A 144179-nucleotide genomic window follows, 5' to 3' on the forward strand; every position below is an offset into this window, starting at 1 on the left:
GTTGTAAATATTTTTGTGTCATAATAATTTTTATACATGATTTCACAGCTGTAAATGTTTGCGTTCGTATGGTACTTTAGCCGTTTTGATAAGTTAAATGTATGAATTGTCTCTGTGTTTACTTTCTTGTCATCAAATTGTTGTATTTCTGCTTTGAATTTTATTCGAATTAAGTGCTTTGGAATATACCCCGTACACTGTATCCAAAAACACTCTCTTCACAGTTCTTTGGGGGCGTTGGCGGTTGGCGTCGAAGTTCATCTGCCACAGACCCTAGAGTTTTCCATGCAGGTGATAACAACTGTACGTGTGGTCCCATCTGCTTCGTAGTCCAACAGAGTTTTCGAATTCAATACACTTTAATACTTTTCGATATCACAAACTAGTCAAAACATTTACTAAATTTTATCATCGGTACAAGGACATTATTCGTAAATATAAATCAACATGCAGACATCTTATACGTTCAGGTATTTCACATCCTATATTGTATGGTAATATTCTTTACAAAGCACAAAAATGTCGGCATTCACCTCAAAAGCTTTCCAAACCTCTAAAAAGACTTATTTGGAAAGGATATAGTTACGATACTGTTGTCAAGTCATTAAGGATTGCATATTTTGGTATTAATATTGATTCACTCATAGGGTCTTTGCATCGGAAATAAACACATTTATTCTAAAACCAGTTGTTGGCATGATACGGGTTATGTTCTTCTCATATACTTTATGATGGTATGATACTAAACCCCTAACGGGAGGGATTGTACTTGATTTTCATATGATGAAGACATAATCTTTCAATCAGTTTAATTGAGGTCTGGAGCTGGCATGTCAGTAACTGCTAGTAGTCCTTTGTTCATTTATGTATCATTGTCATTTTGCTTAGTTTCTTTTGTTACCTATTCTGACATCGGACTCGGACTTCTTTTAAACTGAATTTTTACTGTGCGTATTCAATTGCGATGTGTTTCTTTATTCTACATTGGCTAGAGGTAGAGGGGAGGGTTGAGATCTCACAAAATTGTTTTAACCCCGCCCCATTTTTGCGCCTGTCCCAAGTCAGGAGCCTCTGGCCTTTGTTAGTCTTGTATGTTTTTTTTAATTTTAGTTCATTTATATGTTTTGGAGTTTAGTGTGACGTCCATTTTCACTGAACTAGTACACAATTTTATTTAGGGGCCAGCTGAGGACCACCTCCGGGTGTGGGATTTTCTCGCTGCATTGAAGACCCATTGGTGGCCTTCGGCTGTTGTCTGGTCTTTGGTCGGGTTGTTGTCTCTTTGACCGGTGTCTCTTTGACATATTCTCCATTTCCATTCTCAAGTTTATTGTTATTGTCATATCAACATATTATTGTTTTTTTTTACAAAGAATGAAAACAAAATAAAACAAAGAAGTACCATTTCAATTGATAATAAACGAATACATGAAAGATACGAGATTCTATAACGACTGTTTTAGTCTTTGATGAGTTTTTGTGAGTTTTGCTTTTTAGCTCACCTGGCCCAAAGGGCCAAGTGAGCTTTTCTCATCACTTGGCGTCCGTCGTCCGTCGTCCTGCGTCCGTCGTCCGTAAACTTTTACAAAAAATTTCTCCTCTGAAACTACTGGGCCAAATTTGACCAAACTTGGCCACAATCATCAATAGGGTATCTAGTTTAAAAAATGTGTCCGGTGACCCGGCCAACTAACCAAGATGGCCGCCATGGCTAAAAATAGAACATAGGGGTAAAATGTAGATTTTGGCTTATATCTCTGAAACCAAAGCATTTAGAGCAAATCTGACATGGGGTAAAATTGTTTATCAGGTCAAGATCTATCTGCCCTGAAATTTTCAGATGAATCTGAAAACCCGTTGTTGGGTTGCTGCCCCTAAATTGGTAATTTTGAGGAAATTTTGCCGTTTTTGGTTATTGTCTTGAATATTATTATAGAAAGAGATAAACTGTAAACAGCAATAATGTTCAGCAAAGTAAGATCTACAAATAAGTCAACATGACCAAAATGGTCAGTTGACCCCTTAAGGAGTTATTGCCCTTTATAGTCAATTTTTAACCATTTTTCGTAAATTTTTGTAATCTTTTACAAAAATCTTCTCCTCTGAAACTACTGAGACAAATTTAACCAAACTTGTCCACAATCATCATTAGGGTATCTAGTTTAAAAAATGTGTCCGATGACCCGCCCGCGAACCAAGATGGCCGACATGGCTAAAAAGTAGTTCATAGGGTAAAATGCAGTTTTTGGCTCATATCTCTGAAACCAAAGCATTTAGAGCAAATCTGACAGAATAAAATTGTTCATTAGGTCAAGATCTATCTGCCCTGAAATTTTCAGACCAATCAGACAACACGTTGTTGGGTTGATACCCCTGAATTGGTAATTTTAGGAAAATTTTGCAGCTTTTGGTTATTATCTTGAATATTATTATAGATAGAGATAAACTGTAAACAGCAATAATGTACAGCAAAGTAAGATCTACAAATAAGTCAACATGACCAAAATTGTCAATTGACCCCTTGAGGAGTTATTGCCCTTTATAGTCAATTTTTTATAATTTTCATAAATTTTTGTAAATTTTTACAAAATATTTTCCACTGTAACTACTGGGCCAAGATCATTATAGATAGAGATAATTGTAAGCAGCAAGAATGTTCAGTAAAGTAAGATCTACAAACACATCACCATCACCAAAACACAATTTTGTCATGAATCCATCTGTGTTCTTTGTTTAATATGCACATACTGACCAAGGTGAGCGACACAGGCTCTTTAGAGCCTCTAGTTTAGTTTTGTTTCAAAGATTTCAAAGCATTTATTTCACTGAAATTTGTATATTCATTTAAATAAGTAATGTCACAGAACAAGCAGACGACAATAAAAAGGAGAAATGTGATGACTGCTGTCAGCGTATATTTGTTCTGCCGAACAGAAGTTCCACTGGAAACTTTGTTATAAACAATGTCATAATATCTGTTCCTGTTGGAAATAATATTCTATACCATTTATTCAGTTAGGAACATATACTGTAATATTTATTCCAGTGGAAACAATATTCCAGAATATTTTTTCCCTTTGGAACTTATATGATGAAGGAACGTCTATTTCGTGACACTGCCAGTGAGAGAAGTATCCACTCCATAGGACGAGGATGTAAACAACAATACAGACTGGATTGTAGATGGGTTGAGATGATGAACACGTCAGTTTTACTAAAAATGTGTTCAACTTGTCGTAAAATGGTCCCATCTTGATAATTTCTTAGTGTACTGCGAGATGTTTAAGCAACCATAAACTTTTATTGAAGTTCAACATATCGTTTTTCATATCTTGGTGGTCTTTTTTAATTCCAAAAGGTTGTATGCCATTTATTCATCTATTACAGAAAATATCCTCCATGGTTTTTTGAGGGAAATGAAGTTAATCTAGATGGCAATATTGGAAGGGAACAGCAATTAAGTTCGGACTACTTAAAAAAATGATAAGAGCATCCTGACACACAACTTAAATTCTATTTATTAGATGTATCACTGTGTGTTCGGTTTAATATAGATACACTATTTTGTTAATAGATGTCCTGTTCAAAATTTAACTTGGAAAAAACCGCTTACAATTTGCAAGATAGTATCAAAATCTTCTTCAACACCAATGTATGCCGTAGCTCTGCATGTTGAACAATTTATTTTTAGAATATTTCAAAATCTTGTAACTACAATATTTAGACTCTCTAATAAATAAATATTGGTAGATTTCCTCGACTTTCAGGTTTTAACCACGTGAATAAAAAAACATCAAGGAAAATTTGCTGCAACTCTTTAATTTAAAAATTAGTTCACTATATGTACAGAAGCAAATGACTGATTATTCTGCTGCAACCACCAAGTCGATAAAATGTACAGCCTCGGATTCGATCAATTTAGTTAAATTTATGAATAATTATGGCAAACCTTTGCGTCACATTGTATTATTTGGATATTTTCAGCGCATGTTGATTCAAAACAAAAATTAAAATGTCATCAGCAGGCTTCACGCTTATCTGCTCTTAGGAGACCGCGAAGGCTCATGCGTTGGATAATCTGTTTAAAACATTTGCTTGGCGAATGATTAAAGAAAATTGTCAGTTTAAACTGGGTAAATTGCTATGACTCTAGATACTGTTTTAGAATGAGATTGAGCATCCTACACATAAAAAGGGATTTTCGACTAAGCATGCAGGATTGGGGGAACATTAATAAATCGGGAAAGCGCTATATTTCGGCAGATCTTCGTAAGGGGTATAAATTATACGACTAGCTCGAGTCTGGTGCATTATGGGTGGAAGCTTTTCCATAGATTTTATCGGTAATTTTTTTACCGAGGTATCTGTCTCTGTTGCCTCATGTAATAGAAGCTAAACACTGAAGGAACTGACTTATTTTCCAACTCGTTCGTTATGCCTGTGTTTGTAGTGACGTTTTGGATTTCGATGAACGTATAACTAATCTCTGTATACGGACTGGTAAAAGTCTGGTTGCTGTTTGTCAAATTGGTTTGCGTTTATTGTTTTATATCAATCATAAATATCAGGCTATGAGGGTACGGATCAGGTCCTTCATTTCTGAATATTCTTTAATTTTTTCGCTCATCATTATTGATCTTTGAAAAAAAAGGATATTCTGTAATTACTTGATAACTGTATTCTGGACATTGTTCTGTTCTGTAAGCAGTATATTTTTACCGAATTTCTTTAATTTTTGCAATTATTCTGTAGAATTTAGCACCTCATTTTTCGCACATTTTCTCTATTCTTTCCCATTATTCTCTGTTCTATAAACCCCATCCACGCCCTCGGCTATGTGTTGTCTCGTTTTATATTTAGTCATGTCGGGCCCATTCGTAGCTTACGTTACGACTTTTGCTTATTGTTGAAGGACGTACGGTGATCTATAGTTTCGTACTTCCTCTTCATCTTGTTTCTTGTGAAATGTTGCCAAATATAGTCACACCTCCTTATTTTAATATCATTTATATTTCCCGCTTTATACTCACTTTGCGAAGCCAACATATTTGATTAACTCTTCCTAATTAGGTGGGAAATATTTCTTATTGGACGTTTGGCAAGTTCTTTTTCAGTATTACGTTTCATCGTATAAAAATAGTTTCGCAACTATAGGTCGATTACTGTGCTTGATGCACTGTTACTCCCGAAGGTATCATCAGCCCAGTAGCCAGTACTAGCTGGCATGAAAAATGAAATACCTATACGTGTTGTTGTTTTACCCCCTTTCTCTCCCTCCCCATCCCCCCCTCCTTATCCGCTTCATGCAAAGCTCTGGTTGTATGTCCGGGGTTTGTCAATACTTTTGGTTCTTCAAAAATATATTCTTTGTTTACACACTGCAAATCATGCTTTGAATAATTTTCTTTTTCTACAATTCTTATATTTTCAAATATATTTATTGTAAGCGGGTATTGTCGGCGAACTTTTGGAGACCAAAAACATCAATAAAACATAAATTCCATTTAGTATGATGTTGGGCATGAGATAAGATAAAATTGAGAATGGAAATGGGGAATGTGTCAAAGAGACAACAACCCGACCATAGAGCAGACAACAGCCGAAGGCCACCAATGGGTCTTCAATGCATCGAGAAACTCCCGCACCCGGAGGCGTCCTTCAGCTGGCCCCTAAACAAATATGTATACTAGTTCAGTGATAATGGACGTCATACTAAACTCCAAATTATACACAAGAAACTAAAATTAAAAATGATACAAGACTAACAAAGGCCAGAGGCTGAGAACAGTTGGAAAAATAGTTCCTCTTCCCCATATGTATCAAGCTGTCACATGATTCTTTTACTTCAAAAAAATGTAACTATCACTCATTAAATTGGAAATCAAAATATAGTTCACTGGCACATAAATGTATAAATAAATATTTTTTGTTATCTTAAGAATATGAGAGATCAATCATAGCTTATTGGTAAATATTTGCTAAACGTAGAGTTGAAATTGTATTTGTTTTGCATATTTAGAACGAGAAAAACGAAGGCAATGTATTAATTAGTAAAATTTGAAAGTAATGGAATGAATACTTTTAAATAAAAAAAAATAGTTTTTGTCTTCAGAAAAAAATGATTTTTTAAAAAGATTCCTGGAGTATTTTAGGCTAAGAATTCCTTGATTCTGTATAAATATAACATTTCATATTATTAAAAACATTATATTATTAGGAATACAAGTTTAATGCATATCTGTATTTACAATGTACCATAAAGTTTTTTTTGCCAGGAAGTGTATATAGCCTTCCCTCCAGCTATTGTCAAAATGGACATTCTAATGGACATTTCCAGGAAGTTTTAAACATGTAGTTGTATCAGATTTAAAAATCATTTTGAACATCAGTCAATACAAGGGAAACTTTAAGGTAAGTTACAAGAACTGTTTTTTGTTTAAAATTCCTCAATATATTAAAAAAATCAAATATTTATGAAAATCTATTTAGAAAGGACCCAAAAAATGAAGATTAAAATTAACTTTTCAATATAAACAAGTATGTTAATGTCTACATATTTAAAATTGGAAAATATATTCAATTATTAATAAACTTTAATATATTTGTAGAACTAAAATTGTTCGTTCTTCAAATTATGGGACCGGATATTGAATATAAGCTATTGAGATAATGATTATGTTAACAATTAGATATTTTCATTTGTCTTAAAGTAAATTTAGTCATTTAGCCACATAAAAAAATCATCACACCATTTTCTTTTCTATATAACAGTTCAGATGCAATTTCAAATGTATGATATTGGAAATATCTAGTCAAATACACCTGTGACATACTTCTCCAATAGAAAACATGATTATATTTAACCTTTTGAAACTTCTGGCTTATTGCAGACGTTATTTTACATTCCTGCAGTTTTAATTAATGGACCATAATTTTCTTAGTGGTCATCTGAACTTGTAGAGTACATAACTGTAGTATTAGAATTGGAATTGGTTTAAATGTACTATTTTATAAATAATGTTTGATGTGGATGGTTACCTATTTAAAAAAGTATGATTCAATAGTTAGATGGAAAAAAATTCATCAGTTGAGAGCTAAATTTTATGGGCTATAATTTCTTGATCTTTTATCTTGGATCATTGGGTTCCAATATGACTATTTTTAGTTTTTTTTTTTTTATTAAGATAGAGCATCTATCTAAGTCTTATAAAATTGAAAATGGAAATTGGGAATGTGCCAAAGAGACAAAAACCCGACCAAAGAGCTGAAAACAGCCCACGGCCACCAATGGGTCTTTAACACAGCGAAGAAATCCCTGGGCACCCGGAGGCGGGCTTCAGCTGGCCTCTAAACAAAATTGTGTACTAGTTCAGTGAATATGGACGTCACACTAATCACTGAGACATACAAATGAACCAAAATTAAAAAAAAACAACATACAAGACTAACAAAGGCCAGAGGCTCCTGACTTGGGACAATGCGCAAAAATACAGCGGGGTTAAACTCGGCTGTTGTCTGCTCTATGGTCGGGTTGTTGTCTTTTTGACACATTCCCCAATTCCATTCTCAATTTTATTTGTGAGATCTCAACCCTCCCCCCATACATCTAGCCAATGTAGAAAAAACAAACACACAGCAATACGCACAGCATTAAAAAAAATGTATTTGTTTCCCCCAATCTTTGACCAAGCTTTAAGACTGCTTAAAGACAAATTCTTCACAGCATTATTTTATTCTTGAATACAAAATGTAATGATTTTGAGATAATGTACAGAGATTTACTTTTTTATTTCAGTAACAGAGTCAACATGAGTCTGAGGACAATTTTGGAAAGATTGGCGCTATACAGTGTGGCTTCAATGCTTTTTATAGATTCATTGATAAAGTTGTTTCCAAAATTAATTCCAGAGACAACAACTGTTTTGGTAAATGCTTATTCTATTTGTCTAGACAACATGTAACCCCCTTTTAGAGAAAAAAAGTTTTTTTTTAGTTTTAAACACCATGACCAGTTGGTTATGTTTGGATTATGAGAATTTTTTAATGACACTGCAATCAAATATTGAACTCATTTGAATCATTACGCAGATTGCAATTCTTGCTCATTTTATTCTGAAATTTATATTCTGAAATAAGTTAGACGCTTTTGTAAATCCACATTAATTTTATCTTGTTTACAGAATTTTCAAGTAAAACATTTCTCTGAATGTAAAGAGCTTAGCTATAACACCAAAATTTCATTATTAGCATTCTTTCTTATCAAAACAAAATGACAAGATACAAAAGTAAATTTGATGAAACAAAACATGACATCATTAAAAATACTGCATAACACTTTCACTTTTTCAAATTTATATTTCTCTCAAAGACTGATATTTCAGACCCTATTTTTTTTTATTGTAACAATCACTTTTTAAACAGTCATTTTGTTAATTTTTTATGAAAACCTTTTAACACCAATTTCTGAAGGACCAAAAGACAAGTACAACACTTTGCCCTACATCACATGATACTGGTGTTCATTTTATTTGTTATTTATTTTCCAGGATAGAAGATTTAGTGAGTATAGTGCAGTGTGTATAACTTCCATGTTTGGATATATGCCTAATCCATTCATTTACAAAATCTGTGTTGGATCATGGGAAATTTGTTCTGCTATAGGGCTTCTGTTTAAAGATATCAGACAAATGGCTTGTATCATCCTTGGAATCATAATGGTTGGTGCTATACACACATACATAAATTTGAAAGAATACAGCGAGACATTTTTCCCAGTTATTCTATTTCTCACATTGTGTTACATATATGGAATGACAAATAGAAAAACTGCAACAGAAAACACAGAAAGTGAAAAAGAGAAAGAAGACTAACAGACAGATTTCAATAACTTATTGTGATTGTATATAATAATAAATCTATTTAATTTCTTAGTTAGTCTTGATAATAATATATCAAATAAAATAATATTTGCATGTATGTCAGGAACTCGCCATATATTGTCCTATAAATGAGGCAATCGAGTAGGAATGTGGTGATGTTTTCATAGGCAAAAAAATGGGGGTTCACTTCCTCTATGAAGGTATAAACAGAGGTGCTCCTTAAAAGCTTCACTTTTTTACATGTGAAATATATATATTAATGAGGTGCTATTTTACCAAGGTTATAAAGTTGTATATCAATGGGTCATAAATTTTCATCCTCCTAATAACATATTTGCTGAAATCTTTTTTCAAAATATAAATAATAGTATGTGATTAAGGATTTTTGCTACTCTGTTTCAAAATAACAAGATTTTGAAAAGACTGTTATAAGTTGATAGTATATAAATAAAAGGATTTAAAAAGAAGAAAAAAATGAAGGGTTCGTGTCCCTTGTTTTTAAGTCAATGAAAATTTGGTAGGACATGATTCTCTCTAGATTTTTCATACATTTAGCATTGACACCTTTTTTCTGTCAAAAACTATGAAAAAATAACAAGGATTTTATAAGATTTTCAAATATGGCTTTTTAAACTATATGTTATTAAGTTATAAAAAGAAAAGTAGGGGTAAGTGGGCAAAATTTTTAATGGCCCTACATGGATAAAACCAGAGAATTCCGAATATCTGGCAAAAAATTAAACTAGAGGCTCTCAAGAGCCTGTGTCGCTCACCTGTATTTACTGATGCTTTGGAAATCATGTAAAATAAGGTTAAAATCATAATTAATAGTATTTGATATTAGATATTATAATGATATCTAAGATAATAACAAAAAACTGCAAAACTTTTGTTAAAAATTACTAACCCAGGGGCAGCAACCCAACAACGAGTTGTCGGATTTGTCTGAAAATTTCAAGGCAGATAAATCTTAATCTGATGAACATTTTTGACACCTGTCAGATTTGCTCTAAATGCTTTAGTTTCACAGATATAAACCAAAAACTGCATTTTACCCCTATGTTCTATTTTTAACCAAGTCGGCCATGATGGTTGGAAGGCGGGGTCATCGGACAAATTTTTTTAACTAGATACCCTAATAATGATTATGGCCAAGTATGGTTAAATTTGTCTCAGTAGTTTCAGAGAAGAAGATTTTTGTAAAAGATTACAAAAATTTACAAAAAATTGTTAAAAATTGACTATTAAGGGCAATAACTCCTAAAGGGATCGACTGACAATTTTGGTCATGTTGACTTATTTGTAGATCTTACTTTGCTGAACATTATTGCTGTTTACAGTTTATCTCTATCTATAATAATATTCAAGATAATAACCAAAAACTGCAAAATTTCCTTAAAATTACCAATTCAGGGGCAGCAACCCAACAACAGGTTGTCAGATTTGTCTGAAAATTTCAGGGCAGATAGATCTTGACCTGATAATCAGTTTTACCATATGTCAGATTTACTCTAAATGCTTTGGTTTCAGAGATATAAGCCAAAATCTACATTTTACCCCTATGTTCTATTTTTAGCCATGGCGGCCATCTTGGTTGGTTGGCAGGGTCATCGGACACATTTTTTAAACTAGATACCCTAATGATGATTGTGGCCAAGTTTGGTTAAATTTGGCTCAGTGGTTTCAGAGAAGATTTTTGTAAAAAGCTAACGACGACGACGACGGACGACGGACGACGGACGCCAAGTGATGAGAAAAGCTCACTTGGCCCTTCGGGCCAGGTGAGCTAAAAAAAGAGGAGTGAAAATCCTTAATGATACTTTTATTAACAGAAGTGTAAGAAAAATTCCAGTTCACTTCAACTCCTGAGAAGGGTTATAATAATACAAAAATATTTGCAGTTTTTACATATCTAGTATAGTTTTCAAGATAAAACAAAAAAAAACTGTAAAATAAGTGAAAAAACATCATTTAAGCACAATAACTCCTATAAAAATCCTATGATAAATTTGATGCTTACAGAAATAATGTAGATATTGACATTCTGAGCATTTTTTGTCCCATACGGGTTTTCTGTATCTGTTATAGTCTTCCAGATATAAGACAATTGATGCATTTTACCCTTATGTTCAATTTTTAGCCATGGCATTCAGTAGTTTCAGGGAGGAAGATCTTTGAAAAAGTATATGATAGACAAGTAAATTAGTAAATAAATGCAAAGATGATGCCCCCACTTGCATACAACATTATAAAGGGACACAACTCAATAAAATGCTCCGCTGGGGCGCAGCTTGATACGACCGCAGAGGTCGAACCCTGAAAAGTTGGGGCAAGTATGGACACAACATTCAAGCTTGATACAGCACCGAATTTGGATTGTAATTAAATATTTGACACAGCCTAGGTTTCTGACACAGAATGAATGTGGTCTAAGAACTTAAAAAATTTTAATTTACCTATTCAAACCATATCATTATTATTTGCTTTATATATAAATCAGAAATAACCAATTTAAAATGGAAAATTTTAAAGAAAAAAACGAAAAAAGAATCCCCCCCCCAAATTTTTTGAACCCCCTTATGATTCATCACCCCCAAACTCAATCCCAGCCTTCCCTTTGTGGTATGGTACCTTGCAGTACAATTTCAGAGAGATTCATACACTTGAACACCAAGTTATTGTCTGGAAACTAGAAAAATGCTTGTTTTTTGGCCCCTTTTTGACCCCAAATTCCTAAATGTTTAAGGCAATTACCTCCAAACTCAAACCCAGCTTTCCCTTTGTGATATGGAACCTTGTAGTACAATTTCATAAAGATCCATACACTTACACACAAGTTATTGTCCTGAAACTAGAATAAAGCTTGTTTTTGCCCCTTTTTGGCCCCTAATTCCTAAAACTTTGAGGCAATTACCCCCAAACTCAATCCCAGCCTTCCCTTAGTGGTATGGTACCTTGCAGTACAATTTCAGAGAGATCCATACACTTGAACTAAAGTTATTGTCTGGAAACTAGAAAAATGCTTATTTTTGGCCCCTTTTTCCTAAACGTTTAAGGCAATTACCCTCAAACTCAAACCCAGCTTTCCCTTTGTGATATGGAACCTTGCAGTACAATTTCAAAAAGATCCATACACTTACACACAAGTTATTGTCCTGAAACTAGAAAAATGCTTGTTTTTTTGCCCCTTTATGGCCCCTTATTCCTAAAATTTTGAGGCAATTACCTCCAAAATCAATCCCAGCCTTCCCTTTGTGATATGGTACCTTGCAGTTCAATTTCAGAGAGATCCATACACTTGAACACAAGTTATTGTCTGGAAACTAGAAAAATGCATATTTTTAGCCCCTTTTTGGCCCCTAATTCCTAAATGTTTTGGGTAATTACCCCCAAACTCAATTCCAGCTTTCCCTTTGTGATATGGAACCTTGTAGTACAATTTTATAAAGATCCATACACTTACACACAAGTTATTGTCATGAAACTAGAAAAATGCTTGTTTTTTGCCCCTTTTTGGCCTCTAATTCCTTAAATTTGGAGGCAATTACCCCCAAAATCAATCCCAGCATTCCCTTTGTGATATGGAACCTTGTGGTACAATGTCAGAGAGATCCATACACTTACACACAAGTTATTGTCATGAAACTAGAAAAAATCTTGTTTTTTGCCCCTAATTCCTAAAATTTGGAGGCAATTACCCCCTAAACCCTCCCAGCATTCCCTTTGTGATATGGAACCTTGTGGTACAATGTCAGAGAGATCCATACCCTCACACACAAGTTATGTCTGGAAGTTACAAAAATGCTTATTTTTGGCCCCTAATTCCTTAACTGTTGGTACCATAACCCGCAAAATCAATCCCCACCTTCCTTTTGTGGTATTAAACCTTATGGTAAAATTTCATAGAGATCCATTCACTTAAACTAAAGTTAGAGTGCGAAAACCAATGTGTCTTCGGACGACAACGACAACGACGACGCCAACGTCATACCAATATACGACCGCAAAATTTTTTTGCGGTCGTATAAAAACAATAAAAGTGATGCTACCCAAATTTGTACTTGATCTGAGTTTTGTGGTAATAAGTATTGTGTATAGGTTTCATAATGTTTGGTTGGGGCAAACTTCAGTTACAGAATTTTTTTGATTTATAAAGGGGCATAACTTGATAATGGTTAAAGTGACGCCACCAAAATTCAACTTGATCTGTGTTTTGTGGTAATGAGCATTGTGTATGTTTCATAACATTTGGTTGAGGCAACTTAAGTTAGAGAACAGAAACTAAAAATTTTGCATTTTTTTTTTCATTTATAAAGGGGCATAACTTGAGAATGGTTAAAGTTACCCCACCAAAATTCAAACTTGATCTGTGTTTTGTCGTAATAAGCATTATGTATAAGTTTCATAACATTTGGTAGAGGCAAACTTAAGTTAGATAAAGGAAACTAAAAATTTCGTAATTTTTTCATTTATAAAGGGGCATAACTCTAGAACGGTTAGAGTGACGCTACCAAAATTCAAACTTGATCTGTATTATTTGGTAATTAGCATTGTGTATAAGTTTCATTACATTTGGTTGAGGCAAACTTTAGTTAGAGAACGGAAACTAAAATTTTTTGAATTTTTCCATTAATAAAGGGGCATTACTCTAGAATGGTTAAAGTGACGCCACCAAAATTCAAACCTTATCTGTATTTTGTGGTAATGAGCATTGTGTATAAGTTTCATAACATTTGGTAGAGGCAAATTCAAGTTAGAGAACGAAAACCAATTTTGGGACGTACATATGTACAGACGGACAAGGGTAAAACTTAATGCCCCCTCCGCTATGGCGGGGGCATAAAAACATTAAAGGCTATTAATAGGTCAACCAATTGTATCACTTGTATAGGTATTTTTGTGTGTCTGTACTTTTGATCATTTTTGCTGTTTACAGTTTCTACCTATAAATCATAGTTTTTGAAATAATACGCAAAAACATGAAAATTAGTCAAAAATCATCTTTAAGGGCAACAACTCCTTAAGGATAACTTTTGTGCAAACAGGAAATGGGTAGATTATGACATTATATGAGCATATATGCCCCTGTCTGATTTTCTTTATCTATTATAGTTTTAAATATATTAGACATGTAATGCCTATAACCCTTATGTTCTATTTTTAGAAGTTTGTGCTTTTTTCACTTTTCATTTAAGCTCAATGTCATTTACCCATAGTTTGGCTGAAGTTGGTTCAGTAGTTGCAGAGAAGATCTTTGAGAAAGTTTACAAAGATGAGGGAAGCTGTTTCAAAACCTTAAGCATATATGATGAATTTTAATATAGAATTATTGATTGATTGTTGGAGTTGAAAACACTTGGCTATGTCATTGCAGCCAGTTTTTATTGGTGAGGGGAGCCAGAGTATCTAGAGGGAACTACAAACCTTCCACATGAAACTAGCAATCCTAGTCAATATAGTCAGACTCGAAAACACCTTGCCACTATAAATATAGCTAGCAGGGTTTTAACTCGCAACCTCAATGTTGACAGGCTAGTGATTGCTGAAAATGAACTTAGATCACTCAGCCCAATTTAACACAGAAATTCATTCCATAAAACAAAACTAAAATCTAATATTTTTATAATTGCATTTTAAAATTTTTCAGTGCTTGTATAAGTACACAAAAATACCATTCATAAAATGTATAAAAGGTAGATACATGGGACAATATTTTGAAGATCTGTTTTCAAGTAAAGTTCTTGATATATCAGTATACATGTGCTTTTCAAAAATACACAATAAGTATTACAGTATTGTGTTTCATAGTTTGCAAGTCAGTTTTTAGGCCTTCTACACATACATGTACATTTGATTGAGTTATAATCCACCACATAAAACAGTGCTCACATTCATACTAGAAATTGCATCTGCAAGCCATAAAATACATTGCAGAGCTGTGCCCAATATACTTCTATAAATTAGGATTAGTTTTTTTCAAAATCTAAAATATTGTCTTTGTCATGAAGTATTATCTTCTGTTAATCCATAACTACTCAGTAACTGTACTGTACTTTTGAGGGAACTGTAACATAAAACAAATGGTTAATTACATTTTTGTACATTACTTTTAAGAGGGTTTGCTGTTGAAATTCAAAATAGTGACATTTTCATACTTGAAAACTTTTCATTACCTCTGCAGATGGACTGATAGTCGCTGAGGGTATCACCAGCCAAGAAATGAACATAATTATATTTTTTGGAAAAAATTTTGTTTTATATTTGGAAATCATTCTAAATTCAGGAATGAATCTTCCTCATGCATAGCTCAGATTCCTTGTCTGGATTTTGCTTTACTGTTGTATTAGGTTTTAGACTTTCAAATATTTTGGCCTCAAGCATCACTGAAGAGACATTCATTGTAGAAATATACATCAGGTGCAGTTAAACTGGCACCCTTAATGTTATTGCAATGGGAAAATATAGATAGTTCTGTTTCTTGCTTTTGAGGTACAAGCATGTAAAAATCTAGAATTTTCTAATTTTGAAAAAAATTGATATGATTATACTCACACTTCACTGGTGAATTAAAAATATAAACATTTACAGTCCCACTTTTACAATTTTACTAATTTTAACATTACACAATTATATCTGAATTATGGAAGGCAATTTTTTTTTATTTGTTAAAAAATCAACTGAACTAATTTCCATATTTGAACTAGATTTGTATTCTTCAATAGATGATTATAAGATGTTTTCCATGGATGCAATATATGTTTTTATTGAATAACACAACAAATGTCTTTTTGTCCAGCAAAGTAAAGATGATAATGTGCAAGATGCTAAGACACCAGGACTTTTAGAGCGACCATCTCTTGTCTGTGGGGTTAGGGGCAAACATCTGTTTTTTTTATACCAGCAATTGTATTCATCCAATGGCACAGCTCACCTTGCAAAAAATTTAAATACCTTGAGAAACCACAACTAATTCTGGGGAAAGGTTTTATTTCGTTTGCAATAATTATATACATATACACATGCAATTTTCTTTTACCTGCCATCCCTTATTATTTTGTATACTCCTTTCTTAGATAAATCTACCACTGTTGAACCCTGTCTGGAGTGGAATGTATCACCAAGCATACCATCATCAAATACTTTATCTAGTTTAGGCCACAAATTCTCAAATTCCTGAAAAAAATATGCAGATGGTAAATTTGAGCAATTGGCAGTAAAATTAAATATATGCAACTACATGTTAGTATGATCACAGCAGATCATGTAAAATTAACATTTACTGGTATATATATATATATGGTGTTCATAAATTATATACTGTTATTGGATTTCTCAGTCATTAGGGTGGAACCCCTGAAAAGGGAACAAAAATATAAATAACAAGAGGCTCTCAAGAGCCTGAATCACTCACCTGTAATTTTTTGCTTTTCAATATATATTAATGAATGGCTTAAAACTTCCATTGAAATGTTCTTTGTATCTGTCATATTTTCTTCAAAATCAAAGAAATGCATTTCACTCCCATGTTTCATTTTAGCCAAAGTGGCTATGTTTCTTGACGTACAAGAAAATAAAATATAAAATTTATACTATATACTCTGAAATTGATTCAGCAGGTTCAAAGTTAAAGATTTTTTAAAGTAAGCAAACTAAATGAACAAATTGTGAAAAATTGATTTTAAAGGGCAATAACTCCTTAAGGGGACAATTGACAATTTTGGTCATACAAAACTTATTTGTAGATCTTACTTTGCTGAACATGTTTGCTATTTACAGTTTATCTTTATCATTAATAATATTCAAGATAATATCCAAAATCTGCAAAATTTCCTTAAAATTACCAATTAAGTGGCAGCAATCCAACAATGGGTTGTTAGATTCATCTGAAAATTTCAGGGCTGACAGAGCTTGGCCTAATAAACATTTTTACCTCTCATCAGATTAGCTCTAAATGCTTTGGTTTTTGAGATATAAGCCAAAAACTGCATTTTACCCCTATGTTCTATTTTTAGCCATGGCGGCCATGTTATTTGACGAAACAATTAATAAAACACAACTTTATTCTAGATACCCTAAGCATCATTCAGCTTAAGTTTGGTTGGAATTGGTTCAGTAGTTTCAGAGAAGAAGATGTTTGAAACAGTTTACACCAGACGGACAACGACGGACGCCAAGTGATGGCAAAAGCTCACAGTTCCTTCGGAATGGTGAGCTAAAAACAGAGTATCTGCATTAATGGGCATGTTCCATTTTAAGAGCAAGTTAAATACAGGAGAGTTTGTATTCACAGACATGTACTTTTAAAAGGCATTTTATAAGGGCACATATGAAAGTAAAATTAAAACAAAAACAACTGAATGTCTGTCACCAATTTACCATTACACTTTACTAGTGAATATTGATATCTGAAAATGTTACATTTGCCAACTATCACGTCACTTTCAATCAACTTCTGAAACTTTTTTCTTATCAAGCAGTACTTGAATATATTATTTATCAACATATTACACTAACCTCCACCCTCAAAGTACTTTGTGCTGAACTGATATTAGCACTAGTAAGAGCCAGAGGTTCCTGACAGCTTCTGGCAACTTCCCTGATGAATTCATGGTCTGGTATCCTAATACCAACAAGAGATGTTTTGGGATTTAGTTCAGGGTTAAGGTCTGATGTCCTGTTGAGCACAACTGTAACTGGTCCTGGTAATAACTTGGACAGTAAAGCTTGAGGTACTGTGACTTGTCCCCATCTTTAATGAAGAAAACATTTCTGACACAACGCAATACTAAATTTTTTATTCTTTAAGACAAAATAAATGTTTGAAAGCACTTTTTCAACATCTCCTCCATATTTCCCCCTTTCAAAATCTAATTTCAAAAGACATGACTCTCAAACTATGATTTAAAAGAACAGATCTATTTTATGATAAACAAGTAAAATGCTGGTACTGCCAAATGCACAAGGCGGGGAGGAACATAAAAATGAATGAACATGTAATTTACAAACGAAAGTGAACCAACGCCTGGTGAATCTGTAGTACGGTAGAGTCCCTGAAGTGGATACCTCAGGTATGCAGGGTCATTATGATAAAGCACGTAAAATGTAGAAAGTCTTATAACAACAACACTTTAGGGACTGCTGCAGAAAATTTATTGATCAACAATTTATAAATATGTCGATCAATAAAATTTCTGCAGCAGTCCCAAAAGTGTTGTTGTTATAAGACTTTCAACATTTTATATAATTAATTTGTAGAGGTCAACTTTGCTGTTTATGGATGTAACTGTTTGATGTGTATGTTCTTTGATTAAAAAAACAAATGAAACAAACAAATTATCTGATGTACATGTATTTAAAGAGCAGCAAAAACTTTTAAATAAAAATGGCACTTCAAGGATAATTCTAATTGAATGATTTACCTATACACATCAGATATGTCAGCTACACTTATTGCTACAGGTTTGTTGTAGTCTCTGTTCTTTATACTATACAGTCTATCAACAGCTTCAGAATTCTGTACAAGGCCTGCTACACCATATATTGTATCTGTAGGAACAGCTATAATGTTCCCACCTTTAAGACTGTTAACTGCTACAGAAACAAGTTCTTGCAGTTCTGTAAATAAAGAATATAAAGACCTCAATTATCAAGTACTTATACATTGTAAGCTATACATTTTTCAATTATCAGGCATCTGATCAGATAAGACAAAATTTTTGCTTTTCTTGTTATTTAAAAGTTTTGTTGGAACAAGATAGGGAACAAGACTATTTCTCAGAAAAGAACCATTAAAGTCAGACTGTTTCCCCCTGTTTAATCCAGTCAAAAGCCTTTTAAAAACTAAAACTATTTGCTGACCTATATATAGCTACCTACATTGTACCATAATTTTTTCAGGTTGTTAGTGAAAAAAAAATAATGAATAATCTATACTCCCTTTGGAGGATCTGGTGACAAATTTAAATCAGTATAAATGGAATTTGTAAAATCTAAAGTATGATCGATTGATTGACGACATTATTTTGAATCGATACGAAAATGAGTGTAATTGTGTCTGTTTACATATAAAATATATTATTTTCCATACTGGACATTAGTGTTTGCATACGACAAAACATTTTCAAAGTTACGTAATTAACAAGGTCTTTATAGTTTTATCTTTAGTTTGATGTTATATTAATTAATTGTGATATTAAAAGAAAACACATTCTGTCTCCTCTTTTATAGAAAGGATTAGGCAAATCAAACAACATTTCTCAATTCTAGAAGTTTTTAAAACTTATAATGAAAACGTAATCAACATAGTTGTTTTATACTCATCCAATGAAAATAATCGCCAAAGGCCAACTTTTTTTTATTGGTACAGCTTTATCATTATTATAAAATTCATAAACATTTATGAATTACAATATATATCTTCTTTTTTATTCCTTAAAAATATATTCCTTTATTGGGGCCGGGTCGACGTTGGGCCGGATCGACGTGGGCCGGATCGACTTGGGACGGATCGCCGTGGGGCCGGATCGACATGATAGCAAATGAAATGTGCCAATGCTAATCATTGCTACTATAAATACAAAAACATACCAAATATTATTAAAATGATATGAGCAAATCGGCAGATGCAATACTGATGATGTTGCCCATTGATATAAATCATGAGTTAATATTGCTTTTCGGCCCATTCCAATATGGATAAAAAAGCTGTATTGGCCCATGCATAAAAGCAATACTATGATATAGCATTACTTGATTATTTCTGTATTGGCCTTGTTATTGGTTTGAGGCTTGCTGTGATGGTCTAAGGCAAAGCACCATTATATATACCCAAAAACAGGTAAGAATGGAATAGAACTTAGAAGACAAATTAGCCTTTCATAAACTGTTAAAATTTTGAAAGTATCTTAACTTTAAGGTAGTTGTACATGTGATAGGTCCATTGTGTCACAATATTTAATAAAAAAAAATACACCATTTTGTTAACATTTCAAGTAACTAGTTATCGTCACATGATCGGTACTGTAAAATACAGAACTTTTCTGTCAGTTTTTCAACAAATCGATTTTCTGTGCCATCTGAAAAATAGAATTTGTCCTAAAGATATGATTCGATCATCTACATGTATAGGACAAATTCTATTTTCCGCAGAGTGCTTGTCAACATGGTCAATGGCACTGAAAATTGATTTGTTGGAAAAATGACGTAAAGTTCTGTATTTTACAGTACCAATCGTGACAAAAAATGATAAATGGGAATAATACCCATTTATGAGGATCTTCCCCAACCTGTTGTCAGTGTTGAGGGGCAACCTGGAGAAGGCAAAACTTACTTTGATAACATCCAGCATGAACCCAAATTGAAGTTTTTAAATCTGTCAAAAACTAACTATTGCATAATTTATCATGGAAGAATGATTACAATGCATGGGTACATGTACTTTACCATTTTCAGAAACTTTAACAATCTTGTTCATGGTAGAAATGTGTAGCCTGCTGATTGATAACAATTTCACAAATGTCTGAAATGTTGTAATCATAAGTTGTTTTGCATAATAAAAATCATAGTATCGTAAAATGTCTAGTAGATTTCTCAATATTGCATCATTTCTGTTATTTCTGAAGGAACACACGTGTTTGTTTACATTTTTTCAAAGTTGATAAATTTCTTTCGAAAAGCGCTCAAATGTAAATTCAGTTCAAACGTTTACGTGACCACAACAAAACAGATGAAATTTCTCGGATTTTATCGATCAAAATTGAAGGTAGCTCTGAAAATATACAAAAATGGCAATAAGAAATGGACAGATTTGTCTTTCACAAGTTTTAAACCTTAAATCCAACTCAGCTCGCAGAAATTTGTTTTGCATTCTGAAAAGAAAAATAATTTCGCATAGTTCTGAGGCTAACACCACAAAAACTATTTCAAATGTCAAGGAAGAGCATCAAAATGATCACAAAAAAACAATTTTGAAATCTGGACCTTCCTTAGAACATTTTATTGCAAATCATACCAGTGTTTCTCAGAATGTACAGACAACTGGAGCAACTGCGGTTTCTTTGCCATCTTATATCAAAAAGTCTACTTTGGATGGACAGAATCGAAAAGGCATGCAGGCTATGAAATGATCTGAAGAATTTTATGAATCCTGGTAGTTTTGTCACGATTCCTCGCACCCTCAGACATTTCCCCATATTCCTGTTCACCCTGGGTTGTTTGGCACTGTCCTGATCATTTCTGATGATGCTTAATTTAGAAAACAGACTTTAGACCCTCAAATATATAAAATAAATAAATTACACTACTGCCAAGGGGTCTTTTTGCTACATTTGTAGCTGTGAACCCCACCTATTTTTACACGAAACCTCTGATTACAATTAGGAATATGGCATTTTTTAAATAGTTTTTGCTTTTAAGTCATATTTACACTATTCAATTTGAAATGATCTATCCTTTATTCTTGAATCCCCTTTAAGCTTGACTTGTATTTCTGCTCTAATGTCAATGCTTGTCTTAGTGGAATTGTAATATATAAATATATACCTTAAAAATTGTGTATATTAAAAAATTGGGAATAACTCTTATAACCAAGCGTAAATTAGCAATGCACACATGATGTAAGAACTAAAACATCAACCATAATGAAGTAATTAATTTGTTTAATTGTTACAACAATTTATCAATGATGTTCAACAACAATGGCTGCTACCCTGGGGTCTGGAGGTTTATTGGGACAGATTATCTTGACATAAAATTTTCATGTTAATTAACAAAAACACATGTTAAGGCATGAATTAAAAATGTCATTGAATGTCTGTTGGTGAGATTTTAAGACTTACTATTTATTTATGAACATACAGTATTATTTCATGTATTTCATATATTTCACTTCTATTATCTAGTAAATTTACAAAACAATTGGATTAATACACATTATTAACTTAACCATGTTAATAGAGAATTAGATTTTAATTAAGCCTTGTAGAAGATTTTTAACCTCTTTCTTTCTTTCCTTTGTAAATTCCTCCACATCAGAGCACCCATGTCACATGGAAGGAAAATGTAAAAACCTTAGTTTTGAAATATTTAAATATATTTTAAAAAGTAAAAGTGATAATTAGATATATTTACAGTGGGCCATTATTTATCTGTTTATTATATGTTGATATGAGACATTTTTGTGCTCATTATACCTTGGATATTGTTCGTTTTAATTTTTATCTCACCCTGACATTTGATTTAATAAATTAGGCATCTCTTTTCTTCTTAAATCAGAGCAATAAATTCATGATTATTTAGCTGTCATATCGTTTATTTCATGTACAAAATGTACTATTGTTGACACCTCTTTGATCAATTCTAATTAAAGTCATGAAAATGAATTAAATGGATTGCTCATCTATTACATAATTTTATATTATGGATGCAATATCTCCTTACTATTATATCCACTTTATAAATATGAGATTTTGTTTTTTGAGAATCTATCTATAACCATGTTTATGTGGAAACAATGAACCATATAAGTTTAGGAAGATTGACCTTTTACAATGTTAAAATGTTATTTTGAAACATATATTTCTGAAACATAATTGAACTGTTTTATATTTAAAAAAAACTCAAATTTGGTTAATTATACGTACCAGTGCACATTTTATAACAGAACAAATTACATAATTTTTCAACTGAAAAACTTATCAAAAGAAATATTGGTAATGAATTGTTCACTTGCTAAAGCATGGACTACAACTGGTGGGTGTCATGGATGTTACCTTTTAGAATAAGAAAAAAAACAACAGGATGATAATTTGTAATTCTTACACATTTTACATGATTTAGGAACATAATGTAAATTCACTATTATGTCGAGGAGAAATAGTGAAGATTTACATACATATTCATATGAAAATTGCCAAATGAAACTTTAAAATGACAAATATTACAACACACATTCAATTTATATGGAATGAATTTTGGCATAGTCAAATATATGCTTTGTGGTTTCTATAAAAACATTTTGTATAGGAAGATGCAGGATTTTTTCATTGTATATTTTGACTTTCAGTTTATTTTGATGTACATGGATGTCAGATGAATGTTAATGATGTGGAGATTTCATGGTCAGTGTTGAAAAACAGTGGGTACACAAGAACTACAGAGCTAGGGCAGGTAAATTTCCAACTGTCAGTACAATTTAAGTTTAGTTTTTGATAAACAATTATTTCTGATCAGAAGACTTGTTCTCTTGACGTTTACAAGTGATAAATTATTTCAAATTGATGCTTTAACAGTTTTAGTTGTTATTTCATGTACCTATTTGATATTGGGTAGGGCATACATGTCTTGTATTATATACTGATATACACACAAGATCAATGAGACAGTAACCAAACAGCAGAAATTCATCAAAACAGAAATATAGAAGCAACTATATATTCTTTACAAATGGACACAAACCCATATCATTTGAGTGACATTATAACAACAGACATGCCTGAAATCTCCCATAGTTGATTCAAACAAAACAGTTGGTACCGTACTTTCAAGAGAAAAAAAATATCTGAAATTTGCCATGCAAATTTCTCGGCTTTCTCTGATATTTGGTCTGGAACTTAATAATGAGTAAGTGATTTTCAGATGTGCTGGGCAGTCATTTCCTGTTTGACAAGCCTACCAAGTATGGAATTTTTCATCACACATTTCTCAGCTTTTGTATTTTAAAGTAATGTTTTAAAATTTGGATAAAATATGTACCCTGTAAGCAATTTTAAGATCTGTTAAGTGCAGTCACTTCCTGTATAACGATACTTTATATAATTATTACCCTTTAAATAAAAAACAAGTAATTTATTAAATACCCATGACATCACAAATTATAAATGGAGTAATGACGTCATGAAAAAGGCCCTTCTAAGTGTTTTCATGAATAAACACAAAATTTGTTTTTTTTTATACGACCGCAAAATTTGCGGTCATATATTGGTATGACGTTTACGTCGTTGTCGTCATTGGCGTCGTCGTCCTCGTCCGAAGACACATTGGTTTTCGCACTCTAACTTTAACTCTAACAATAACTTTAGTTTAAGTGAATGGATCTCTATGAAATTTTACCATAAGGTTCAATATCACAAAAGGAAGGTTGGGATTGATTTTTGGGGTTATGGTACCAACAGTTAAGGAATTAGGGGCCAAAAAGGGGCCAAAAATAAGCATTTTTGTAACTTCCAGACATAACTTGTATGTTAGTGTATGGATCTCTCTGACATTGTACCACAAGGTTCCATATCGCAAAGGGAATGCTGGAATTGATTTTGGGGGTAATTGCCTCAAAATTTTAGGAATTAGGGGCAAAAAAGGGGCAAAAAACAAGCATTTTTCTAGTTTCAGGACAATAACTTGTGTGTAAGTGTATGGATCTTTATGAAATTTTACTTCAAGGTTCCATATCACAAAGGGAAAGCTGGGTTTGAGTTTGGGGGTAATTGCCCTAAATGTTTAGGAATTTGGGGCCAAAAAGAGGCCTAAAAACAAGCATTTTTCTAGTTTCCAGACAATAACTTGTGTTCAAGTGTGTGGATCGCTCTGAAATTGTACTGCAAGGTACCATACCACAAAGGGAAGGCTGGGATTGAGTTTGGGGGTGATGAATCATAAGGGAGTTCAAAAAATTTGGGGGAGGGATTTTTTTTTTCCTTTTTTTATACAACCGCAAAAATTAAAAAAATTTTGGTCGTATATTGGTATCATGTTGTCGTCGTCGTCAGCGTCGTCCTAAGACAGATGGTTTCCGGATAATAACTTTAGTATAAGTGAATAGAAATCAATAAAAGTTTAACACAAGGTTTATATCCACTAAAAGAAGGTTGGGATTGATTTTGGGGGTAATGGTCCCTAATGTTTAGGAATTAGGGGCCAAAAAGGGGCCCAAATAAGCATTTTTGTAGTTTCCAGACAATAACTTGTTAAAGTGTATGAATCTCTCTGAAATTATACCACAAGTTTCCATACTTCAAAGGGATGGTTTGGATTGACTTTGGGGGGTTATGGCTCAAACCAATTAGTAATTAGGGGCAATTTAAAAGGAATGTTAGGGAGGTAATCCAAATCAATTAAAAGAACACTGTTTGATTACCTCCCTTACACTGCTTGTAAATTATGTACTAAGAAATGATGATTGTCTTGAGGTGATTAGGCGTCAATTTATTTTTAGCAGTTACTTTTAATTAATATTAATTTTAGCCATGACTATGTATGTCATTTTTTTTTAAAATCTTTTATGATGTATTTAAAAGGGTAATTATGGTTGCAAACTCCATTAGATATTTGAATTGAAATACTAACCATATCTTGAGGGAAAGATTTTTTTTTGGGAATAAGGGAAAGGGGGGAGGTGAAAAAAATTGGCAACAGCATAGTGTATTGCACAAAAGCAAAAAATTTAATATAAATTCAAATCATATAACCAATTTGAAGTTCTTTGACTACAGTTATTCTGTGTTAGAAACCTATTATGTGTCAAAAATTTAGTTACAATCCAAATTCAGACCTGTATCAAGCATGAATATTGTGTCAATTTTGGCCCCAACTTTTCAGGGTTGGACATCTGCGGTCGTATCCAGCTGCGCTCAGCGAAGCTACCTTTCGACTGTAAAATCTATGTAAATTATCTTAATATAACAAATATATTGCAGTTTTAACAATTACTTTGGAGTTAAAATCACCTGGATTTGTAATACACTGTGTACTTCATTTGTAGGTCAAAAAAGAGCCCTTAGCGCACCTCTTCCTTTATTTTGTGTTAGTTTTAGGTTCATTTAATCAGGGCTTTAAAAAAAAAATGAAATGCAATGTACATTAATATGGGACAGAAATGACTCTCTCTAAAATTACAGGCAGATGTTATACTCATGATGACATGTTCTATTAGAGATGGGGCTGAACAAAAAATATGGAGGAAATTACATATTCTCAAACAGTATAAGAAAAAAAGACAGAGAAAGTCAGAAAATTTACCACCATTAAAAATTGGTATTTTAGGTATGCAAACATTTATCATTTTAGACCTGAATGAACTAATTATATGTTTATATCAAAATGGTACTTCATAATTTGCTGGAAACACATTGTACCTAGGTTTGAATACATGTATCAGTACAATCAGTCCTACAAAATATTAAAGGATATCAAAACACATAAGTCTTAAACAGTTTTTTTTCTAGGCTAATAAATAATTGTGAATATCAAACTATGACCCAAAAGGCCAAAACTGGATGAGATTTAAAGATCTTTAGCCATTGATCAGTTATGATACTTATGATATTTTATATGTATCCAATAATAAGAAGATACACTTAAATGCTATGAAGTATGGTTTTGTTTTAAACTAGAATTTGTCAATCTTATCCTTTTATATGGTACATTGTATATTGTTACATTATATCAGATCCATACATGTTAAAATCAAGCAGTATCTGATAGTCTGCCATTTAGGTCAAGTTTCCTTGACTTTAGAATTTTTAAACTGCCAAAATGTTAAATTTTGTTGTTGGACATGTTTTTAAAGAAATCTAAAATGTATGATAATGAACCATTCATATTGAAAATGTTGCAATATCTTCCTTGTATGATGGTCACATGTTGAATAGAACCACCTCCCCTTCAGTCATGCTTCAATGACTTCTTAATTTCCACTTTAATTAAATGTGAACTTTTCTGATCAAGAAAACCTATGATGATAGTTTTGATTCACTACATAATGTTACATAAGCATCCTTGCATGTCAATTTCAAGAAGTTTGTGAAGTCCATTTACCTCATTCGTAGTTATATACATGTATATATTTGTGTTAATTATTTTATTTTCATCATTAATCCCCCAGGCTGTATGGCAGAAAGGTTAAAGTCAAAGATTTTGGAACAAGAGAAAATGGTAGATTTGGTGTGTGGTCCTGATGCTTATAAAGATTTACCAAGAATGTTAGCTGTTACTGAGTCAGGACAGACTGCAGGTATACTAGTTATGTCTTTTACAGTAACAGTAACAGTTGGGCATCAGCTCATCTTTGTTAAGTACAAAAAGTCTTTTTCCAGCTCAAATGTCTACAAAAAAAATGAAAATAAGGAGATGTGGTATGATTGCCAATAAGACCACCATCCACCAGAGTTCAAATGAAGTGGATATAAGCAATTATAGGCAACCATATAGCCTTCAACAATGAGAAAACCATACTGTATAGTCAGCTATTAAAGAATGTTTTGTAGTTGAAGGAATGAAAACATGTAGAAACAGTTTTGCAGTAAAATGATTTGACTAGATGGTTATAATTAATGCAATTTACTGGCGAAACAGTTTAAAGCGACTCTTACACTAGAGTAAAAGGAGATTTGGATTATAATGTCAAACAAACAGCATCCCAACAACACAAAAAATAAAATTAGAAAAGAATAAATTAAAGGTCAATTATACTGCCTTCACCAGCAGACAATTTTCTATACATACTTTAAATCTAGCTAAAATTTACCCTCATATTATTTATAATTTTGAGAATGATTATATTTTTTAGTCAATGTACTGTTGTCTCTAGATGAAACTTATGCTGATATTATGCCTGTCAGACTTAATGAAAATTCACCATCTGCTTTTGTGTAAGTACTAAACTAGCCTAAATTGAAAACCATTCTGTTACCATGATCTAGTATTTTTTGATACAGTGCATTTTGAAAAAATGGGAGTACCAATTTTTTTTATCCTTTAAATCTATTCATGCATATCCAGCTGGAATTGTAGAATTTTGCAAAATTTATAACATACTAAATAACAACTACATGTGGCTTTTGATAAAAATTTGTTTGCAATATGGGAAAAATGTTGCAAGTAGGACTGCAAAAAAAATTCTCTTCCTACAGATTTCAACCATAAATCCCTGAAACTTCACGGAAAGATTGCACATATGTTGAAGCTGTGCAACTGCTGTTATAGAATTTTTTGAGGAATTTGCCCCATTTTGCAGACTTGGAAACTTCATCGTTTTCAGCAAAATGTATAAAATATAATACCAATTTTGTGTAATCAATTCCTAGAGTTTTCAACCAAGGTCCTTGATGAATGGATAGATGGATGGCTGTATAACGTGCAGTGGCAAATTAAATGCATATTCAGGATGAGAATCTTTTCCTTTTTATAAATCTACTTGAACCAAAATTGTTTGGAAACTCATTCGATTTTTTGAGAGGAAAAACTGGACTTCCAGAAACAAGTATAAATATGAATAAAGAAGATGTGGTATGCTTACCAATGAGACAACTATCCAACAGAGGCCAAATGAAGCAGATGTAATCAACTTTAGGGAACTGTATGGCCTTCAACAATGAGCAAAACCCATGCCACATAGTAAACTATAATAGGTCAGTACAATTTTAGACAGAAATGTAAAACAAGAAAACCAATGGTCTGATTCATTTACAAAACAATAAACCAAAATAAAATATGATAGAGAGCAACCGACCACAAACAATGAATTACAGGATCTTGACTTCTGACAATATTTGAATTTGACAAAAATGAAACTTGATAGGTTAATCTGATAATCTTAAAATTTTGTTTTCAGTTCGATAATGAGAGGCTGTGATAATATGTGTTCATACTGTATTGTACCATTTACTCGTGGAAGAGAGAGAAGTAGACCCATTTCTTCCATTTTAGATGAAGTCAGAATGTTGTCTGATCAGGTATAGAATTACTTTGTTGTATGTTATTGAACAATATCTATAATAGGAGTATTAGAATTTGTGCAAACTTTTGCTTGTTATAATTTCAAAAACATATAGTCTGTCCTACCAAGTTGTGTTTTTATTTGCAAGTAGAAATATGTTGTTTATCAATATTTCATGGTTGAATTTTAAAAATACTGGTAGAAAATGGCATTGTTCTGAATGTGAAATAGTCAAATGTTACATTCCCTAGAATTTAGTAGATCAAAGTACTGAACTATCACTTTAGTAAGTGGTATGTTGATCAATGAGTTACAGAATTTTTACTAGTATAAAAATAAAGAGATAAGGTATGACTGCCAATATGACAACTATTCTTCAAATCCAAAGGACAAGAATGTGAACAGCTAATAGCTATGGGTCATTGTAAGGCCAAGCATTTGATGAATTGTTTTTTTTTTCTTTTTCGATTTTTTTCTGCAAGTCACAATTTAAAAAAATTTGAAATAATGAGTATAAATAACCATTTCTTGTAGTGACACCAAGCATGTGTGAAATTCCTCCCTGGTGATGGCTTCTTATGTTGATTTGATGTCTGGCAACACATATTGGCCTTTATATGTCTTGTTTTTTTGTTGGTTTAGTTCCAAAATAGTTTACACTTTTATTTATATAACATTTTGAAAGTTCTCCAATGAGAAGCAACATTATAAAAATTATATTTTATTTGCCTAGGGAATAAAAGAAGTAACATTACTTGGACAGAATGTCAATAGTTATAGAGATACTTCTGACACTACAATTCACAACAGTATTGACACCAAACTGACTCCTGGCTTTAAAACAATATATAAACCTAAGACTGGAGGAAGAAGGTTTTCTGATTTACTAGATAAAGTCTCACAGATTGATCCAGAGATGAGGATAAGGTTCACATCACCACATCCAAAGGATTTCCCTGATGAGGTAGGTAACTATTATATACAAAATTTTGTAAATATGAGTTCACTTCTGGATTGTGGTGGTATCGCTGCGATATAGCCTTATTGTGCTGAGGTGACGTAAAGCAAACAACAATCAGTTAATCTGCTTTGTGTGAGGGTATGTGTTGCTCAATCTTTGAATTTCTTGTAAGTTTTATGTAGAACGTTTGTCTTTTTACATGCATCGCCAAGGGCGGAAGCAGGTCTAGTAACTGCTCAACTCTCTCTGTCTGTCCATCTATCCATCCGTCCAACAGAAAGAAAACTTTTGTCTTGGCTTCTATGAAAAGTAATGATTTAATATTTGGTCTGCAGCTTGATAGTTTTCAGTTATAGCGAGTAAGCAATTTTTACATCTGCCTTCTAGCCATCTCCTGTTTGCAGATAGTTTGAAATTTTAAAACACTCATTGTATAAGGAAAATTTTTATGTTCCGGTATACATGTTACCTCAATCAATTGCATGCAGTGAGGCAGGTATAGACACAGTATTGGTCTTGTCTCTCCTCCCCATGGTGTTTTCTGATTTTCTTTTTAACTTAAAGGACAGTAGCAGTCAAATTTATGACCACCAAATTGACACAAACTTTTCAATTTGATTTTTAACATACTCAAATATTTACCAGAATTTTAAAAGATCCATAGGAAACAATAAACAATGCATGAAATCCTAATAAAGTATCGTCATTCCGTGCATATTTTAGATTAAACGCCATCTAATTAACCATAGAGAGGACCTCTGAAGACTGCAGATGCTCATATTACCAGATATTAACATATATATACAATTAACTCTCGTCTCAAACTCGGTTGAATCAAAATTTCCTGTGGTACCAAACTTTGAAATAGAAATATGAGTATTTCGACTCCTGATGAGTTGAAACTTTGGTTGACTCGAACCAAATTTACGGTCCAAAGGTTAACAAAAGCATTCAAATTGCATTATAATTCTCAAACTAATACACATATGTCAAATAAAATTGAGAATGGAAAATGGGAATATGTCAAAGAGACAACAACCCGACCAAAGAGCAGACAACAGCCGAAGGCCACCAATCAGTGATTTTGCTAGCGCTCGTCACTTTCGTAATTTACGAAACTGTTTTCAAAATGACAAAAGTATTTCAAATCAATTTCGTCACTTAAATTTGGAAAGTGTAAAAATATTTTCGCATGAAAATACTATAATTCTACCTGTCTACATGTTTCTGACAAGTTTATGACCCTCAGCTAATTAACATTTACAAGTGTTATAAAGTTGTGATTACAGCTAATCCGCTTATCGTCATCGGATGGGTCACTAATCCAGTTAATTATTTTCCCCAGTAAAATTAGTCAGTCTGCATTTTAATTTCAATATTTCTCAAGGCCAACGACCACAATTTGCAGTTGGTTTGTCATAGTTTTGTCATTTGAACAAAATTGTTTCCCCCTGGACAGTTCGCTTTTTAATTTCAATATTTCTTAAACGATCATAATTTGCAGTTAGTTTGTCGTAGTTTCTTCAAATGATCGTATTTTCGTCATCTTTGATATATAACGTTCAATTTCGATTAAAAAGATAGAACTTTATTCAAAACGTTCAAAAATGTTTTCACGTTAAAAACTTCCAGCATCAGCAACGAGTCAAACAGGTGCTTCCTTTACGATATACTGCGCATGCGTGAAAGTATTCCTATGAATTTAAAGACACTAAAACGTAAAATACGAAATAAATTTAGTGCCAAAATAAATGAGAGAGACAAATATAGTTCTTACTAAGCAAATTGAAATATAAAAATGATAATTTCCTGAACCAATCCGTAGATGAATCCGGATTCATTCTGAATTTATTATCTACTTGTCACTTCCCGTTTACATTTCAATTGAAATCAAAAGTAAACGTGATAAATTCTAGATTAATTTACAATTTACAGTTATTGGAATCGTTCCATGTGAATTTGTACAAATCCTTGGTTCCAATTTTATAGAAATTAATTCAAAATATCGATTTTAAACATTTTATATAAAGGATAATGATTATGCAGTGTAATAGTCTTACAAAGTTCAACAAGTTCATTTATACTTTGATTCTTGGTTTTAAAAAAAGGAACCCAACATTTGTTGATCAGGAATGTCCCCTGAAACTAATTGAAGTAAAATTTTGAACTAGATTTTCAGATCTTATATCCTAATCTTCATATTTAAGTGACACCTCAGTCAAATCATGCAATTACTGCCTAGTACATTAATGCCTAAGTCCTGCAAAGTCTAACAAAGATGTATAGCTAGTAATATACATACATCCTTGGTTCCTTGCTGTTACCCAAAATAATGTTGATTTTCATCTCGCGCAAAAGTGACTAAAGCCCTCAAAATCCTAGCTTAAACCCTGCCACCAATGGGTCTTCAATGCAGCGAGAAAATCCCGCACCCGAAGGTGGTCCTCAGCTGGCCCCTAAATCATGTAAATAAAATTGTGTGCTAGTTCAGTGAAAATGGACGTCACACTAAACTCCAAAACATATAAATGAACTAAAATTAAAAAACATACAAGACTAACAAAGGCCAGAGGCTCCTGACTTGGGACAGGCGCAAAAATGTGGTGGGGTTAAACATGTTTTGTGAGATTTTTTGTTTTGTCAAAACATGACCTCTGGGATTTAAATTGATTGAAGAGTTCATCTGACAATACACCTGTAATTAAATTTTTGGTCACTGACCACTCTATTGATTTATGACATTCTTTTTCAAGAAGTGTTTACATAAGATTATCTTATGATCACTATGATAAATAATTAATGATACATTGTTGTAGTTTATGAAAAATTATTTAAAATGTTTTAAAAACAATTTGTAATCATACATTAATGAGCTTGGTTGATGCCTAAAGTAGACTTAGTTGTCATCTCATTACTACTCAAGCAGCGTCCTTTTGTATTTTCTTTTGCAGAAAACGATTGAAATAAAAGAAAATGAAAAGAAATATAAAATTCCTTGTATACGAGAATGTACAATTTGTCAACTTTAAATCACGCTAAGATCAATTGGAAATTACTCTCTCAGCTAAAAACCACAGCAAAAAATTGTAAATGTACAGAGAAATAAATAAGAGACAAAAAATCATGTAATTTTATTATAATAATAAATGACCATTACATACGGATACATCGATCTCAGACCAGAATATAGACACCCCTTCCCATATGCATCTGGATTTATTTTATCATTACCATGCTCAGCAAGAGTTGTGTCCCTTGGTCTGTCAAACTTCCAGTATTCTTTTGAGTCGAACTACAGGTATCTTGAAATCAGGGCTCAAGCTAGCAGGCGACTGGGGCGAAAAAGTCGCTTTCCCGTCCGTCACTTCGCTTTGCCCGACAGTCAAAAGCAATATCAAGTCACCCTGGTGTTCACAATAGTCGCTTGCAGTTGCTTTCGTCCTTGGCAATTTCCCTTACTTACAAAGTCAATGAAACAGCATATTTTTCATTTAAAAGTGAAGAAATTCAAAGACATAAACGATTTATTTCTTTAGAAAGGATGTGAAAGTATTGACTTTACAGATTGATCGTATGTTACTTTTATGAAGTATTTTCTTTCATTTCCAGTACTTGTTACTCGAGATCGTATATCAAAACATTCTGATTTTCGGCAAAATAAGTTTGTTACAAAAATGTACTTCATTAGAAAGTGATCAAAATTGCTTTCAGTTAATGTTTGATCCATTGATTGCATTAAAAGCGTCATACTCCTTTCCCGAATCGCTTTTCAAACTTTGTTTATTTTCGTAAATTTTCTTCGTCCACCATTGAAAAATTTGTACGAACCAAGGATCAGAGGCGGCATTCATCCGAAGCGGACCAGCTACGACCGAAGTCTGTATTCTTACCTTAATAACTACAGACGCCTGAATTGAACAGCTGACCAAAGAATAATGGCCCAAAAAGTGAAAAATATGCATTCCACACGCATTAATAAACTTTTGGTTAGATCCCCTTGCTAAATGTATATATTTCCATGTAAATGCATTGTTTCAATTTATTGATGAAAGTTGCTTAACTTTGTTAAATTTACATATCTTTTTAATGAGAAACAGTGAATTTCATTATAAATATGATAAACATAAAATTTTTTAATTGCATTTTAATTGATATATGGTAATTTCTTTTCCTGTTTGATATAAAAAAGTTCTTTTAAGTGCAAGATATTTAGTTGGTAGATTCTGACAAGAAGATTAATATAATTATGCAACTATAAATGACTATTTAAGACATAAACTGAAACAACTGTTTCTTTAATTGACTCATATATGAATTGAACACCTATATATAAAAAAGGATACATATGGCCCTTTATATTATTGTAAAAACCAAACATTGTAGCGCCGCGAGCGAACAAGCACTTCTCTTTCAAATCTCACTACTTCTCCCTACCAGTTTCAAAAAGAGAAGTCACTTCTCCGTATGATTTTGAAGTAGTGTGAGCCCTGTTGAAATATTTCTCTGGTGCGGCTGACTTCGAGATTACGAGAGTCGACTAAATATAAACAGACAGACAAGCATGTGCAATAGTATACTGACTATTTTTGTAGGTCTGTTTTATTTCATGTCATAGATTACAAATGGATTAGAAAAATATTCAAGTCATCATTTTACCTGCATGTTTAAGAATAATGTTTGATGGACAGATTTAGTCAACAAAATGGTTCTTCTTGGTGGCCTCCTTGTTTCATTTTTTAATTGTGACATTCTTTTTTTTCTCCATAAATGAACATGCTGATCACATGTGCAACCCATCTCCAGCTTAGGGTCAAATTAAGGGTTGCATGCATAAGGCCTAAAAAAATTTGAATTATTGTATTTCAAGACAATCATATATCACCATTGTTTCTGAGCTTATTTTTACAAAGTTGAACCAAACTGGTTGCATATAGCGAATAATAACCTGCTTTTAGTAATGTTTGAAACCCAAAAAATTGTTCCTTAATTTTTTTGTCATTTCATTAGCAAAGAAAGTTAATGAAACTAGGTAAGTAGGGTTTGTTCAGTAATATATCAAATTATTGGTAATTCTTCATTTTAAAATGTTTATTCCATACATAAAATTTATTTTAATTGTTATGAATTCTGGTAACTAGTAGAATATTTTGTAGGTATTAGATTTGATAAAAGAAAGGTCAAATATATGTAATCAGATACACCTACCTGCTCAGAGTGGAAATAGTGAAGTTTTACAGAGAATGAGACGAGGCTACACAAGAGAGGCCTACCTAGACCTTGTCTATCATATCAGACATAGAATACCAGGTAATAAGGATACATTTTTTGGGAAAAGATGGCTTCAATGCATCTTATGACCTTTAGGGTTGGCCCGACGTTCATTTGTACTTTTCAAGGCTCTCACGTCAACCATTTTGTGCTTTATAGTTGGAAACAACTCAAAATCTCATACTGCTTTGATGAGAAGGTGATAAACAGATGAACAGATTGGCTTTAAGGACATTTCCCTTCTGTTGCTTGTGAAATTATCTCCCTTTTTTATGTACGCTTCTTTTACAATCCGGAAAATCAGTATTACGAAATATTCCAAAAATATCTAACTAAGTGACATCATATGGTGCGAATTTCACACTTCGCAGTAGTCAATTACTGAAGCATGGATATCCTTTACTCATTATAAGAACCATTGGAAGAAATCGTGTCCAATTATGAAATTCTTAATCGTTTATTAACATAATTGATCATAATTATGAATGATGATCCTTCATGAAACAGAGAACTATTTTCCGTGTGATATTCACGCAAAACAAAAAACCTAACATGCTGTTAATGTGATCTTCCCAGTTGTTATAAAATTGCTTGTTATGTTATAACATTTGATTTGTCGACAGATCACACACTCAATCTGTTGCTAGTCAAAATAGTCCCGAAAGAATGTCAACCTTTCTCGTCAGATGAACTCTAAGTTCATAAAAATTTTCGAAGTTTTAAGAATCAAGTAAAACAGTTATACCCATGCCTATACCAGAACTACCAACTGGGCTAACCTTGGTTAAGCTGATTTGGTAAATGAAGTACTACCACTGTTTAAGGCTATTTCTTTCATTTCTCACATGCACACAGTTTGGTGTACTTTCAGTCTCTTAAAATCAGACTGTATCTAGAAAATACATTATTGCCTCCGTTTGTAGAATATTTTGTGGTTTTGTTTTTTACACATGATTTAATAAACAATGTAACTAATTTATTAACTTTATAATTAGTTTATCTGAGATTAAGTTCCAGTTCAGTCTTCTTAGTGCATTGAATGAAGCTTTATTGGATCAGTTTGGTACTTGCTGCAGTACCTTGTTTTTCTTCTTAGATAATCACATTTATTGTCTCGAGAAACATAGGGATTACAATTCGGCGATGGCGTAAACTATTTATATAAAGCTTTCTATCTCAGAAGGTAGAAGACCTGGATGCTTCATATCTTGTATGCAGATGCCTTATGTTACCAATTTTCTGTCTGTCGTATGTCCATTGTCCTTGACCTCATTTTCATGTTTCAGTAACTGCTTGAAAAAAAATTATAGTTTATTTGTCATGTGAAATACTCACTTATTTAGAGTAATAGGATAACTATATTTAGTATATATGCCTTACTTGCAAGGTCTAAATGTCTGTCAGACAGGGTTCACCTGACCTCAACCTCATTTTATGCATCAGTGATCAAGGTTAAATTTACATGGTAAAGTCTATATCTCAGATACTATAAGTAGGTAAACTATATTTGGTGTATGGAATGATTGCAATGTGTACATGCTCGACTGGCAAGTTTCATCTGACCTTGACCTCATTTCAGGATTCACTGGACAATTTAAGATTAGTTTTTGTGGTTTCTCTTTTTTTCAGATACTATAAGCAATAGGGCCTTTATTTTAATATATGGGTCAGTCCATTCACACAGTGTTTTACATAGGAAAAATTGCAACATATGTTTTCATATGTTTAACATATGTTTTTCATATGTTTGAAAACATATGTAAACATATGTTTAGGCCCGACATGAAAACATATGTTTTCGAACATATGAAAAACATATGTTTTTAAAATCATATGAAAAACATATGTTTTTCATACATGTAAACATATGGAAAACATATGTTTTTCATATGTTTTTTACAAACATATGTTTTTCATATGTTTTCATACCCGGCCTAAACATATGTTTTCATATGTTTGTCCTAAACATATGTTTTCATATGTTTGGCCCAAACATATGTTTTCATATGATTTTATCTTGGTCCTGAATATATATTTTTTATATGTTTTTAATTGTTCAAATGCATTTATTTTCTCATAGATTCTCAACATGGTTTGTATATATATGTATTTTTTTTTGCGGTAGGTTTTTTAGAGTTATGTTTTGATGTTTTAATATGTTTTTCTTTGTTATCTTTTTTTCTGTCAGGAACTCATTTTGAGTGTAAATACTTCATTGTGATGAGTTGTTGCTTTAAAAAGTAAATAACCCAAAATACCAAACTCCACAGAAAAAACATGGCAAAATCAAAAGCTCAAACAAATAAAAAACAACTGTATACAGGCATTCTTTTATGCAGAAAAATAACAGTGCTCCATAATTTTTATATCAAGTAGAATTTTTTTTTTATTAACTTGTTGTCTCTTCTATTTTCATATTTTTGTCTCTTTGGCATACCACATTTCTATTGTCTAGTATATTCTATTTTGGTTTGTTTGTCTCTTCGACATTCACGAATTTTTCTATTGTCTATATTCTATTTTCATATGTTAGTCTCTTTGACATACCCCATTTCTATTGTCTATATTCTATTTTCATATGTTAGTCTCTTTGACATACCCCATTTCTATTGTCTATATTCTATTTTCATATGTTAGTCTCTTTGACATACCCTATTTCTATTGTCTATATTCTATTTTCATGTTTGTCTCTATGACATACCCCAATTTTATTGTCTATATTCTGTTTTCATATGTATGTCTCTTTGACATACCCTATTTCTATTGTCTATATTCTATTTTCATATGTTTGTCTCTTTGATATACCCTATTTCTATTGTCTATATTCTATTTTCATGTTTGTCTCTTTGACATACCCCAATTATATTGTCTATATTCTATTTTCATATGTGTGTCTCTTTGACATACTCCATTTCTATTGTCTATATTCTTTTTTCATATGTCATTATGTGTGTCTCTTTGACATACTCCATTTCTATTTTCCTATGATGTATGTGATATTTCTATTGCTATATCACCATACACAGATATTTAATTGTCTTCACTGCTGGCTATTACTGGTGCATTTGTATGCAGCTGCTTTTTTGGAAATATCCTGTATGATTAAGAAAGACAACTAAATTGACTTTGAGCTTTGTTTTAATCTAAAATTAATGTTCTTTGGTTCTGTTTCTTTACTTTTCAGTTCCTGCAAGTAAAAATAAAAGAACAGAGTTACAATGTCCACCTAGTCGTACATTTTTTATCTGTCAAGGGGTAATATTAAAAAAAAACATGATTTTTTGCTCTTTGGTCAGGTTGTAGTCTCTTTGACATATTCCCCATTTCCATTCTCAATTTTATTTTTTGTTCTCAAAAATATTTATAAATAAAAATGTGCTTGGGGGAAAAAAGTTCTTTTTCTTGTATACTAAATATTTCAAACCGATCTTCAAAGGCATTACTATAATAGTATACTACATGTATAAGTTTAATAAAAAAATGAGAGCATTTACGAGGCCATTTTCCATAAATTTATTATTTCCAAGGGGCATAACTCTTTTGAAAAAAGTTGATCGGCCAAATTTATAAAACTTGACTAGGATTATGCTGATATTAACCTATAGAATAAGTTTTAAAAAATCTGGCAAGAATTGTACCTGCAAGACAAATATAAACACCTTACAATAATTCCATAAACATAAAGTAGTTCACCTATACTTTTAGTATCTAAAAAAAAAGACCAAATCAAGAGAAATTTAATATTGACCAATGAACAATGAAAATAAGGTTAAGGTCAGATGAAGCCTGCAAGATAAATGTAAAGTTAAACCTGAACACCTTACAATTTCAATTTACAATCATTCCAGAAACCAATTATAGTTCACCTTTACTTTATAGTATCTGGAAAACAGACTAAGCAAGAAAAAAATATCCAATGAACCATGAAGATGAGGTCAAGTTCAGGTGATTACTGTCAGACCCATTGGTGGCCTTTGGCTGTTTTTTGCTCTTTGGTCGGGTTGTTGTCTCTTTGACACATTCCCCATTTCCATTCTCAATTTTAGAACAGTACACCTTACAAACATGCCATACACCAAATATAATTTACTGAATGCTTATAGTATCCAAAAATTAGACCAAAACATAAAAAATTATTACTGAACCATTAAAATGAGGTGAAGGCCAGATTACAACTACCAGTTGGACATCTACACCTTACAATAATTCCATACACCAAATATAGTAGACTTGTTGCTTATAATACCTGAGATATTGACTTGACCACGAAAACTTTCTGACAGAGAAGACAGACACTAGGACCTTGCAAGGTACCCACATACTAAGTAAATATAAATATCCTATTACCATGAATACTATAAATAATATTCATAAGAGAGAAATTATGAGAGAAATTAACATTACAAAAAATCTTTATTTTTTCAAGTAATCACTGAACCATGAAAATGAGTTCAAGGACAATGGACAGTTGACTGACAGAAACTTCATAACATTACATATGCATCTATATACATTGTACATAGTATGAAGCATCCGTGTCTTCCACCTTCTAAATTATAAAGATTTTAAGAAGATTGTTAACCCCACCATGGATGCAGCCGCCTGATCAATATCCCTATGTCGAGCTTTCTGCACTCATCAAAAAAACTAAGCCCATTTATTAGTTGAAATACAGAAAAATGAAAAAGAATATTTTCAAAATTTTGCCTTGGATACGTATACTGTAGTTTGGTCATTAAGAAGCTTCAAATATTCTGTCTCAATTTCACTAAATCCAATGTCTGTTTGACAAAGTTATCATATTCAAAAAAAATTTAACCACAGACTGAACCTAAATTTTAGGACAGCGACGCCGCCTCTGGCAGAATCTAGGATCACTGTCTCGCTTTCGTGAAATAAATTTGCAAGCTTGACAAAAAGCAGAACATGTATTTCAGATATTGAAATTCTAAGCAATTATAAATACTTATAAGCTGTTATGGTCCTACATATTCTTGTGTGTTCAATATTTTGGCATTACACAAAGTCATGCTTTCTTAGACTGTTTGAAATGACAAATGTTTTGTTGTTACATTAATTGATTAAATCTGTCGAAGGTGAACTGAAAGATATTTTAGTTTGGGAAAACATAATTTTTGCATCTTTTATTATTTTGTTATTTCTTTTTAAGTGCTTGTTGATGAGTCCAGCCCTTTCTGGCTGATTCTAACATTTGGTTCTTATGTTGGGTGCTGTCTGCCATACTGTGTGTAGTTTTATTTTTTTCATTGGTTCACATTTTTTCATCCTTAAACAAGTTACATGTATAGCCATAATAGGTTACTTTATGGTATGGATTTTGATCATTGTTTATGGCTGTACAGTGACCAGCAAATGTTTACATCTTCGTCCTTTGGTTTTTTAATTGATAGTTGTCACATTCAGAATCATACATGTACCTCATCTCCTTATACATGTTATATCTATATGCTGGTTCATAAAAAAAGCTTAAAAGGAAATTATTCAATTGTTATACATGTATGTTTGAAAAATCATTCCTATAATGCAAAAACAATAATCGATTGACTTAACTTGCTTATTTTAATGTTCAGTGGCAAATATTTTACAATGTATGTATATTCAAGACGAGAACAACTTTTAAATATACAATTCATAATATAAGCAAATGCTATAATTATTTGAAACTTCTGACATCTCATGCGTGTGTGTGTGGAGCAGAAGAAGGAGAGCAGGGTAAGGATTCCTTGATGCATACTTGACATCAGAAAGACATAAATAAACAACAGTATACATGCCGTAACATGTACAATTACACTTGAAAAAGGTTTAAATAGATAACATTAAATTATTTAAATTAACTGCAATTCTACAGATGAACTTACTTTGATACCAGTTCTTTTTGCCGGACATCCGCATTTACATGTACACCAGTGATTCTAATACTGCACTTTCCTTTTATTTGGTAACCATGAACATTGGTAATAAGCTAAAATTGTAAATCTTAATATGATCCAGAACGCCAGACAAAAACTAGATCATTTTTGTAGATGAAGTATGAACTGATGCTCAGAGTCACTAATTTATATTTTTACTTTTGAGTGAATGGAAAAAATGTGTAAGCAAACAACAAAAAGATCAACAGTGTAACTAATATTAATAATATATGTATAGCCTAAGCCCGTCTTAGTATAGCATGAACTTTTTCTAATATAAAATCATCTATTCTGCTGTCTACAGTTTAAAATAAAATGCTCCGCTGAGCGCAGCTTGATACGACCGCAGAGGTTGAACCCTGAACAGTTGGGGCAAGTATGGACACAACATTCAAGCTTGATACAGCACTGAATTTGGATTGTGATTAAATATTTGACACAGCATAGGTTTCTGACACAGAATGAATGTGGTCTAAGAACTTAAAAAATTTTAATTTACCTATTCAAACCATATCATTATTATTTGCTTTTATATATAAATCAGAAATAACCAATTTAAAATGGAAAGTTTTAAAGAAAAAAAAAGGAAAAAAGGAAAAAAAAATCCCTCCCCCAAATTTTTTGAACCCCCTTATGATTCATCACCCCAAACTCAATCCCAGCCTTCCCTTTGTGGTATGGTACCTTGCAGTACAATTTCAGAGAGACCCATACACTTGAACACAAGTTATTGTCTGGAAACTAGAAAAATGCTTGTTTTTAGGCCCCTTTTTGGTCCAAAATTCCTAAACATTTACGGAAATTACCCCCAAACTCAAACCCAGCTTTCCCTTTGTGATATGGAACCTTGTAGTACAATTCCATAAAGATCTATACACTTACACACCAAGTTATTGTCCTGAAACTAGAAAAATGCTTGTTTTTTGCCCCTTTTTGGCCCCTAATTCCTAAAATTTTGAGGCAATTACCCCCAAAATCAATCCCAGCCTTTCCTTTGTGGTATGGTACCTTGCAGCGCAATTTCAGAGATCCATACACTTGAACACAAGTTATTGTCTGGAAACTAGAAAAATGCTTATTTTTGGCCCCTTATTCCTAAAAGTTTTGAGCAATTACCCCAAAACTCAATTCCAGCTTTCCCTTTGTGATATGGAACCCTGTAGTACAATTTCAGAAAGATCCATACACTTACACTTACACACAAGTTATTGTCATGAAACTAGAAAAATGCTTGTTTTTTGCCCCTTTTTTGGCCCCTTATTCCTAAAATTTTGAGGCAATTACCCCCAAAATCAATCCCAGCATTCCCTTTGTGATAAAGAACCTTGTGGTACAATGTCAGAGAGATCCATACACTAACACACAAGTTATGTCTGGAAGTTACAAAAATGCTTATTTTTGGCCCCAATTGGTGCCTAATTCCTTAACTGTTGGTACCATAATCCCCAAAATCAATCCTAACCTTTCTTTTGTGGTATTGAACCTTATGGTAAAATTTCATAGAGATCCATTCACTTAACCTAAAGTTAGAGTGCGAAAACCAATGTGTCTTCGGACGACGACGCAGACGCCAACATCATCCCAATATACGACCGCAAAATGTTTTTGCGGTCGTATAAAAAACAACATTTAGGCATTAACTCTTGATGTTTATTAAATCTTGATTTCCTGTTACATAGGAAAAATTATTTAAATACACCATTTATAGGCATGTTGTGGAATCTCAATAAATACTTATATGATTGCAATGTACGTTTAATCGTTGTTGTAGCTATGAATTCTATACAATAACGTCATTCACTACAGCGTTAGGGTTACAACGTTACCATAGTTCAATGTTAGTACTTCGCATATACTATTTTCAGACAAGGCAATATTAACTCATGAACATAATATGTTGTCATTTGTGTTACCATCCATACTTCATGCAAGAAACAGCGCTTCAATGTACCTCGCCCATTAATGGATATAAAATTTGCTGTCAAAAAGCAAAAAATATGTATGTTCTTTTAACCTTTTTCATTAATTATAAATAATCTAAAAGAAATGAAGACATGTATGGGATTGCTTGCAATGCAATTTTTCTTACAATATATATTTCCAAGAGGTATAACTACTGTAAACATATTTGATCAGCACTTATTTTCTAACTCATAAAACTAAAAGACCATGCTGGTATAGACCTATGGTATGAATTACAAAATATCTAACAAAAAAATGTAACCATAACAGTGCTTTACTGGTTATCTTCCATAGAATTTACATTTCAAAGTGAAGTAATTCCTGTATAAATAATTTATCCAAGACATTACTGGTATATAATAAACCTTTGGTATACATTAATATTATATGAATAAACTTTAGATATAGAAGTATGTCTTCTCTGTATGAAATCCTGTTAATTGATTTCAAATGTTGATATTCAAATGACAATGCTTAAACATCCAAAGTCACACACCATCCATGACTTGACAAAGTTTCAAAATCAATAGACCATGACTGAGGGGCTGGGCAAAATAAAAACAAGGGATACGAAATGTGCTAGTACTCTGACATATACAACTGCATACCAAATATCAATGATTTATCATTATTGGTTCACTCAAACTGACCTAATCAGAAACTTTTCACATTTAAGTTAAGTAAAAATATCAAAGTCAATCAACCATGACTGAGGGATTTGGACCATATAATCTCAATGGAAATGGAAATGAGAAGTGGATATCTTTCTTCTACTACAAAAATTATTATTGACTTATTTAACCATAACTCGGCCATAAGTTATTGTTTGGTTCCTCTTAAACTGACCTAATCTCAATTTTTAACAAATTGTTTATGACTTCGCCTCTGTTAAAAACAGCATGCCCAAGACTCACCTTCATGACTTGTTGCAAGACAAAAAAAGAACAAGCAATGAAGTGTTAATAGAGCTTCCAACCCTATTTTCTATAAAATTGACCTGTAAAAAATATTTGTCACTGCTTATAGAAACAACAAGAATCAAAACTTTCAACTCTATCAAAACTTGCAACATGTATACAGAGTTTGACAACAACTAAATATTTAAACAAAGTTATCCTCTTCATTACATACCTCTCATCACAAAATTATTCATTGACTACTGCTCCTTTTATGCACATAAATCAATATGACAATCTATGAATCCATTATATAATCTAGAAAGCAAGGCCTCAAATGAATTCTGTTCTGTTGAAGTACATGTACAAAATGTACTTTCATTGAAAATGCTAAAAGAAATAATGTACATGTATAACATGTTCAAATGTATAATAAAATGAAGTTACAATATATCTGCCAAATTGCCTTAAATATTTTTATATGGCAAAATTGGCTTATTTTGATCTTTTAAAACAAGAACAACAGATCTAGACTTGCCCTGTTTCTTGTTGCTGTATATCATATTTGTTTATTTGTTCCTTGTTTTGTTTATAAATCATTATCAGTCTGTTAGTTTCCTCATTTGCATTGTTTTACATTTGTCATTTTCATTAAATGTCTTTTATAGCTGACTTTCTGGGATGGGCTTTGTTCATTGTTGAAGTCATCTTGTACCATAACTTATACTTGTTAACTTCTATGTCATTTGATCTGTTGTGGAGAATTGGACTCTTCTCATTGGCAATCTTACCACATCTTCTTATTTTTATATTCACATTTAAGTAGATGTAAAGTAGACCATTCATGCACTCTAGGGTCCACTTCTTATAATGTACAAGGTGATAAGACCTGCCACTGTAATAGCCTGGGTCATATTTTTCAGCTTAAAAATATGTGAATAGGTGTGGAAAACTATCAGAAGTATAATACATGTATGATAAGGCTGAGAATTACTAGATGTTTATTGTTATAGTACTCAGTAATAGTAGTCTCAGACTCAGGATAATTAAGGCTTATTGTACTTGTCATATGATGGGGGGTAGGAGGGGTCCTGATCCCGAAATCCCGGGCTTAAAAACATGGAATCCCGAGGTCCCGAATTTAAAAAAATTTAAATCCTGACATCCCGAAATTCGAAAAAAAGAATTCCCGGATCCCGAAAGGATCAATCCCAAAATCCTGAGCTTAAAAACACCTGATCCTGGGCATGGAGTCCCGATAAAGGTCCTACCCCCCCTCTCATATGCAAAGCCCAGTAATTTTCTTACATTTGTGTAGTTGCAAGTCTCGTTTTGCCTTAATTTAACATAAAATAAGGAATTTGAGCCTCAGATTTGAGCTTTAATCAAATGTGATGATTTTCTCGGTAATCGCCGGAATGTGATTCTTGTCCGCTCCTGCATGTCCTGGAATCACTCATAATTAAAATTGGGAAAAGGTTACATGTACATTATTACCGACGCGATGTATGAAAAGGTATATATATATTTTTTAAATCTAAATTATATGAAAAGAGGGGAGTAATTGATCCCTATCTATTAAGTGTAAAATAGCTAATAATTGCTAGAGAGATAATAAAGTCGTCTACACAGTTTCATGGTTTTAAAACAGCTGATAAACAAATACAAATACCACACATGTATCATAAGATATACAGGTCTGTATCAGTTAAAGTAATTAAGTTCTGTTGTGACATTAGATAAACAATTTCAATACACTACATCAAGTATATGATGTCCCTCCCCCTTGTATATGATGCCCCCCTTTTTCCAAGTTTGTCTAATTGTCTAAAGGGCTTACAAATTATTTGGTTATTTGGGATGTATTTGTGTCTAAATCTTGTAATATCCTCATTATGAAATATAAATAGATAATGAAACGGATTACCCAATGCAATTATATTTATATTACAATATGAGGGTGGGGTTCCGATATCGTTCTCAGGTTTACAAATATCTAGTCAAATAGTTTTTCGTGAAAAATAAAGCACACACATCTTCCTGCTTTAATCCAATAATTAAACAAAATGTGCATAATAATATTTACCTTTCGTTGCGCTTTTAGGGTACGTAAAATTATCCATCAAAACAAAAACACTTTGACTTTCGTTGCGTTGACTTTCGTTTCATAAATTTTCTATGTTTCGTTCCCTGGTTTCTTCAAGTTAATCGACAAGTCACCCATTTCAATTTATCTGTTTATAATAAATTTTTGATTCACCAGTTCCTTGTATCATCTATCTCTGTCCATTCTTAAAAACTTTTAAAAAGACAGCAACAGATGATCGCGTGAGCGTCCATGGATTTTGCGTCATAGTATAAAAACGGTAACGGTGAAAAGATTTCCGGGTTTTGTGTTCGACGTACCATGCAAGCTTTCGTACATTTACGTATATTTGAGGGTCTGGAATCAAGATGGGGGTTTAAGAATAGAAAATAATGACAAAAAGTGCAAAATAAAGAACAGATAGTAAAAAAAACAGAAATATAGAATAAAGAATCATAGAGAATAATGGGATTTTAATAAAAAAAAAAAAAGAATTGAGAATAAAGAACAAACTAAATAAAGAATATTTATTCATATTATTATTTAATATTTATAACTCATTCACTTAATTTACATTCTGTTCAATTCAAAATTAGATAGCTCTGCTGTGGGGGTGACACTGGCAGGGCTGACCTGCTTTCATGATCATGATCATGTGGGATTTAGTGGGAAGAGTAGAAAGTGAACTTTCCTGTTTGAGAAATACGCTATATAGATAATAAATGAAAAAATGTATGTGATAATTAAATGACAAATTTTGACATTTTCTCAAAACATTTTTTTTTAATATCCTTTAAAACATATGAAAACATATGAAAATCATATGTTTTTCATATGTTTACAAACATATGTAAACATATTTTATAAAACATATGAAAACATATGTTTGCTTCCATATGTTTTCATATGTTTCAAAACATATGTAAACATATGTTTGTAAACATATGTTTTTCATATGTTTGGGACAAACATATGAAAAACATATGAAAATCATATGTTTTTCATATGTTTTGAAAACATATGAAAAACATATGTTGCAATTTTTCCTGTGTAGTGGTATAGCAGGGAAAACATATAATATTTTTTTGTTAGGAGCAATTGAATGCTACAAAATGGGCAAACAAATTGCTGATATAATGAAGACATAGGATGAATACTTATATTTTGGTTGGTTGTCAACTTTTTTTTATAATAAAGATTATATTTCAAAAAGGCCTCATTGTTACCCTTTTTAAATGGGACAATTAATACATCACCAAGTATAAGATGAAAAACAAATATGTTGAAAAAATATAGGGTGAATGATTTTTATTCATTTCAGTTCTTAATAGTGTGTTTTTTGTCTTAAACTACTTGTTTTGTGAATTTGATTTGTGAAAATGGGTGATTTTTAACATTTTAATATACTGTTCAAATGTGATTACATTCTGTCAAATTTACATTTACAGAAGATTATTTGTAACGCACATAACAGCTGTCAGTTGAAAGTTAATGTGTATGAAAACAAAGACCTTTATAGTTGATCTATTTGTATTTAGATAATATTGCCGCTGTATATTCTTTCTTTCAAATATCCTTCAACATCAAGGACAACGAACGTGCACATTATTTTCATTTTTATGCCCCATTCATGGGCATTATGTTTTTCGGTCTGTGCGTCCGTTCATTCGTTCGTCCGTCCGTCTGTCCCGCTTCAGGTTAAAGTTTTTGGTCAAGGTAGTTTTTGATGAAGTTGAAGTACAATCAACTTGAAACTTAGTACACATGTTCCCTATGATATGATCTTTCTAATTTTAATGCCAAATTAGAGTTTTAACCCCAATTTCATGGTCCACTGAACATAGAAAATGATAGTGCGAGTGGGGCATCCGTGTACTATGGACACTTTCTTGTTATCCACTATTTACATGAGTCATTATTTAGGACAATTGCTTATATTGGAAGTTATCATCATTGCCTCATTCTAAACAGTTATGACAACGTAGGGTAGCGGAATCTGCCGAGGTTTACCGATTGTACTTTGTCCGTCAACAATTCACAGCATAATAAAGTATGAACAATTTATCACGAAGGTACACAAAATCGAGAAGGAATTGTCTTATACCAATTTCTATATCCAGTAAAAATATGTAGTTCTTAAAAACAAAGAATATATACGTCTGTTGCCAAATACCAAAGTACGCTTAGACCAAGAGGACCTCATTAGGGGATGTGCACGATTGTGATTTGACTGTTTGACTGTTTTTCGTTTGTGATTCTTGACCATCATATTGAAAGTCAAACATCACAATTGTTTTAGATTGTATATGTTACTGCCAATTTCAGGATACGTGCAGAAAATTCTTTTTAGAATAACTCTGTGTTGATTCCTCGTCTGTAACTTGGAATTTCGATCAGTACCAAAAAACATGTAAATAAATAGTTATCACTTAATAGTAACATATGTGATGATGGAACTATTTTTATGTGAACATACACTACGGTCTGGTGCTGTCAACAATCATGTATGAACATATGAAGATTATCATATCCCGATGGTACTTACAAAAAGAAATATTTTTTTCTTTGGTTCATAAATTAAAATAAAAAAACTTTATTGAATCTTGACTTTATTTTCAACTTTATTCATGTAACTAGAAGAAAATTCAAGCAATGCACATATGTGATGTTGTCAATAAGTGTTATTAATAAAACAAAATTGTTTAAACAGACTGTTTTTTGCCATATAAATATAAGATGTGGTATGATTGCCAATATGACAACCTTCCACCAGAGACCAAATGATGTTAAGGTTAATAGCAATTATAGTTCACCCTACGGCTTCAACATGACGGAGCAAAAGCCCACACTGCATAGCAAGCTGCAAAGGGCCCCAAAATGATAAGTTTAAATAGAAATTCAAATGTAAAAACCAACATCCAGATTTATGTACAAAACTATAAAAAAAAAAAAATTTTGATAAACAGCAACAAACAACAACTGGGACAGACACATTTAGAAATTGACATTGAAGGTCGGTTGAGAACTAATAGCTTCTATTATATACTGCTACAAGATTATGTTTCTCAATTAGGTTCTTGCACTGTTGACAATATTGAAAGTACATTAGTTCATAGCAGGAAAATGCTCCTCCGATTACTACATGTATATTGTGTTTCATTTGCATTGATTTGTCCTGTTTGTGAATAATTTATCAAATTTCAGAATGGAGCCTCTTATAATACTGCAGAATGGAAGTGGAACATCATAAATATTGTCACACTGTGATATTAAATACTAGATTATAATAAATATGCATTAAATATTGAATTGCAGAAACTATAAATCCTAGGATAAATATCCAAACTTAATTAATTAGCATTTACGATTAAATTGAATCTAGAAAATCAAAAGATAAATATAAATGTTGTAAAAAGTCACATGTTATACCAGATGTCTAAATGTCAAGTCACATATGTTGAAAAAAATAGCTTTTTTTTCCTTTTTCCTTCATAATATATAAAAAAGAAGATGTGGTATGATTGCCAATGAGACAACTCTCCACAAGAGACCAAATGACACAGAAATTAACAACTATAGGTCACCGTACGGCCTTCAACAATGAGCAAAGCCCATACCGCACAGTCAGCTATAAAAGGCCCCGAAATGACAATGTAAAACAATTGAAACGAGAAAACTAACGACCTAAATTATGTACAAAAAATGAACGAATAACAAATATGTAACACATAAACAAACGACAACCACTGAACTACAGGCTCCTGACTTGGGACAGGCACATACATACAGAATGTGGCGGGGTTGAACATGTTAGCTGGATCCCAACCCTCCCCCTAACCTGGGACAGTGGTGTAACAGTACAACATAAGAACAAACTATAAAAATCAGTTGAAAGAGGCTTAACTCATCAGATGGATAAAAATACAAATACTACAAATACAAGTGGACATGGCCGGGGTACTTGTACATCCAAACAACAAAAAGACACTAAGTACAGATCTGAGAGTACTCGCAGTTACTGACAGCTAGTTCAAAGCCACTAACAACTGATAAAAAAAATCATGCATCTAAGACTAAATTATCAATCCGTACACATCCAACATCCAATGGATTTAGCGTAAAGACGTCATAAACAGTCAGAGAAAAACATGACCTTGTGCAATGCCAAGATACAGGTATCGACAGATTGTAGATCCATGAATTTGTATATGTATATAACAATAATATTTAGTTTGCTTTTAATTTACTGATAACAAAATCAATATTAGTACCAATAAAAACAATATTTAATGATCTAATTACATTGTTGAATTGGTAACCTTTAAGAATAAGTTTATTTAAAGGATCGATAAGTTTACCAGGATCGTTTCTAAATTTCCGGGCACGGTAAACAATATTGAAGTAAAAATGAGGATGTGCAATCCCGTTTGAAATAAGTTTTCTACAGGTACAACCAAACTTCAAAACCAAATCTTTATATCTGTGGAAGAATTTAGTAAAGGTTTTAAGTAATTTGTGATAACGAAATCCCTGGCTTAATAATTTACCAGTAATACATAGATTACATTCGTTAAAATCAAAAACGTCACAACAGACACTGGCATAGGGAACGAGTTGTGAAATATAAACACCGTAAGATGGTGCCAAAGGAACATCACCATCCAAAAAGGGAAAATTAACAATAGGGAACGAAAAATCGTCCCTTTTGTCGTAAATTTTAGTGTGGAGTTTCCCGTGTAAAACCGAAATATCTAAATCTAGAAAAGGACAGTTGTTACAGTTTAAATTTGATTTATTTAAAGTAAGTTCCTTTGGGTAAATTTCGGCAGTATATTGAGAAAATTCTTGATTATTTAACGAAAAAATATCATCAAGATAAAGGTAAATGTTGTTGAATTTATCAATTAAATAATGTCATTAAACCTGTGTTACAAATATAATTTCCATTACATTTGTAAATATAAATTGTTATTTTATGGCAATACTTTTGGGAGGATTTTTTTACAAATAATATATCAATTGCCAAAATATCGATCACATACATGACATATGCTATAACAAAGAAATAAAAAAAAAATCATTTCCCCATCTTCATTTGGTTAATTGTTTCTATTTAAATGACATCTACTTTTGTTTCTTAGCATTGTTGACACTGCTTTCAAAGTGAAGAAGATTTCATAACTAATATTTTTTTAAGAGAATATTTGACATATGTTACAAATGTTGATTGGTAAAAGAAGGCATCCAGAATCAATTTTATAATGGTCAAACTATCTTCTGTTATATTTTTCTGGATGCTTTGGTATATCCTCTTTCTGAATCATTTTTTTTTTCAACCTGTGCCACATTCTAAAATATAACTATGATATGCCCCATTTTATGTCATGGCTAAATGGACAGACCCATATGGATTGGAATGATTGTAAGGTGTACATGTCTGTCTGACAGATTTCATATGACCTTGAACCCATTTTCATGTTTCATTGGTCAATGTTAAGTTTTCATGGTTTTGTTAGATATTATTAGAAAAATGTCAACTACGTTTGTTGTATGGAATGATTGTAAGGTGAACCTATCTGTCAGGGTTCATCTGATCTTGACCTGATTGATTTAGCCATGCTGGATCTATTTGATCACTCCAGATTTGGAGATGGTGCAGAATTCTAAGCTGAAGACATATCATGAAACTATTTATGTGTTTTTATGACTTAAAGAAACTTTATACACCATTTTAATCATCTATTGCCAACTTTGATATGTTATTTGCCCTTAAATTCAGAAATTATTGGTCGAACAGCTACTTTTGTTTAAATATACACTTGCATATAGTTAAATTGTAAATCAAAATTTATAATAAATTACAGTTTATGAATTAATGTGAAAAAGCAATATATCAAATTTAATCAGTTGATAAGAATTATGAATGTATTTTATCATTCTTATGCTTGTGTAAGTTATTGAATAAAATTTGATACAAGATGTATATTGATATCAAAGTAGATTCCCACACTTTTTTTAAATGCATTTATTCCAATTCTTTCCTTAGATAAGTAAGAGTACTGATACAATACAGTATGATAAACAACTGTTATTATTTACAAACAATTTCAATCAAAGGTGGTAGTATTAATTGGAATCACTTCCACTTTAATTCCAATCTTAATTGACCACAGATAATATCTTTTGTTTTACATAGTTGAATACTTTACAGCTCAATTTATATCTTACTTCACAATTTATTGTCAATAATTGACCTCAATAGTATATCTATAATCCTTTTTGATCTACACTATTGCTATTTAATAGTGTAAGGTATTTGAACAAGTATTTGAATACAGGAATTTCTCAATGAAGAATGAACACCAATTTTAATAAAATTAGTTGATATTTAATTTTTGTCTCGCCTTGATGGAGTCAAAAAGCAAGTCTAAGATACGTTGTGTCCCACAGTGATGGTGTCTACGTATGCGGCGCCATCAACAATATATTAGTTTGTGATTAGGTCAGTTTATGGAGAACAACTAGTGGTAGGTCAATGATATTTGGATGCAGTTGTATTAGCATTGGCACATCTTCTTTCCATGGAGATTATTTGGCCCTGCCCCCTCAGTCATGGTCTACTGACTTTGAAACTTTTGCTTACTTTACATGTATTAGTTTGTGATTAGGTCAGTTTATGGGGAACCACTTGTGGTAGGTCAATGATATTTGGTATGCAGTTGTGTTAGCATTTGTACATCTCATTTCCATGGAGATTATTTGGCCCCTGCTCCTCATTCATGGTCTATTGACTTGGAAACTTTTGCTTAGGTTGTATGTATTAGTTTGTGATTAGGTCAGTTTAAGGGGGACCACTAGTGTTAGGCGTCAACAATGTATTAGTTTGTGTTTTGGTTAGTGTAAAGGGCACCACTAATGATAAGTCAATGGTATTTGATATGCAGTTTTATAAGCATGCATTTCTCATTTCCATAGAGGTTACTTGGTCCTGCACATTAGTCATGGTTCATTGACTTTTAATGTTTTATAAAAATAAGAAGATGTGCTATGATTACCAATGAGACAACTCTCCACAAGGGACCAAATGACACAGAAATTAACAACTATAGGTCACCGTATAATGAACGAAAAAAAATATGATATACAGCAACAAATGACAACCACTGAATTACAGGCTCCTGACTTGGGACAGGCACATACAGAATGTGGCGGAGTTAAACTAGTTAGATGGCGATAAACCCTCCCCCTTACCTGGGACAGTGGTGTAACAGCACAAAACAAGAGCACACACTACAAAAAAATAAACGAAAAACAAATGTGATTAACAGCAACAAACAACAACCACTCAGTTACAGGCTTCTGACTTAGAACAGGCACATATAGAATGTGGCGGGATTAAACTAGTTTGCATAGTTTACATGTTTAAATGATTGCCATTTGGATTCAATCAAAATTACAAAAAGGCGAGACATATCCCTGTGTCAATCCTTTATTGTTTGTTGAAAAGGTGCATTTTCAATGCCTCTTCCTGTAAATTATTATTAAAAACTTCAATAAAAAATTAATAATACTACACCTTCCTTTGAAGATTTTTATTTCCAATCATGTCAAAATTATTTAATTGAAATAAGGAAGATATTAAAAATCAGTGCCCTTTAAATAATTGATATATCAAAGAATTTGTATCAATATTGAGAAATTTTCCAGCTTTGGGCAATTGAATAGATTTTTTTAGTAATATTATGGAGATGATATAAAACTCCCAAAAGCAACAAGTTATAAGTAAATTTAGGGAAACAAGCTTGGTTTATTAGCTGAAAAAAATTCCAATAATCTTTCAAAATATAATGCAAGAGTGATATAACAAGTTTTTTTTTGTTCACCATGATACCTGAGAATATGATTTGAAATTATGCACACAAGTCTTCCAGTCTTTCCATCAGTGATTTTGATTCCTCTGATTGTAAGATTAGTACCGTAGAAGAAGTACACTTTGTTCTGAGAGTTTCATGTGTTAAAAGGGGTGATTTTAATGAGGAAAATAACTCTGCCAACATTTTAGTGAAATAATAATGAAAATTATGATGTTCTACATTTCAATCCTTTTTTTTAACTTATGATTTTAGATCGTCCCTTGGACAACAAGTTAACATTTTGGGCTAAAATCACTTATCTAAAGATGTGTTGTTGTCTCTTAATGTCTTACAGAAGCTTGTATAAAAAAACACAAATATTGAAACTGAGATAAAAAAAAATGTCCTACTACCTGTTGCTATAAAGTGGCTGAATCACAGCACCCGAGATGCTTTGATTTTATGGTTCATTGGTCAATGTTAAGTTTATGTGGTTTGGTCTGTTTTCCAGGTACTATAAGCAATAGGACCAATATATTTCATGTATGGAATGATTGTAACTAAGGTGTACATATATGTCTGGCATGGTTTTTCTAACCTTGACATCATTTTCATGGATCATTGATAATGTTAAGTTTATGTGATACTTGTAGTAAAATCTTTATATTAAATTCAATTATAAGTAAAGCAGGCGCGACATTTCAGCTTCTGCATTCATGTTCCAACTTCTTGTGTGTTCTGTGTCCTTCAAAGCAGACTGTATTAAGAAAATACATTATAACTTCTCATTGAAGGATTATATTTTTTTAAATTAATGATAATTTTGTTTTGTTTCTTTTGTATGAGTTGTGACACAGGAAATAACTATGTAAATGCTAGGCTAAATTGTTAGCTATATACAAATGTAATAAGGTTAAATGATATGTATGTCCTACTTGCAATGAAACTAAGCCTTTTTGAATTAATTTTGATTTGTCTGCACTTTCTTGTTTATTTCTTAGATAATATAGATTGGACAACATTGAGATTGAAATATATCATTTCCAGAATAATTTATAATCAAGGTTTATATTTATACTTTATACTATATCACAAAGCTGTCACAAATAGACAATTACTAAATCAAACCTTGTTATCTAGACAGTATTTTCACTGCTTATAATTTATATCGCCAACCTGTAGTTAAATATTTTGATTTAGAAGGTGCTGATCTCTTCCATTTGTTCAAATTGACTTCATGATGAATTCTTGACTAAGGAAATGACATTGCATGAAACAACAGCATGAACAATTTACTGCAATATTGTGAATCATTCTAGCTGGTCTTGGGCTCATTCTTTGTAAGAAAGACTTTGATAGTTAAACCAATAGTCATTTTCACTTCACAAATATTTTTTGATAAACAAATAAAGGCCATAGATTTTGAAAACAGATTATTTCTATTCTATTGTCAGTCAGCAACCTACTATGAATTTTGGTAATAGAATAAGATTCATAAGGTTGATGATGAAAAATATGGACTATCATAAAATACCCCCCAAAAAATTTGAAACAATGGTCGTCTTTTCCCTCAGAGCTTCAAGCTCTTTGATTAGATCAATACATCCAGTCTTAACCAAAGCACTTTGTTCAAGAAAGATCTTCATTGAATCTATGATTGATTTCATATATGCAAAATTATTACCAAATCTGTTATTTGGCTCTTAATTTGATTTTTCCATCTTTCTGAAATACAACAATTGTTTAGACTTTTTTCTGCACATATTGAGATGATTTATGGTGTGTATTTCTAAAGTGATGAGTCATGAATATTGTTTGTGTTTTGTTTATGTTTACCTATTTTTATACGACCGCAAAAAATTTGCGTTCGTATATTGCTATCATCCAAAGACATTTGGTTTCCAGACAATAACTTTAGTATAAGTGAATGGATCTCTATGAAATTTGACCACAAGGTTCAATAGCACAAAAGGAAGGTTGGGATTGATTTTGTTGGGTCCCAACTGTTTAGGAACTAGACGTCAAAAAGGGGCCAAAAAAAGGTATTTTTCTAGTTTTCAGACAATAACTTGTGTATAAGTGTATGGATCTCTATGAAATTGTACCACAAAGTTCCTTACCACAAAGGGAAGGTTGGGATTGACTTTGGGGTTTAAGTTCCAAACCGTTCAGGAATTAGGGGTAAAAAAATGGGGGAAAAAGGTTTTTCTGGTTAATGGACAATTACTTAAGTATTAGTCTATGGATCTCTATGAAATTGAAACACAAGGTTCCATTCCACAAAGGGAAGATTTGGTTAGACTTTGGGGGTTATGGCTCAAACCGTTCAGGAATAAGGGGCAAAAAAGGGGGGAGGAACAAGGCTATTATGGTTTCCGGACAAATACTTAAGTATTAGTCTATGGATCTCTATGAAATTGTACCACAAGGTTCCATACCACACACAGAAGGTTGGGGTCGATTTTGTGGGTTGTGGCTTTAATCGTTAATAAACTAAGAGGCCAAATAGGGGCCAATAACAAGACTTTTCTAATACTGGCTAAGCTGGTTCTAACATAAATTATTTCTGATCTATATAAAGATATGGCAGGAGGCACACACCAAACAGGGTGTGTAAATTATTATATTTAGTTTGTAAACAAATTTACTAAGTATTGCACAACAGCAAGAAATCTTCAATTGATAATAAATACAAATCTTTTAACCAATTTCAATGAGGATTAGTTTAAAGTCTTGGAATTGTTTGAGGTTTTTACCATGTATTACTAAATTGGATATTTGGACATTTTTAAATAGGTCTACATTGAGGTCCAAAGGGTCCAAAATTAGACTTTGTTTGATTTCATCAAAAACTGAATTCTTGTGGTTCTATGATATGCTGAATCTAACTGTCCATTCAGATTTTTATACGACCGCAAAAAAATTTTGAGGTCGTATATTGGTATGACGTTGGCGTCGTCGTCGTCGGCGTCGTCGTCCGAATACACAATGGTTTTCGCACTCTAACTTTAGTTTAAGTGAATGGATCTCTATGAAATTTTACGATAAGGTTCAATACCACAATAGGAAGGTGGGGATTGATTTTGGGGGTTATGGTACCAACAGTTAAGGAATTAGGGGCCAAAAAGGGGCCGAAAAATAAGCATTTTTGTAACTTCCAGACATAACTTGTGTGTTATTGTATTGATCTCTTTGACATTGTACTACAAGATTCCATATCACAAAGGGTCGATGCTGGGATTGATTTTGGGGTTAACTTCCTCAAAATTTTAGGAATAAGGGGCCAAAAGGGGGCAAAAAACAAGCATTTTTCTAGTTTCATGACAATAACTTGTGTGTAAGTGTATGGATCTTTCTGAAATTTTACTACAAGGTTCCATTTCACAAAGGGAAAGCTGGAATTGAGTTTTGTGGTAATTGCCCAAAACGTTTAGTAATAAGGGGCCTAAAAAGGGGTGAAAAATAAACATTTTTTAGTTTCTAGACAATAACTTGTGTTCAAGTGTATGGATCACTCTAAAATTGTATTACAAGGTACCATACCACAAAGGCAAGGCTGTTATTGAGCTTGGTTTGGGGGGGAAGGGGGGGTGATGAATCATAGGGGGGGGGGGTCAAAAAAGGGGTAATTATTTTTTTTCCTTTTTTTTTGTTTAAAATTTACATTTTAAGTTAGTTTTTTTTATCACGAAGAGAATTTGGGGGGAGGGGGGGGGGTGATGAATCATAAGGGGGGAGGGGGGGTCCAAAAAGGGGTAATTATTTTTTTTCGTTTAAGGAATAAGGGGAAAAAAGGTTAAAAAACTAGGGTTTCCATTTTAATAGACAAATAATTGATTAAAGAACATTATTTAAAAGCAGTGTAAGGTTGGTAATTCAAACTCATTTAAATATCTCACCTACACTATGTTTGAATTATGTAAATTGGAAATTTGCCAATTATTTTAGTATAATAAACTTCATTGGAAATTTGCCAATATAAAATTTTGCTGATGAAGGTTTTTTGTTTACCTTTAGTCTGACTATGATGTCATTTTCTATTTTAATAGCCTTATGATGTAGTTAAATTTTTTTAATACTTTTATGATGTATTTTAATGCGCTTTTATGGTTGCAAATTTATTGTTTTAGTATAATAAACTCCATTGGAAATTTACCAATAGTTTGTTTATTTTTAGCTATGACTGTGATGTCATTTTCTATTTAATTTTAAGGTTACAAATTAATTTCAGTTTTAAATATTATTGTAAAATGTTTGCCCAAAACATTTATTAATAAGTGGCCAAAAAAGGGGGCAAAAATAAGCATTTTTTTAGTTTCCAGACATTAACTTGTGTTCAAGTGTATGGATTTCTCTGAAATTGTACTTAAAGGTACCATACTACAAAGGGAAGTGGGTCAAAAAATTTGGGGGGGGGGGATTTTTTTTCCTTTTTTTTTTCTTTAAAATTTTCCATTTTAAGTTGGTTAATTCTGATCACAAAGAGAAAGTTGGAATTGAGTTTGGGGGATAATTGCTCAAATGTTTAGGAATAAGGGGCTAAAAAAGGGGTTAAAAATAAGCATTTTTTTTTAGTTTCCAACAATTAATTGTGTTTAAGTAATTGGATCTCTGTGAAATTGTACTGCAAGGTACCATACCACAAACTGAAGGCTGGGATTGAGTTTGGGGGGGGGGGGGGGGGGCGTGATGTGTGAAAATTTTCCACTTAAAGTTGGTTAATTATTTCTGATTTAGATATAAAAGCAAATAATAATGATGTGGTTTGATTTTATCAAAAACTTAAATTGAAGTTATGTATATTGTAAATTTAGGTTACATTGGAATTTAAGAATTGGCTTTGGGGTAGGGTTATGGCTCAAACCTTTAAATAATAAGGGAAAAAAAGGTGAAAAAACAAGGGTTTCCAGGTTAATAGACAATTAAGTACAAAACATTATTTAAAAGCAGTGTAAGGTTGGTAATTGAAACTCATTTAAATATCTCACTTACACTGCTTTTAAATTATGTAAATTGGAAATTTGCCAATAACTTTATTGTTAATAAATGCATTGGAAATTTGCCAACAATTTTAGTATAATAAACTTCATTGGAAATTTGCCAATATAAAATTTTGCTGATGAAGGTTTTTTGTTTACCTTTAGCCTTGACTATGAAGTCATTTTCTATTTTTATAGCCTTATGATGTAGTTGAATTATTTAATACTTTTATGATGTGTTTAAATGGGGTTTTATGGTTGCAAATTTATTGTTTTAGTTTAATAAACTCCATTTAAAATTTGGTAATAAAAAAAATTTTTGTTTATTTTTAGCTATGATTATGATGTCATTTTCTATTTTACTTTTATGGTTGCAAAGAAATTTTTATTTTTAGATATTACTGTTAAATGATGCTGATTAAGGTTTTTGCTATGTTTAGCCATGACTATGATGTCATTTTCTATTTTAATATCTGTCATGATGTATTTAAATGGGCTTTTATGGTTACAAAGGAATTTTATTTTTAGATATTACTGTAAAATGTTGCTGATTAAGGATTTTGTTTATTTTTAGCCATGACTATGATGTCATTTTCTATTTTAATACCTTTATTATGTAATTTCCATTTTTAGATATTACTGTTAAATGATGCTGATTAAGGGTTTTTTGCTATGTTTAGGCATGACTATGATGTCATTTTCTATTTTAATATCTTTATGATGTATTTAAATGGGCTTTTATGGTTACAAAGGAATTTTATTTTTAGATATTACTTTAAATGTTGCTGATTAAGGATTTTTGTTTATTTTTAGCTGTGACTATGATGTCACTTTCTATTTTAATACCTTATGATGTATTTAAATGGGCTTTTATGGTTAGAAACCAATTTTATTTTATACGACCGCAAAAAAATTTTTGTGGTCGTATATTGGTATGACGTTGGCGTCGTCGTCGTCGTCGTCCGAAGACACATAAGTTTTCGCACTCTAACTTTAGTTTAAGTGAATGGATCTCAATGAAATTTTACCATAAGGTTCAATACCACAAAAGGAAAGTGGGGATTGATTTTGGGGGTTATGGTACCAACAGTTAAGGAATTAGGGGCCAAAAAGGGGCCAAAAATAAGCATTTTTATACGACCGCAAACAAATTTTGTGGTCGTATATTGGTATGACGTTGGCGTCGTCGTCGTCGTCGTCCGGCGTCGTCGTCGTCGTCGTCCGGCGTCGTCGTCCGAATACACATTGGTTTTCGCACTCTAACTTTAGTTTAAGTGAATGGATCTTTTTGAAATTTGACCATAAGGTTTAATACCACAAAAGGAAGGTTGGGATTGATTTTGGGGGTTATGGTACCAACAGTTAAGGAATTAGGGGCCAAAAAGGGGCCAAAAAGGGGCCAAAAATAAGCATTTTTTTAGTTTCCAGACAATAACTGTGGAACGGTGTATGGATCTCTCTGAAATTATACTACAAGTTTCCATACCACAAAGGGATGGTTAGGATTTGCTTTGGGGGGTTATGGCTCAAACCGTTTAGGAATTAGGGGCAAAAAAGGGGGAAAAACAAGGTTGTCCTGGTTAATGGACAAATACTTTAGTACAAAACATAATTTAAAGCAGTGTAAGGGAGATAAATCAAATACATCATTGAAATTATCTCCCTTACACTGCTTTTAAATTATGTATAAAGTAATGGTTAATGAACAATAAAGATAATTTAAAACAGTGTAAGGGAGGTAATCCAAATACAACGTTTTGGTTACTTCCCTTACACTGCTTTTAAATTATGTTTAAAGAAATGCATATTTATAAAGGAAGACCAGTGAAAATATCTGCAAATGTTGCATCTTTTTTTTTACAAAAAAATCCATATGAAAGATTTGAAACTATATTTTTAATTCTATTATAAAATAGATTAAGTTAGCACTATGGTAAATTTAAATGAGTAATTATGGTTGCCAACTCCATTGGAAATTTGAATTGAGATTTTGACCATATCTTGAGGGAAAGAATTTTTTGGGGGAAAAAAGGGGGGGGGATAAAAAGAAATTGTGGGGGGTCAATTTTTTCTCATTTCAGATTTCAGAAATTAAAAAGAATTATTCTTCAAATATTATTTTTTTTTCAAATTTCAAATATTGAAAAATTTCAAGAAGTAATCTTTAATTGCACAGTATGGCGCATTAGATTTGTAAAATCTTTGATCACATTTATTTATTTGTTATGCCGAATCTAACAGTGTATTTAGATTTTTTATTTTGGGTCCAGTTTTCAAATTGGTCTACATTAAGGTCCAAAGGGTCCAAAATTAAACTTTGTTTGATTTTAGCAAAAATTGAATATATGAGGTTCTTTGATATGCTGAATCTAAACATGTATTTAGATTTTTGATTTTTGGCCCAGTTTTCAAGTTGGTCCAAATTGGGGTCCAAAATTAAACTTTGTTTGATTTCAACAAAAATTGAATATATGAGGTTCTTTGATATGCTGAATCTAACCATGTATTTAGATTTTTTATTTGTGGACCCCGTTATCAAATTGGTTCATATTGAGGTCAAAAGGGTCCAAAATTAAACTTTGTTTGATTTCATCTAAAATTGAATTATTAGGGTTCTTTGATATTCCAAATCTAACCGTGTATTTAAATTTTTAATTTTGGGTCCTGTTTTTTAAATTGGTCTACATTAAGGTCCAAAGGGTCCAAAATGAAACTTAGTTTGATTTTAACAAAAATTGAATTCTTGGGGTTCTTTGATATGCTGAATCTAAACATGTGTTTAGATTTTTGATTATGGGCCCAGTTTTCAAGTTGGTCCAAGATAGGGTCCAGTATTTAAACTTTGTTTGATTTCAACAAAAATTGAATATATGGGGTTCTTTGATATGCTGAATCTAAACATGTATTTAGATTTTTGATTATGGGCCCAGTTTTCAAGTTGGTCCAAATTGGGGTCCAAAATTAAACTTTGTTTGATTTCATCAAAAATTGAATTATTGGGGTTCTTTGATATGCCAAATCTAACCGTGTTTTTAGATTTTTAATTTGGGTCCTGTTTTTTTTAAATTGGTCTTCATTGAGGTCCAAAGGGTCCAAAATGAAACCTAGTTTGATTTTAACAAAAATTGAATTCTTGGGGTTCTTTGATATGCTGAATCTAAACATGTGTTTAGATTTTTGATTATGGGCCCAGTTTTCAAGTTGGTCCAAGTTGGGGTCCAAAATTAAACTTTTTTTGATTTTAACAAAAATTGAATATATGGGGTTCTTTGATATGCTGAATCTAACCATGAATTTAGATTTTTTATTTGTGGGCCCCGCTATCAAATTGGTTCATATTGAGGTCAAAAGGGTCCAAAATTAAACTTTGTTTGATTTCATCAAAAATTGAATTATTGGGGTTCTTTGATATTCCAAATCTAACCGTGTATTTAGATTTTTAATTTTAAGTCCCGTTTTTTTTAAATTGGTCTACATTAAGGTCCAAAGGGTCCAAAATTAAACATAGTTTGATTTTAGCAAAAATTGAATTCTTGGGGTTCTTTGATATGCTGAATCTAAACATGTGTTTAGATTTTTGATTATGGGACCAGTTTTCAAGTTGGTCCAAGTTGGGGTCCAAAATTAAACTTTGTTTGATTTTAACAAAAATTGAATATATGGGGTTCTTTGATATGCTGAATCTAACCATGTATTTTGATTTTGGACATTGGACCATAATAGGTAAATTAAAAAAATTCAAGTTCTTAGACCACATTCTTTCTGTGTCAGAAACCTATGCTGTGTCAAATATTTAATAACAATCCAAATTCAGAGCTGTATCAAGCTTGAATGTTATGTCCATACTTGCCCCAACTGTTCAGGGTTCGACCTCTGCGGTCGTATCAAGCTGCGCCCCAGCGAAGCATTTTATTGTAACTTCCAGACATAACTTGTGTGTAAGTGTATGGATCTCTCTGACATTGTAACACAAGGTTCCATATCACAAAGGGAATGCTGGGATTAATTTTGGGGGTAATTGCCTCCAAATTTTAGGAACTAGGGGCCAAAAAGGGGCAAAGTACAAGCATTTTTCTAGTTTCATGACAATAACTTGTGTGTTAGTGTATGGATCTCTCTGACATTGTATCACAAGGTTCCATATAACAAAGGGAATGCTGGGATTGATTTTGGGGGTAATTGCCTCCAAATTTTAGGAATTAGGGGCCAAAAAGGGGCAAAAAACAAGCATTTTTCTAGTTTCACGACAATAACTTGTGTGTAAGTGTATGGATCTTTATGAAATTGTACTACAAGGTTCCATATCACAAAGGGAAAGCTAAAATTGAGTTTGGGGGTAATTGCCCAAAAAGTTTAGGAATAAGGGGCCAAAAAGGGGCCAAAAATAAGCATTTTTCTAGTTTCCAGACAATAACTTGTGTTCAAGTGCATTGATCTCTCTGAAATTGTACTGCAAGGTACCATACCACAAAGGGAAAGCTGGGATTGATTTTGAGGGTAATTCCCTCAAAATTTTAGTAATTAGGGGCCATAAAAGGGCAAAAAAACAAGCATTTTTCTACTTTCAGGACAATAACTTGTGTGTAAGTGTATGGATCTTTATGAAATTGTACTGCAAGGTACCATATCACAAAGGGAAAGCTGGGTTTGAGTTTGGGGATAATTGCCCAAAAAGTTTAGGAATTTGGGGCCAAAAAGGGGCCAAAAAACAAGCATTTTTCTTGTTTCAGGACAATAACTTGTGTGTAAGTGTATGGATCTTTATGAAATTGTACTGCAAGGTACCATATCACAAAGGGAAAGCTGGGTTTGAGTTTGGGGGTAATTGCCCAAAAAGTTTAGGAATTTGGGGCCAAAAAGGGGCCAAAAAACAAGCATTTTACTAGTTTCCAGACAATAACTTGTGTTCAAGTGTATGGATCTCTCTGAAATTGTACTGCAAGGTAACATACCACAAAGGGAAAGCTGGGATTGAGTTTGGGGGTGATGAATCATAAGGGGGTTCAAAAAATTTGGGGGGGGGGATTTTTTCCTTTTTTTTCTTTAAAATTTTCCATTTTAAATTGGTCATTTCTGATTTATATATAAAAGCAAATAATAATGATATGGTTTGAATAGGTAAATTAAAAAATTTTAAGTTCTTAGACCACTTTCATTCTGTGTCAGAAACCTATGCTGTGTCAAATATTTAATTACAATCCAAATTCAGTGCTGTATCAAGCTTGAATGTTGTGTCCATACTTGCCCCAAATGTTCAGGGTTCGACCTCTGCGGTCGTATCAAGCTGCGCCCCAGCGGAGCATTTTATTAATTTTGGGCCCTGTTTTCAAATTAGTCCATTTTAAGGCCAAAAGGGTCCACATCTTAACTTTGTTTGAAATCATGTTTTTTTATGCCCTTGTCTGTCTGTACGTACGTACGAACGTACGTACGTAGTCTGTATGTACATATGTCCCAAAATTGGTTTCCGTTCTCTAACTTTAGTTTGCCTCAACCAAATGTTATGAAACTTATACACAATGCTTATTACCACAAAACACAGATCAAGTTTGAATTTTGGTGGCGTCACTTTAATCATTCTAGAGTTATGCCCCTTTAGAAATGGAAAAATTGCAAAATTTTTATTTTCTTCTAAATATCAAGTAATTTTATTAAAATTGGAGTTATCTTCCTTTGTCCATGATTATAGTTGAATCAACTACAATCAATGCTTTAAACAATGCAATGTTTAATTTTGACTTCCACTGATAAAACACGGATCAAGTTGAATTTGGGTAGTGTCACTTTAATCATTATTGAGTTATGCCCCTTTATAAATCGAAAGATTGCACAATTTTTAGTTTCCATTCTGTAACTTAAGTTTGCCCCAACCAAACATTAAGAAACCTATACACAATATTCATTACCACAAAACTAAGATCAAGTAAAAATTTTTTGTTTCCGTTTTCTAACTTTAGTTTGCCTCAACCAAATGTTATGAAACTTATACACAATGCTTATTACTACATAATACAGATTAAGTACGAAATTTGATGGCAACACTTTTACCATTCTTGAGTTATGTCCCTTTATAAACATAAAAATTGCTGAATTTTATGTTCCATTCTCTAACTTTAGTTTGTCTCAACCAAATGTTATAAAACTTATACACAACCGTTCTAGAGTTATGCGTGTTAACAAATAGAAAAAATGCTGAATTTTTAGTTTCTGTTCTCTACTTTAGTTAGCCTCAACCAAATATTATGAGACTTACACACAATGCTTATTACCACAAAACTCAGATCAAGTTCAAATTTGGGTAGCGTCACTTTTACCGTTCTTCAGTTATGTCCCTTTATAACTATATGATATGCAAGCGGGAGCATCATCTGTGTCCACATGTGGACACTATCCACATTTATTTTTTTATATGCTGAATCTAACCATGGAACTAGATTTTGGATATTGGACCATTAAGTAGATTAAATGTCCCATTTCAAATTTTTAAGTTATCTGACCACATTTATTCTGTGTCAGAAATCTATAATGTGTCAAATATTTAATCTCTATCTAAATTCAGAGCTGTATCAAGCTTGAATATTTTGTCCATACTTGCCCCAACTGTTCAGAGTTTGACCTCTAACCACAGTTATGTCCCTTTATAACTATATGATATGCAAGCGGGAGCATCATCTGTGTCCACATGTGGACACTATCCACATTTATTTTTTTATATGCTGAATCTAACCATGGAACTAGATTTTGGATATTGGACTATTAAGTAGATTAAATGTCCCATTTCAAATTTTTAAGTTATCTGACCACATTTATTCTGTGTCAGAAATCTATAATGTGTCAAATATTTAATCTCTATCTAAATTCAGAGCTGTATCAAGCTTGAATATTTTGTCCATACTTGCCCCAACTGTTCAGAGTTTGACCTCTGCGGTCTTATCTAGCTACTTCAGGCGGAGCACATTTTTATTTGGAATTTAGGGCCTTCCTATTTTTTGGAATTCAAGCCTTCACCAGTTATTTATGGAAATTGTACTTGAGTGGAATTTTATGGTAACACTTACAGACATTGATCTTATTGTAGAATGAAGATGTACAAACAAGTTTTTTTCAGCTTTGTTAATATACTTACAAGTATACTATACATACTGTACATATTAAGTAAAGTTTCAAAGAAGTTGCTGAGGTGAGACTTAGGTACATGTAGGTTGTTTCAGGGGATGGCAGCATCAACCGTTAATAAAGTTTGTGATTAAGTCACTCACTATAAGGGGAACCATTTGTTATAGATCAATGGTATTTCATACCTGTCAACCTATGAAAATGAAAATGCAGGTCATGACCTGCATTGAAGAATAAAATCTCAGGTCATAACGCAAACAAACTTTTTTCAAGCTGAATTTAAGTATTTAGGGGACATTTTTTTTTATATTTTAAAACAAACAGTATCCAAAACATGTTCCAATGATCTCCAATGGTTAAGTATTAACTGAAAATAATTAAAAACTATTATTGTTGCAATGCATTTATGATTTTGATATATTGTTGTTTCATAAATACTTTTAACAATACAAGCAAAGTTATAACCCCACTTTCTTGTATTATAATCAGTTCACCAGTCACAAGACAGTTAGTGTGCATCTATCTGTACAGTTTTATAAAATCTTTAAAGATTGGTTGATGGTAGAGTATAATGATGATGGGGAGTTTTTAACAACCTTGACTGGCTATGCAGCCCTCGTATGGTCAACATTAGAGTATAAAAAAAAGTTAAACATTTAAAGGAAGTAGAGATGAAAAAAATAATTTTCAACTATTTATTTTCTTATTGTACTAAGGTAGAAAAATAATGAAAAGTAATAATGTAATACATATTTGCATTCAATTTGTTTTAGATTTCATCTTTTTTACAAAAATAAACATAAATTTAAGGAGTATATTTTGAAATGTGACAAAAAGGGGAAGTAACTCAAATTTTTTGTGAAACAACTTTGAAATACACAAATTATTTACGACCTAAAGCTAGCCTAAGGTAATTGGTGTTAATTAACAGTGTGTTTGACACCAAAGCTGTCAAGTGAAGCCATGCACTAAAATGGGTCTCTTAATTGAGTTTACACAGCTATTTGAACTTCTTGTCCAGGAAGAATAACGAATTTGCCGGTATTTCAAAGGAAAATCACTTATGAAATCAGTCTGAAAGCTTAAGAATCCGGGTGAAAAGTATTGAAAACATGTCATTTTCGGAATTCCCGGGTTATTTAACGACCCAGCGGGTATCCGGGGTGAACCCTCAGAGTTGTGAAAATCTCGGGTCACACCTGCAGGATACGGGTGAGTTGACAGGTATGGTATTTCTTAGGCAGTTGAATGAACATTGGGACATCTCATTTTCTTAAAGTGTATGTTGCCTTGCACCCTCCTGAATGGACTATTGACATTTTGTATATAGGTGTATATGTATATTTCTGAATGGAGATTGCATTTCGTTGAAGATTACTTACATTAAGAAAAATGTATGCCTAAGACATGGAAAATATCATGAAAATTGATGTTGTGTTCACAATGTTTTGCTTTGCTGGCAGATATTTAAGGATGTATTTTTCTGATGTTTTAGTCTCATTGAAATCTCGTTTGGGAATTTTTTCCAAAACATGTAAAACAAGTGGAAAATATCAATGAATTTACTGTGACTTGACTGTTAGTGTTGTTCTCCACCTATTGCAACTTATTCAAAATTCTGACCAAATTGCAATTTGTTTTATAAACCCAAACTGTTCATTTACTGGTCAGAAATTTGAACAAACTGCTGTAGAAAACCACAGTCAAGTCGTGAAAGTGCAAGGTGATAAAATAAAGCATACTTACAATCCTATAAGACTTTAATTCTACTTCAATGTTATTATGAAAAATTTGTAAGGGTTCCGCGGAACCCAGTGTCTCGCCTACTTTTGCTGTTAATCGCAGGCTCAACAAAAATGAGGAAAAAAATTAATAAAAATATTCCTCTCTATACTATCTTTTTATTGTAAGTAGCTTCTGTCCAAGTTTAGTAAAAATCCAGGATAGTTTATCAATCTAATAAATGTTTTAAAAACTTAAAGTGCAGACTGTATGTAATGTTAACTGGAAGAAAAACTAAGTCCATTTACAAGTAAAATACGGAAAAAATGGAATTTATTTTTTACTTTTTTACAAAATTTACTTCTGGATACTATCTTTTGATCATAAACAAGGTTCTTTCCAAGTTTGGTAGAAATCCAGGATAGTTTAAGAAAGTTATTAAAATTTCAAAAACTTTAACCACAGAGTGAATGTAATGTTTCATGGCAGAAAAACTAAGTCCATTTATAAGTAAAATACAGAAAAAATGGAATTTTTTTTTTACAAAATTTACTTCTGGATACTATCTTTTGATCATAAACAAGCTTCTTTCCAAGTTTGGTAGAAATCCAGGATAGTTTAAGAAAGTTATTAAAATTTCAAAAACTTTAACCACAGAGTGAATGTAATGTTTCTTGGCAGAAAAACTAAGTCCATTTATAAGTAAAATACGGAAAAAATGGAATTTTTTTTTTTACAAAATTTACTTTTGAATATTATCTTATGATCATAAACAAGCTTCTGTCCAAGTTTGGTAGAAATCCAGGATAGTTTAAGAAAGTTATTAAAATTTCAAAAACTTTAACCACAGAGTGAATATTTGTGGACGCCGCCGCCGCCGACGACGACGACGACGCCGACGGAATGTAGGATCGCTATGTCTCGCTTTTTCGACAAAAGTCGAAGGCTCGACAAAAATCAGTCTTACAGTTTGTATAGAAATTTGGGGGGGGGATTTTTTCCTTTTTTTTCTTTAAAATTTTCCATTTTAAATTGGTCATTTCTGATTTATATATAAAAGCAAATAATAATGATATGGTTTGAATAGGTAAATTAAAAAATTTTAAGTTCTTAGACCACTTTCATTCTGTGTCAGAAACCTATGCTGTGTCAAATATTTAATTACAATCCAAATTCAGTGCTGTATCAAGCTTGAATGTTGTGTCCATACTTGCCCCAACTGTTCAGGGTTCGACCTCTGCGGTCGTATCAAGCTGCGCCCCAGCGGAGCATTTTATTAATTTTGGGCCCTGTTTTCAAATTAGTCCATTTTAAGGCCAAAAGGGTCCACATCTTAACTTTGTTTGAAATCATGTTTTTTTATGCCCTTGTCTGTCTGTACGTACGTACGAACGTACGTACGTAGTCTGTATGTACATATGTCCCAAAATTGGTTTCCGTTCTCTAACTTTAGTTTGCCTCAACCAAATGTTATGAAACTTATACACAATGCTTATTACCACAAAACACAGATCAAGTTTGAATTTTGGTGGCGTCACTTTAATCATTCTAGAGTTATGCCCCTTTAGAAATGGAAAAATTGCAAAATTTTTATTTTCTTCTAAATATCAAGTAATTTTATTAAAATTGGAGTTATCTTCCTTTGTCCATGATTATAGTTGAATCAACTACAATCAATGCTTTAAACAATGCAATGTTTAATTTTGACTTCCACTGATAAAACACGGATCAAGTTGAATTTGGATAGTGTCACTTTAATCATTATTGAGTTATGCCCCTTTATAAATCGAAAGATTGCACAATTTTTAGTTTCCATTCTGTAACTTAAGTTTGCCCCAACCAAACATTAAGAAACCTATACACAATATTCATTACCACAAAACTAAGATCAAGTAAAAAATTTTTGTTTCCGTTTTCTAACTTTAGTTTGCCTCAACCAAATGTTATGAAACTTATACACAATGCTTATTACTACATAATACAGATTAAGTACGAAATTTGATGGCAACACTTTTACCATTCTTGAGTTATGTCCCTTTATAAACATAAAAATTGCTGAATTTTATGTTCCATTCTCTAACTTTAGTTTGTCTCAACCAAATGTTATAAAACTTATACACAACCGTTCTAGAGTTATGCGTGTTAACAAATAGAAAAAATGCTGAATTTTTAGTTTCTGTTCTCTACTTTAGTTAGCCTCAACCAAATATTATGAGACTTACACACAATGCTTATTACCACAAAACTCAGATCAAGTTCAAATTTGGGTAGCGTCACTTTTACCGTTCTTCAGTTATGTCCCTTTATAACTATATGATATGCAAGCGGGAGCATCATCTGTGTCCACATGTGGACACTATCCACATTTATTTTTTTATATGCTGAATCTAACCATGGAACTAGATTTTGGATATTGGACCATTAAGTAGATTAAATGTCCCATTTCAAATTTTTAAGTTTTCTGACCACATTTATTCTGTGTCAGAAATCTATAATGTGTCAAATATTTAATCTCTATCTAAATTCAGAGCTGTATCAAGCTTGAATATTTTGTCCATACTTGCCCCAACTGTTCAGAGTTTGACCTCTAACCACAGTTATGTCCCTTTATAACTATATGATATGCAAGCGGGAGCATCATCTGTGTCCACATGTGGACACTATCCACATTTATTTTTTTATATGCTGAATCTAACCATGGAACTAGATTTTGGATATTGGACCATTAAGTAGATTAAATGTCCCATTTCAAATTTTTAAGTTATCTGACCACATTTATTCTGTGTCAGAAATCTATAATGTGTCAAATATTTAATCTCTATCTAAATTCAGAGCTGTATCAAGCTTGAATATTTTGTCCATACTTGCCCCAACTGTTCAGAGTTTGACCTCTGCGGTCTTATCTAGCTACTTCAGGCGGAGCACATTTTTATTTGGAATTTAGGGCCTTCCTATTTTTTGGAATTCAAGCCTTCACCAGTTATTTATGGAAATTGTACTTGAGTGGAATTTTATGGTAACACTTACAGACATTGATCTTATTGTAGAATGAAGATGTACAAACAAGTTTTTTTCAGCTTTGTTAATATACTTACAAGTATACTATACATACTGTACATATTAAGTAAAGTTTCAAAGAAGTTGCTGAGGTGAGACTTAGGTACATGTAGGTTGTTTCAGGGGATGGCAGCATCAACCGTTAATAAAGTTTGTGATTAAGTCACTCACTATAAGGGGAACCATTTGTTATAGATCAATGGTATTTCATACCTGTCAACCTATGAAAATGAAAATGCAGGTCATGACCTGCATTGAAGAATAAAATCTCAGGTCATAACGCAAACAAACTTTTTTCAAGCTGAATTTAAGTATTTAGGGGACATTTTTTTTTATATTTTAAAACAAACAGTATCCAAAACATGTTCCAATGATCTCCAATGGTTAAGTATTAACTGAAAATAATTAAAAACTATTATTGTTGCAATGCATTTATGATTTTGATATATTGTTGTTTCATAAATACTTTTAACAATACAAGCAAAGTTATAACCCCACTTTCTTGTATTATAATCAGTTCACCAGTCACAAGACAGTTAGTGTGCATCTATCTGTACAGTTTTATAAAATCTTTAAAGATTGGTTGATGGTAGAGTATAATGATGATGGGGAGTTTTTAACAACCTTGACTGGCTATGCAGCCCTCGTATGGTCAACATTAGAGTATAAAAAAAAGTTAAACATTTAAAGGAAGTAGAGATGAAAAAAATAATTTTCAACTATTTATTTTCTTATTGTACTAAGGTAGAAAAATAATGAAAAGTAATAATGTAATACATATTTGCATTCAATTTGTTTTAGATTTCATCTTTTTTACAAAAATAAACATAAATTTAAGGAGTATATTTTGAAATGTGACAAAAAGGGGAAGTAACTCAAATTTTTTGTGAAACAACTTTGAAATACACAAATTATTTACGACCTAAAGCTAGCCTAAGGTAATTGGTGTTAATTAACAGTGTGTTTGACACCAAAGCTGTCAAGTGAAGCCATGCACTAAAATGGGTCTCTTAATTGAGTTTACACAGCTATTTGAACTTCTTGTCCAGGAAGAATAACGAATTTGCCGGTATTTCAAAGGAAAATCACTTATGAAATCAGTCTGAAAGCTTAAGAATCCGGGTGAAAAGTATTGAAAACATGTCATTTTCGGAATTCCCGGGTTATTTAACGACCCAGCGGGTATCCGGGGTGAACCCTCAGAGTTGTGAAAATCTCGGGTCACACCTGCAGGATACGGGTGAGTTGACAGGTATGGTATTTCTTAGGCAGTTGAATGAACATTGGGACATCTCATTTTCTTAAAGTGTATGTTGCCTTGCACCCTCCTGAATGGACTATTGACATTTTGTATATAGGTGTATATGTATATTTCTGAACGGAGATTGCATTTCGTTGAAGATTACTTACATTAAGAAAAATGTATGCCTAAGACATGGAAAATATCATGAAAATTGATGTTGTGTTCACAATGTTTTGCTTTGCTGGCAGATATTTAAGGATGTATTTTTCTGATGTTTTAGTCTCATTGAAATCTCGTTTGGGAATTTTTTCCAAAACATGTAAAACAAGTGGAAAATATCAATGAATTTACTGTGACTTGACTGTTAGTGTTGTTCTCCACCTATTGCAACTTATTCAAAATTCTGACCAAATTGCAATTTGTTTTATAAACCCAAACTGTTCATTTACTGGTCAGAAATTTGAACAAACTGCTGTAGAAAACCACAGTCAAGTCATGAAAGTACAAGGTGATAAAATAAAGCATACTTACAATCCTATAAGACTTTAATTCCACTTCAATGTTATTATGAAAAATCAGTCTTACAGTTTGTATAGAAATTTTATTGTTATTGTCATGCTAAAGGTGATGGATAGAAATTTTGAATTGCTATAAAAATGTCCAAACTAAACTTTCATACAATTTTTCTTTGAAAAGTCTTCTATATTCATAAGAATCAGACATCATTTGAATTAAAACATCTTATATGCAGTAAAATATATGTAAAATCACAATACGTTGTTAATAAGTTTCCATGGGAGATAATCAATTTTTCTTTCGTAAAGTCTTCTATATTCAAAAGGATAATGTTTTAGGTTATCTCCCATGGAAACTTATTAACAACGTATTGTGATTTTACATATATTTTACTGCATATAAGATGTTTTAATTCAAATGATGTCTGATTCTTATGAATATAGAAGACTTTTCAAAGAAAAATTGTATGACTGATTTTTCATAATAACATTGAAGTGGAATTAAAGTCTTATAGGATTGTAAGTAAGCTTTATTTTATCACCTTGCACTTTCACAACTTGACTGTGGTTTTCTACAGCAGTTTGTTCAAATTTTTGACCAGTTGAACAGTTTGGTTTTATAAAACAAATTGCAATTTGGTCAGAATTTTGAATAAGTTGCAATAGGTGGAGAGCAACACTAACAGTCAAGTCACAGTAAAAAATATTATAATTAAACTAAACTGTGTGAAAAAATTGTTTACTTACAATAAGTAGTGTTTGAGTAATAACATTTTCAAATTTTATAACCAATCCGGTCAGTGTCATCAGCCAAAATGTTGAGAAAATGGGTGAGGGGTTCAAAGAAATAATTTTACCAAAAATATGTAGATCCCATATCAATTTTTTCTTTTCAAAATTCTTAGATATGTATTTTTTCAATCTTTTATAACAAAGAAGTTTAAATAATATGCTTTTTGTTCTCAAAAAGAGAGAAAAATCCAAAATTTACAAAATTGACAACATGGTTAATTTGGCACAAAAAAGCAACAAAATTTTATAAAACTTTTAATATTAACACCAGCTGTTGTATATTTTTTTTTAAAGTTAAATTTATTCAGATTGGTCCACTTCATCTTTAGTGAAAGTATGAAAAAAAGTTTAATTGTGAAACTGTGATTTTTTTTCAAGATAATAGCCTAAAAATGGGTAAAATTGATGAAAAATGGGAAAATCATTAAAAATGGGTTACTTTCAAATGGCTGTAGCAAAAAAATAAGTGCACCATCATATGACTTTTTCTTCATCAATTACTTTCTTACAGTCATATAAACCAAAAAATCAGGTTAGGTAAAAAAGTTTAATTCTAGAAATTTTTGGCTCCTCAGAGGTGAACATCCTTAAGTGATTTTTTGTTTGTTAAGCATGATGAGGAGTTGCAAATAAGCTCTGAATGTTGTTCCTGGAGACTTTATAGAGGTTATGAACATAAAAAAATTTACGTTGCTTTAATGACTTTTTGATGTCTCATTCAGTAGTTCTTAGAATTTTAAAGATGTTTGATCATGATGTACAGTCTTGGTATATATTAACATTTTGTTATACGACCGCAAAAAATTTCGTATATTGGTATGACGTTGTCATCGTCGTCGTCCGAAGACACATTGGTTTTCGCACAATAACTTCAGTTTAAGTGAATGGGTCACTATGAAATTTTACCATAAGGCTCAATATCACAAAAGGAAGGTTGGGATTGATTTTGGGAGTTATGGTACCAACAGTTAAGGAATAAGGGGCCAAAAATATGCAATTTTGTAACTTCCAGACAATAACTTGTGTGTTAGTGTATGCACCTCTCTGACATTGTACCACAAGGTTTCATATCAGAAAGGAAATGCTGGGATTGATTTTGGGGGTAATTGCCTCAAAATTTTAGGAATTAGGGGCCAAAAAGGGGCAAAAAACAAGCATTTTTCTAGTTTCATGACAATAACTTGTGTGTAAGTGTATGAATCTTTCTGAAATTGTACTACAAGGTTCCATATCACAAAGGGAAAGCTTGAATTGAGTTTGGGGGTAATTGCTCAAAACGTTTAGGAATTTGGGGCCAAAAAGGGGCCAAAAAACAAGCATTTTTCTAGTTTCCAGACAATAACTTGTATTCAAGTGTATGGATCTCTTGGAAATTGTACTGCAAGGTACCATACCACAAAGGGAAGGCTGGGATTGAATTTGGGGGTGATGAATCATAAGGGGGTTCAAAAATTTGGGGGGGAGGGGATTTTTTTTTCCTTTTTTTCCTCTTTTTTTTCTTTAAAATTTTTCATTTCAAGTTGGTTATTTCTGATTTATATATAAAAGCAAATAATAATGATATGGTTTGAATAGGTAAATCAAAATTTTTTAAGTTCTTAGACCTCATTCATTCTGTGTCAGAAACCTATGCTGTGTCAAATATTTAATCACAATCCAAATTCAGAGCTGTATCAAGCTTGAATGTTGTGTCCATACTTGCCCCAACTGTTCAGGTTCGACCTCTGTGGTCGTATCAAGCTGCTCCCAGCGGAGCATTTTATTTCATTTGTTTCAGCGATTTTTTCCCTAAAACAATCTATATGCCTACAAACCAAATAATACCTCTAAAGGAGTAGGTTTTGATAAGGCCCTAAAATTGCCCCTATTATTAGCTAATATTTAAAATCAGGATTTATTGACCAATATTACAATGAATCATAGCTAATACAGTGACTAGAAAGGAAATATATCTTTTTGTTGAAAATTTATGTACTTGTGTTCTATTCATGATGTCACAAATAGCACTTATTTTGATTATATACGAAATTTCAATGAAAACTGGTAAACTTCCATTGATTATTGGTCAGGAATCATAGAGCGCATACGTCAACAACAAAAAAATCATTTAAAATAATGTTTGTTATGACATTTTCATGTCTAACTTGAAATTAGTTTGTCGACGCCTGCGTTTTATGTTTCCTAGGCCTTTATTTGGTTGAACTAACTCCAGCTGAATTTGTCAAATTTTGCAAACAAATCCGTTTTTGACCTTTTTTGGATGTAAAAATCAACACCTTGAAATAAAGCTTTGACAGATTAGTTCTATTTAACTTTCTCACATGTCTTTTTATACGACCGCAAAAAAAATTTTGTGGTCGTATATTGGTATGACATTGGTGGCGTCGTCGTCGTTGTCGTCATCCGTCGTCGTTTGAAGACTCATTAGTTTTTGCACTCTAACTTTAGTTTAAGTAAAGTTTAGTAAATGGATCTCAATGAAATTTTATCATAAGGTTCAATACCACAAAAGGAAGGGCGGGATTGATTTTGGGGGTTATGGTACCAACAGTTAAGGAATAAGGGGCCAAAAAGGGGCCAAAAATAAGCATTTTTGTAACTTCCAGACATAACTTGTGTGTAAGTGTATGGATCTCTCTGACATTGTACCACAAGGTTCCATATTACAAAGGGAATGCTGGGATTGATTTTAGGGGTAATTGCCTCCAAATTTAGGAATTAGGGGCCAAAAAGGGGCAAAAAACAGGCATTTTTCTAGTTTCATGACAATAACTTGTGTGTGAGTGTATGGATCTTAATGAAATTGTACTACAAGGTTCCATATCACAAAGGGAAAGCTGGAATTGAGTTTGGGGGTAATTGCCCAAAAAGTTTAGGAATAAGGGGCCAAAAATAAGCATTTTTCTAGTTTCCAGGCAATAACTTGTGTTCAAGTGTATGGATCTCTCTGAAATTGTACTGCAAGGTACCATACCACAAAGGGAAGGTTGGGATTGATTTTGGGGGTAATTCCCTCAAAATTTTAGGAATTAGGGGCCATAAAAGGGCAGGAAAACAAGCATTTTTCTAGTTTCAGGACAATAACTTGTGTGTAAGTGTATGGATCTTTATGAAATTGTACTGCAAGGTTCCATATCACAAAGGGAAAGCTGGGTTTGAGTTTGGGGGTAATTGCCCTAAACATTTAGGAATTTGGGGCCAGAAAGGTGCCAAAAAACAAGCATTTTTCTAGTTTCCAGACAATAACTTGTGTTCAAGTGTATGGATCTCTCTGAAATTGAACTGCAAGGTACCATACCACAAAGGGAAGGCTGGGATTGAGTTTGGGGGTGATGAATCATAAGATAGTTCAAATAATTGGGGGGGGGGGGGGATTTTTTTTCCTTTTTTTTTCTTTAAAATTTACCATTTTAAATTGGTTATTTCTGATTTATATATAAAAACAAATAATAATGATATGGTTTGAATAGGTAAATTAAAAATTTTTAAGTTCTTAGACCACTTTCATTCTGTGTCAGAAACCTATGCTGTGTCAAATATTTAATTACAATCCAAATTCAGTGCTGTATCAAGCTTGAATGTTGTGTCCATACTTGCCCCAACTGTTCAGGGTTCGACCTCTGCAGTCATATCAAGATGCGCCCCAGCAGAGCATTTTATTATTAACTTAAAACATTTTTTTATCTTGAAACATTGAACTTAATAATCAGGGCCAGATATGGCCCTTACCGAACTTACTTTTTATCAACAAATTAATGTTATAACAAAGTTTGTTCATGACATATTTAATTATATCCAACCATTTTGAATTTGCCATTTTGTAGGAGTGAATGGGCCTTAAACACTATATTTCTGTAAACTTGATCTTGTAGATTGATTGCTTATGATGTATGGATAGTAAATCTTTATCTTCATCTACCCTTTATCAAACACCAGTGGTATAGGGATAATCTACAACAACTTTTCAACCCTTCTCCTGTGAATCTAAAGAATTATTTTTTGTTTTTGTTTATTTCAGATGTGTATCTATCCAGTGACTTTATTGCTGGTTTTTGTGAAGAAACAGAATTGGAACATGAAGATACAGTCTCGTTAATGAAGGAAGTCAAATATCATGTGGTTTATTCTTTCCCTTACAGTATGAGACAGGTTAATATTAATAATATCATGTGACTTAGTTTTTGACCTTGGCATAGGTTCCTACTAAGAAATATTAATAGGTAAAAGTTAAGTTGTATTAACTAATGGCAACCTGAAGTGAATATAACTTTTAAAAGGCTGATAAATCTTAGTTGGAACTGTATCCCTGAGACTGTAATTGTTTTTTTATATAAGCAGTTTATTAATAGACTTTTACCCAAGCATAGTTAAACTTGCAGCATTTAGTTTAGGCCTCTAAGGAATTTTGGCTTTACCCTAACTTTTTTTTATGCTTTAATAGTCAAGTTAAGTTTTCTGGAATAAGCCTTTTTCTCAGTAACTATGCCTGATGGGTCGATTTTGATATATAGATAAAAGGAAATCCAGAGAATAGAAGGATTGTGTTTGGTATGGAATATGTATGTATCTATCTACTTATTGTCATATGACTTTTACCTCATATATATGTTCTTGATCTTGATATGGTACAGTGACATTATTATTATTATTGTTTTTGCTCAGTTCTTATTAAGTCTCCCAAACGAAGTTTGGGAAGACTTATTGGTTTTGCTCAGTTCTTATTATTATTATTATTCTTCTTCTTCTTCCGCCGCTTTTAAATTTGAACTTGTCCGCACCTGTTCTCCAAAACCGCTTGTCAGATTAACTTAGGGTTTCACAATATGCTAGACTAACATGTCTAGTGGTGCAATCAGGGTTTTGTTTGTGCATTGGGGTTTATAAAGGGGTACTTTGAGGGGCAAAAAGAAAGGAGGGTTTTACTATAGAACCCTATGGGATTATATTTTTTTTAATTTTCAAATGATTATAAATTGAAAACAGTTTGTGATAGACACAATCTTTTTAATTGAAAATGTTCTAAATGATAAAGCACATTAAATGAAATACAGGGTTAGTCCCCAGGGGTTACCCCCACCCCCTGCCATTTAAGAAAGTTCGAATATCTTTTAAATGGTTGAGATCCCCACCCCTAAACCATATATATTCTGGTTTGTCATGATAAAGCACATCAAATGAAATACAGGGTTAGTTCCCAGGGGTTACCCACACCCCCTGCCATTTAAGAAAGTTCTAATATCTTGTAAGTGGTCAAGATCCCCACCCCTAAACCATATATATTCTGGTTTGTCATGCTATGATGGTTTGAATGATATACAGGGTTAGTCCCCAGGGGTCATCCCCACCCCCTGCCATTTGAGAAAGTTCTAATATCTTGTAAATGGTCGAGATCCCCACCCCTAAACCATATATATTCTGGTTTGTCATGATAAAGCACATCAAATGAAATACAGGGTTAGTCCCCAGGGGTTACCCCCACCCCCTGCCATTTAAGAAAGTTCTAATATCTTGTAAGTGGTCAAAATCCCCACCCCTAACCATATATATTCTGGTTTGTCATGCTATGATGGTTTGAATGATATACAGGGTTAGTCCCCAGGGGTCATCCCGTACCCCCTGCCATTTGAGAAATTTCTAATATCTTGTAAATGGTCGAGATCCCCACCCCTAAACCATATATATTCTGGTTTTTCATGATAAAGCACATCAAATGAAATACAGGGTTAGTCCCCAGGGGTTACCCCCACCCCCTGCCATTTTAGAAAGTTCTAATATCTTGTAAGTGGTCAAGATCCCCACCCCTAAACCATATATATTCTGGTTTGTCATGCTATGATGGTTTGAATGATATACAGGGTTAGTCCCCAGGGGTCATCCCCACCCCCTGCCATTTGAGAAAGTTCTAATATCTTGTAAATGGTCGAGATCCCCACCCCTAAACCATATATATTCTGGTTTGTCATGCTAAGATGGTTTGAATGATATACAGGGTTAGTCCCCAGGGGTTACCCCCACCCCCTGCCATTTAAGAAAGTTCTAATATCTTGTAAGTGGTCAAAATCCCCACCCCTAACCATATATATTCTGGTTTGTCATGCTATGATGGTTTGAATGATATACAGGGTTAGTCCCCAGGGGTCATCCCGTACCCCCTGCCATTTGAGAAATTTCTAATATCTTTTAAATGGTTGAGATCCCCACCCCTAAACCATATATATTCTGGTTTGTCATGATAAAGCACATCAAATGAAATACAGGGTTAGTTCCCAGGGGTTACCCACACCCCCTGCCATTTAAGAAAGTTCTAATATCTTGTAAGTGGTCATGATCCCCACCCCTAAACCATATATATTCTGGTTTGTCATGCTATGATGGTTTGAATGATATACAGGGTTAGTCCCCAGGGGTCATCCCCACCCCCTGCCATTTGAGAAAGTTCTAATATCTTGTAAATGGTCGAGATCCCCACCCCTAAACCATATATATTCTGGTTTGTCATGATAAAGCACATCAAATGAAATACAGGGTTAGTCCCCAGGGGTTACCCCCACCCCCTGCCATTTAAGAAAGTTCTAATATCTTGTAAGTGGTCAAAATCCCCACCCCTAACCATATATATTCTGGTTTGTCATGCTATGATGGTTTGAATGATATACAGGGTTAGTCCCCAGGGGTCATCCCGTACCCCCTGCCATTTGAGAAATTTCTAATATCTTGTAAATGGTCGAGATCCCCACCCCTAAACCATATATATTCTGGTTTGTCATGCTAAGATGGTTTGAATGATATACAGGGTTAGTCCTCAGGGGTCATCCCGACCCCCTGCCATTTGAGAAATATCTAATATCTTGTAAATGGTCGAGATCCCCACCCCTAAACCATATATATTCTGGTTTTTCATGATAAAGCACATCAAATGAAATACAGGGTTAGTCCCCAGGGGTTACCCCCACCCCCTGCCATTTTAGAAAGTTCTAATATCTTGTAAGTGGTCAAGATCCCCACCCCTAAACCATATATATTCTGGTTTGTCATGCTATGATGGTTTGAATGATATACAGGGTTAGTCCCCAGGGGTCATCCCCACCCCCTGCCATTTGAGAAAGTTCTAATATCTTGTAAATGGTCGAGATCCCCACCCCTAAACCATATATATTCTGGTTTGTCATGCTAAGATGGTTTGAATGATATACAGGGTTAGTCCCCAGGGGTCATCCCCACCCCCTGCCATTTGAGAAAGTTCTAATATCTTGTAAATGGTCGAGATCCCCACCCCTAAACCATATATATTCTGGTTTGTCATGATAAAGCACATCAAATGAAATACAGGGTTAGTCCCCAGGGGTCACCCCCACCCCCTGCCATTTAAGAAAGTTCTAATATCTTGTAAGTGGTCAAGATCTCCACCCCTAAACCATATATATTCCTGTTCATCATGTCTTAAACATTTGAATGACGTATAAGGTCAGTCCCGAGGGGTTCCCCCCACCCCCAATGTTCTAATATCTTGTAAATGGTCGAGATCCCCACACCTTAACCATATATATTCCTGTTCGTCATGTCTCGAACATTTGAATGATGTAATGGGTCAGTCCCCAGGGGTTCCCCCACCCCCAATGTTCTAGTATCTTGTAAATGGTCAAGATCCCCACCCCTAAACCATATATATTCTGGTTTGTCATGCCAAGATGATTTGAATGATATACAGGGTTAGTCCCCAGGCATCACTAATGCATATACTTTACTGGACCAAACCAATTTTCACTGGACTTTGTCCAATGTCAGGCGACACTGGGAATTTCGAATTATGGGAGCTTCGTTTGGGAGACTTCGTAACAGCATCCTGTTACAATCATTTCTTGTTATTATTATTATTCTTCTTCTTCTTCTTCTTCCGCCGCTTTTAAATTTGAACTTGTCCGCACCCGTTCTCCAAAACCGCTTGTCAGATTAACTTAGGGTTTCACAATATGTTAGACTAACATGTCTAGTGGTGCAATCAGGGTTTTGTTTGTGCAATGGGGTTTATAAAGGGGTACTTTGAGGGGCAAAAAGAAAAGAGGGTTTTACTATAGAACCCTATGGGCTTTTATTTTTTAAAATTTTCAAATGATTATAAATTGAAAACTGTTTGTGATAGACACAATCTTTTTAATTGAAAATGTTCTAAATGATAAAGCCCATTAAATGAAATACAGGGTCAGTCCCCGGGGGTCACCCCACCCCCTGCCATTTAAGAAAGTTCTAATATCTTGTAAGTGGTCAAGATCCCCACCCCTAAACCATATATATTCTGGTTTGTCATGCTAAGATGGTTTGAATGATTTACAGGGTTAGTCCCCAGGGGTCATCCCGACCCCCTGCCATTTGAGAAAGTTCTAATATCTTGTAAATGGTCGAATTCCTCACCCCTAAACCATATATATTCTGGTTTGCCATGATAAAGCACATCAAATGAAATACAGGGTTAGTCCCCAGGGGTCACCCCCACCCCCTGCCATTTAAGAAAGTTGTAATATCTTCTAAGTGGTCAAGATCCCCACCCTTAAACCATATATATTCTGGTTTGTCATGCGAAGATGGTTTGAATGATAAACAGGGTTAGTCCCCAGGGGTCATCCCGACCCCCTGCCATTTGAGAAAGTTCTAATATCTTGTAAATGGTTGAGATCCCCACCCCTAAACCATATATATTCCTGTTCGTCATGTAATGAACATTTGAATGACATATAGGGCCAGTCCCCAGGGGTTCCTCCCCACCCCCAATGTTCTAGTATCTTGTAAATGGTTGAGATCCCCACCCCTAAACCATATATATTCTGGTTTGTCATGCCAAGATGATTTGAATGATATACAAGGTTAGTCCCCAGGCATCACTAATGCATATAACTTTACTGGACCGAACCAATTTTCACTGGACGTTGCCCAATGTCAGGCGACCCTGGGAATTACGAATTATGGGAGCTTCGTTTGGGAGACTTCGTAACAGCATCCTGTTACAATCATTTCTTGTTACATTATGCAACTGTCATGTAGCGATAAGTCCAAATACCCCTCTCCCTAACAATTTCTGCAAATGATCTGACTTGGTCTGTTGAAGATTTGGACAGAAGTTTCTTTATGATCAAAACTTAGAGACAGTTACTAGATTAAAATTTTCAAGTACTTTTTTTTTCGTTTTTGTCTCGATAACAACGAAAGTCGCAGTATGCGAGACATAGGTATTACTATGCGGCGGCAGCGTAAACTATTTGTATAATGCTTTATATTTCAGAAGGTTGTAGACCTGGATGCTTCTTATCTTGTATGCATATACCTTATGTTACAAAGTTTCTGTCAATCATATGTCCATTGTCCTTGACCTCATTTTCATGGTTCAACGACTGCTTGAAAAAAAAATTGAGTTTTTTTGTTATGTGAATTTCTCACTTATTATGAGTAATAGGATAACTATATTTAGTATATGGGTTCCTTGCAACATCTACATGTCCATCAGACAGAGTTCACCTGACCTCGACATCATTTAATGGATCAGTGATCAAGGTTAAAGTTACGTGATGAGGTCTGTTTCTCAAATATTATAAGCAGTAGGTCAACTATATTTGGTGTATGGAATGATTGTTATGGGTACATGTCAGTCTGGCAGGTTTCAACCAACCTTGACCTCATTTTCATGGTTCATTAATCAATGTTAAGTTTTTTGTGTTTTGGTCTGTTTTTCATTTACTATAAGCAATAGGTCAACTATATTTGGTGTATGGAATGATTATAAGGTGTACAAGTCTGTTTTGTACGTATCATCTGACCTTGACCTCATTTTCATGATTCATTGGTCAATGTTTAGTTTTTGTGTTTTTGTCTGTTTTTCAAGTACTATAAGCAATAGTCAACTATATTTGGTGTATGAAATGATTGTAGGGTATACATGTCTGTCCGGAAGGTATCATCTGACCTTGACCTCATTTTTATGGTTCAATGGTCAATGTTAAATTTTTGTGTTTTGGTCATTTTTTCAAATACTAATAACAATAGGTCAGCTATATTTGGTGTATGGAATAATTGTAAGGTGAACATGTCTGTATGGCAGGTATCATCTGACCCTGACCTCATTTCAACGTTAAGTTTTTGTCTCGCCTTGACAGAGTCAAAAAGCGAGACATAGGTATGCTGTTTCCGGCAGCGGCGACGGTGATGGCGGCAGCAGCGTCAACAATGTATTAGTTTGTGATTAGGTCTAGTTCATGGTGAACCACTAGTGGTAGGTCAATCATATTTGGTATGCAGTTGTATTAGCATTGGCACATCTCATTACCATAGAGATTATTTGGCCCCGCCCCCTCAGTCAAGGTCTATTGACTTTGAACTTTTTATAGTTTACATATATTAGTTTGTGATTAAGTCAATTTATGGGGAACCACTAGTGGTAGGTCAATGATATTTGGTATGCAGTTGTATAAGCATTGGCATATCTCATTTCCATGGAGATTATTTGGCTCCGCCCCCTTAGTCATGGTCTATAGACTTTGAAAATTTTGCCAAGTTAACATGTATTAGTTTGTGATTAGGTCAGTTCAAGGGGAACCATTAGTGGTAGGCCAATGTTAATTGGTGTTCAGTTGTATAAGCATTAGCACATCTCATTTCCATGGAGAATATTTGGCCCCGCCCCCTCAGTCATGGTCTATTTACTTTGAAACTTTTGCTTAGTTTACATGTATTAGCTTGTGTTTAGATCAGTTTAAGATGAACTGCTAATGTTTAGTCAATGCTATTTGGTATGCAAATTTATTGGCATTTGCAAGTATTGTTTCCATGGAGATTATATAGCCCCACCCCTGATCATGGTTCTTTGACTTTGAAACTTTTACATAGTTTACAAGTTAATGTTTGTGTTTAGGTTTGTTTAAAGGGAACGACTTATAATAAGTCAATGGTATTTGGTATGCAGTTGTATTAGCATTGGCACATCTCATTCCATGGAGATTGTTTAGCCATGTACGTTCAATCATGGTAACAGGTTCATCTATGGAACGCCACAGCTGTCTTATGTGGAACTCTGATATTACTTTATGTTGTTTTATTATTACTTGATGATATTTTGTCTTTACTTAATATGGTTTTGCCATTACGTAATGATGTTTTGATATAGCTCAATATGGAATAGGCATTACTTAATGATATTTCGATATAACACGATATGGTTTCGTATTGATTTGATATAGTTTTGTCATTACTCAATGTGGTTTTACCATTATTTAATGTGGTTTCACCATTATTTAATGTGGTTGTGTCATTAGTCAATGTGGTTTTAACATTACTTGATGTGAATTGACTTAAAATATGTAGCTGTCTCATTACATGATGTGGTTTTGTTATTTTGTATTGATGATTTGCATATTCTTTATATGGTTTTAAGGTGGCTCGGCCCTTTAACAGTGCGCATATTTTAACGCATGTTACTAACGACGAGCGCCTTGGAAACGGTCGCCTTGAGGGGTTTTCTCAAAAATAGTTTTGACGACATTGGAACGCGGGCGTGTATGAAAGAACCCATTCCCGATGTCAACAAACCATGCAAAGCGTTCTACAAAAGCCACAAAACAGGAAATACGTACGGTCAGGACTACAGAGTGGTTTGTTCATTTTTCACATAAAATGGACAGAATTATACATGATATATTAAAGCATAACATTTAAAAAAAGAAAAATAAATATTGACTTGTACGACGGTATCTGGTGCGTTCGCTCCAAAAACACATTCTCACCCTACACGTTCGCCCCTTGGATCCGTTCGCACCCTATTTTCATTTAAATACTGGTTGAATATATCAAAAGATGTCTTTTAGATGTATTAGTATATATATGAAAATATTTTGCCAATGACGCAATGTTTAACCGTAAACAAAGGATAGCGATGTAAACTGCATGTCACCTTTCGGCTTTCAAAAACAAGTTAAACCCATATAGTATATGCTATAGTATAACGGCATCGGGGTTCATCTGCACGCTATAAATAATAAATAAATAAAAAAATAATAAATAAGCTTTATTTAGAGTCGGCAAAGTGTACAAACAGAGTCAACATAAGCTCTAATGAGTTTTTAACCGTTTTATCCGTTTGGCGTTTTTTAACATTTTGTTACTGTCATAAATCTATTTTTTACTTGAAATATCTTCATTTCCAAGTATTGCTGGGATCTTATTCCGGAGTATGTGAAATATTTTCCCACTGCAAAATTTTGATAATATATATAGTTACGTATTTTTTATTTGCCAAAAATTTTTGAACATAACAATTCCGGAGTATGGGAAATATTTTAACACTGCAAAATTTTGATAATAGTTAAGTATTTTTTATTTTCCAAATTTTTTTTTGGACATTACAATTTTCAAACAAAGACTAAATACTTGACAGTCACACATAACATTTTTATTTAAAGATTTATATACTTTATCAAATAATGGGCACGAAAATATCTAACAAATTTTCTCGTATCATGATTCTATGAAATTTGGAACTCTAGTACTATAACATGAGACCTCGGGGCCAATGTTTTCTATTTATAATATTTTCCTTTTACTTATTTTGCTATTTGTTAATTTTCTATTTTCTGTTGTATCTATCAATATGCCAACAGAGTTCGCATTAAAAAAAGAAAGAGGAAATATCAGCGTAAAAACTTAAATAATTGATTAAGAATGAGTTATTATAAAAGACTAACGGAACTCGAGCAACACATTTTTTGTTTTACGCAGAAAATAAACCGGACATTTCAATAATTTGCAGTTTTCAACCTTTGATCATGTAGATGAAAGAAAATTGGTCAATAGCTAAAAGTACATGTAGTAGATAAACTATATGTATGCAATGATTCACAAATGTAAGGAGTACATGTCTGTCTGGCAATTGTCATTGACCACATTTGCATGGTTCATTGTTCAATGGTAAGTCCTCTTTTAACATGCTACATTGTGTAATCAATGGGTTATTATATTTGGTGTATGGTATGATTATTAAATGTATCCATGAAATGTGCTTGAGATCTTTGTAGCAATCTGTATTAATTTGAATGCATATCTAAATTTACAAAACAAAATTAATCTGGATTATTGTGATACTATAAATTTAGAAATTATTGTGAGGTTATTATTAGTGCAAATAATGATACAGGGTGAATATCGCAAAAATTATAATAAGAACTTGCATTCTGATAACTGAATTATAGATCTTTATGCAGATTTTTTTTGTAATCGCAATAATTAAACTCGCAATTTAGTCCATTCGTCAAAAATCGCAATAATAAATGCATGCAATAATTTCTGAATTTACAGTAGGTAAAAATGTTGTCAGTTAATAGTGAGACACAAGTTTTCCCAGACAATATATAATTCTTTTGGTTGTTTTGTTTGGTTGCTGTCTCATTGAACAAAACTGTATTTTATTTCTCCTTTTATCCAGAAAATATAACTTTTGAAATAGAAACTGAATAGCATATGGATGGAAAACAAATGCCAAATGATGTAAAATAATTCAAGTGGCCATTTAGGTCAGGGTTTGGTGAGGTAAAAGATGAGGCAAAGGCATGTGCATTTACCACAACTGCCACTTGGTATTATGATTTCCAAAATTTCCAAATCTCATAGCTACCTTCTGTAATAAAGACAACTGCATATATTGCAGTTTGCATATCATGAATTGTGTTTGCAGCAAAATTCACTACAGGCAGCAAAAAAAGCTCTATTAAAATTCATTTTTTGAAACATTTTTGAATTTTATTCCTAAAATGTCTATGAGATCAAATTTATAAAACATTTATTAGCATTGTAAATTTCAATATACTAGTAATTGTTGACATGTATACATCATGTACATGTACAATCATTAGCTGATCAGCTCTATATTTTCATTATTTTTATATCAATATTCTTCATCAGTGTTTTTTATAAGACTCAATAATCTGTATTCATCATTGGGACAGGTAGGTAAAGTAGGTCCTTTTGATCTTGGATTTTTTTTTTATGGATTTTGACAGCACTAAAGCATATAGTTCCAAATTATAGTTGATCTTGGCTTCTTAAGTGGATTCTGACAACACTTTGCATATAGACACCAAGTGTAGATGATCTTGGGTTCTCTCATATGGATTCTGACAGTACTTTGATTATACATGTAGTTCTAAGTATTGTTGATCTTGGCTTCTAATGTTGTTCTTAAGTTTCTGCACTTTACATATAGTTCCCAATTGCAAGACAAGATGATACTGGCTTCTCGTGTAAATTCTGTCAGTTCTTTGCCAATAGTTTCCAAGTAAAGTTGAACATTCCAGGATCTTTCACAACAAATCACTCCTTCAGCTTACATGTACTTGAAGCCTGAAATTAAATGTCAGAGTAATTCTGTCAGAAAATCAACCATGATTGACATTTAAAAGCATAATGTAGTTCATATTTTAAATAAATGGGGAATGTGTCCATGGGACACAGATGATGCCCCCACTTGCATATAAAGTTATAAAGGAACATAACTAAAGAACGGTAAGAGTGACACTACCCAAAGTTTTACTTGATCTGAATTTTGTTGTAATAAGTAATGTGTATAAGTTTCATAACATTTGGATGAGGCAAACTAAAGTTAGAGAACAGAAACAAAAAATTCAGCAATTTTTCCATTTGTAAAGGGGCATAACTCTAGAACAGTAAAAGTGACACCACCAAAAAAAATTCAAACTTGATCTGTGTTTGTTGGTAATAAGCATTGTGTATAAGTTTCATAACATTTGGTTGAGGCAAACTGAAGTTAGAGAACGGACACCAATTTTGGGACATACGTACAGACAGACAAGGGTAAAACTTAATGCCCACTCCACTACGGCGTAAAAAAATGAAGAATTTGTGGCAACAATAATGAGCAAACAAAATAAAATTACATGCACAGCAAGTGTAAATAGTGATTTTGTTTTTATATATATGTTGAATACAGACTTCTCAGGGCATGCTGTTTCGATGCCAGGGACAAGTTATTTCTATGCCTAAAAATTCTAAAATGCAGCTGAGCTACATTTGTACTCCTCGTCAACCAAATTATGCTGAGGTGTCTTGTAACCTGTTTGGAATATGGGATAAACAAATTTTGTGTTTAAAAATACTAAGCACAAAACAATAATGAATTTTTCAACTCAAATGTATGTGTTATTTGGTAAACAAGATAAGCCCTACGTGTATGTTTAAACCTGATACTTGACGTTATGAAATTGTTTATACAAAAGAGAGACAGGTGGGGGGGGGGGGGGGGTGTTTAATTGTAAACAAATTGTGATCAAGACGAATCCATCAATAAAATGTATTGCCTCGTACTGTAGTGGTTATAATTTACAAATCAGGCCATTTATATATTCTCAAGAAAACAAATGAAACAATCGAACCCCTTGAGCGGGTAGTCCTTTAATATATGCCTTCGCATTATATATTCACTATTTAACGTTTTCATGCTGATATTTTAATTTTTTTTTTTGGAGGCACATTGACCATGTTGACAATAAAAAAAAAAAGAAGAAAAATAGCAAAATCAGTAAAAAGAAAACAGAAATAGAAAATAATGCCCCTGAGTTCATATATTATAGGATTACTTGAGCGGGTGGACAGGGATAAGGGAACATGGGAATGAGGGATCAGGAAGCGAGAAAAGAGGGTATCATGTGCAGGTCCATTACCGTTAATTAGCCTGGTCGGAGTGAAAATAAAAGTAACCAATATGGTAGAAGTAAATCTTATGAAGATTATAAATAGAAAAAAAACCTTAGATCTTGTGTGAGTCACTTTATTTTTAAACAATAAAAATAAACTTAATATATCTTTATTTTATTGTTATAGAACTATACTAACAAAAGCATGATTTAGATAAAAGGAAGAATACAAACAGACTCAGGGTGGGAATGTAAAAGGGATGAACGTGAATTGGAGCGAACATGATTTTGGGTGAAAGGACAAGAATTTGAAAAGAGGGGGGGATGAATAATCTGGGAAATATATTTTGCAATTTTTTTGTCTGGGAGCAAGGGGGATGGAAGTAGAAGTTAGGGGAGAAAATTTTAGAGTAAAAGGGAAGAGAAATGGGAGTTGGGGATAGGGAGTGGTAATCATGAACCCCTGTCCTAGGGAAGTTATGGGGTACCCCATTTTACAGGTTGGGACCAAACCCTCTATATGGTTTTCAGGGGTGGATCCAGCCATTTATAAAAGGGGGGGGTTTCCTAACCCAGGATAAAGGGGGGGTTCCAACTATATGTCCCCATTCAAATGCATTGATTGTCAAAAAAAAAGGGGGGGTTCCAACCCCCGGAACCCCCCGCCCCCCCCTGGATCTGCCACTGGTGTTTAAACCTGTATAGAGGAATAATCCTTCTATAGAGGGGAATTTTTGTTTAGACTGGATTTAAAGAAAAATAGGGCAGAATGGCATTTTCTACTTATTATGGCAGTAACCTGCTACATTTGATGCACCAATTGATGTACTTAATTTCATTTCACATGCCCAGTTTACTGCTAAACTGACTGAATATACAATCTATTGTACACCATAATTGAAAGCTGTGATGATCAGGTAAATTCCACTCAGTTATGCCTCACTGAACAGAATTTCTATTGTTAGATTTAACATAAAATTTAAAGGTCAACTGCATGTCCCTTTTGTTGTTGATCAGGTGTTCAGATAGGTATACAATAGATTGCAAGTTCTGTCACTTTAGCAGAAAACTGGGCATCCCAGGTCATTTTTTGGTAAAGAAATACAGAATACAGTAAAGTGCAATAATTGATGCATATTTAGTGCTATAGATTATAGCAAATATAACTAGAAAATGCCATTCTGCCCTATTTTGCTTTAAATCCAGTCTACACAAAAATACCCCTCTTTTATATCCCTCTATAGAAGGATTATTCCTCTCAGTATACAGGTATAAACACCATGTAGAGGGTTTGTTCCCAACCTGTTTTACTAGTCATTATAGATGCTAACGATAAATATTTAACTTCATTTGACCCTAAGGGAGCTACCATTTGATTTTTATGGGGGGGCTAGGATGAAATTTGAAAAAATAGGCAGGACAGGAGTTTGGAGTAAAAAAAATAGGCAGGATGAGCAACACGGGTAAAAAAAAAAGGCAGGATGACAATTTGTGTAAAAAAAGTTCAGTAAAAACTAGTAAAAAAAAGGCAGGACCGAATAGAGTAAAAAAAATAAAAAGGCAGGACAGAGATAACAACTAAAAAAAAAAAAGCAGGACAACATTTTTCATCCTAGCCCCCCCCCCCCCCCCCCTAGAAATCAAATGGTAGCTCCCTAACGTGGCTACGAATTAGATTTTACGAATGACGATATAAAATCAAGACTTATTTGACGCTAACGATAGCGCAGATCATCATGATCATGAGATGCTGAAAATGACGGTATCGGGTCCGTTCGCGCCCAATACACGTTCGCACCCTACACGTTCGCCCCCTAGGTCCGTTCGCACCCTACACGTTCGCACCCTTTTTTTATTCAAAAACCTGATAAATTTTTAGATGTTTTATAAAATATTTTTATTTTCATAAATAAAAATTCGGGAATTTTTAAATGAAATATTGTTTTAAATTGATTTGATGAATAATTATTAAATGTTAATTATGTATGATTACTGCTAATTGGTATTTATACACAGCCTAATATGATGTTATTGTTGGGTGTTTAAAAATCATGATTGTTGTCATGGTTGTTTTAACTTGCTTTAAATGTAAATACTGCATGTATTTAGCTTGGTATGAGTAAAACTTTGAAGATTGATTTTAAATAAAAAACATGAAAGATAATTGTTTTTAACAGCTTGGCTCCTTTGATCTCATGTGTGTCAGAATCTCACTTTATTCATAAACAATGAAAAAAAATATTTATAGCAATACACTATCCAAAACATGATTACGAATTATTCAACATATAAAAAAAAAACGTTGTGAGAATCCCATTTCCTTTTGAAACAATAAAAAAGAAATATTTATAGCAATACACTAACCAAAACATGATTAAGATTTTATCAACACCTAAAAAAAACGTTGTCAGAATCTCACTTTATTTAGAAACAATGAAAAAAAATAATTTATATATATATATATATATATATATTTGTTTTACATGCACACGTATAAAAATTGCGGTTTTTATCCAACGCAATCATAGGTTTGAACGTTGTTTTCAATTTAGACTTGTATATATATAGATATATATAGAGCAATACACTTACCTAAACATGATTAAAAATTATTCAACACAAAACTAAAATACTGGTCGTCAGAATCTCACTTAATTTAAAAACAATGAAAAAAAAATGTTAATAGCAATACATTTACCATTTACCATGACACAAAAAAAACCTTGTCAGAATCTCACTTTATTTAGAAACAATGAAAAAATATATATTTATAGCAATACACTTACCAAAACTCGTTTACAAATTATTAAACACAAAACCAATAAAAATTGGGCGCGAACGTGTAGGGTGCGAACGGACTTTGGGTGCGAACGTGTAGGGTACGAAAGTGAAAGGGGGCGAACGTGCATGGGGGCGAACGTGATTGGGCGCGAACGGACCCGGATTCAAAATGACCATCCCCCTCCTCTTTGACACGGATATTTTTTCAAAACAGGCTATACATGTTCACAACTTGCCAGTTAACAGGTTAAGGGTCAAGTAAACACATAAATAAGATACCAGCCATAACGATTATACATAGAACAGAAATTTAGCCCATGCAAGGTTTCAGCCGCAGTGATTTTCTACAGTATCGAGTATTTTGAGATAACCCCCCACTTTGTATTTTTCGTGATACTGATAACATTTGGCTGTCTAATATATTATAATCTATGTTTTCTTATATAATGACTCTACCTTCATCGTTGTCTATTCGCCACTATGTCTGTTATTCATGCACATGGTCGTATTTATCAGTGCAGCATGCTGCTCAGCAATGGCGACCCTGAAATTTCTGTTGTCCGATTATGGCGCCAGATTAGAGGGAAGCAACTCGCGCCAGACAAAATTACCGTATTTCAACAAAATAATCAAAATTTCGCTTTTTATAACAAACAGTAAAATGTTCATCACATTTATATTCAGCTTTCGTCCATTGATATAATTACAAACATTATTTATTTAAAGACATTAATAAAAAAAATCACAATAAAGTAATTAATGGAGTGCATTGAAATCAGACCTCATGGGGTAGAGGGGTTAAACAAAAGCTCGTAACTTTTTTAAAAGCCTGGTGACCCCCATTTTTATTTTACCTTAAAATGCTCGAAAAGTTCATAGCTTTGACATATCCGTTTTTTAAAAAAAATCTACCGGGGAAATTTTACGAAAAATCGATTTAACCAATATTTTTAGCCTTAAACTGAAATTAAAAAATGCCAAATTTAGACATAAATCTGAAAATAAAAAGATTTTTAAGTCTAAAACAACCAAGGGGAACGTTTACATTTCAAATTTAATTGTTTTTTCACATAATAATCATACTGACATGGTTCTAAAAGTCTTTGAATTTGATGTAGTCGTTATTGTTGAAAGGGTGTAAAAGTTTGGAAATAGGGTCAAAATCGCACATTTCGCTTCCATTTGAGGGGAAAACGAGCCTGGTGACCCCCTTTTTTCTTTGCTTTTTTGGATTCAGCATAAAAAAATCTACAAAATATGTGAAAATAAAAAAATTCTACCGGGGGTCCTTATTGGGGTGAGCCACCTTAACATTACGTAATGATGTTTCAAAATCTGACGATTTTACACTACATGATGTGTTTGCCTCAGCTGTCATATATTAGAGATTTACAAAACGTTATGCTGAAGCTTAAAATGTAAAGTTAAGACAGCGTGATGTTGAATTGAGTCACCAAAATGCTAACTCTAAATTACAATATGCAAAGTTGAATTTGCGCAATGTTGACTTGCAATGACAAGTGCTTTAGTCGTGATAGTATAATGATAAGTCACGATGTTGTGATGATATGCCAAACACACGTAACGTTGGGTTTAAAGTACATGATGTGAAGTTGAAGTTGCATGATGTTAGCTTGCAGATTGATACTGCTCAGTCATCCACATCGACAGCTATGATAACAAATAAAATGAATAGCTAAAATGTATGGTGCTGACTTGTTATTAATAGATGTCGAGCTGAGATAGTACGATGTTATATAATTGTGATATTACGATTGGTCTAACATGCAATCTGTTGATTTAAAACACCATGATGCACAGTTGAAAGTATATGATGTTAAGTTAAGATAACACGATGCTACACCACTATATTGAAACGAAATGTTTACCATACAATTTGTTGACTTAAAACAACACGATGCAACGTGTTGAGCTAAGATGCTCACTTGAAACTACAGGACGTACAGTTGAAATTTTGTAATGCTAAGCTACGATAGCACGATGTTATATCATTATAATGTCACAGTAGGCTTATTATACAATTTGCTCATTTAAAACTACACAACGTACAGTTGAAAGTACGTGATGTTAAGCTAAGATAGCACGTTGTTATATCATTAGAATGTCACAATAGGCTTACCACACGATATTCTCGTTTAGAACTACACGACGTACAGTTGAAAGTACGTGATGTTGAGCTATGATAGCAATATCTTATATCATAATAATATCACGATAGGCTTGCCATACAATATGCTCATTTAAAACTACACGGCGCACAGTTAAAAGTACGTGTTGTTGAGCTAAGATAGCACGATGTTATATCATTATAATGTCACGATAGGCTTATTATACAATTTGCTCATCTAAAATTACACCACACACAGCTGAAAGTACGTGGTGTTAAGCTAAGATAGCACGTTGTTATATCATTAGAATGTCACGATAGGCTTACCACACGATATGCTCATTTAAAACTACATGATTTTCAGTTGAAACTAGGTGATGTTAAGCTAAGATAGCATGTTGTTATATCATTTGAATGTCACGATAGGCTTACCATACAATATGCTCATTTAAAACTACACAACGTACAGTTGAAAGTATGTGATGTTGAGCTATGATAGCACGATGTTATATCATAATAATATCACGATAGGCTTGCCATACAATATGCTCATTCAAAACTACACGACGTACAGTTGAAAGTACGTGTTGTTGAGCTAAGATAGCACGATGTTATATCATTATGACGTCACGAGAGGCTTATCATACAATGTGTTGACTTGAAACTACACGATTTAAATTTGAAGTAGTTTGGTCTTGACTTGAAACAGTAAAATGTTAAGTCATAAAAACAGAACGTAAAGTCAACATAAAACAATGATAGGATGACATATACTTGTGCAGAATTGAAGATTTTTGGTGTTGACTTCGAATATAGTACAAATATTAGATCGTTTTATGTTAAATTGAAAGACAATAATGATGCGTAAAACATTACAGAATTATGTGAATTGAAACTGCAATTCTATGGAAAAGAATGAGGGACAAATCCCAAGGATTTTTTCTTCTTCATTTGCAAGTTCGGAGGCAAAATGATTCATTAAGCAAAAGAATTACCCATCGCTATATATTACACTTGAATATAGTTTTGCCGTATATTTTACATGTTTTGTTTGGATTTTTTTTTATGATTAAAAACCAGAATTTTTTTTATGAACAATATTTAAGAAAATATTTATCTATGTTGTGTGTTAATATATACAACATAATATTGTGCTTATAAGACTTATGACTGTGAGGGTCAAATTTTACTCATATAAAATCACATCTATGTAAGAGTTAGAGGAGAATTTGTATTTACCACTCCCGTTTTCCACGAAATAGAACATAAGAATCTGGAGTCTTTATCTTAAAAAAACAAAGATCAATTGATATGACAAATAATACGATTAGCGTAGGGCTGAGAGGGTCAGAGCTATATCAGAATGTGACCCCCATCCCCGGTCTTGTTAGAGGTATCTGAAAATTTGAATTTTCTTTTCCATGAAATATAACAAAAGAATCTGGACTTAATCAAAAGCGATGCGATTACGATTTCCATAGAATGTCAGAGACAGTTTGTCGACTAGTTCGTTAAAAATTCGGCTAGGCAAGTAAAGTATGTCTTGGAACAAAGCAGGGTTTATTCATATTCATATCACACTTACATGTTCTCGTCCTGATAGGCATGTGATATTTGCCACTGTACGTAAAACGCACCCCTTTTCCCCGAAATAAAACAAAAGAATCTGGACTTAATCAAAAGCGATGCGATTACGTTTTCCATAGAATGTCAGAGACAGTTTGTCGACTATTTCGTTGAAAATTCGGCTAGGCAAGTAAAGTATGTCTTGTAACAAAGCAGGGTTTATTCATATTCATATCACACTTACATGTTCTCGTCCTGATATGCATGTGATATTTGCCACTGTACGTAAAACGCACCCTTTTCCCCGAAATAAAACCAAAAAATCTGGACTTAATCAAAACCGAAGCTATTTGGATTTCCATAGATTGTCAGAGTCGGTTTGTCAACTAGTTTGTTAAAAATTCGGCTAAGCAAGCAAAATATGTCTTGTACAGAGCCAAAATTTATTCATATTCATATTACACTTACATATTCTCGTCCTTATATGCATGTAATATTTGCCACTGTACACTAAATACAAATACATTTCATCAATTCTTTTTTATGAAAAGGAGCCTATTTTAAGCACGTTCATCGATTTGACACCCTGTAGTTCATGTTTTTGGGAGCTCCTCGTAAATTATAACACATTCCTTCTTTATTTGCAAAATCGCCAAGTGACGGGTGCCACATATGAAACAGGATCTGCTTACCCTTCTGGAGCACCTGAGATCGTCCCTTTTTTGAGGGTTTCGTGTTGCTCAGTTTTTGATTTTCTATATGTTGCGCTTAATATACTGTTGTTTGGCTTTTGATCTTTTTTCTCTCGTTTATTTCGTTTTATCTTAGGGAGCTACCATTTGATTTTTATTGGGGGGCTAGAATGAAATTTGAAAAAAGGCAGGACAGAAGTTTTGAGTAAAAAAAAGGCAGGATGAGCAACTTGGCAAAAAAAAATGCAGGATGACAATTTATGTAAAAAAAAAGTCAGAATAAACTAATAAAAAAAAATGCAGGACCGAATAGAGTGAAAAATAATAAGGCAGGACAGAGATTACAACTAAAAATAGGCAGGACAAAATTTTTCGTCCTAGTACCCCCCCCCCCCCCCCCCCCCCCCAATAAAAATCACATGGTAGCTCCCTTAGATTCTCATATAGCTCAACACAATCGGTCTAGATCTAAAAAAATATACACATTTTGAGAGAGGAATGTTATTCATATGTAGTACTTTTCATCTTGATGAAGAAAATTATGAGATTTATCTGATTAAAACGACTATTTGTTTTTGAATACAGAACGTTTTTTGCATATGTTTTTCAACTTTTCCATATAGGGGAGATAACTCGGATAACATTATTTTTTGTCGTTTTTTATTTTTTTTATTTTTTTGCTATGGCATTGTCAGTCTGTTTTCGACTTATGAGTTTGAAATCCCTTTGGCATATTTCGTCTCTAATGATGGAATGTGTAGGGACTTTATCTATTTTGTTTTGTAGACAGAAAACGAGTCTCGTGATCCCAATTTTTATTTTTATTTTCTAACATTGAGTTTTCCATGTATAGTTTATACAAAATCTGACAATACTGCATAACCTGTAGCTTGCAAAATGCTCTGTGGCCCAAACTTTTTATTATGTTTTTCCAAAAAGAATAAACTACATTTTGGCAAATAATTAAAAAAAATCTACCGATTTTAATTTAGACCACACTTATGAAAACTATGAGAGAGAGAGAGAGAGAGAGAGAGAGAGAAACTGTTGACATAAAAAAAACATATCTACAAATTAATCAAAGCAATACCAAAATAATTCATGGACTTTAACAATTTTTACAGATTTTTGATTTTTTTTTCTTTGAAAACACTTATAGATAGAGAGAAGCTGCAAAGAACCAAGAAAATCACTATGGACAAGAAAATAAGTGAAGGAAATCATTAATTGGCTTCTTATTATAAGTTATAGGGGTCATTGTCCATTAATGACTTTACCAATTTAAAAAAAATAAAATATTCTCCTAGTGGATATATACATAAACCTGGGCACTATCTTACTTGGTGCTGGAAAAATGGTTGGCACTGCTGTAAATGATGTATTTTTTTTTGGAAAGTTGACGATTTAGACTGGAGGCTCTAGGTCAAATTTCATTAGGTTTCATATAGACTTCATGTATGAGCGAAAAGTATACAACAGAATCTACCATACTTTATGTTTGGGTTGGCCCCATGCAGTATGATTCTTCCACCTATGAATTGTTTTTGCTTTATTTCGTGGTCAAGAAAATTCAAATTTTCAGATACCTCTAACAAGACCGGGGGTGGGGGTCACATTCTGATATAGCTTTGACCCTCTCAGTCCTACGCTAATCGTATTATTTGTCATATCAGTTGATCTTTGTTTTTTAAGATTAAGACTCCAGATTCTTATGTTCTATTTCGTGGAAAACGGGAGTGGAAATACAAATTCTCCGCTTACTCTTACAATGATGTGATTTTATATGAGTAAAATTTGACCCTCACAGTCATAAGTCTTATAAGCACAATATTATGTTGTATATATTAACACACAACATAGATAAATATTTTCTTAAATATTGTTCATAAAAAAAGTCTGGTTTATAATCATAAAAAAAAATCCAAACAAAACATGTAAAATATACGGCAAAACTATATTCAAGTGTAATATATAGCGTGGGTAATTCTTTTGCTTTATGAATCATTTTGCCTCCGAACTAGCAAACGAAGAAGAAAAAAATCCTTGGGATTTGTCCCTCATTCTTTTCCATAGAATTGCAGTTTCAATTCACATAATTCTGTAATGTTTTATGCATCATTATTGTCTTTCAATTTAACATAAAACGATCTAATATTTGTACTATATTCGAAGTCAACACCAAAAATCTTCAATTCTGCTTAAGTATATGTCATCCTATCATTGTTTTATTTTGACTTTACGTTCTGTTTTTATAACTTAACATTTTACTGTTTCAAGTCAAGACCAAACTACTTCAAATTTACATCGTGTAGTTTCAAGTCAACACATTGTATGATAAGCCTCTCGTGACGTCATAATGATATAACATCGTGCTATCTTAGCTCAACAACACGTACTTTCAACTCTACGTCGTGTAGTTTTGAATGAGCATAAATTGTATGGCAAGCATATCGTGATATTATTATGATATAACATCGTGCTATCATAGCTCAACATCACATACTTTCAACTGTACGTTGTGTAGTTTTAAATGAGCATATTGTATGGTAAGCCTATCGTGACATTCACACGATATAACAACATACTATCTTAGCTTAACATCACCTAGTTTCAACTGAAAATCATGTAGTTTTAAATGAGCATATCGTGTGGTAAGCCTATCGTGACATTCTAATGATATAACAACGTGCTATCTTAGCTTAACACCACGTACTTTCAGCTGTACGTGGTGTAATTTTAGATGAGAAAATTGTATAATAAGCCTATCGTGACATTATAATGATATAACATCGTGCTATCTTAGCTCAACAACACGCACTTTCAACTGTGCGTCGTGTAGTTTTAAATGAGCATATTGTATGGCAAGCCTATCGTGATATTATTATGATATAAGATATTACTATCATAGCTCAATATCACGTACTTTTAACTGTACGTCGTGTAGTTCTAAACGAGAATATCGTGTGGTAAGCCTATCGTGACATTATAATGATATAACAACGTGCTATCTTAGCTTAACATCACGTACTTTCAACTGTACGTTGTGTAGTTTTAAATGAGCAAATTGTATAATAAGCCTACTGTGACATTATAATGATATAACATCGTGCTATAGTAGCTTAGCATTACAAAATTTCAACTGTACGTCCTGTAGTTTCAAGTGAGCATCTTAGCTCAACACGTTGCATCGTGTTGTTTTAAGTCAACAAATTGTATGGTAAACATTTCGTTTCAATATAGTGGTGTAGCATCGTGTTATCTTAACTTAACATCATATACTTTCAACTGTGCATCATGGTGTTTTAAATCAACAGATTGCATGATAGACCAATCGTTATATCACAATGATATAACATCGTACTATCTCAGCTCGACATTTATTAATAACAAGTCAGCACCATACATTTTAGCTATTCATTTTATTTGTTATCATAGCTGTCGATGTGGATGACTGAGCAGTATCAATCTGCAAGCTAACATCATGCAACGTCAACTTCACATCATGTACTTTAAACCCAACGTCACGTATGTTTGGCATATCATCACAACATCGTGACTTATCATTATACTATCACGACTAAAGCACTTGTCATTGCAAGTCAACATTGCGCAAATTCAACTTTGCATATTGTAATTTAGAGTAAGAATTTTGGTGACTCAATTCAACATCACGCTGTCTTAACTTTACATTTTAAGCTTCAGCATAACGTTTTGTAAATCTCTAATATATGACAGCTGAGGCTTTCCATATGTTTGTTTCATTATTTGATGTGGTCCTGTCATTCTTTGATGTGGTTATCCCATTACTTGATGAGGTAAAATCACGTGACCAATTCGGAAAAACCTGTTCTATTTTTAGATAGATTTCCATGTTGTATGTGCCTTGGATGAGTGTGGCCATCCATCGAATTAGAGTTCAAATTAAAGTTCGGGTTACTGTTTGAGTTATACTTTGAGTTAGTCTTCGATTTCCAATTCAAGTCATTATTAGAATTAAAGTTTTAGTTAGCATTGAGTTTCGAGTTGGGACTTCGAGTTTGAGTCACATTTAAAGGTAGAGTTCTAGTTACAACATTAAATTTGAGTCACTTTTTGAGTTTGAGTAAGATTCAAATTTAAGTCTCATTCAGATTAATTAAGATTTTGAGTTGAAATTCGAGCTATCTTATATGAGTTCGTAATTAAATTTTCTATCGCAGAACAAGGACTTTTGCTCGGGCTTCCGAAAAGAGGGCTCCTGGGTATGCGTACAAAAGATAAACAATGTTACAGTATACAAAACGCAACATACATGTAGAAGTTGAAATAAAGTTAGATGTGGTGTGATTGACAATGAGACAACTATCCACCAGAGTTTAAATGCAGTGGGTGTAAGAAATCATATATAGTCAACCGTACAGCCTTCAACACACCGTATAGTCAGGTCAGCTACAAAAGGCCACCATGCACCATGTGAAAAACTTCAAACGACAAAACAAACGGTCTTATTTATATTTAAACAATCTACAAAAAAAAAATGACACACATTTATACAACGACAACAATTGAACTACATGCTCCTGACTTGGGGCAGGTACATAAAGAAAGTGCATGTGGCGGAGTTTAACTCGATGTGAGCGCTAAATCCTAACCTTACATCGGACTGTTACAGTTGTGTAACAGCACAAAACGAGAAAAAAATGTAAATTAGACAAAGTGATGCCCCCGCACTCATCTCATTTAAATTAACCGCTTATACCCCAAAAATGACAAAAAACACATACACACCTTCAATATATGTACAAACAGACAGTAAAGAGAAAACTTCCTAGGATTCAAACTGTAGGAGGAGTTATGCGGAATAACTATATATCCATAATGGGACGGCCAGGTGGACGGACAGACGGACGGACGGACGGACGGACGGACAGGGGTAAAACATTATGCCCCCAACTTTCAGCTGCGGTGGCATACAAAACAGTTGTCATTTGGCTGACTCAATAGATCGGTATGACTGGGTATTATAAATCCATCGTGGTGATCTCGGATGCTCCAGAAAGGCACCCGTCTTGTTATTCGAGAAAGCACAAACCCAGTGATTTGGTTTTATTTGGTAGTTCACATTCAAGGAAAAGATGACGGTATTATGGTTACGACCACTGGAACATGTCCGTCGTCACATGTGAAACAGATATTCCAAAAAGTTTACTTTTCAATTAGTGCGAAGTCGATCAGGGAATTCAATTGATTACAAATAAAAGATTGATATTCATATAAGTTCGCTAACAAAAATTCGGAGAATTCTTATTTTATAGTATTTATGCTTTGTCACTAAGTCCGAGCCCCCCCCCCCCCCCCCCCCCCCCCCCTCCCCCCCGTTTCCCTGTAACTTTAGTGTGAGTTGATTTGAAGTGTTTCATTTGTTAACAATAAAGTTCAAGTCTTTTGATTTGTGTCGAGCCTGCGACATCAATGTAGTGGCAGTGAGACACAACAAACCTATATTTTGTCGTCAATAGTGGCATCAGCGTCTCCATCTCCATTTTTTAAAATTTCTATTGAGTTTAACCTTTCATTATACATGTTACTAAACATGTATGCCATCATAATTTTGTACTTTTAGCATATCATAATGTATTTGTTTACCTCAACTATTGTATCTGTATTTATATTGTATGTTTCTCTGTAAACTTATAATTAGTTTTAGAGAATAAAGTATCTATCTATCTATCTATCTATAGATCGTTAGGTTTCTAGTTTTTTACATTTTTTATTTCGGGACCTTTTATAGCTCACTATAGGGTATAGGTTTTGCTTATTGTTGAAAACCATACAGTTTTGTTTTAGTTAAATAAAACCGAATTAAACTGTTTTGACATGATAAATTTGTAAACCTCCATGAAGTGTTTTAAAACTTGTATAGGAGTTATTTCTCAATTTCAAGAAAAAGCATCTACAGAAAAACATTTTTTTTAATTTTGTTTTTACCGATAAATGTATAGATAAATGTACAGCCGATCAACATGACGCTTTTGAAATTACAGCAGCAATATCAGGCGAGACACAGGGTTCCCTGGAATATTTTACAAATTTATTACAAAAATACTGCTTCCGTTTGAGAACTTAGGATAAAAACAACAAGACCAAGTAGTTTGGGGATATCCCAATTATGTCCAAAATACTGTAAACTTTTTAATACTTTTTTTCTTATTATTGTCTGCCGACAGATTCAACTTCAACTTCCCCTTTTTCATACCAAATAACTCTGAACAACCACTCAAACTTTAATTTGAACTTTAACTCAATGGATAGCGATACCCATCCAAAGCACATTAAACAAATGATAAATTGAAATCTGTTTAAAAATAGAACATATTTTTTTCCGAATTGGTCACATGATTTTACCTCATCAAGTAATGGGATAACCACATCAAAGAATGACAGGACCACATCAAATAATGAAACAAACACATCATGTAGTGTAAAATCGTCAAATTTTGAAACATCATTACGTAATGTTAAAACCAAATAAAGAATAGGCAAATCATCATTACAAAATAACAAAACCACATCATGTAATGAAACAACTACATAACTTTAAGTCACATTCACATCAAGTAATGTTAAAACCACATTGACTAATGACACAACCACATTAAATAATGGTGAAACCACATCGAGTAATGACAAAACTATATCAAATCAATACGAAACCATATCGTGTAATATCGAAATATCTTTAAGTAATGACTATTCAATATTGAGTTATATCAAAACATCATTACGTAATGTCAAAACCATATTATGTAAAGACAAACTATCATCAAGTAATAATAAAACAACATAAAGTAATATCAGAGTTCCACATAAGACAGTTGTGGCGTTCCATATTCATCGACTTTGAATATTTGCATAACTTACATGTTAAAGTATTGCTATTTTAATTTCAATATTTGCATTATCAAAATTACAAAAAGGCGAGACATATCTCTGTGATAACAGTTTATTGTGTTTTGGTCTGTTTCTCAATTAGCATACGCAATAGGTCAACTATATTTGGTGTATAAAAAAATTGTAAGCTGTATATGTCTATCTGACACAATATATCTGACCTTGACCTAATTGTCATAGATTTTTAAAAAGTTTCTGTAATGCTTTAAGTAAAACCTTTATCTTTAAGACTTTCAACATAAAATCAATGGTCAGTAAAACAGGTGACACATTTCAGTGTGTGCACTCTTGTTCTTATTTTACGGACAATTGAACTTATTTTTTTTTAACATTCAGATAAAATTTGGTGTTAGTATTTTTTGAAAGCATCAATATCTTTGTTATGCTTTCTTTGAATTTCATAAAAGTTGGACAGAAGCTTCTTCATAATCCAGAGATATCTCCCTGAGCAAAATTAAGATTAACATTTTTTTCTTATTCATTTTCTGTAGATGACTGTCAGACTTATTTTAAAATTTTCTGCATTACACTTTTATACTAACAGCACCAGATGAAAGCGAGACACAGCAAAACCTTTTACAAATTAGTTTTGATAGAAACTGCTTTTTCAGCTTATCCCCGCTTTGATTTAGGAAATATAAATCAGATAAAAATGAATGTCCTTGAGATTTTTTTACCAAATCATAGCTCTTCAATTTTTTCTCTGCAGAAGACGAGTGCCTACCATCGACTTCAAGATAATGTAACAGATGATGTAAAGAGCAGACGACACTTACAGTTGAGAGATTTGTTTAGACAAGAGGCATTGAAGTTAAATGAAAAAGAAATTGGAAGCACTCAGTTAATTTTGATTGAAGGGGTAATGTTCTTAGAAGTGAAAAAATACTTTTGTTGAGTTTCCAATGTCAGGTTCTATTGAGAAATTGTGCTGTAAAATTTTTCATGGATATTCCCTATAAATATAAATATAAGTATATATATATATTAGGGTCTAGATTGGGTCTACATAGTAGACAATAATGGGCAAATAATACAGAATAAAGGAAAAAAAAAAGAATAGAGAATAATAGGGAAAAAAAAAATATAGAAAAATGGGGTGCTAAAATATAATGAACAGAGAATAATTGCCAAAAAAAAAATATAGAATGGAGAAAAATGACCTGAAAATTAAAAGAATACATCAATGAATCAAATCATGAATAGATTGGAAACATGTCTAAACTGTATTCTTATGTTGTAATGGTCCACATCAGACTTTGCTTTACTTTAAAAGAACCTCATTGTTTCAAATATTATATTAAGGGCCTTTTATAGCTTGCTATGAGGTATGTGCTTTGCTCGTTGTTGAAGGCCGTATGGTGATCTATAGTTGATAACCTTCTACATCTTTTGATCTTTGGTGGAGAGTTGTCTCATTGGCAGTCATACCACATCGTCTTATTTTTAACTTTTTGACAGGAAAGTAAAAGATCAGCTTTAGATATGGCAGGGAGAAATGATGGCAACGTTAAAGTTATTGTCCCCAACACCAACATACCAGAAAGTTGTGTTGATACTTCAACAAGAAAGATACAGAGAGGGGACTATGTTGTTGTTAAGGTATGCTCATCAGAAAAAAATATTCATAAGAAACGACAAAATTGTTTTTTTTCAAAATCACTCGTAGTTGTGATTAATTTTTTCTGTAGAAGAATATTCTTCTGTATTTTCTTTAGCATACTTAAGGGTCTGGTATATCTCTTTAACATTTTTTTCTAAAGTACTTATTAGTACTACATTGGAGAAGAAAAATTGAAACTGATTGAATAAAAGTATTTTTGTGGCAGGTAAATGTAAATGAGATAGTTGTTTGAATGGTAACAATAAAGCATATAGATTTTGTTTCTATAATGAAAAAAAACTCATAAGTGAAAATTAGAATAGAATACAGTGAACAATTGAACTTTTTCACATTTGTTATACGACCGCAAATTTTTTTTTTTGCGTCGTATATTGGTTTGATGTCGTCGTCGTCTGCGTCGTTGTCCGAAAACAAATTTGGTTTTCGGACAATTACTTTAGTTCAAGTTAATGGATCTCTATGAAATTTTACCAGAAGGTTCAATATCACAAAAGGAAGGTTGGGATTGATTTTGGGGGTTATGGTACCAACAGTTTAGGAATTAGGGGCTAAAAAGTGGCCAAAAACAAGCATTTTTGTTGTTTCCGGACAATAACTTGTGTGTAAGTGTATGGATCTTTCTGAAATTGTACCACAAGGTTCCATATCACAAAAGGAAGGCTGGGATTAAGTTTGGGGGTAATTGCCCTAAACTTTCTGGACTTAGGGGCCAAAAACAAGCATTTTTCTAGTTTCCAGACAATAACTTGTATTTATGTGTTTGGATCTCTCTGAAATTGTAATGCAAGGTACCATACCACAAATGGAAGGCTGGGATTGAGTTTGGGGGTAATTGCCCCAAACGTTCAGGAATTGGGGGCAAAAAAGGGGTAAAAAACAAGAATTTTTCTAGTTTCCAGACAATAACTTATGTTCAAGTGTATGGATCTTTCTGAAATTGTACTGCAAGGTACCATACCACAAAGGGAAAGCTGGCATTGAGTTTGTGGGGGGGATTTTTTTTTTCATAATTTTTTGGGTTTTTTTCTTAAAATTGTCCATTTTTGCATTTATTATTAAAATACTGATATGGCAGGAGATACACACCAAACATGACGTGTACATTATTATATGAAGTATTGTGCAACAGCAGGAAATCTTCAATTGCATAGTATTGTGCAATAGCATAATATTGCACAATAGCAAGAAATCTTCAATTACACAGTATTGCGCAATAGCAATAAATCTTCAATTGCACAGTATTGCGCAATAGCAAGAAATCTTCAATTGCGCAGTATTGCAGAATAGCAAGAAATCTTCAATTGCATAGTATTGCGCAATAGCAAGATATATCCAAATGCACAGTGTTGTGCAATTGCAAGAAATCTTCAATTGAAAATTGATACAAATATTTCAACCCATTTCAAATTTTTATATGACTGCAAAAATTTAAAAAAAATTTCGTCTATACGACCGCAAAAATTAAAAAATTTTTGGTCGTATATTGGTATCACGTTGTCGTCATCGTCGTCAACGTAGTCCGAAGACAGATGGTTTCCGGATAATAACTTTTATTAGTATAAGTAAATAGAAATCAATAAAATTTTAACACAAGGTTTATAACCACTAAAGGAAGGTTGGGATTGATTTTGGGAGTTATGGTCCCAACTGTTTAGGAATTAGGGGCCAAAAAAGGGGCCCAAATAAGCATTTTTGTAGTTTCCAGACAATAACTTGTGTTAAAGTGTATGAATCTCTCTGAAATTATACCACAAGTTTCCATACTACAAAGGGATGGTTAGGATTGACTTTGGGGGGTTATGGCTCAAACCATTTAGGAATTAGGGGCAAAAAAAGGGGAAAAACAAGGGTTTTTCTGGTTAAAGGACAATTGAGACAATTTACAAGCAGTGTAAGGCAGGTAATTCAAATCAAAATCAAAATCAATTTAAATAACAATGTTTGATTACCTCCCTTACACTTCTTGTAAATTATGTATTAAGAAATGATGATTGTCTGAGATACTGACCATAATTTGAGGGAAAGAATTATTTTTTGGAATAAGGGAAAGGGGGGAGGTGAAAAAAATTGGAGGGGAACAATTTTTCTCATTTCAGATTTCAGAGATTAAAAGAAAATTTCTTCAAATATTTTTTGGGGGGTTAATATTCAACAGCATAGTGTATTGCACAAACGCAAAAAAACGGGGTAAAATTTTTTTGGGGGGGGGGGGGGGGCTGGGGGGGGGGGGGGGGTCAATTCGCATAGTGTATTGCACAAAAGCAAAAAATTGAATTTAAATTAAAATCATATAACCAATTTGAAGTTCTTTGACTACAGTTATTCTGTGTCAGAAACCTATTATGTGTCAAAAATTTAATTACAATCCAAATTCAGACATGTATCAAGTGTGAATATTGTGTCCATTTTGGCCCCTTATTTTCAGGGTTGGACATCTGCGGTCGTATCCAGCTGCGCCCAACGAAGCAATTTATTAAGATTTTTCACCACATTTATTTTGTGTCAGAAACATATATTATGTCAAAAATTTAATCACAATCCAAATTCAAACAGTATCAAGCTTGAATATTGTGTCCAAACTTGCACCAACTGTTCAGGGTTTCGACCTCAGCGGTCGTATCAGGCTGCACTCAGGGAAGCATTTTATTTTTAATTTAGGTTTGAATGAAACTTGATAAAGATATGCCAAATATTTCATTGAATTCCAAATTTGTTTGCAATTCAATACTTAAATATTATTTTATATATTAGAATAGAGAAAAATATTCATATCCTCTCTCATAAACACAGTTTTTCCTAAACCAACTCAAAAAATATATACTTTTCTAGATCTTTTCTCAGACTGGATTCTACTTTGTCATAATTATCTCCCCATTATGCCACCTAATTTTTATAATCTTACAAATGGAAGCCATTGTAGTGATGATGCTCTGTCAATTTAGCTATTGAAAACCGATAAATTTATCCACATTACATCATTACGATCCTTATATGCCAGTTGCATTTTTAAAGACAAATGTATCCAGTAGCTATTTAGCATCTCTTAATGTACTTTTATGCATTTGGTCAAATAAAAACTATTGTCTGATCGATTGTCAGGGGGTATTTTCGAAAATTCAAAAATATTTAAAAAAATTCTAATTAAATATTTTGTGGAAGGGCAGACTAAAAATTTTCAGAGGTTAAAGACTAATTATCCTAGATAACACACAGAAAAAAGGAAGTTTTTTGAAGATATGCATTTTAAGATCCACTTGAAAAGGCTGTCGTCAAGTACTTTTAGTAAAAAAAATTTATTCAAACACACCTATTCTGTTGTTATGACTCATTAGAAAGGTATTTCACTTGACCCATATATTTCATATTTTAGTATTGTACATTTTTAATGTTATTATATCAACTTGAAGTCTAAATATATAAAAATAATAGAATCGTATGAAATATTTTTCATTTATTCGTTTTCAAGACAGAAGAGTCAGCTCAAACACGCCTAAACATAAAAAGGTGTACTCGACTTTCTCTTTTTGATGAAATTATTGCTCATTTTGGGGATTTGTCTCCAAAAACTGTTGCCGGGGGCAGAGATGCGAATTAATGCTTTAAAAAGATCAATCTATTATCTTTCTTCAGAATTTTTTCCGGAGGAATTTATGCTTATGCACAAAAAAGATCCACATGTATTTGCACCTACAACAATCGACTGTTTTGTGAAAATTTGTCTATAATTTATAAGTTTACAAATATCTTGAAGCTCCATCCCTTGATTGAAGTAAAAACTCATACATAATATGCATAAAATCCTAAATTAGGCACATTCATTAAACTTTTAAAGCCCATAGTAACAGATGTAAACAATTCAAATTTACCAATTTGTCCTTTTTTACCTTCTCTAACAAAGAGTTCCATTTCTTTTGTTTAATTTCAACTGGGTTTCCGCCTGTTCTGTGATAGAATTGAGATAAAATCCACTTCTGGTTTACTCAAAGTCACTTGTGGTCTCAACTTTTCATAAAATGAGTGCAAAAAACTGCTTCTGGTTTGCCCAAGGTCTATTCTGTTTGACCTTTCTTGTAACTTGCATGCTTCCCTTCATTTTTAAAGACTCCATCACTTTATAATGTATAATGCATTTTTAATTTATATCTTTTGTGGGCATATAATTTCTTTTGAAATGTCATAGGATAACTTGGTGTCTAATGTACCAAATCTATATATGGATAACCCAAACATTTTGTAGAAGTCTTTTGATATAAAAAAAAAAACCTGGTGTTTCTCACAAGGAAAATGAATGAGTTTCAAATTTGACATTGTATACCAAATATCTTAGCTGGAAAAAAATTATTAGGGCCCCGCCGAATGGCGGATGCCCTATAGTGATCGTCTGTCTGTCCGTCCGTCTGTCTGTCCGCCTGTCCGTCCGTCAGTCCGTTTGTAACAAATTGTGTCCGCTTTATATATAGAGAACCGTTATGATTTCAAAGTTTATACTTGACATGTATATTAACCAACACCAGTCATAATGTATGTACAACTTCCTAGGTCAAAGGTCAAGGTCAAAAACTTTGGTTTCAGTTGACAACCCCATGTCCAATGATAAAGATACAAATTTTTTACCACACATTATTCACAGGGGGGCCGACAGAGATGGCTCCCATCTCAATGATATCTAGTTAAAACTATTTGTAAAGGTCTTTCTACTGAAATGTGGACTGATATAATTAGAACAATTTCTAGGCTTTCCACTAAAAATAAAAATAAATAGAACAAAATCATAAGGATCCCATCAGGGAAAGGTGAAACTATCTCATTAGAATTTATGTATGAACCAAAATAATTGTACACACCATCTATTTATATTTACAAAGCATTTTTGTAAAAGATTCAAAGAGCAGTATGATCAACTTAATTTATCAATAGAATAGTTTATTTAGGGTAATGCAACATAAGAAATGTGTCACTAGTAGTACATCATAGTTTTTTTGTTTTTATACTTTCAGATTAGGTCAGCTAATTCTCAAGTTTTACATGGAATACCACTGTACCATACTACTTTGACAGAATTTTATAGCAATGACAAATTATTTTCAGAACAGTTGTACCAATCATCAGCTTTATGAATGATATTGTTCACACTCTAATTTGTTCAGTAATAAAATCCATTTTCAAGGGCCATTTTTGTTTGAACATTATAAATTGGAAATGTTTTGCCAGTCTAGCTCAAGATGTAAGTGTGAGCTATATCCTTCCTTATGTCTGTCTGTCTGTCTGTCTGTCTGTCTGTCTGTCTGCAAACTTTCAACTATCTGCTGTAAAATATTTCGGCCAATTCAAATTAAATTTTACAGGGTCTTGGATCAGTCCCTTTATAACTATAGGACAACCTCGCCCATAATGACTGAGACACGTTCATCAACATTTGAAAACCCATTAAAAGCTGAAACCAAATATTGATGAGATAATTTTGTGGTCCTCATTCCTAATTCTACCCAATAATGTTCCCAAACAATGACCAGAAAGGTGAATAGAATAAAACAATAAAATCATGGGTGTGCACTCTTAGTTTTAAGATGAAATGTCTTTTTACATATGATTACCTGAAACAGTTTAATTTCCTTTTAAACCCCTGTACTAAATGAACTAAAAATTGGAATGTAAATCTTTAGGTGTGGATTCCTTTTCAAGTCATAAACGTGAGGACACCATCCAAAATTTCCACCTGGATAATTGTGAATTTTCTGTCTACTGTGGATTCATTTATTTTTGTGGGTACCAATTTTTGTGGATTGAGGAAAATTTGTATTTTCGTGGATACTTGATTTCATGGTAAGTCTGTTTACAAGCCTATAGAAAATTTGTACTTCTTTGACCTTTACCCACGAAATCAACGAAAATTGGTATCCAACGAATAATAATGAATTCACAGTAAGTGACTAAAAGATTGCTGTAACAGATTTGGTGAAATGTTGTAAAAAATTTCCTTTGGATATTCTAAATGTGAAGTTGTTGCCAAAGTAGTTCGTGTTGGGCTGAAATGTTTCCGTACTTATATGCTGCTAAGATGGCTGAGGTTCATTAGAGCGACTTGATAACATTGAAACTACTCAAATAACAATTATATGTTTCAGTATTGTTGGTAAAATAAGCTAGCCTTCAGAATTGAAATGTCAGTTAATCACAGTCATATAGTGTTTCTGTTAACGCAATTGTGCGTCTATTACACATAAATACATTTTACCAATCAATTGTGCATCTATTACACATAAATACATTTTACCAATCAATTGTGCATCTATGACACATAAAAAATGCATTTTACCACACAATTGTGCAACTTTTACACATAAGAAATACATTTTACCACACAAGTGTGTGTCTCTTACACATTTAAAAATCATTTTACCTTCTAAATTACTTCCCAAGGGCTATCATTACAAGGGATAGAATTACCAAAATACACTATCAAAATGATTTTATAACAGTCTTATTCTATAATAATTGATTTTACTATATTTGTGAACAGGTAAAATTCTTATGCAATATTCTACCTATGAAGAGTAGCACCCTAAATGCTGGTTCTTATTTAATTCTTAATTGTTTCTGTAAAGGCAACTTGAATTTGTGATGTAAACATAATAACTTGCTCAAGTTTTGTTACACAAAAGTGGGAAAGAAGAGTTATAAACATAAGTAAATTTGTCAACCAGCATGAACCTGGTGAAATTAATAATGTCAAAATCATCAGAATTATATTTGGCTCAAATTATGGACGATATTGTCCAAAGTGAACTGCAGATTTTGCAGTGTTAATAAGCAATTGGCAAAAAAAAATCAAAGATCTGCTTTCAGCTTTCATAAATAAATTCTGACCACAGACTTGCTAAAAGCAGTAAAACTCAAGCTTAAAGTTTTACTAAAACTGTGTTTGCATCAAGAATTCAATGAATAAACAAAAATATATACATATAAATACCCTGCCACATCCGGTTTTTCTGTTTTTCTGCTTTGTATTGATCTGATAAGTCCTTTTCAACTGATTTTTAAACAACCTTTGGTTTCCAGAAAAGAACTTGAGTATAAATGTATTGATCTGTATGAAATTGTACCACAAGGTTCCATACAACAAAAGGAAGGTTGAGATTAATTTTGGGGGTTATTGCCCTAACTGGTTGAGAATTAGGGGCCAAAAACAAGCAGTTTTCTTGTTTCAGAATAATAATTTGTGTATAAGTGTATTGATCTCTATAAATTGTACCACAAGGTTCCATACTGAAAAAGGAAGGTTGGGATTGATTTCTGGGGTTATGGTCCCATCTGCTTATGAAAAATGGGCCAAACACAAAACTTTTCTAATACTTTGTATAAATTGCTTATTTCTTGACCAATTTCAATGGTGTTTAATTCAAAGTCTTGAATTCTTTGGGTTCTTTGATATGCTGAACCTTACCGTGTATTTAGATTTTGGATTGGGCTCTGTTTTTGAATTGTCAAATTGTGGAGCATTTTATTAAAGTTTGTTTTTATGTTGTGTTGTAACACCACTGTCCCAGGTTAGGGGGAGGTTTGAGCACTTACAAACATATTTAACCCTGCCACATTCTTTATGTGCATGTCCCAAGTCAAGAGCCTGTAGTTCAATGGTGGTCGTTGGTTCATGTCTGTCATATTTGTTTATCGTAAATTGTTTTTGTTATAAATTAGGCCATTTGTTTTTTCAATTAAATTGTTTCATATTTTTCTTGTCGGTGCCTTTCATAGCCGACTATATTGTTTAAGTTTTTCTCATTTTTGAAGGCCGTACGGTTGCCTATAATTGCTTACATCCATTTCATTTGACCAATGGACGTTTTTTTTTATAGTAAATAAATGTTTTTTACTCTGACCTCTGACAGCAGCAGGCGAGACATAGGGTTCTGTAGAACCCTTTCAATTATTTTTTTTTAGATCAAACCTGCTTTTTCAGGACAATGACGCTTTGATTATATCTGGTCACACTGTTAGTGCTGAACATATTATTAACCTTTTTAATTAATGTGTAATTGCAAATGATGAGAATAAACTGTTATTCTTTAAACAGTTATTGACTATTTCATTCATATCATTGATATATTGAGAAACTTGAGCAATTAATTCTTATTTAATTCTTTATTCACATAAATAAAAGTTGACAAAGGTTAAGGAACAAACAAACACACATCATAAATTAAGAATACAAACAGCAAATAAAACCTTTTTTTTTAAAGGGTTTTCACTCAAGCAATGTGAGACATTATCATAAGCAAATTTACAAGTACCTGGAAAATATATTCAGTATGTGTACACTAAAGATACAAGTTATTGTACATGTAAAAGTAATGCAAGCTATAAACAAAGTTAAATTGACTAATAATCTGAACTATTCAAAATAGTACAATCTGTACTATTCAAAATCATGAGTACAAATCCCCCGAAAATTCATTTGACCCAAAAAATGCAATCCAGAAGGTCATGTTGACACCTACTACTCAAAAGGCTACAACTGAAGAAAAAGGCAGAGTTTTAATTTCAAGCTCCTTCGTTTTCATGTCAAAATTACTTCACCAAACTACAAAACGCTTGACTTAGTTAACGTGATTTACTGTAACAGCTCTGATCTAGTTGCAGTAAAGTTATGTTATATGTCAATTAACGAATGCATATATATATTTCCATAACAAGTTTTCTTATCATACTTATCAATAGCATGTTATACTGGTAAACACTTATAACATAACCCAATACACAACTGTTGACCTCAAAAGTATGTAAGGAGTCTGATATCTAAAAAACAAATTTGCCGTTATCAAATGGAAGTATTCTTGGAACCAATAGTCTTAGAATGAAGACTTAAGAAGCCAATGCTACTTAAAAAATATATTTGGTTATTCGAAGTTTTATTGCCGGTTTAATTTATTTGATTTACCAAAAAAATGGAGTTCCACCTCATAACCTGGACGGTGAAGTGTTCTTAACAACAAAGCATTAGAACAAACAGTAAAACAGTGTTAAAAAGGAATTGACTGGTCAGATTGGCACTAAGCACCAAAAATTAACAAAAAAGAGACTATATTAGCAATAACTGAAAGTTATTTCAGTCAGTTTACGACTAATAAATTGACCTTTTTGATTGTCAAAATAGAATTTTGAAACCTTCATCATGTTCATTATGAATCATTAAGTAGACGACTTTTCATGTTTCCACAAGGCACGGTATACACGTTTTGTTGTCAAGTTTGCAAATGCCTATTAAGAGACCTTGAATTCTACAACATACTACAAATACGTATTCCATGAATTCAGTTTGAACAATGGCCCCTATAAGTCCAGTTGTCCATAGCATACCAGTTACAACACTAATTCGAGCAAACACTTGAATGTGCTGAAAAAAATTAGATTTTCTTACATGTTGCAGTTCAAATGACTGTTTTGCAATGAACCCTGCAATACAAATGAGACATGTAATGTTAATGATAACTGATAAGCCTATCGGAATGGATACAAAGATCAAGCTAGCAGGATATCCGGTAGGAAAGCAATTAGACCCACTGTAATCAAGGTTGTAGCCTGGAACCTCCCACAAATCAATTACAAATGCTGGTGCGACGATCATGACCGGTAGGAAAAGACCAAGAAATGTGAATATGCGTTTTTATACGCCCGTCAAATTTTTGACGGGACGTATTATGGTATACAAATGTCCGGCGTCCGTCCGTCTGTCTGTCCGTCTGTCCGTCTGTCTGTCCGTCTGTCTGTCCGGCGTAAACATGTCGCACCGTAACTTGAGAATGACTTATCCAAATTTCATGAAACTTAACATAGTTGTTTCTTATGATGGTCAAACGATCTGTATACTTTTTGGTGAAAATAAGATTAAAACTTTTTGAGTTACGGGACTTAGTAACTAAAACAGGTGTGTGTTTTTTTTCACATGTCGCGCCGTATCTCAAAAACAATTTATGATTATTGCTTAAAACTTTACACACTTCTTAGTTATATTAATCTTAAGATCTGTATAATTTTTGGTTTTGATTCAAAATTTTATTTTAGAGATATTGAGTATTTTGTTAAAAAAGGGGGAGGGGTTTTTCACATGTCGCGCCGTATCTCAAAAACAGTTAATGATTATTGCTTAAAACTTTACACACTTCTTAGTTATATTAACCTTAAGATCTGTATACTTTTTGGTGATAATTCAAAATTTTATTTTTGAGTTATTGAGTATTTTGTAAAAAAGGGGGAGGGGTTTTTCACATGTCGCGCCGTATCTCAAAAACAATTAATGATTATTGCTTAAAATTTTACACACTTCTTAGTTATATTAATCTAAAGATCTGTATACTTTTTGGTTTTGATTCAAAATTTTATTTTTGAGATATTGATTTTTTTTTTTAAATGGGGGGTTTTCACATGTCGCGCCGTATCTCAAAAACGATTTATGATTATTGCTTAAAATTTTTCACACTTCTTAGTTATATTAATCTAAAGATCTGTATACTTTTTGGTTTTGATTCAAAATTTTATTTTAGAGAAATTGAGTTTTTTTGTAAAAAAAAAAGGGGGTTCTTCGCATGTCACGCCCTTATGTCAGAAACTATTTATGCTTATTGCATAAAAATTCACACACAAGACGACGGGCGTATCATGCGCTCATGGCGCAGCTGTTTATTTGTTTTGCGTCTCCCCGTGTGCATATGAATTGTTTGTAGACATTTGTGTTATAGTGTAACACATGTGGATTAATGCTATTGATTTGAATGAAAACACAAGCAACCAAAGATAATGCAAGATGATACCTACACTATAACACACTAAGTAATAATCATTAGCACCTACTACCAAGAATGCTATGTCTGAAAATAACAAGGCAACCGACAGATTTTCTACATTTGAACCAGGGATACTTATGTGCATTCCCAACCTCCTATGAATAATTACTGAAACAGTAAAGGCAATAACAGAAATCCCCATACCAGTATATGTCATAACCTTCATGCTGACATCCATCGCGTTAGTTGTTGGTGATCTTTTGGTGAAGTCAATGCATGTTATATCTTTGACAATTAGTTCTTGATCTCTATTTCCATAGTTAACATCACATACAATAATAGTTTTGTCACATAATCTTGCATTGAAGTTGCCTTTTTTATCAATATTCAAGTTTTCTGTCTTTGTCTCGATTTCCCATTTATCCAATTCCTCTTCAGGTTGTAAACGAGTTAGAAAACTAGTATCATCTACTGTATTTAACTCCGCAAGTCCGTGTGAATCATTAAGTTTTATTGACCAAACAGCATTCTTGTATTTAGTTTCAAAATCTAGCATAGCTTTTGCAGTTACTTTTTTTCTGAATTCGAGCAGTAATGCGAATTTGGTTGATAACATGCGAACTGTAGTTGCTTTTTCTCACTCCGTCGACTCCACCAATTTTGTAATATCTAATTTCAACTACTTTTACCTTTGCATGAATGGACCATGACATAATCAGGGCTAATTGCTGTATCACGCTCCATTTCAAAGAAATAGAGGATATAAGCGAAACGGTTTTGTTTGTTTCATAGTTCACAAAGAGTTCATTGTCGATACATAAGCCATCAACTTATTAAAAGGATAACAAAAAACACTGCTTTAAAATAACAAAACAACACAAATCAGACATATTTGAATAAATCCTTTTTATACATAATATTTTTCGCTGTTATAAAAACGTATCAAAGATACAAGACTTATACTCTGGTACGCAAGGTGAGCATAATTTAATTTTCATCTACATACGACTCATCAGTAGCGTTCGAATCTATACAATCTAGCAATTATATGAGCCAAACTAGTACACAAACGACAAATTTGCTTCATATTAGTCAGTTATATGGATGGTTTACCTTTGAGTATTACGTTTGAAGTCTTTGTTGATCCTTTCCATGCTAGTTAACTCGAAATACAGCATCACCAGCCCTGTAGTCACCACTTTTTTGTTGACATGAAATCATTGATATGTTCATTTTCTGTAAATTTGCGGTTTATAAAATGTTGAACTATTCGAAACACTTAGGTTTTTCTACCTGAAGGCATAAATTGCCTAAGCCTGATTTGGTACAACCTGTCGAAATTTTCTGATTTTACTGCTCTTCAACTTTGAAATTGATTTGGCCTTCCAAGTGTTTTGATTCGAGCGTCACTGATGAGTCTTATGTAGACGAAACGCACATCTGGCGACTCAAATTATAAGCCTGGAATCTTTGATAATTTTTGTTAGCTTCCTTTTGGTCATACATCTCCTTAACATTTCCAGTATTTACAAATCCAGGGCTTTACATTTTTCGGTTTTTAAATTCATATATCTGTTTTCATTTACACTATGTATAATATTAATTGCGTAATTATTTTAAAACGTATGTTGCAAAAACCTCATACCATGGCTTTTTGCAATTATGGACGGTCAAATAGAGGCGGAAGATACAAAGGGTGATATCAAAAATCAATCTTGATATTACAGTTTGGGAGAAGACCAAATGCTATAATAAGTTTCAACGAAAGGGTAGTCGATATAAGAGTTAAACCTCAAAAGGACACTTTTTCCGGAGGAAGTTTCTATCGGTTTGCAAAAGTTTTATCAACACATGGGAACACATGGAAAACATAAAAATAATATCATGGCTCTATCAATTCATTTATTTGTCACGTGCTTCCCATGCTCTGTGTTGATTGTTTATCAATGATACGATCCAGTAAACTTTGGCAACAAACTCGAAAGTTAATTAAAACCAATTGTTCAAAGAACAATTGAAGGTCTTTATTACATTTGCTTTGATAGAAAATATTCACTTCCGGTTAAAAATGTCAATTCTGGTGACAGATAATAGATAATTAATAAACGTTGATTCTAAAAAAATATGGTTTTTAAATACTTTTGCTTCAAATAAGGGAGATAATTAGGTACTTCCTGTTATCAAAATTTCACTTCCGGTTTCATTTAAAAGAGGGACGAAAGATACCAGAGGGACAGTCAAACTCATAGATCGAAAACAAACTGACAACGCCATGGCCAAAAATAAAAAGACAAACAGACAAATAATAGTACAGATGACACAACATAGAAAACTAAAGACTAAGCAACACGAACCCCACCAAAAACTGGGGGTGATCTCAGGTGCTCCGGAAGGGTAAGCAGATCCTGCTCCACATGTGGCACCCGTCGTGTTGCTTATGTTATTACAAATCCGGTAAATAGTCTAATTCGGTAAGTCACATTCGTGAAAAGGGAAGGGTATTGTAGTTACGACATAAGGAACATATCCGATATCATCTGTGAAACGGTTATTCCATAACGGTCAACCAACTCGTGATGGCGTCCGTAAAATTTACGAAGGGATGATTTCAACTTCACCATTTGGAAATCTTGGCTTAATAGCTTCCTTGTGAGCAGCAATCCTCTATCAAGGAAATCATGATAGAAAACACAAGCCCGGGAATATCGTATCAATTGGGAGATATATACTCCGTATGCAGGCGCTGCTGGAATGTTGCTACATAGAAATGGAAAGTTCACAATTGGGAAGCTGAAGTCATCTCTTTTGTCGTAAAGTTTTGTTTTGTTTTTGTTGTAAGTCAAGATATGAGGCAGACTTAACTGTATCTGTAGTATCCTTTATCTCTAGTTCGATGGGATAGATTCGTTCAACATAGTCACCAAATTTTGTATTATTTAGTGAGAGAACATCATCTATATAGTGGAACGTAGAGTTAAAGGATATTGCTAACCTCTTATCTTTCTTCCTAAGAAGTTCCTGTATGAAGTCAGCCTCATAATAATAAAGAAACAAGTCGGCAAGAAGAGGGGCACAATTGGTTCCCATTGGAATTCCGACAGTCTGTTGAAAAACACGTCCTCCAAACGTAACAAATATGTTGTCAATCAAGAAATCAAGCATCTTGATAATTGAACCTTCACACTGATTCCAAAAATATAAAGTTCTAGTAATTGTCACATGAAACTAATGCAAAAATGGCTACTTCTGGTTTACAAAAGGTCACTTCCGGTTGACTTTCTTCAAGGTCATATGTCTGAAACTCAATGTAAAAGACATCATGACCTAATCATGTACCAATATGTTCTACAAAAGGTCAAAATCTAGAACGTCAAATTCACATTTGACCTCGACATCAATAATAAGATTATAAAGTGAGGACCTCAAATCAAATGAGCCTAGGTCTCTTCTATATATTGTTAATGAGTTATATGACAATACAGCTTATTTAAAATATAAAAGGGGGAAAAAACTCTCCTTAAATGTCAACGTACTCTTTCAATCAAAATAAAAGACTCTAGGTCCCTATGATTTTTGGTTTATGAGTTAAACTAATATTAAACAAAGAACAGGAAATAACTCTTATACGGAACGCTTTGGTCAAAATAAAACGTAACATTCTGAGAATATAACGAGAAATTTGGAAAAATAAATTTGTCGCTTTCCTTTACGGTTGCAAAGGAGAAGTGATAACAATTCAATTCAATATTTTATTGCCATATAAACTTTACAGTTTGTGACATATAACAAAACAAACGAAGACAATAACTAAGTAACTCAATATATATATACAGGTTCAAGTAAATATTAAAGGGTCCCCCCGTCCTCAGTTCTATTGACTTTTTAATAAAGGATCCTAGTTTATTCACTTGTGTTGGTGTTGTTGGGTTAAGTATATATATAACTTTGTCATTGTCAGTGAGATTAGCAAATGAATTAGCTTCTATGATTATGCAATTAAAATATGCTAATCTGATATTAGAATTGTGAGATCAATTTATTAAGAAATGTTTCTCATCATCTAGTACTTTGCATTTTTTGCAAAGTCTCTCTTCGCGGGGAATTTTAAAATGCCTTCCTTTTTCAATTAATAATGAATGATCACTGATTCTAAGTTTGTAATTAATTTTCTAAATAACAAGGAAAACAGTGTTCGAGGAGATAACTCTTACAAAGAAAAGTTTTCGGTTAAACGGGGTAAGTTTCAAAAGTGTATAAACTGTATAATATCATATACAAAATATTTAAGCAACATCTTTTGAAACATCTATACAGCGAAAGAAAAAATTAGGAGGAAGAAAAAAAAATAGATTAAAAACCAATTGTTCAGGGAACAATTGATAGTCTTTCCACCAAAAAACCATGTAATTCGAACGAAAATAATAAAATCGAGTTTAAAATATCATTTCCAGTGTCTGATGATAGCTAACTGTACGCTGATTCCAAAATTATATGGTTTCTATACAATTTTGTTTGAAATAAGGGAGATAATAACTTCCTATTTGAAAAATCTCACTTCTAGTTTAATATATTAGTTTCTTGACTGATTCCAAAAATATATGGGTCTATATACTTTTACATTGAATCAGTACAAAAAATAGTTACTTCCGGTTCACACAAGGTCACTTCTGGTTGGCTTGTTCAATGTCATATGGCTTGCAACCTAATGCAAGAATTCTCATGGCCTTATCATTATCATGTATAAGTATAAAGTTAAAGCAAATGTCAAACTCTAGAACGTAAAATTTACATGTGACCTTGACCTAAATATCAAGGTTATAAAGTAAGGACCTCAAATCAAAAGACCCTAGGTCTCTACTATATATGAGTTATACCACCATACAGCTAGTTTTAAATATGAGAGTGGTGAAAACTCCTATTTAATATCAACGTACCCATTCAACCAATATTTACGTGTAACAACATGTCACAAATAACAATTTAGTAAAAATATTTTGTTGATATCTTATACGGTTTCTGATGAGAAGCTATAAAAAGCCAAAGTCAAAATTCAAAACATGACCTTGACCTTTGACTTTGACTTTTTTTTCTTAAATCCAAAGACCCTGGTCTCTATCACTTATGGTTTTCCAGTTACAAATACATTTCGAAAATGTCAAATACATAAGGGGAAATAACCCTCATAGGGAGTATTTGGATTGCTTTGTTCAAATTTCTCAAATTATCCTGAGGATGAAATGAGCAATTTGGAAAAAAAAAGATTGTTGGTTTCTTTTACGGTTGCAAAGAAGTTGTCGTAACAGTGTTCTGTGAGATAAAGTTGTGTCACATTCAAAAGCACATTAACTGTTTGATATCATATATATATGCGACATCATGTGAAATAAACAAACAGCACACAAATGAATTTAGCTGAAGAAAAAAAATAATGATTAAAAACCAATTGTTCAGAGAACAATTGACGTCTTTCCACATTAAATTGCTAAATATTTGCTAAGCTGCGGTTACTCAAATTTACTATTGGTGTCCAATCATAGGTTTCTTCAGACTGATTTAAAAAAATTCATGGTTTCTATAAAATTTTGTCTGAAATAAGGGAGTTAATTTGCTACTTCCGGTTTAGAAAATGTCACTTCCAGTCTCGTATGATAGCTTTAGTCACACTGATTCCAAAAATATACGGTTTCTATATACTTTTGCTTGAAATAAGGGAGATAAATTGCAACTTCCGGTTTAAAAATTTAACTTCCGGTACTATTTGATAGGTTACTTCACACTGATTCCAAAAAAATATGGTTCTAGGTCATTTTAAATTAAATCAGCGCAGGGAATTGCTACTTCTGGTTTAAAAAAGGTCACTTCCGACTTCCGTTTTCAAGGTTATATATTTCCCATCCTAATGCAGAAGACCCCATAGCTTTATCATGTTTAAATATGATATTAATGCAAAGGTCACAATCTAGAACATCAAATATACCTTTGACCTTGACTTAAATTTCAAGTCATCAAGCAAGGACCTCAAATCAAAAGACCCTAGGTCTTTACTATATATGGTTGATGATTTATATCACCATGTAGCTAATTTTAAATATAAGAGGGGAGAAAACTCCTATTAAATGTCAACGTACCCTTTCAACCCAAATTTTTGTTTTGCGACATAACAATTTTGTAATATATTTTGTTGATATCTTATACAGTTTTTGAGGAAAAGCAAAAATTAGCCAAAATCAACATTTAGAATATGACCTAGACTTTATTTTCATTTTGGTTGACCAAAGACCTCAAATCAAAAGATCCTAGGTCCCTAGCACTTATGGTTTATAAGTTACTATTACATTTCACCTATATCAATTACATAAGGGGAAATAACTCTCATATGGAGTCTCCAGATCGTTTCGGCCAAAAAGTTTTTTTGGCATCCTGAGGATGTAATGAGCAATTTGGTAAAATAATTTTGTCGGTTTCTTTTACGGTTGCGAAGGAGTAGCAATAACAAGGGAAACAGTGTTTGGGGAGATAAACTCTTACAAGGAAAAGTGTTCGGTTAAACGGTGTAAGTTTAATATATATGCATGCATTTGTTCAGTAATTTCGATAACATTAAAATTATAAAAAAAATAATCCCAGTGCACTTGAGATTCGGGATATTACCGAAACTAAAAAAATATAAAAGTAATGAGATGTGGTATGATTGCCAATGCGACAACTATCCACCGAAGTTCAAAGAGTGGATGTAAGCAATTACCGTGAAAGCACTTCTATTCGTTTTGGTACCAATTTTCGTGGTTTTCGTGGATGGCTGTATCCACAAATTTAAGTGTCCAACAAAATCTAACAACTGTTGTCCAATTCCAAACATGGAAAGATCCCCATGTAGGTTTGACTACATGGATGCGGGCATATATTTTAGAGAATACATCGAATATCAGTCAACGCACTGTGAACTAAAAATATATACAACTTCTGTTTTAGGCCAGATTTTACACATTTAATCTTTTAAAAACCTAAACTGTACGACCTTTAACCTTTTAATTCTCATGAAAAATAAGTTTTGATTGATGAAAGTAAGATTTCAGGTAGGATGCTATCTACCGAAGTTCAAATGAATTGGATGTAAGCAATTACTATAGTAAAGGCAACCGTATGGCCTTCAACAATGAGAAAACCCATACCGTATAGTCGGCTGTAAAAGGCCCCGTCATGAAAAATATGAAACAATTCAATTGAGAATACCAACGGCCTAATCTATAATAAAACAATTTACGAAAAAAAAATATGACACACATGAACCAACGACAACCACTGAACTACACCCTCCTTATTTGGACACGTAAAGAATATGGCGGGGTTAAACATGTTTGTGAGCGTTCTATCCTCCCCTAACCTGGCACAGTGGTGTAACAGTACAACATAGGAACAAACTATGAAAATGAGTTGAAAAGGGCTTAACTCATCAGATCGATACAAATCAGAAAACATCTAAGGAAACAGACCGGGTGATGCAGCGTATCTATACATCCCACAACAAAAATGACACTAAGTAAAGATCTGAGAGTACTCTCAGTTACTGACAGCAAGTTCAAAGCCAATAACAACTAATGAAAAAATCATTTATCTTAGACTAAAATATAAATAAGTACAAATCCAACATCCAATTGATTTAGTGAAAGACGTCATTTACAGGCAGAGAAAAACATGACCTTGTGCAATGCCAAAATATAGGTATCGACAGATTGTAATACCGTGAATGTGCATATGTGTATTACAATAATATTTAGTATGGTTTCAATTACTGATAACAAAATCAATATTTATACCAATAAAACAATATTCAAGGATCTAATAACAGCGTTGAATTGGTAACCTTTTAGAATAAGTTTATCTAAAGGATTGATAAGTTTACGCGGATCGTATCTAAATTTCCGGGCTCAGTAAACAACATTCCCGTAAAATTTAGGATGTGCTGTTTGTTTGAAATAAGTTTTCTACAGATACAGCCAAACTTGCAGACCAAATCTTTGTATCTATGGAAGAATTTAGTAAAGGTAATTTGTGGTAACGAAATCCCTGACTTAATAATTTACCAGTAATACATAGATTACTTTCATTGAAATCCAAAATGTCACTACAGACACGGGCATAGCGAACACTTTGTGATATATGAACATTGAAAGAAGGTGCCAAAGGAACATCACCGTTAAAAAAAAAAAAGGAAAATTGACAATAAGGAAAGAAAAATCATCCCTTTTGTCGTGAATTTTTGTGTAGAGTTTCTCATGTAAAACTGAAATATCTAAATCAAGAAAATTGTGTAAAGTTTTAAGCAATAATCATAAATCGTTTTTGAGATACGGCGCGACATGTGAAAAAAAAACACCCCCCTGTTTAGGTTATAAAGTCCCGTAACTCAAAAAGTTTTAATCTTATTTTCACCAAAAAGTATACAGATCGTTTGACCATCATAAGAAACAACTATTTTAAGTTTCATGAAATTTGGATAAGTCGTTCTCAATTTACGGTGCGACATGTGGACGCCGGACAGACGGACAGACAGACAGATAGACAGACAGACGGACGCCGGACATTTGTATACCATAATACGTCCCGTCAAATTTTGACGGGCGTATAAAAATATGCTCAAACAGAGTTATGAGGAAGGACGACTGAAATCGACACAACATAAATTTTAAAGTTATCATCACGAATTGGTTTACCGATACGATACGGCTTTGTCTCAACTCAATAGCCATATGTTTTCGTAGTCTTAGATCTTTTGATACCAAAATAGTCCTCTAATCTGTAATTTTACCGCGTGTATCCTTTTCCTGATTGTGAAATTTTGACTGAGCTTGGATTTGCATGGCGGGTGATACATGCATCGCAGGAATCGCTTACCCCGTCGACGTTTACCCGTCGACGCATCCGATTTCGCTCCTCTTGGAGTTGTTTTGAACATTGGTGAATTACTGTTGCTTGATTTCAAAGTCCTCTCTTTTGACGAAAGTTTATGTTTTGGGTTTGTTGCGGCAAATTAAAGTGTACAAGTTCTACCTTGTAAGAAATCGGAGAAATGGATTCAACAAAAAAGATACATTTTAACATCTTCGCTAGCCAAGGGTTACGATCCACCTCCCTCATCTCCATCCTTGGCAGATTAAGCCAACATTTGTGATAACAATGTTGCGCCATCTATTGGTAGATTAAAGTCACGCCCATTCCGAATACATTATTCTTGACCAATGGTAGCACTTGAACTCTTCAATTTGGAGGTAAAAACACGGTAGCGTCTAGATTCTACACACTTGGTAAAGCAGGAAACGAAAATATACGTTGACATTCATGCATTTGTGCAAGAAACATACACAGGAACTTCTATAAGTTGATCAAAAACATTCAAATTGTCACTAAATATAGTCGTATGTTTACGGATGTAAAGACTTGTTGCACAATAAGCACGTGGCAATTGTTTACATACACATTCTACATTTACACGTGATCATGTTATAGGCGTTTTCTGATTGGATGCACTGAGTTTCGACTGCAACCAATGAAAATCATAACCCTGTGTCTCCGACATTCTATCTCAATCTGCCTAGGGTGGAGAGGAGGAAAGTGGATCGTAACCCTTGGCTAGCGAAGATGACATTTTAAAGGTCTGCGTTGAAATTTTCAAACTGTTCTTTCTTAATTCTTCGTACTTGTTGAAAGAACAGATTTTAAAAGGGGGCCCATACGTGACATGGATTTTGTCTTTTCTACAATTTTTTGTAGCGCCTCTAAGGGAGCAACCATTTAACTTCAAAGGGGGAGGTTATGGTTTTTTTTCTGAGTCAGAAAATTTTTATTTAGTTTGTCGACGCTCTCAATCAAATGATTTTTTTCAAAATATAACACTATAAGTTTTGGGAAAAATCTGGATTCAGAATTTTTTTTTTGTCATGCATCTGCTTGACCAAAATATTTTTTTCATCAAATTGGGGATCAGAATATTTTTTTAGGAAAAAACCATAACCCCACCCCTTGAAGTTAAATGGTCGTTCCATAAACAACTGTTAGACTATTTTGATGAAAAGTCACAAGAAGAATTAGAGTTTGCCCTAACTTTTTTTCATTTGATTTAAGCAACTGATAGGTGTTTCAAATAACAACCACTAGGTCATGCGATATTTTCAATGAAATAAACAAACAAGACATACAAATTTGAACAGAATATAACCCCATAATATACGTCAACAATATAAATACAGAAGGATTTATTTTCTTAGTTTTCCTCCATCAGGAACGTTCAAAACTACACATGTGACAGCCGAAAAAGAATGAATACGTAGAAACGTTAGAGCGGAACATAATTGAAAATCAAGCAATTCTTTTAAGATAGCTATTATAGACTACCTCGCCCGGCATTAAGCGTTTAATACATCTATTATTCTCCTTGGCAAAACACCACAAGACATTTAAACACATTTCAGAGTGACAAATCCGTTCCTATATTTGAAAAGAAAAAGCCGACACAATTCCAATTTCTTAAAACGAAGTTTATTGAAGTAGAGATTAAAAGCACAAGCAATACAAAAACACGACGTTCAATATGAGATACATTTGGAAACCAATTAAAAAAAAGAGGCCAATAAAATGTTTATTTTTGATTAGTTTACTGCCTCACTGATGTATACCCCACACCTATTCTAATTCATAAAATATCTCCATAATATAATCTTCCATAGTCGTTAATAAACACTTATTGATAAAATTATTATACTGTTGAATAAGCCTTTATCGTTGATATGTTTTAACATTTAAATGCAATTATGAACTTATACGTTTCTTTGTAATGCCCGAGCTTTCTTGCACGGCCAGACATCCAATCTCAATAATTATACTCTGACTATCTAAAAAGTGTCATTTGTACTCGGAGCATGCTCGAGTCCCTTCTACTATGTAACCAGCATAGAGAACGAGAAACATAGTTAAAATCAAGTTGTGATGACTTTTTGTATCTTATTGGTATTCTTTTAATATGACTTTATTTTCGAATGTATATGTATGCAATATAACATATAAGTCAATGGTGTTACCTACTTTCCCATTTTGCCTTGCACAGTTTGAAAATGCCTGTACCAGCGAAGTCGTCAAAATCACTTTCTCAAAAAACATGATTTCATTTTAAAGAACATATGATTATTTTGTTTGTACCTGTAGGTAGGTGAAGATCATTTATTTCTTTCTACCACTGAGTCAATTGCTGTTGAAGATTTCCTCCTCGAGGGTATCACCTACCTAGCAGTCAGCACTTCTCTGTTATCACGAATTGTCATTGTTATGGTCATAATAATATTTTGAAAAGTGGCGCCCTCTACAAACGGAATCAACACATGAGGGTTCTTAAAATGCAAAAGATTTTTCAGATATTTAATCAGTCATTAAAATTTTCAACGATATCCAAACGTTCTACTTTCGACACCACTTTTCATCATTCTACATTCTAAATTTTAAGTCATTCAAAATTCTGAACCATTTTTCCTCGTTCTACACTGGGAGGTTGTATTCATCGTTCATAAAACAATATTTCTTCCACCAGAATGACAATTTATGACTAAAATCAGCTAAGACCCATCGAAACAACATCTGATACAAAAATTAATAACATTTTTAGATATTTGGATGATATATTGGCTCTCAATAATGACGACTTAAGTATGTACACTAAAGAGATTTATCCTGCTGAACTGACTTTTAATAAAGATAATACTGACAATGAACACTGCCCTTTCCTGGATCTTGATATTTATATCTTTAACGGGAAGCTTAATACCAAAATTTACGATAAAAGAGATGATTTTTTCATTTCCTATTGTTAATCATCCATTTTTAGATGGTGACTTTCCCTTGTCACCATCTTATGGTGTTTATATATCTCAACTTGTTCGATTCGCTCGTGTATGTAAAAACGTATTTGATTTTAACGGAAGAAATCTCTGTATTACTGCAAAATCATTACACCAGGGTTTCCGATATCACAAACTAGTCAAAATATTTACTAAATTTTATAATTGGTGCAAGGACATAATTCGTAAATATAAATCAGACATCTTATACGTTCAGGTATTTCACATCCAATCTTTTATGGTAATATTCTATAAAAATAATAAAAATATCGTCATTCACCTCAAAACCTAACCAAACCTTTAAACAGACTTATTCAGAAGGGATATAGTTACGATACTGTTGTCAGGTCATTAAAGATGGCATATTTTGGAATTAATACTGATTCACTCATAGGGTCTTTGCATCGGAAATAAACACATTTATTCTAAAACCAGTTGTTGGCATGATACGGGTTATATTCTTCTAATATATTTTAAGATGGTATGATACTAAAACTCTAACGGGAGGGATTGTGCTTGATTTTCATATGATGAAGACATAATCTTTCAATCAGTTTAATTGATGTCTGGAGCTGGCATGTCAGTAATTGCTAGTGGTCCTTTGTTAATTAATGTATCATTGTCATTTTGCTTAGTTTCTTCTTTTACCTATTCTGACATCGGACTCGGACTTCTTTTAAACTGAGTTTTACTGTGCGTATTGCTGTGTGTTTGTTTATTCTACATTGGCTAGAGGTTTAGGGGAGGGTTGAGATCTCACAAAACATGTTTAACCCCGCAGCTTTTTTGCGCCTGTCCCAAGTCAGCAGCCTCTGGCCTTTTTTAGTCTTGTATGTTTTTCTAATTTCAGTTCTAATATATGTTTCGGAGTTAAGTGTGACGTCAATTTTCACTGAACTAGTACACATTTTTGTTAAGGGGCCAGCTGAAGTCCGCCTCCGGTTGCGGGATTTTCTCGCTGTGTTGAAGACCTAGTGGTGGCCTTGGGCTGTTCTTTGGTCGGATTGTTGTCTCTTTGACACATTTCCCATTTCCATTCTCAATTTTACATACTAACTAATTCCCAAGCATGTCATTCAAGGCAAATAACTCTCCAAATTGACAAGTTGCAAATGAAAATTATAATCAAAACACCACAGTGGAATTCGATTTCAATCTTAACTGTCATCAACTATAGTTTCCTGCTCCTTTACTGTAGCGGTCTGTTCAGCAACCGGTTCTTCTTGACATTGAAGTGAATCAGGTTCTAATGCTCCTACATCATCAGCAAGAAGAGGAGAGTCCCCCTTTATCATCAAGCTCCCGTGATACCGTACAACCATCATCAACATTGTACTGAATATTTACACTGATGGACGAAGCTTCTTAATCTGATAGAAAACTAAAATAATAGAAAAACAAAGGATATGGGGTATCCATCCATGATCTCTTCTGGCCGCAGCACATACATTCATTGAGGTTGATTATGTAAGCGACTTCAATAAGTAGGGAGAACTCCACATCTCAGGTGTGCTGGAAACCCGATCAGTTTGTAAAAATTGTATTTAATAATAGTTTCTATTCCAAAATTTGCCTTCAATTTCACATTAGTTTATAAGTTATTTTTGATGTTTTGTCAGTGTAGACCTTCTTATACGAAATGATTCTGATACTGATTGGTTGAATTGTTGGTGTGACACCTACACATTAGTTTTCGTCTTTACATTTTCATAATAATTGCGAATTGCTAGACTGTTTTATGCTTTTTTAACGCTATAACTTTTTATCATTTTGGTGTGTCCAAGTCGCTTTTCTGGATTTATCTTAATCAGGAACCATCGATCCTCATATGAAAGAAAAAGAAGTATAGGTACTTGAATACGGGAAGAGCTTTATGGCCAAAGGAATCTGACATCAACTTTGCTTAAGGGAGTTGGAACCTAAGTCACTTTATAGTTTCTTAATTGATCAACAGAGAATTTACGGAAGATAAAACATAAAATTAGTCAATGTAACTTCAAAAGAGTGGCGAAAGATACCAAAGGGACATTCAAACTCATAAGTCGAAAATAAACTGACAACGACGTGGCTAAAAAAGAAAAAGACAAACAACAGTAGTCAAAACACGAGATATAAATTAAACTTAAGACTGAGCAACAAGAACCTCACCAAAAACTGGGGGTGATCTCAGGTGCTCAGGAAGAGTAAGTAGACCAACAAGTTGATAATGTGTTACATGAATATCACGTATTATATTATATTGTTTATTACATCTGACATGCACAAACGTCATTAACATGTCTAGAAGATGATAGAATTTAACATCTTGTTGTGTCGTTAATTGATTTATGAATTTACAATGAAAATGCACGATCCAACCAAATATTTTATATATTAAGAAAATTCTTTGGAATTAAACTTTTCATTAATTCATTTTTATGTATTTGTAGATATTGTTTTATTTTTATGACTGACTTGATCTAGATTAAAAGTCCTTTAATCACATTAATGTTTGTTATGAAGTTATATGAAAAAGTCGATAGAGTTTTTTTCAGGCTGGCAGATACAATACATATTGACAAATCAAGTTTCGCCCCTCTTATTCCCAACAAAAGCATGTTTACCGTTAATGTTTTCACATTTTAAGACTTGTTTTCTTCCACCTTGTTGGGACTGCATACAATGTTTTAACGTAAAACTGCTAAAAGGCTGTCTTTTTCTCGAAGGGCGTTATTTCGGGCCAACGATTTGGCTGTTTAATTAGCATCAAGCATGATTGTAGTAAGTTGATGAAGTTACGAACTTACATAACAGAAGATACAGCTAATAAGCGTTCAACATTAAAACATTATTACGTTTTATAAAAAGAGAGGTGTGGCATGATTGCCAATGAGACATCCATCCATCAGAGACCAAATTTCTAGAGTGTAAAAAACTATAGGACACTTTACAGCCTTCAATAAAGTGTATAACCAATACTGTATAGTAAGCTATAAAAACCCAAGGCATGACAAAATTTGAAACAATTCAAAAGAGAAAAAGGATGACCTGAATTATCTGAATGACGTTGTGCTCATGAATGTGTGTACTACATGTATACGGACTTCATTGCCAGGAAAGTGTTTACTACATTTATACGGACTTCATTGCCAGGAATGTGTGTACTACATGTATACGGACTTCATTGCCAGGAATGTGTTTACTACATTTATACGTACTTTATTGCCAGGAATGTGCTGATCAAAACAGTTATGATAAGAAAGACTCAAATTGACTCTACATACGTTTTACGGTAAACATCCCGAATTGTTTGGCTGATATAATGTACCTGTGTCTCAACTCACTAGCGACACGTTATCGAGGACTTAGATCTTTAGGTACCCAAAAAAAAGTCGTTTTATTCGTAGATTTTCCGATGGTGTTCTATTCCTGATTGTGACATTTTGACATTGACTGTGGACTCGCATGGCCGATGATGAATGCATTGCAGGAGATGTTTACCCCGTCGACGTACACGGAATCACTCCTAATTAGGTTCGTCCGATTCCTTCCGTTTTTAGTTTTTAAACTTGATTTGAATCTTCTTTATGGAATTAGGAGATTTGTACATCGGTAAACTACTGTTACCTCTAATTCATTAAAGTCTATCCACCACTTGCCTTATGTATACGTTCTTATGACAATTTATAGTAGTAAAATTGCTATTCATCATCTCGAAAATCGAAGTCATATTAGAGATGACCATGATATTGACGAACGAACGTACGAATGCGTAACTTGACGAATAGTACTCAACGGGAGCTGCTGTTTATACATATTACATTAAAACATAAATCTAACATAAAAACGCATGTTGAAGTTAAGTAATTCGCTTCGTCATCATTAAGTTTACATGAGATATTTTCTGTCTCTGTAGCTAACTCCTCACGTTGAATTGATGATTAATAATGTAATTTTGTCTACAATAGAAAAAGGTGCATTCGATATACAAGACTCTGCTTTGACATTGAGGTTCCAAAAAGGATATAGATGAGTTCCAGAGTTAATACAAGGTTGATAGCATTGATATATAAAGCTTTTTATATTGATATGATTGATGATCAATTTCAAATGTGTTTTTTTTCCACTAATTTTAGTTGGCTTATGCCACCAGACCAGTCGAATTAGGCTGGATGCAGAGAACTTCTGTCTAAATTAAAAAAAAAATGTGTAGCCAAAGGAGTTTTTTACGAATATTTTATGATAAAAAGTTGATACTTCAAAAGACATTGAAGTTAAGTATATTAATATATATTGATAATCAAATTGTTGTTGCAACTCTTGATGCTCATTACATTTTCTGATTGCAAATTTATACGGAAATTAACGAGTTTACTGATCGAAAACAACAACAGACTCGTGTATACACGCTCAATTTATCCAAATAGACCACGTCAGATGAGTTGTATACTGTTTAGGGTCCAACTTTCTGAGAAAATGGATATAACTCTAGGAAAGTTGGACCAGATCATCCTACTCATTCGTACAGATCGATCTAAAGTACGTTTCACCTTGCTGAGTATCACATTATTGTAAAATCTGATAATATAAGGAGAATATCATTTTGAAATTGTGATTTAAACATACTTACGGCAACTAATTTTTGTGACATATTTCCAACTACTATTGCTTGTTCTATACTCATGTGGAAATTTTGGGACAAAGCTTATGTTTTGGATGTACAAAATAACTTATTTGCCAGTGATTTCATGATAACTTTTTTCTTCACTATATCAATAAGTATATAACTAGCCGAAATCGTTTGTACATTCTAAAAGTTAATAAAAAAAAGACCTATAGGTTTATTATTGGGAGGACTGAAATACTCTATTTTCCCACATGAGCTTAGCAAATTGGAAATGCAATACCGGTATATCAACATTACGAAATAAAAAAGGTTGACGTACCATCATCTAAACAAGGATTTGTATAGTAAGAAGGGTTGGAATCTCGTGGTTTATCGTTTTCTCTTACGCGGTGAGACTTCTTACTATACAAATCCTTGATCTAAATAATATTTATTAACAATCATATCATTTGCCTTCTGTGTATTTTTTTGAAGTCAATGAAACTTGAAATATTTAAATAATTGAAACGTATTTCAACAATCTCAAAAAAAAAACCAACATGTCATATGATGCCATGAGTATGTGCTTACTGGAGAGGATCAAAATTTATAGTTGTAAAGCTTTAAAGTTGTCTTCGTGTGCGTCATTAATGGACCCTTGTGTCAATTTAAATCCCCTTTAAAAATAGTTATTTACTCTTATGACTAGTGTTTTTACAACTAATAAGTTTTGCCATCCTGAGAGGTTGACAAATATGATAAATAAAAAAAAAAAAAAAACCCGAAATCATTATTTTTAAATGGTTAAAAATCCTATATGTTTTGTTTTTTTTTGTAAACTGATAGATTTGTTTGTTTGAAACTTGATTGATTGATTGATCTATTGTTGGATGCTAAACGTACAGTGGCAAATAGTTCATGCATGTTTAGGACGAGAACAAATTAACAATAAATACAATGTAATAGAGCCCGTAGGTTGGGTAAGTTTAGATTGCCATAGCAAAACGAGGGTATGATGGATAGGGACAGAAATTTATCCTTTATACGACCCCTCACAGAATTGTTGCAAGGGTTTGACATACTTGTACATCTCTACACGTGGCATCGGATTTAACGTCCCCATTCTGTCCGGACGTAGCGGCATACTTGTACATCCTGCATTGCCTAACGGACTCCCTACTTTGGAAAAGGTTTTACTGCAGATTGGAAGAAGACCTGTAGACTATATTTCTATTCCCCAGTCACCCTTGGCGGGGTGGGGGTAGGGTTCAAACTTGAATCCCAAATAAAAATCATTGAACAAACATACGATCCGACAACAGCAATTTAGTAATCATATAATTTTATAAATTGTTTCAAATCTTCCAGATCCTGCATAAATATTTGTTTGAGCATTGCGAAAGTTGTCGGTGCACTCGAATAATCCTATGTGTGTTGTACATTTCATCATGCTTTCAACAATAATAATCACATTGTATCGTAGATATGTAACACTTACGGAGACTTTAAAACATCTTTCATATATATTATGAAAACCTTTTTAAGATCGGTATATTTATGCGTTTCTGTCTATTAACATGCAAAAAATAACATACAATTACCGCTCCTATTACGTTCGTTCGTCGAGATACGTTCCTTCGTCAATATCCTGGTCATCTCTATTAGAATTTTGTTATTTCCCGAAATCTAAACATTTTTATATACCAAATTAAGAAAATTTATGTCATTGAAGATTTGTATTGTTTCTGCTTAATCCAGTACCTCTAAATTTAAATCTAAATCATTTTTAGATACATTGATTTTTCTGCTCAATGCGTGATTTTTAAGTAGAATTCAAGATAGTTTGATACTTTTTTAAAACAATTCAGATCATTGAACATTTTTCTGTTCTGCTTATTTTCGAAATATTGTAATATCGAAATTAAATATAAAGTAGAAAGAGCTTTTCACAGAAAAGAAATATGGCGTATTGCTGTATTATCTGTAATATGCTCAATGTTTAATTGATTTGTTTACAAACGTTTTTTTTTTTAAATATTTTGAAAAAAATGCTTCCGAAAGAAGGAAACAATACTTATGGTTGATCCTATGTGGATAACTCATTTATTTTTTCATATAAAAGAACGTGTGATATCATTATGCAATTTTGTTTCTTCTGGATTGCTGAAATATTAAAGCATTGGTCTGATATATGTGGTTTTTGTTATAAATTAAAGCACTGGGCTGATATGCATAAAACTACTTTAAGTTAAGATTTGTTCCGAACGGACGGATTTTTCTACATGTCCTACAATAAATTAGTACAACGATTGGATATCTTAACTTAAGTGGTTTAATGCATATCAGCTCTGTTTTATATCTTTACAATAGGTAAACTGCCTTTGTGTCGACAATTAAAGGTTTATGAACTTAAAAACAGGAAAAAATGTTCACAGATATCCACTACATCTTTGAAATGAAGCGTTGCCCAGGAATTGGTCCATGTTGTGGCATGGTCCAGTCAATCAGAAGTAAAAGCAGTGTTTATTAAATTTTACAATTTTGATGGCGCGAATGCAGTGGAAAATACATCAATGTTCTATATTTTATCTCCCAGATTCACATTATTGTTCATATTCAGAAAACAAAAGCTAATCGCAGAGGATATGCTAGATTTTGAAACTAAATACAAAAATGTTCTTTGGTAAATAAAACTTAATTATTCACGTAGACATAGGTAAATATAGTAAATGATAATAGTCTTCAAACTGGTTTACAACCTTTAAAGGAACTGAACTCACAGGAAATAAAGACACGGGTAGAAAACTGGAATAATTATTTGAAAGACAACTTCAATGCATAAGCACAATTCATAGAAACGTTTTTGTAGTATGTTGTGGTTCTTTTTTGCATTGCTTTGGTATTATTTAATTTTATAGTAATTTGAAGTTATTAATATTTTCATAATAAAATTCACGGTACCAATTTTACTGCACCAGTTAACTTCAACTTATTTTGAGATTTTTGTTTGTTTCACAATTCAACTTTTAGTCAGTTTCAATCACTGTGTGATAAATCCTTTCAATCTGATAAATGTGCTTCGGGGCAGTTGTAACTCATTTATAGAAACTCTTTGTTTTGAACTGTAAATAGACCTAAATAATAGGATAATTCCTTACTAAGAACATGATTTACATTCATTCTTCACAATTAAGAGGCATCCAATTCTACAATTTCATTGGTCGAGAGTACTTTGCTATATTCTAAGGTCTGTTAATTGCCATTGCAAAGTTGACAACAAAACGTGTTTATCATAATATATAGAAACATAACGAATCAAAAACTAAGGAATTCATGATGAAGATTTCAAAATTCAATTATGTCAATCAAAGAAAACGGTTGTTTACGTAAATCCTAAATAATTACAATCTTATTAAATTGGGAAATCAAGTTACTCTAAATTTAATATACATATGTAATAATTCAATAAGGTAAATTTCAACAAATTCCAACCATCTCGACAAATAAAATTAAAAAAGATATACATTGTTATTTATCTATTTGGCAATGCATAAGGGCATGTATTTTATAGGCTGCAATTGATGTCTTAACAATAAATCTATCGGATGTGTACTGATTGGTACTAGTCTCTTGACCACAAAAACCTTACCCTGTTTACTTGTTCGGGAAACCATTAACACTAGATGTTAAACAAATGACAACAATCAATGCATACATTTTTCAATTGAGAATTGAGTATCGAACTAATTTTTAGAAATAAAAAAGTTGTCGTCTAATCGGTACTTTGCGTCTTCTTTATTATATGCTTTAGATTTGTGTGCAGCGTACCGCTCTATTGAGCCAAGCCCTTTTAATTAGTTACATCAATGTCTGGTTAGGTAAGGGTTGAGCGCTGAGAAACATGTTAAACACCGTCACATTATGAATGTGCCTGTATTTAACAGGACCTTGTCGTCAAGTGGTTCCCTATATGAATTGTACACATTTGGAAAGCCGTGCAGATACCTGTAATCGTTTATATCCTTGTCCGCAAGTGTGCGAGTGATAGTTGTCGCAGAGGAAGTTATCACCTTATAAATTAAAGCTTGGGTAGATATTTACTATGTTATATGAACGATGACCAAAAAAGGAACCAACTCCCCAACAAAGAAAATAAAACAGCCTTGGCTAAAATGTATGTTATTTATTACTTACTAAAACAAGACCAGGGTGCTGTTTGTTGAAATGTTTCACGTGAGTTGGTAAAAGTAGGACTTATGTGTTGAATCCATCTAACAGTTTAATCTAAAGAAACGCCTCATGGTATATTTTGAACAACTTCTATCTTATCAATTGTAACTTCTTCTCATTTATTAAGAACACTAAAATCCTTTATTTCTTAACACTGTCTGGTCCATTGCGATTTTTAAAGATTATAGCATTACATTTCATGTAATGTTAATTATACAAAAAAAAAATGAAAACAACACTTTATAAATTACATACATCCGAAGTACTTTTATGGATATAACTTCACCAGGAACGCTCAAAGCCGAATATTTGAAAGCCAAGGCTGTATAAAAACCCGAAACAATTGAAGAGTTATATGACCACAATTGACCTAAAAATTAATAGCCAAATTCATCTAAGGTCAACTTGCTTGAGGGAGTTGAAACCATAATTTCTTAATAATTTGTAAATTCATAACGGACAATTCAGAAAGGTTTGTTATAAATCATGTCAGCACCGTAGTACTGACTACTTAGCTGATGATCCCCTCGAAATTAATAGTTCACCAGAAGCGGTATCGACTGAGTGCTGTCAAAAATGAAAACAACACTCTATACAGTTTACGCGTCTTTTAAAAGTGCTTTTCTCGAATGTTTAATAAAGAAAAAAACGCTATTGCAAAAAAAAAAGAAAAAGGCTGAACAATACAAATTCGGAGATGGTCCTATGTTGTCTGGAAGGGTAGGCAGATCCTACCTCACATGTGGTACCCGTCGTGTTGCTTATTCAAGTACGCATTCGGTGATACGTCGCATGATCTTATCAATTTCGTTTTCAAATATTCGATTGGAACGAAGATGACAATTCGGCTATAAGCATGTATTAGAATAATAGAAATGAAACCGTCACAAATACATACCTGGTAGGAAACTTGCATATACTTTTGTTGATATGCAAGAGTATAAAAGTATTTTAGAAAAATCCACATACGTCAGCATGATAGACTATACAGGGGTTGTTTTAACCATTACTCTATTCGACTAATTTCATATAATTTTACTTTTGATTTTTTTGAAAAGTTACTCGACATGGTAAGAAGCGATAAGAAATTACGCGTTTGAAAGTGGGTGTTGTGTTTTTAGATGCATTATAATGAATTACTTAGTTATGTTATGTCAAGGCATAGTCATCACTGAGACTATTTGATTAAATGGAATAGAATAATAATTAGGTTTTGTGGACAATTTTATTACTGTTATACTATTTTGTAAACTTGTGTCTTATTGTGCCAAAATCATCATAAAGGTTGAACTTCTGTAAATATAGACACGCAATTTCCCATAGGAACTGTGCCACTTTTACTATGGAGTTTTGTAAAAAATTATATCCTAGAAGGGAAAGTTAATATGCACTACTTTTTTATTCAAAGGTCAAAACATAAGGCTGTGCGGCATATTTTCAATATTTATATGCCCCGAACTTCTAAGAGTTTAAACTTATACTAAAATTCTGTACTATCCCTACCTTCACTTTGGGTCTGCCTTAGAATTTAATTTTCGCCGCTACCATGTGTTTTTATACTGGTAACATTCCCAAGTTATGTCTCTGTGAGATGAAACATAGAGATCATATCTGGGAACCAGTACGTTAACAAAACAAAATATCTAGGAAATTTATTTATCTCCCCAAAAAAGGCGTGGCTTGTGAAACAGCTGTATTTACAAACTGCAACCTATAACAAATAATTTATTATAGTTTAAAACATGGCTCTTGATCTTTCATAACGCTAATGATGTGAGGTTATTTTTCTAATTGTCCACATCAACGACGGTTAAATTCAAAATCCATTTCTTAAAGTTAAACAAATAATACTACAAAAAAGTATCTATATTGAAGAAGTCCTCAGTGTTTTTCAGTCAATTGAATATTTTATTTTCAAAACTTTACTACTCGTTAATCACATCAAATCTAGATTAACCCACTAATATGAATAATTAGTTACACGTGCCACTGTTATATAAAAAAAATACCGTCATACTCATTTCAAGTCAAACCAGTGGTGCAGGATCAGCTTACCCTTCCGGATCACCTCAGCTCACCACAGTTTTTTATTGGGTTCGTGTTACTGTTTTTTTGTTTTCTATGTTATGTTTTGTGTACTTTTGTCTGACTTTTCGTCGTTTTTCGCCATGGCATTGTCAGATTGTTTTCAACTTATGGGTTTGAATATCCCTTTGGTACTTTTCGCCTCTCTTCTTCAGTAAGTTGTTTGATTTTTGTGTTGTCCTGATGTGTTAATAACCAAAATGTGTTTTGTTAATAGTTATAAAACCATTCTTTATTTTCCCCAATTCGTCCAGTTTCGATAAAGTATTCAATGACATTTATTACAATCATATAAATTTTTAAATACTTGAAAGTAAGTATCTTACATAGCCAGCTCGATAAACTATGGACATTTCAACAGCAAATTACCTCAACAGACAAATAACGAAACATCAAGTGAAACCTGATCGCTGAATCCTTCTGTATTGCCTCTTGACACGCTTCCAAACGGGAAATAGTAAAAGAATTGTTAAAAACAGACAGTGAATACCAAGAATATAAAAAAAAAAAAAAACACTTGAATAGAAAAATGACTTTCGGTCAAGAGTTGCTTATAGAATCATGTCTAAGATATTATTATCGTTGTTGACGTTTCCACTAAAACCATTAAATTGGAGACTGTCTACATCAACAGGAAAGATAAAAAGGAAGACATCAATTAATCTTAGTTAATTAGAGAAAAAAAAATCATCAGTCTAAAACAATAGTTGCCTCTCAAATACTACAAGTAATGAACAACTTTCAAAATCAAAAGCAAACTATCATGCTTTTAATGGAGTTCATTCTTTTCACGATACATGAAACATAATACCAGAGTTATAATTAATTTTATTTTCATTATTCAGTTTTAAGTAAATTTGTGGGGCCCTTTATAGCTTGCTGTTCGGTGTGAGCCAATGCTCCGTGTTGAAGGCCGTACCTTGACCTATAATGGTTTACTTTTATAAATTGTAACTTGGATGGAGAGTTGTCTCATTGGCACTCATACTACATCTTCCTATATCTAAAGACAGTTTACAACAAAAGAAGATATTGATTCAGCAGCAAGACACGGAACTAACTATAATGAGATGCTTCAATAGGTATATAAATGTATTTCATCTAGAAATGAAGCAGTTTCTATAATAGATGTAGATAGAACAATGGCTGTCTGCCAGGAGTTTCTTTTAGAATCATGTCTAAGATTTTCAGTGATAGTATTTTTAAATCAGTTCGCGTTCGTTGGTTGTCAGGACTCAAATGGTAGAATACTTGAATCGACTGAACAATATTCAGAATTTTTAGGTTATACTGACGCAATGCGAGACCAGATACATATGTTTACCTCTCCTGATAACATCTCTTCTGAGACAAACGACAGAATAGATGTCCTCTCTGATTCTTGCTCAATGTATGGTACATGCGAATATATGTCAGATATGGAAATTCCATTTTGCCGCTGTGATGAAATATGTAATCGTTACAAAGACTGTTGTATTGACAATAGTATCATTGGTTTGAATGATACCGGTGATCCTCAGTTCGAATGTATCTCAGATATTATAAAACGATATAGTGGTGAACATTACGGAATATTTGTTATTAACAGTTGTCCTAAGCATTTAAGAGATACTGCTATTGACATGAAGTGTCGCACAGACGATTTACTTGAAGCTGGGCCATGGGTTGCCAGTGAGACCAATTTTGTTTTTCAAAATCGTTTCTGTGCTGCATGTTATAATGTTGACTCCTACAAACCATTTGCCATAAATATTTCAGCAATTCCTCCAGATTTTTTCTTGGAACAAATCAATTCCACCACTATCGGTAGGCTAATTGCTGCATTAACAGATCCAGGGAAGCCAACGATAAAAGCACAGTTAATACCACCAGAAAATGTCGAAATGAGATTCTGCTTATTGATCGATCAAGCACAAGAGGACACCGATGAAGATTGTTTGGACTATAACCTAAATCCTGTTATTGACTTTGGACCTCATAACTTTCCTAACAGAAATCCCCTTTATCGGAATCAGTTTTGCGTACCGACAAACCATTCTTTTGAATGTCTCGGCCAGTATAAGGATTTGATATCAACTAATTCAGAGCTGCATTCTCTCTTTCCACTGTCAGTGATGTTCCCTTTTAAACGAAGAGATCATCGATGTGAAAATGAGGTAGGTTTTATACTGATAAACGATTAAAATCACCCATATGTACACATTAAACAGTACAAAGTCTGCAATTATCAAATGTGAATCATATGTCATGATATGATGGCATATGCAGGAATAAAAAGATCCAGCTCTTCTTTATTTTCTATGTATGTTTTGGGGTTCGTATTTTTTTATCGTAAGTTTCATTTATTTGTTTGATTTGGTTTGTTTCGTTTTTTTTTTTGTTTTTCGTTTTTTACTTTTTCAAAGACTTGATAGAAAGTCAAAGAAGTACTTCATTTAAAATGTAACAGAACTTCAATATTAGTATAACTCGAACATCGGCAAACTACTGTCTCCTTAATTTAGTCCACGTAGGGATCATTAGTCTTTATTACAGCAATTATAAAAAACGCAAGTTAATAATTAAAAAAATAATAACTTTAGTTCGATGGTGCCACAACCCTGCAAAAACATAACAATTAATTCCTGTACAATACACATTGTGCGCTATGGAATACAAAAGTAAAACAAATACAAATTATTTGATAGTACAAACTGGTAAGTGTCTTTAATGTATTGATCATTATGCATGTTTAATGATACCTCCAGATGGGTTATTGCCGTTATTTTTAATGATCATTCCGTAAAAGAACAAATTCCTGGTTATTTTGATAATACTGAGCTCCCTCTAATTTGTTATGTTTATAAAAAATCTACCCGGAAATATGTGTTCAATTATAGCGAGCTGTGTAAAGATGTTAATATCAGTGATAATACACCTACGTCATGAAATTGCAGTAATTCCAAATACATTTATGGCCCCATTTCCCATGTTATAACAGGAGACCTTAACATCGTCCAGGACCGAGAGTTGAAATCATTCCTTAGTAAAGGACCTTAATATCGGCCCCGTCAATTATTAATTGGAATGAGTGTCGTAAAAAAAAAAATGAAACAACACGTTATAAATTTCATGCGTCCGAAGCGCTTTACTGGATTTAACTTCATCAGGAACGCTCAAAGCCGAATATTTGAAAGCCAAGGATGCATAAGAACCGAAAACGTTGAAGAGCTTTAAACCAAAAAGGGACATAAAAAAATAGCCAAATTCATCTAAGGCCAACTTTACCTGAGGGAGTTGAAACCTTAGTTTCTGTATAATTTCAAAATTTATAAACGGGCAATTTTAAATAGTTTGTAATAAATCATGTCTGTACCGAAGTACTGACTACTGAGCTGATGATACCCTCGGGGACTCATAGTCTAGCAGCAGAAGTATCGACTCAGTGCTGTAAAAAAAATATAACAACACGTTATAAATTTCATGCGTCCGAAGCGCTTTTCTGGATTTACCTTCATCAGGAACGCTCTAAGCCGAATATTTGAAAGCCAAGGATGCATAAGGACCAAAAATGTTGAAGAGCTATAAACCAAAAAGGGACCTACAAAAAATAGCCAAATTCATCTAAGGCCAACTTTGCGTAACATCATTCACGACTCACTCCGTACTTACTGCACGAAATGGATAAAACGAGAAAAAACTGACATAAAATCCTTAGATTCTTTTTTTAATTCAGTAATGAACATAGTTGATATTCGTATTAAACATTTTTAAGAACATTTTACTCCTAACAACAACCATAATAGCCCTATATCTCGTATCAAACATAAGCTAAAAGAACTCGCCAAGGAATTTTTTGTCGCGGCTGATAAGGCTGCCAATAATATCATTATTGTTTGACGTTAATTTTACATTGAGGTCCTGCAAAAGGAAATAACGAATTCACCAACATTCAAACTGACTCCATTTTTGGAAAATGATGTCTGTAACAAACATAAACTTTTAGCTACCTCTTTACAAGCAGAACCAAATACAATGAAAGTTCCAACTATGTACTGGCTTCCGAAGATGCACAAAACACCTTACACATATAGATTTATTTCGTCTTCAAGTCATAATTGTTCCACTACTAAACTGTCTATTCTACTTACTAGTACAGTTAGTACAATCAAAACCCTGGTAATAAATTATTCAAATGAGGCCTTTGAAAATAGTGGAATTAATTACTTTTGGAGTGTCAAAAATTCGTTGGAAGTACTTGATAAATTGCATGCTTATATTGGTGATTTCGAATCTGTTCAAAGTTTTGATTTTTCTATCCTATATACCACTTTGCCTCATAATCATATTAAGAAAAAATTCACACATCTAATTAAATGGGCATTTAAAAAGTCAGAATGCGAATATATATGTTCAAACTCTTTCAGGTCATTTATTAGTAACAACAAACAAAAGAACTATGTCAATTGGATCTGCTTTGATACGATAACTGCACTTGAATTTTTACTAGAACATATTTTTGTTCGCTATGGAGATTCCGTATATCATCAAGTTATCGGAATTCTAATGGGGACTAACTGTGCACCACTTATTGCGGACCTGTTTCTATTATGAGTTACAATTTATGACTAAAATCAGCAAAGACCCGAAACAACATCTGATACAAAAATTTAATAACACTTTTAGATATTTGGATGATATATTGGCTCTCAATGAGACGACTTAAGTATGTACACTAAAGAGATTTATCCTGCTGAACTGACTTTGAATAAAGCTAATACTGACAATGAACGCTGCCCTTTCCTGGATCTTGATATCTATATCTTTAACGGGTTACTACCAAAATTTACGATAAAAGAAGATGATTTTTCATTTCCTATTGTTAATTATCTATTTTTAAATGATGACGTTCCCTTGTCACCATCTTATGGTGTTTATATATCTCAACTTGTTCGATTCGCTTGTGTATGTAACAACGTATTTGATTTTAACATCGGTACAAGGACATCATTCGTAAATATAAATCAACATGCAGACATCTTATACGTTCAGGTATTTCACATCCAATCTTTTATGGTAATATTCTATACAAATAACAAAAATGTCGTCATTCACCTCAAAACCTAACCAAACCTTTAAACAGACTTATTCAGAAGGGATATAGTTACGATACTGTTGTCAGGTCATTAAAGATGGCATATTTTGGAATTAATATTGATTCACTCATAGGTTCTTTGCATCGGAAATAAACACATTTATTCTAAAACCAGTTGTTGGCATGATACGGGTTATATTCTTCTAATATATTTTATGATGGTATGATACTAAAACATCTAACGGGAGGGATTTGTGCTTGATTTTCCTATGATGAAGACATAATCTTTCAATCAGTTTAATTGAGGTCTGGAGCGGGCATGTCAGTAATTGCTAGTAGTCCTTTGTTAATTTTATGTATCATTGTCATTTTGCTTAGTTTATTCTGCTACCTATTCCGACATCGGACTCGGACTTCTTTTAAACTGAGTTTTACTGTGCGTATTGCTGTGTGTTTGTTTATTCTACATTGGCTAGAGGTAAAGGGGAGGGTTGAGATCTCACAAAACATAGTTTAACCCCGCCGCTTTTTTTGCGTCTGTCCCAAGTCAGGAGCCTCTGGCCTTTGTTAGTCTTGTATGTTTTTCTAATTCTAGTTTTATTATATGTTTCGGAGTTTACTGTGACGTCCATTTCACTACATTTTTGTTTAGAGGCCAGCTGAAGCCCGCCTCCGGGTGCCCAGTGATTTCTGGTGGCCTTGGGCTGTTTTCTGTTCTTTGGTCGGGTTGTTGTCTCTTTGACACATTTCCATTTCCATTCTCAATTTTACATACTAAATAATTCCCAAGCATGTCATTCAAGGCAAATAACTCTCCAAATTGACAAGTTGCAAATAATAAATTACAATCAAAACACCTCAGAGGAATTCGATTTCAATCTAAACTTTCATCAACTGTAACTTCCTGTTCCTCTGCTGTAGCGGTCTGTTCAGCAACCGGTTCTTCTTGACATTGAAGTGAATCAGGCTCCTACATCATCAGCAAGAAGAGGAGAGTCCCCCTTTATCATCAAGCTCCCGTGATACCGTACAACCATCATCAACATTGTACTGAATATTTACACTGATGGACGAAGCTTCTTAATCTGATAGAATACTAAAATAATAGAAAAACAAAGGATATGGGGTATCCATACGTGATCTTGTCTGGGCGCAGCACATACAATCA

The 144179-nt window shown here is 32.9% G+C and overlaps 2 protein-coding genes and 3 long non-coding RNA genes across 7 annotated transcripts; 1 reads left to right on the forward strand and 4 right to left on the reverse strand.

Annotated features, from left to right (window-relative positions):
* Positions 1-14484: 14484 nt before the first annotated feature.
* On the reverse strand, positions 14485-20526 carry LOC127725702 (threonylcarbamoyl-AMP synthase-like). Its single transcript, XM_052232880.1, has 5 exons — positions 20322-20526; positions 18299-18494; positions 17394-17628; positions 15916-16052; positions 14485-14943 (listed from the first exon to the last, which is right to left on the reverse strand). Exons 1-5 carry the CDS (start codon positions 20413-20415, stop codon positions 14880-14882), a joined length of 726 nt encoding a protein of 241 aa, XP_052088840.1. The 5' UTR covers positions 20416-20526; the 3' UTR covers positions 14485-14879.
* A 121-nt stretch (positions 20527-20647) lies between these two features.
* Positions 20648-109543, forward strand: LOC127725697 (mitochondrial tRNA methylthiotransferase CDK5RAP1-like). Of its 3 annotated transcripts, none has more exons than XM_052232864.1 (12): positions 20648-20984; positions 22942-23045; positions 25769-25913; positions 26755-26883; positions 27439-27520; positions 28483-28603; positions 29321-29551; positions 34702-34855; positions 76989-77119; positions 103460-103609; positions 104209-104349; positions 109369-109543. In XM_052232864.1, exons 1-12 carry the CDS (start codon positions 20663-20665, stop codon positions 109486-109488), a joined length of 1830 nt encoding a protein of 609 aa, XP_052088824.1. In that variant the 5' UTR covers positions 20648-20662; the 3' UTR covers positions 109489-109543. The 3 variants fall into 3 exon arrangements, with proteins under 3 accessions (XP_052088824.1, XP_052088826.1, XP_052088825.1); XM_052232866.1 differs by lacking the exon at positions 20648-20984 and adding an exon at positions 21003-21027; XM_052232865.1 differs by lacking the exon at positions 20648-20984 and adding an exon at positions 22577-22628.
* Positions 37941-46161, reverse strand: LOC127725706 (uncharacterized). Its single transcript, XR_007993112.1, has 4 exons — positions 45694-46161; positions 43843-43997; positions 40699-40802; positions 37941-38003 (listed from the first exon to the last, which is right to left on the reverse strand). It is a non-coding gene; the product is annotated as an uncharacterized LOC127725706 (long non-coding RNA).
* Positions 62604-76663, reverse strand: LOC127725708 (uncharacterized). Its single transcript, XR_007993114.1, has 2 exons — positions 76493-76663; positions 62604-63695 (listed from the first exon to the last, which is right to left on the reverse strand). It is a non-coding gene; the product is annotated as an uncharacterized LOC127725708 (long non-coding RNA).
* Positions 86767-92740, reverse strand: LOC127725709 (uncharacterized). Its single transcript, XR_007993115.1, has 2 exons — positions 91891-92740; positions 86767-87343 (listed from the first exon to the last, which is right to left on the reverse strand). It is a non-coding gene; the product is annotated as an uncharacterized LOC127725709 (long non-coding RNA).
* Positions 109544-144179: the final 34636 nt, after the last annotated feature.

Source organism: Mytilus californianus, unplaced genomic scaffold, assembly GCF_021869535.1.
Source record: "Mytilus californianus isolate M0D057914Y unplaced genomic scaffold, xbMytCali1.0.p SCAF_15, whole genome shotgun sequence".
NCBI classification, from domain to species: Eukaryota; Metazoa; Mollusca; class Bivalvia; order Mytilida; family Mytilidae; genus Mytilus; species Mytilus californianus.

Excerpts from the sequence above, each read along its gene's own strand:
- LOC127725702 (XM_052232880.1), bottom strand. The coding sequence starts at position 20,415 with ATGATTACAACATTTCAGACATTTGTGAAATTGTTATCAATCAGCAGG. Across the intron at positions 18,495-20,321 it reads TGTTAAAGTTTCTGAAAATG|AACTGCAAGAACTTGTTTCT; the intron begins GTAAAGTACATG and ends CTTTATTTACAG. Across the intron at positions 16,053-17,393 it reads AAAGTACTTTGAGGGTGGAG|GAATTTGAGAATTTGTGGCC; the intron begins GTTAGTGTAATA and ends TATTTTTTTCAG.
- LOC127725697 (XM_052232864.1), top strand. The coding sequence starts at position 20,663 with ATGGCAATAAGAAATGGACAGATTTGTCTTTCACAAGTTTTAAACCTT. Across the intron at positions 26,884-27,438 it reads TGAGTCAGGACAGACTGCAG|TCAATGTACTGTTGTCTCTA; the intron begins GTATACTAGTTA and ends TATATTTTTTAG. Across the intron at positions 27,521-28,482 it reads AATTCACCATCTGCTTTTGT|TTCGATAATGAGAGGCTGTG; the intron begins GTAAGTACTAAA and ends TTTTGTTTTCAG.